The 102,653-nt window shown below is 46.1% G+C and overlaps 1 protein-coding gene across 1 annotated transcript; it reads right to left on the bottom strand.

The window, feature by feature from the left end:
- Nucleotides 1-12,956: 12,956 nt before the first annotated feature.
- Nucleotides 12,957-98,181, bottom strand: ONECUT3 (one cut homeobox 3). The gene is made up of 3 exons (XM_063147323.1): nucleotides 98,105-98,181; nucleotides 97,079-98,058; nucleotides 12,957-13,249 (listed from the first exon to the last, which is right to left on the bottom strand). Exons 1-3 carry the CDS (start codon nucleotides 98,179-98,181, stop codon nucleotides 12,957-12,959), a joined length of 1,350 nt encoding a protein of 449 aa, XP_063003393.1.
- Between the last annotated feature and the right edge of the window lie 4,472 nt (nucleotides 98,182-102,653).

Here is a 102,653-nt window from a genome sequence, read left to right as displayed (position 1 = left end):
ATTGGAATTGGACCTTGTAGGCCCCTTCCAACTCTACTATTGTATGATTCTATGATTCTATGACGTTGTCAGTCAAGCATCACAGCTAGAAAAATTGTACGGCTCACATGCACTGATCCTTCAGTGGAGTCAATTCACACATTCAAGCTGTGAGGAGACCATCAGCCTGTGTGTGTGAACCACATTGAACTTGTTCAGATGGCATGCGAAGCCAGAGTGGTTTTGCTAAACGTTACGGCTTAGCGTGTCACTTTGGCTTCGGGCCGCCTCGGCCTTCGCCCGAACCGCCTCGGATCCGGCTCGGAAGGGTCCGAATCACCCCGCTCCACTTCAGATTCGGGGTTCGGATCCGAGGCGGTGCCCAGCCCTAGTTCGCGGCCTAACCACGGCTTAGCATGTTGTCAGAACAGGTCCAGATGAACTATGGATGGAACAGACAGATACCACAAGATGACGACTAGATGTCATTAAATGGGGAAAACAAGGCATTTCCATTTGTGCTTATTTTTTGGGGACGGGGGATGGAGATGTTCCCACTGAAAGGAAACGATCTACTGCGTGAAATGGCTTTCTTTTCTTTTCGCGTCAATGAGGATGATCAGCTGCTGAATCCACACGGTTGATTCTTCCCTCTCCTAAGACACGCTTTTCTAAAAGGCAGGAGGGTTGTTCTGACGATCACGTCCGCTAAGAGGCTGTTGCACACTGAGGCTGCTCCCACACTAGAGGCCTTCAAGAGGCAGCTGGACAACCCTCTGTCAGGGATGCTTTAGGGTGGATTCCTGCATTGAGCAGGGGGTTGGACTAGATGGCCTTTGAGGCCCCTTCCAACTCTACTATTCTATGATTCTATGATCAGGAAAAACTTCCTGCCTGTTAGAGCAGTACGACAATGGAACCAGTGACCTAGGGAGGTTGTGGGCTCTCCCACACTAGAGGCCTTCAAGAGGCAGCTGGACAACCATCTGTCAGGGATGCTTTAAGGTGGATTCCTGCATTGAGCAGGGGGTTGGACTAGATGGCCTTGTAGGCCCCTTCCAACTCTGCTATTCTACGATTCTATGAAAGGAGGCACAGCTTTTTGTCCTTCTTTGCATACTCCCCGAAATGACTGCCAAAACAAAAGGGCCCATTTCATGGTTGAGAAGGTGGGAGGCTGAACATTTGGGTTTTTTAAGGGCCCATTTTGGCTCAGCATTACCTCCAATTTCATGTACCATCAGCCCCCACAGTTCCCTTGATATTTACTGATCCCCCACTTCCCACTGGAACAGTGGTGGCCAAAATTGGGGACACTTTTTGCAATTTTCATGTGTTGCAGCTTCGCCTGCTTCTAGAAAATGTTCTGTTTCTCGAAATTCCAATGTTTCTCTATCAATTGAAAGAGAATTTCATGCTGCATTCAATACAAAAAAAACCACAACGCAAATATCTGCAGTACACAAAAAGTTGTGCTTGCTTGAGTCTAAAAACAAACGCGGGGGTGATTGAGTGAAGACGTGGATTGGAACTGCAAACCCTATCCTACGGGCCAATCGCAGTCCTTGTTCTGGGGACCAATCCCGTGGCAGTAGCTGCGATACATCGTGTCTCAAGTTGGGGAAAGACGGTTTTGCTGTTTGTTGCGTAACTGAAGTGCAATTGGAGATTGTGTGAATATTTGAAATATTTCTCAAATTAAAAGTGTGTGTATGTCCATCATAAATAGAGTAGGGTGACCATATGAAAAGGAGGACAGAGCTCCTGTATCTTTAACAGTTACATTTTGTAGTTTATTCGTTCAGTCGCTTCCGACTCTCCGTGACTTCATGGACCAGCCCACGCCAGAGCTTTCTGCATAGAAAAGGGAATTTCAGCAGCTGCCATTTGTATATATGGAGAACCTGGTGAAATTCCCTCTTCATCACCACAGTTATAGCCCACAGGGGCTATACTAGAGTAACCAGATTTAAAAGAGGGCAGCTTTAACTGCTGTGATGAAGAGGGAATTTCACCAGGTTCCCCATATATACAAATGGCACCTGCTGAAATTCCCTTTTCAATACAACTGTTAAAGATACAGGAACCCGGTCCTCTTTTCCATATGGTCACCCTAAAATAGAGCACCAAAGAAAAGAGTTGATTGGACACCCAAGAAAAGAAAGATTGTTGAATTATGTGAATCAGGTCTTTCAATTGATATATAAACATTTGAATTTCATGAAACCGAACATTTTCTACAAGCAGGCAAAGTTGCAAAACATGAACATTTCAAAAAGTGTCCGCCATTTTGGCCACCACGGTACATTTAGAACTGCAGCGTTTCTTTTTGCCACACACTGGGCTTTCCTACATGAGGCTTTTAACTAGCACCTTTACTGAGGCTTCTGCTTCCATATTCTTTTTGAGATTAAGATCGGCTGATTTGCATGAGTGTTTTCCCCCCCCCCCTGGGATTTTTCTTTCTCTGCCTTTCTATACACTGCATTACGCAACCACTCGGTAGTGCTGTTGTGTAGTGGAATTGTGGAAATACACAACAGCCTCATGTCGCCGTATAGAGATATACCAGATTATCCTAGTGAGGAAAAAACCCTGCTAAAATGGTTGAAAAGCAAAGAAGAAGCCCTGGTGGATGACGACGGCATGTAAAGCACCCACAAACTACCATGAGTGAAGAATCATGAGATCACAAAAGCTTTGTGTCAAAAGGCTCAAAGAGCATAAGGAAATGGCCATATGTGGGCGCGGGGCAGGACAGGAGAATGAACTTCTGGATCTACACCAACAAGATACATCTGGCGGATTCAAACTGGAGCAGATAAAGACTGAATTGCGTCCACACCGCCTCAGGGCACGTGTGCAAAATGTCCCACATGCCACCATTAAATTTGTGGGGGTTTGTAAATTTGTGGGGGTTTGCAATTTAGTGGGTGTGGGGGGGACGTAATGCTGATTTAGCCCAATGTATCTTTGTTTTTCTTACCAAAAAGAGAGAAAGAAATTAAAAAAGAAAGAAAGATGTTATTGGACTGGAATTCTACCTTCTGGATCATTGATATTCTGCCTTCTCCTGTTTTCCATGGTGGCTGTTGACAAACCCTCAGTAAAAAAAAGTTTTCCCTCTTCCTCCTCAAAGTTCCAAAAATTTATACCTGAGGAATCACCACCTCCACCTCTTCTGATTGAAGGAATTGTCTTTAGGACAAAAATTTGGATTGTCAATACCTCTGTTTGGAAGGAAGGAAGGAAGGAAGGAAGGAAGGAAGGAAGGAAGGAAGGAAAAAAAATCTTTGGTATACTGAAAAGTTTGGAAGGAAGGAAGGAATCTTTAGTATACTGAAAAGCTTGTTCCTGAAACTAATTGAGAATTGTGTGAATTATTGGCAAAATTCGGTAACAGCCATGGAGGTGAATGAAGAACGCAAAGCGTACTTGTGTGATGTCTGTTTCACAAGTCCTAAACTTGGTAAGTTGCTAAACAATCTCTTCCATTTCCATGTAATCAAAATCTCACTCATAAAAGGCCAACTCCAGAACTTCCAGGAGTTGACCAGTGCCAAGGTCTTTGGAAAAACATCTCTAATCCCAAACTTTCTCTCTGTCTTCCCTTTTATTGTAGTCAATTCTTTTTGCAATGGTGCCATCAAAACCTGGCTGGACTCTTAAACCAAAAGCTTTCCCATATGGAGCAACCTATATCTCACAAATCATGAGATAATATCATAGAATCATAGAATAGTAGAGTTGGAAGGGACCTCTAGGCCCCTTCCAACTCTACTATTCTATGATTCTATGATATTATCTCATGATTTGTTGGTTTCAAAGGGCCAGTGATCTGTCTCAACAGAGCCTTTCTTTGTTACGTGAAAGTCAGTTTGGAATGGTTGTCCATCTATGGTCATGACCCTTTCCCAACAAACTTCCACACAGTTCATGGAACTTGTTGAAGGACCGATCTAGGTCTGGTTTTGGCTAGAGACCAACATGGAATTGCCTCTCTTGTTTTCGTCCTTGCCATCGTCTTCCAACCCTATCATGGCTAACCTGGGATCAATGGTGTCAGTCAAACAATGCCATCAAAGATGGACCAATGGTCTGAGCAATCTAAAGAGGCCACGGCAGGGAGAATCCATGGTGGAGGAATGTCCAAATCCAGAGCTCTGCTAAGTCCATGCGTGAAGCTGAAAAGTTGTATGGGTGAAGCGGAGAGGCTGGAGAGAAAAGAAGTATACCAGCACCAGGGCTGACATGTTTCCCCCTCCTCCATTTTTAGAAGTATGTTAGGGGAACGGGTTTTGGAGCTGGTGGAGGGCTTTTAACGCCAGCACAATCCCTTTTCCCTGTTTCTGCCATTGGAAGAGCAAAGCATCTGGGGGCATCAGGAGGCGTGTGAGGGTGGATCTTCCTCTCTGTCCACAGCTTCTTTCTCCACAAGCAGAGAGGGAGATCCTCTTTGTTCTAGCACCCTCTAGGATGACCTCCCAGGACCCAAGGATTGCAGCCTTATTTATTTCAATTCGGAACAGTTATCTATCATACTGAGGTAGAAGGAGCCTCTCAAATATGACGGAATTGTCTTGGTTTGCTAAGAATGCAAGAAGAGCCCTGCTGGATCAGACCGAGTGTCCATCTAGTCCAGCACGTCCCACCAGCTGTTGACCAGGGATCCACAAGCAGGATGTGAATGCGACGGCAGCTTCATGGCCAGGTTCCCCAACAACTGATGTACATAGGCAGACCACTGGTGGTAGCATGAACTCAAAACCAAATTGTACAGGGTCTTTGAGACTCTCTGTTATGCTTATATAAAATATAGAAACGTAGAATTGTAGGAAGCTCACTTATATGTTGTTGGTCAATCAGTCAATGTAGCTCAGGGTTGTCTACATTGACTGGCAAAAGCTCTGTAAGATTTCAGGCTGAGGGACGTCTTTCGCATCTCTCCCTGGAGCTGCTGCTGGGATTGAACCTGGGACCTTCCGCGTGCAAAGTAGGGCTGTGCACGGACCCCCTGATCCGCTCCAGATCCTGATCCGCTCCTTTCGGATCGGGTCTGCTCCGCTTTGTCTCGATCCGCTGCCCTCCCGACCCAATTCGGATCCGCCTTTGGCAGAGGCGGATCGGGTCGCTTCGCTCCAGATTCGCTGATCCAAATCGGAGCGGAGCACAGCCCTAGTGCGAAGCACGTTCTCTACCACCGAGCTATGCCCCTTCCAGGTTTATTTATTAGGCCTCACAGACCTGCAAGAAAGTTGGACGTTGTCATCCCTTGGAGACAGAAAAGGTGCCACAACCCATCAATAAACGCTCTCTAAATCTAAGGCTCTCTCCAAGGCTAGAACATCCCAAGGCTTCTAAAAACATCCCTGCTTGGAAATGCTCTGGGTTTGATTTTTGGTGCATAAGTCCACTGGACAGCCCCCAAGGAACGTACAATGATCAACGTCTATTTGTACCAGTGCTCTGCGGCGTGCAGTGCCCTAGGCTCAAAGGTCACAGAGGGAGAGGGCTCCCAACGGAGTAACTTGGGGTAGTTGTATTTTTTGCAAATGATTGTCTCTCTTTTCTCTGTATAAAGACACTTGTGATCGGATGCTAAAAGTGAACAAAACGGTCTAGATAAAGAGGCAGATGGTTCACTTGCTAAGTTGGCTGGAAAGGCCGGGTGGAAGTATGGACTGGGGTTGGCTTTGGCTGAGACACAATTCTCACAATTCCCCCTGCATTGAGCCGGGGGTTGGACTCGATGGCCTTCTAGGCCCCTTCCAACTCTACTATTCTATGATTCTGTAGGTGCCACCAAAAGATGTCCAACCCAACCCCCCCATCATTCCTGCCGTCTCCTCTCAACCCTTCGATAAGCACTTCCCAACACCCGTTGTCGTGATTGTTGTTTTTAACAACACACTGAGATACAAAGGAAAGAAGATGGTAGAAGAGGATAAATGAAGGAACGGACAAAGAAACACCCACATTCACGTGAAATCAATTGGCCCATGCACAGACCTTGAAGTCGAAATGAAATCTTTTCAGACAAACAACACGTCAAACCCCACCCTCCCCACCCCACCCCTCCCAATAATTATTATTACATTACTTCAAGAAAGAGTATATTTTTTCATGCATAAATCAAATTTTCATTTCATCTTTTTTTGTCTTTTCTTCTTCTTCTTCTTCTTCTTCTTCTTCTTAAATTACATTTGAACACGTAAACACATATAATAAATACTCTCGTAAGACATGACTCAGCAGGAAAAAAAAACACATCCCCAAAGCAAAGGGTATTAGTATTATTTGTGATTTTTTTTTTAAAGGACTTGTTTAAATATGAAATCTGTAAACTCCAAGGAACCTCCATTTCTCGCTCTTTCTCTCTCTTTTTTAAAAAATCATGAAACTAGCCAGTTTTTCCTTTCCTTCCCAAACATTCAATATGTCTCCCATTGAGCATGTCAGCATAATAATAACATGCCATCTTCTGCAAAATTATAATTTAACAGTATAAAGCTTCAAGTTGCAAATTCCAAAAACTAGCTAAGTAATTATTATTATTATTATTATTAATATTATTATTATTTGTCACATAAACTATACATTAAATATTTTTGAGGTATTTCAGAGAACATTGTCAAAGACTTGCCGGGTTTGTGCTGGACAGAGAGGTGGGAATGGTGGAGGTGGTTGATTTTTTTTGGTTTTTTCCTCCTGAGTGGAGAATATCTTTGGTATCAACAAGCCATTTGAGTATTGGGTCAAAAGAGAGGGACAATTTCGCTTGGAAAAGAAGGGATTTGGGGGAAAGATGGGTGGTTTGGAGAAAAGACCTGGCTTAGCTCAACCTAAGAGGCATTACAGGTGGCTGCCCAGGGTATCATAGAATCACAGAATCATAGAATAGCAGAGTTGGAAGGGGCCTACAAGGCCATCAAGTCCAACCCCCTGCTCAATGCAGGAATCCACCCTAAAGCATCCCTGACAGATGCTTGTCCAGCTGCCTCTTGAAGGCCTCTAGTGTGGGAGAGCCCACCACCTCCCTAGGTCACTGGTTCCATTGTCGTAATACTCTAAGCCACGGTTAGGCCGCAAACCCTTTTGCAGCAAATGGTTACTCTGAACCCTCGGGGGGGTGGGGGTGGAAATAACCCAACACCTGGAGATAACAGCGTACTGCAGAGACTAGACTTATAGTGGTGGCCCAAAATTGTGGACCCTTTTTGAAATGTTCACGTTTTGCAACTTTGCATGCTTATAGAAAATGTTCTCTCTCACGAAATTCAAATATTTATATGCCAATTGAAAGAGCATTTAATGCTGAATTCAATACCAAAAACAACAACAGAATGCAAATATCTGCAGCACGAAAACAGTTATGCTTACTTTAGTCTACAAACAAACACAGGTGTGATTGAGCGAAGAAGCGGATTGGAATTGCAAACCCTACCGGCCAATCACAGTCCTTGTTCTGGGGACTATTCACATGGCAGTAGCTGTGGTACATCCTGTTTCAAGTTGGGGAAAGTCAGTTTAGCTGTAACTGAAATGCAATTGGGGATGGTGTGACTATTTGAAGTATTTCTCATATTAAAAGTGTACGTTCGTACCTCATAAAGAAAAGAGTTGATTGGACACCCAGGAAAAGAAGCAGGATTGTCGTATTACGTGAACCAGGGCTTTCAATTGATAGATAAACATTGGAATTTCGTGAAACCGAACATTTTCTATAAGCAGGCAAAGTGGCAAAACGCGAAAATTTCAAAAAGTGTCCGCCATTTTGGCCACCGCTGTAGGAGAGAATCTGAAAGCAAGGGAGAAGGATCTCAGTGAGCCCAAGAAGGCCTTCAAAAGGCAGCTGGACAACCATCTGTCAGGGATGCTTTAGGGTGGATTCCTGCATTGAGCAGGGGGTTGGACTCGATGGCCTTGTAGGCCCCTTCCAACTCTGCTATTCTATGATTCTATGAGCATAGGGTAGCAATAGGGCTTGAGCAGGTGTGAGGAAAAGAAGTTCTGCCTATTTCTTTCTTGTTGGCATGGAAGAAGCCCATTCACATCTTCAGAAAGACCGCATGGTGCAGCCTCAGCTGGGCCTCTAATGCTTCACAAAGCTGGAGGAGTCATACGTGTGAATGTACCCTTGTTTTTCCTGCAGTGGGCAAGGGGTTGGACTCGATGGCCTTGTAGGCCCCTTCCAGCTCTACTATTCTATGATTTTGTTTTTCAAACAAAACCTTCTGCATACAGAAAGTTAGCAAGAACACTTCTCCCAGCACATGTCAGCTCTTCCATAGGCAGGAAGGTTTTTTGGTGTCAAGGCTAGGGTGACCCTATGAAAAGGAGAACAAAAGGGAATTTCAGCAGGTGTCATTTGGAGAACCTGGTGAAATTCCTTCATCACCACAGTTAAAGCTGCAGGAGCTATACTAGAGTGACCAGATTTAAAAGAGGCAGGGTTCCAGCAGCTTTAACTGTGGTGATGAAGAGGGAATTTCACCAGGTTCTCTATATATACAAATGACACTTGCTGAAATTCCCTTTTCAGTACAACTGTTAAAGATACAGGAGCCCTGTCCTCCTTTTCATAGGGTCACCCTACTATTAAAGATACAGGAGCCCTGTCCTCCTTTTCATAGGGTCACCCTACTATTAAAGATACAGGAGCCCTGTCCTCCTTTTCATAAGGTCACCCTACTATTAAAGATACAGGAGCCCTGTCCTCCTTTTCATATGGTCACCCTACTATTAAAGATACAGGAGCCCTCTCCTCCTTTTCATATAGTCACCTTACTATTAAAGATACAGGAGCCCTGTCCTCCTTTTCATATAGTCACCCTACTATTAAAGATACAGGAGCCCTGTCCTCCTTTTCATAGGGTCACCCTACTATTAAAGATACAGGAGCCCTGTCCTCCTTTTCATATGGTCACCCTACTATTAAAGATACAGGAGCCCTGTCCTCCTTTTCATAAGGTCCCCCTACTATTAAAGATACAGGAGCCCTGTCCTCCTTTTCATATAGTCACCCTACTATTAAAGATACAGGAGCCCTGTCCTCCTTTTCATAGGGTCACCCTACTATTAAAGATACAGGAGCCCTCTCCTCCTTTTCATATAGTCACCCCACTATTAAAGATATAGGAGCCGTGTCCTCCTTTTCATAGGGTCACCCTACTATTAAAGATACAGGAGCCCTGTCCTCCTTTTCATATAGTCACCCCACTATTAAAGATACAGGAGCCCTGTCCTCCTTTTCATATAGTCACCCTACTATTAAAGATACAGGAGCCCTGTCCTCCTTTTCATATAGTCACCCTACTATTAAAGATACAGGAGCCCTGTCCTCCTTTTCATATGGTCACCCTATCTAGTCCAGCTTTGCCCACTCAGACTGACACATGGAGTAGCTCTAGGCATATGGCAGCACGCATATGCACAAGCTTTCTGTGCATGAGGGTGCACATTGAACGCCAGAGTGGGGGGGGGGACAGGATTAGTCTGGGGGAGGGGAGGGGAGGGGGACACTTCTTTCTGTCCCATCACCCAAAGGCTATGAGAGTTGCCAGAATCCATCTGATTAAGAGAACTGAGGTAATATCATGTGAATTCATTGGACGAAAAAGTGGAAAGAAATGATTTACACCTTTGGTACAAGAAAAAGGCACTCATCAGTCACTCTTACAATCACGTTCTCTCTCTCTCTCTCCCTCTCTCTCTCTCTCTGTCAGTCTCTCTCTCTCTCTGAAGGGTTGGGAAGAGCAGGAAACCTTGGGAAGAAAGAAGGTGGCTTTCTATGATTCAGAGGGAACAAGGACGGGTATAAATTCCAGCACAAACCAGGCAAGGGGAACAAAATCTTTGGTATCAGGTGTGATTTTCAAATCACAAAAATCGAAAACTCAAGTGAGGTAGCCTATATTTTCTGGTTCTCACTAAAAATGTCTTTGCATGTTCGGGGCCAGGAGTCATCAGAACGACCCCCTTTCTTTTCCTCGCGGTGTTCTTTTAACCAAGGTCAGCCCCCTCCTCCTTTTTTTTTTTTTTTTTTTTTTTGGGTGGCTTCTCAGCCCTTAAATACTTCACAAAATCAGGTATGAGAATCCACCATCGTCCTTCTTCACTGTTGGTTAGCATCGATACATCACGACAAACAAGAAGACACAGCAGGGCGGGGGACACTCGTGGGGGGATGGACACTGGGTGGCAGGAGAGAAGATCTGGGCATTTTAAGTTCTCCTCCCTTCTTATTCTCTCTCCCCCTTTTTTGGCAAAACATACCTTGGTATTTGCTACATTCCCTCTTCCAGCTCTGTCTCTTCTGTTGTCTTTGGTTGGTCCAGCTATCTCCCCCAGTTGCACCCCGCACCCTGATGGCCGCACCCAATAACTTAGATTGGACATCATCTCTTTTTGAAGTTAGGAAATCGGAATAGTCGTTTCATTTCCCCCCCATTCCTCCTTTCCGCTTAAATAATCATCATCCGATGGTATTTCCTTTTCTTTCCTTTCCTTTCATCCTCGAAGGTGCCTTAACAGTCGCGTAACACATTGTCTTCAATGTAAAGTGAACGCAAAATAAAACATTGCGCAAAGATGGTGCTGTTTTACCCGCATCAATTTGGTATTGTCCCATTAAAACAAAAACAACGAGAACAACACACACACACACACGCACGCACACACGGAAAGAATCCCATGTTTACCAGGGAGGTGGTGAGGCTGAGATCCTCTTGCCGGGAACCTTCTCAACAACCTTTCCTCCGGCCCTCCCGGGCAAAGGAGGCGCTAAAACTTGCCAGCCAGACACGGGAGGCTTGATTCAGGGTCGCATTTCTCGTCTGATTGACCGTGTCGTGTTTTTTATTTTATTTTTTTGCCTTGCCATCGCTTGTGATTCATGGCGCCAGTCACTATCCAAGTAAACGCTCCTTCCAGAGCCAGAGAGGAGTACCATCGTGTATCCATCTTTTATTTTTAAGGCAGGCTGCAAATTGGCACACACACAAAAAATAGTCGGTTATCTTTCGTACGCTGCCAGAGATCCTTTTGAGCTTTTTGTAGAGTTTATCATTCCAGGGTTCAGGAGCTGGGGGTGGGTGCGTGGGTCGCGTTTTCTTTCGCTCTGCCCCCCTGCCACACTCAAGGTTGATCTGTACTTAAATCTATCTGTATATTTATTTTGCGATCAGATTCATAATTCTGCCCCCCTACCCCCCCCAAGCCAACGATCCCAATCTGATTTCTATCGCATTTATATTTTCTATCCCGCATCCCAGCCCACCTTGTTGGTAACGCAGACGAGGAAAGGCGGCAGAAAGCGGAGTTAGTGGGGTTATTCTGGGAGGAGATGGACAGAATCAATCCAGTGTGGGGCTGGCCTTTGGAATGAAACCAAGGTCGAACGGAAGGTCAGTGTTTGGGAAAGAGAAAGCTCAGCTCCAACTTTTCTTTCCTCTGATTTCTTTAAACCTTTTTTTTTTTAATACCCGATTTATTTTTTTCTAAAATGTGCTTTGTGACCCGCATTATCTCTAGGTGACACAGTGCAACTTAGCTTTGGGTTCCCCACTACTGATTCAAGGGGGAGAAGATGGGGTTATCTTTCGTACGAGTTTCTGCTCCCCCATCCACGTTTTGGCTAGGAATTCCTTTGAGAGGAACCATCGAAGAACAAGCGGTCTTCTCTCGGTTTGAATTCTGTTTGGGTAAATTCGGACCGTGTCGGTACGCACTTGGCGAAACGTCTGGTAGGTTTTGACGGGGATTGCCTGGAGGGTGAAGTCTTCTGTTTGGTGGGGCTGCCATGGACAGGAGATGAGAAAGGGTTTTGAGTTGTTGGAGGTGTGAATGAGGACAGCAGGGTGATGTTTTGAGAATGCTTTCTGGAATGGATTCTCATGCTTTCCCTCTGTTGGTCGTATAGATGTGGTAGACAAGCCCTCTCAGACCCCAGGACTTGCAAACTGAGAAACAGCCCGAAACCACATCCAAACAGACTCTCGTCACCACTTGTAGAAATACATCTAACTGTCACAAAAGGAACTGCAAATGATTCCCATGCGATGCTGTCACATGCCTTTTCCCACATCGGAAGTGGTTATTACTGGCGTCGTGATGCTGGATGGGTGGATATTTGGGGCCTGGGATGTGTCCCAGGTTGCAAGACGCCACGTGCGATGAAATTGTGTCTCACAGGTGTCAACGTAAGCACCGTGGGGGGAATGAATGGAGCCGGGATTGAAAACCCAGGGACTGGATGTGCTAAGTGAACTCTATCTTGGGGCATGTCTACACCAGCTCTATATCCTGCGATCCTAATGCCACACAGAGGATCCCGGGAGCATGCAGATACAATCCTTCCATTCTCCTAGGATAACCCTTCGGTGTAAAAAGGGCCTTGGTGAATTGTACCACTTTAACATGGTCACACGTCACCCAGTTTATTGCCCTCCCTGCAATGTTTCAACGCGGGACTGTTTTTTAAGGTGTGCACCATTCTCTTGCTCCTTCGATGGCAAAGATATCCCTCCCCCCCGGGTCATCTGTCATAAGACGTTCATTCCCGTAACAAGGACTTCAAAACATGCTTCAACGTCTACAATGAAGAGTGTTGCGTGTGGGCCCCCTTCCCCTCAGCCAACAGAACAATATAACACTCTTCGGCCTGGAATTTTATGGCTGAACCGAAAGGTTTTCAGGGGTGTTAATGAGATGGGATGAGGAAACGCAGCCACCCACCCCGGGTAAATCAGTTGTGAGCTTTAAATGGAGGTTGAAGTTGGATGATTGCTATGGGAGATATACTCGGAGGGTCTGCGATGTCCCAGAGGTTTTCGCTGGGGAGGGTTGTGAGGTGTGCATGGCTTGATGTGTGTGTGTGTATGTGTGTGTGTGAGGAGTGGGGGGAGTGAATGCATGGAGAAAGGAATGGGCTCTTTGCTGGGTGGGGTCGAGGGGGGATGTGGACGTTAGCTGAAAGATCATGCTTTGGAAAAAGTGCTTGTAGATGAGGAAGAGACTCCGGGGTTGGTTCCTGGCTCTTCTTGCCAGCGGTTCATACACCTCCGGCGGGCATTCATGAAGAAGTTGCTGACGGTGTTGAGCTCCAGGCCCAGCTGCTGCGAAATGGTCATTTGCATCTCCTTCGAAGGGCGCTTGTTCTCTTTGAAGATGGCGATCAGGGTGCGGCGTTGGAGGTCCGTGAAGACCAGGCGCTGCTTCTTGGGTTGCAGGTTGCGGTCTTTCTGCTGCTCCTGTTCTTTACGTTTGCACGCTACACGGGTGTTTTTTTTTTAAAGAAGGGGAAAAGAAGAAGGAGGGGGAAAAGAAGAACACGGCGATCAAACTCATGGACACCAAGGCCGCTTCCAGCTTTTCTCCCCCTTGTGACGGACGGGGGAAACTGCTGTGCCCCCCATCTGCCCCAGACAAGAGGTCCTCCCTATCCCTCACCCCCACCCAGTGGGAATATTAGGGTGACCATATTTGGGAAACCAAAAAAGAGGACACCTAGTGTGCGTGTGGGGAAGCAGCTTTCTGATTCCTGCAGAAAGTACGTTATTCCCCCGCCACCTTAAAGAACCCGATTGGAGTGGAGGAGGGGAAAGGATTTCATTCTGCACCACCACCATCCACTCCAATGGGGGCCTTTTCTATAATGTCCACGAATGACCTACTTTCCCCTTTAAGACCTCAATTGGAGCTCGGGGTGGGGGAATGATGTGCCTCAAGAAAGCATGTCACTCCCTCCTGCCATGCTAATGGCAGCATCAAAGAGGAAGGTGTGTCATTCCAGGACATTATTGAAAATGATAGAAAATCCCCCCTGACACCATGGAAAGAACAAAAACCAGGACAAATCCGGGGAAATCCTGACAGTTGGTCACCCTATTTATTAGGGCTGTCCTGCCTTCCTGATCTTCACCAGGGTAACTTGATTTCTACATCATGGGCATATATTTATTTAAAGTATTCTGCTTCTGTTACTTTGCAGGGGATTCATGCCCCACCCTACCCACTGGGCATCTTATAATTCCTCCTCACCCCCAGCTTCAGTAGGAATTTCAACCCATGTGTTTTCACATTCATGAGGACTAGAACCCGGTTTTGTTTTTGTTTTTCTAAAATGGAAGCCGAGCTGCTCAGAATAGCTAGCCTTAATCCTACATTCCTTTATCCGCTCACGGGTTTTTGTCTGAGTTTCAATGCATCCAGAAATCCCTTCCTCCCTAATGGGCTACACTGTCAAATAACAATTAATATTTTAAAGAGATTAAATTATAAATCGTATATTCAGCTGACACAGCCATAATGGAAAGCGAAGACAGCTGTATTCGCCAAAATAAAATAAAAAATGCTAAAATCCATATGAGTGTAATACCCATGTATCTGGTTACAGCAGTTGGGGACTTGTGGTCCTCCAGACATTTTGGCCTACAAGTCCCATCACTGCCCTCCGTTGGCCATGCTGGCTACGGCTGATGGGAGTTATAGGCCAAAGTATATGGACTGCCACATATTTAGGTGATATGGTGACCAAATGAAAAGGAGGACAGGGCTCCTGTATCTTTAACAGGAATATAGAAAAGGGAATTTCATCAGGTGTCAATTAAAGAGGGTGAAATTCTCTCTTCATCACAACAGTTAAAGCTGCAGAAGCCCTGCCCTCTTTTATATCTGGCCACTCTACTATAGCTAGTGTAGCTTTAACTGTTGTGCTGAAGAGGGAATTTCACTCACTTCAATTGACACCTGATGAAATTCCCTTTTCTACATTACTGTTAAAGATACAGGAGCCCTGACAGGGCTCCTGTATCTTTAACAGTTGCGTTGAAAAGGAAATTTCAGCAGGTGTCATTTGTATAGATGGAGAACCTGGTGAAATTCCCTCTTCATCACAACAGTTAAAGCTGCCCTCTTTTAAATCTGGTCACTCTAGTATAGCTCCTGCAGCTTTAACTGCTGTGATGAAGAGGGAATTTCCACCAGGTTCTCCATATATATATATATAAATGACACCTGTTGACACCTGGAGAAGAGAAGATTGAGGGGAGACATGATAGCACTCTTCAAATACTTAAAAGGTTGTCACACAGAGGAGGGCCAGGATCTCTTCTCGATCCTCCCAGAGTGCAGGACACGGAATAACGGGCTCAAGTTAAAGGAAGCCAGATTCCGGCTGGACATCAGGAAAAACTTCCTGACTGTTAGAGCAGTGCGACAGTGGAATCAGCTACCTAGGGAGGTTGTGGGCTCTCCCACACTTGAGGCCTTCAAGAGGCAGCTGGACAACCATCTGTCAGGGATGCTTTAGGGTGGATTCCTGCATTGAGCAGGGGGTTGGACTCGATGGCCTTGTAGGCCCCTTCCAACTCTGCTATTCTATGATTCTATGATTCTATGAAATTCCCTTTTCTATGCAACCGTTAAAGATACAGGAGCCTTGTCCTCTGTTTCATAGGGTCACCCTACCCACCACCCAACTTTTAATTTTATTTTATTTCATTGCTTTTTACTCTCTGTTGCTCTTCCTTGCCCGTGGACGAATTCTGGAGGCCTTTGGCTCTTGCATGGTGGCTTGTGACTTTTGGGTTGGCTTAGTAAAGGTATTCCTACACTGGATTTTAGCAATAATAATAATAATAATAATAATAATAATAATAATAATAATAATAATAATATCCCCTTTTGGAACAGTTGTAATTCTTTCTGAAGAAAAAAAATGGGGGGGGGGGCAGACTTGCCATTTTGTTACTTCTCAGATCTGTAAAATTTAGGATGGAGGCAAAACTTTATGGATGAGCTGAAATGCCCAAAATGACAGTGTCCTATTCGCAGGCAGTAAAAGCCCCCGGGGGGGGGGGGGGAGCGAAAGAGAGTGAATCCTGGACCACGGCCACTGGTTAGCTGTCGTTATTCCTATTTAATCCATAAATCCCAAGCAGCCTTCCCAGCTTGGTACTTTCCAAAATATTTTGGACTGCAGTTCCCATTATCCCCAGCCTGTTGGTCAGGAAGGATGTGAGCTGTTGTTCATTCTGTTTAGCCTTAGTGTCCCCACCACCACTGCCCAGAAAGTTAAAAGTGTGTTGAAGGAGGGATGGCTGCTTCTTGCAGGGTATACACTCACCCCTTGTTTAGCTCCGCTCAACAGGTTCAGTTGGTTTTTGCATTGCTTCAAAAACCTGTGAACCCCTTTGACTAGAGGCAACAGGTGGGGTAAAAGAAATTGGTGTGTGAACCATATAAAGCTTCTTCAAATGACTTTAAATTATCTTTAAACGATTCCCTGTCTCCAAGTTCCATTCTTCTTTAATAGAAAATTGAATTTTAAAATGCAGAAGGAAGCCCCATAAATTTAATGCGGCTTACTTCCAGGGAAGGATGGCAACCATAGAGACTGGATGCAGTTTGTGTATCTCAATTGAAACCCCAGCAGAGGAATGAAAAACCTACCCTATGACCATCAGATGCTTGCAAGGAAAACAAACAAAAATAAACCTTTTTGGCACATAACAATATTTTCTTTTTTTTTAAAAAAAAAATACCAACATTTTAAAGGAAATTTAGAAAAGAAAAAAACAACAATCCAAAACAAAGACACAGATTTGCACATTAGAACTTGGATCAAAGCATTTGCCACAGTAAAAAAAAATTCATTTCCTTCTTCCCCCCCTTCCCCCCCCTTCCAGTTTCCCAACACACAAAACCTTTGTGAGTACATAGGTTCCATCAGTAAACAAAAAGCCACAAACAACAGCAAGGAACATGTTGAGCTGGCTTGATGCACGCAACGTAGTCATGACGGCCACGTGGATCGCTGAGATGACTATGAGACAACAGTGCGAAATTTGAATAGGAGCCAACAGTGCGATAGGGCTGCAAGAAAGGCAAACGCTATTTGGGGCTGCATTCATAGAAGTGTAGCTTCCAAATCGCGTGAGGTCCTGGTTCCTCTCTATTCGGCCCTGGTTAGGCCTCATCTAGAGTATTGCATCCAATTCTGGGCTCCACAATTCAAGAAGGACGCAGACAAGCTGGAGCGTGTTCAGAGGAGGGCAACCAGGATGATCAGGGGGTCTGGAAACAAAGCCCTATGAAGAGAGGCTGAAAGAACTGGGCAGGTTTAGCCTGGAGGAAAGAAGATTGATGGGAGACATGAAAGCACTCTTCAAATACCTAAAAGGTTGTCCCACAGAGGAGGGCCAGGATCTCTTTTCGATCCTCCCGGAGTGCAGGACACGGAATAACAGGTTCAAGTTATAGGAAGCCAGATTCTGGCTGGACATCAGGAAAAAACTTCCTGACTGTTAGAGCAGTACGACAACCTCCCTAGTTACCTAGGGAGGTTGTGGGCTTTTCCGCATGAGAGACATTCAAGAGGCAGCTGGACAACCATCTGTCAGGGATGCTTTAGGGTGGATTCCTGCATTGAGCAGGGGGGTTGGACTCGATGGCCTTCCAACTCTACTATTCTATGATTCTATGAGATGGTTCCAATTGCCCGCCATTGTATATTGGAGGGTCTGTTCCCCGCCCAACTCTGGTAGCATTCAGTGGCGGAATGTGCTCTCCTGTGTTAGGCTGCAGGCATAGACAAGGCCATTGAGAAAGTGCACCAGAATCACACTTCCTAGCTGGGCGGAGCTGCTCTATGCCTGTGAACCGCCCAGAGAGCTTCGGCTATTGGGCCGTATAAAAATGAAATGAATTAATTAAATAAATAAATAAATAAAAGAACCTACCAACTCCCTAGAGCCTTAGTCGGACAGGAAGTCCATCAAGCCCATATTATACTGACTGCTTATAGTGTCCCTACACTACAATCAACATGAGGTCCTTCTCTGACTCTGAGGAAATTTCAGACAATAATAAAAAGGGACAGGACCTTTTCAGTGGTGGCTCCCCGACTCCGGAACGCTCTCCATCTGATGCCCAGAGGGTCATCTTTCCGGCGCCTGCTTAAGACTTGACTTTACTCCTGGGCATTTGACGGCCTGGGATGAGGCTTCTTAATTTGGTTGTTTTATTGGGCCGGGCTATTCTATTGTTACTTGTTTTTAGCTGTTTTAAATGGTATTAAGTTTTTGAATGCTTTCATGTTTGCTGTAAGCCAGCCTGAGTCTTTTTTCCTGAGAAAGGTGTCTAAGAAATATAAATAATAAATAACAAGGCCTTCTTTTCGGCATCAAGTTAAGGCTTACTTCTATTCTCGGGCATTGGACGGCATATGGTTAGGTTTTAATGGGTCCTGGGATTTATTGTCGAAAAGCGTTCTATTCTTGTACGCAACTGGCTTTATATTAGATCGTATCGTCAGGGTTTTGATCGTTGTAAGCCGTTCGGAGAGCTTTGGCTATTTGGAGGTATAGAAATGTAATGAATGAAATAAACAACTATACTAGCAGCTCCTCCAGGCCTTCCTTGGGCCCCCACCTCCTTGCCCTCCTTGTCCGGATTTGCCATGGGTCTCTGGCGATGATCCACACAGCTGCCCAGAGGCAGAGCGCAAGGCAGGCATCTGCTGACATGTTTTAAAAGGCCAAGGAACCAGGCAGTGACACCAGGGAAGAGCAGCCACAGGGTTCAAGTACACCAGTTGCTGGGGAACATGGGCGGGAGGGTGCTGTTGCACCATGTCCTGCTTGTTCATCCCTGGCTGATGGCTGGTTGGCCACCGTGTGAACAGAGTGCTGGACTAGATGGACCCTCGGTCTGATCCAGCAGGGCTCTTCTGATGTCCTTATGTTCTTAAATTTGATGGTACGGGCCAAGGAGCTGCAAAACCAGCCTGGCTCGTGGCCCACTTCCTGCCCCGTTCTTCCACGAAATTTCCCAAGCCTTTTGCTCCATGACAAAGGGTGGAATTCCTTACACCAGGGCTGGAATTTTGCTCAATTCCCCCTCCCCCTCCAACCCCCTCCATGACCATTCAGTCCAGGTTGTAAAATTACGGAGCTGCACCACGGGTACGGACTACAACAACTCCCATTGGCCATGCTGGCTGGGGCTGATGAGAGTTGTAGTCCAAAGCATCTGGAGGGTGACAGGTTGCCTACCCCTGACTTACAGAGTGTGAGTGTCTTTCTCTCACTAAATGCAAAACTATCATCGCTCTTCAAACATCTGGAATATCAAACCAAGGCTTTCCAGACAGAAGGGTGGCCCTTTCTACACCTAAGGATTATCCCAGGGAAATGGAGGGATCGTCCCCGCCTGCTCCTGGGATCCCCCGTGTGTCATTTGCGTGCATGGGGATCAGGGTGTGCTCCGCTCCGTTATGGATCCCCGCATCCAAAGTGGAGTGGGCCGATCCGGACCTCCGAAGCCCGGTTCCGGAGAGGATTGGGGGAGGTCCGGATCAGCCCGAAGCGGTTCGAAATGGTCCGAAGCAATTCGGACCATTCCGAAGCCTTGGAGCCAGGTAAGGGAGGGGGGGGCTTACCTGGCTCCGCTAACACAGTCCGTGTGGCGACGGTGGCGGAACCAGGTAAGGGGGAAGGGGAGGGGCTTACCTGGCTCTGCTGCCCACCGCCACATGCGGCGGTGGGCAGCAGAGCCAGGTAAGGGGGCGGGGGCTTATTCGGCCCCCATTTTGTCCCCCCTTCCCCATTTACCTGCCTCCGCTGTCCACCACGGAGGGAAGTAAGTGGAGAAAGGGGGGGGGAAATGGGAGCTGAATATCGATCCGGACCTCCAGATCTCGCTCCGGATCCGGTTCCGGAGCAGATCAGGGGGATGTCCACATCGACCCGAACCGGTTTGGGCCTGATTCGGAAGGTCCGGATCGGGATCCGAAGCGGTTCGGGGCGGGGGATGCACAGCCCTAATGGGGATGATCCCAGGACGATCCCTGGGGAAAAAAAGGCAGGTATAGAAACGGCCAGTGTCTCTCATTCTGCAAATTAAGTACCGTTAACAGTACATCTTAAAGAAATTCACTACCTTTTTTTAAAAAAGGCTTTCTACAAGCAGCAGCTTAACATGTCCGCTCGCCGTTCAATATAATTACAGCTCTGCAGAGCAGGAATCGATAGCTGCTGTAGTTAGATCTACATACAGGGGTTCTCTAAAGCACAACTGTTGGGGCTCTTTCATATTTCTCATTCCCCCATGGGTGATGCCAAGGCAGCCTGGACCGAGCTATCGGGAGACTTTCGGAGGGGGGGGGATTGTAGCGTTGGAGACAGCTGTGTTTCTTCGTCCTATGGATGAACTGGGGGCCGCTGTCAGGGAATGGTTTCAGCACTGCAGTGGGCCTTGTAGTTTGTAACTAAGTAGGGTGACCATATTTGGGAAACCAAAAAAGAGGACACCTAGTGTGTGTGTGGGGAAGCAGCTTTCTGAGTCCTGCAGAAAGTACGTTATTCCCCCGCCACCTTAAAGAACCCGATTGGAGTGGAGGAGGGGAAAGGATTTCATTCTGCACCACCACCATCCACTCCAATTGGGGCCTTTTCTATAACGTCCACGAATGACCCACTTTCCCCTTTAAGACCTCAATTGGAGCTCGGGGTGGGGGAATGATGTGCCTCAAGAAAGCATGTCATTCCCTCCTGCCATGCTAATGGCCGCCTTAAAGGGGAAGGTGTGTCATTCCAGGACATTATTGAAAATGATAGAAAATCCCCCCTGACACCATGGAAAGAACAAAAACCAGGACAAATCCGGGGAAATCCTGACAGTTGGTCACCCTATAACTAAGGCCTCATCTACACCAAGCAGGATATTGCACTATGAAAGTGGTATGAAAGCAGTTTATGAAAGGCAGGAGCCACACCAAGCAGGATATAGCAGTACGGAAGCAGTATATCGTATGCGTCAACAGGCCCCAACAGTTGTCAGTGCACTTCAATGCTGCTATAAAGCCGTCGTGTGGCTTCTGCCTTTTATATACCGCATTCATACCGCTTTCATAGTGCTATATCCTGTTTGGTGTAGATGAGGCCTAAGATTTAGTTAGACGTCTGGAAGGGTTTCAGCCTATTCGGCAAGGCTCCTGTCCAAATAGGGCATCACTGCTCAGCCCTCCAGGATGACACTTCTAGGGTGACCATATTTGGGGAACCCAAAAAGAGGACACCCAGTGGCAGGGGGGAAAGAATGCGCTTTCTGGAGGCCCCAGAAAGCACTCTTTCCCCGCCTCTGCTCCAGTCTGGGCCTAGGAGGGAAAAGCGTGTCATTGCGCCCGTTCAGAAGACACGTTACGCCATGGCTTTAACCACGGTGGCTAAGCCAGAAAGCTAGGCCGTGTTCAGAAGACACCTTAAACACGACTTTAACCATGGTGAATAAGGCATTTTGCTTTATTCACCATGGTTAAAGCCATTGTTTAAGGTGTCTTCTGAACACAGCCTAGCTTTCTGGCTTAACCACCATGGTTAAAGCCATGGTTTAAGGTGTCTTCTGAACACGGCCTGGCTTTCTGGCTTAGCCATTATGGTTAAAGCCATGGCTGAAGGTGTCTTCTAAATACAGCCTGGCTTTCTGGCTTAACCACTGTGGTTAAAGCCATGGTGTCTTCTGAACACGGCCTGGCTTTCTGGCTTAACCATTATGGTTAAAGCCATGGCTTAAGGTGTCTTCTAAATACAGCCTGGCTTTCTGGCTTAACCACTGTGGTTAAAGCCATGGTGTCTTCTGAACACGGCCTGGCTTTCTGGCTTAACCATTATGGTTAAAGCCATGGCTTAAGGTGTCTTCTAAATACAGCCTGGCTTTCTGGCTTAACCACCGTGGTTAAAGCCATGGTTTAAGGTGTCTTCTGAACACGGTCTGACTTTCTGGCTTAACCATTATGGTTAAAGCCATGGCTTAAGGTGTCTTCTAAATACAGCCTGGCTTTCTGGCTTAACCATTATGGTTAAAGCCATGGTTTAAGGTGTCTTCTGAACGTGACCATTAAGAACCATCATGTTTAGCCAGGAGAAGAAAAGATTGAGGGGAGACATGATAGCACTCTTCAAATACTTAAAAGGTTGTCACGCAGAGGAGGGCCAGGATCTCTTCTCGATCCTCCCAGAGTGCAGGACACGGAATAACGGGCTCAAGTTAAAGGAAGCCAGATTCCAGCTGGACATCAGGAAAAACTTCCTGACTGTTAGAGCAGTGCGACGGTGGAATCAGTGACCTAGGGAGGTTGTGGCCTCTCCCACACTAGAGGCCTTCAAGAGGCAGCTGGACAACCCTCTGTCAGGGATGCTTTAGGGTGGATTCCTGCACTGAGCAGGGGGTTGGGCTGGATAGCCTTATATGCCCCTTCCAACTCTAACATTCTATGATTCTCTGATCTCACCTGGGCAAAAGCGCTAAGGGGGCACAGCCTGCTCCAGGGTGCTTTCAAGAAACTGCCAGGGATAGATAATGATTCCCCCACCCCACCCCCCACTCCCACACTTCTTCTCCTCCAAGTCTCAAGGCAAAGAAGAAGAAAAATCCCCGCTGAATTGTTTCTAAAAGAGGGGACCTGTAATAAGGGGCAATCAAAGGCCTTGCTGTTGATAGGCGACGATTTTCTCTCTCTGCGTGAGCTCTTCCAAGCAGTTCACTAAATATACCTGATGGCTCTACAGGCTGGACCATTGGAAGGCAAGTGATTCCTCCATTGTGCCTGCAAATGCATTTGTTTCCAACCCCCCTCTTGCAGCAACACAACCTGTAATTTTCTGGTGTGTGTCCCCCCCCCCCAACCCCTTATCTAAAGTGCCTGTGATTTGAAGCAGCCACAAAAGATTGCTGTGGGAGGGAGGGAGTGGTGTCAATGCGCTCGTGCTGGTTGAAACTGGGACGAGAGGGCAAACTGGCAAAAGGTTCTCTCTCTTTTTTCCCATTCTATACGTTGACCAAAAAAAGAAAAGAAAGAAAGACATCTGAATAGGAGCAAAGCCGGAGGTGAGAAGGAGGTGGTCGATTGGTGGCCACGAACGGGCTCAAGTTCCAGGAAGCCAGATTCCGGCTGGACATCAGGAAAAACGTCCTGACTGTTAGAGCAGTACGACAATGGAACCAGTGACCTAGGGAGGTTGTGGCCTCTCCCACACTAGAGGCAGCTGGACAACCACCTGTCAGGGATGCTTTAGGGTGGATTCCTGCATTGAGCAGGGGGTTGGACTCAATGGCCTTGTAGGCCCCTTCCAACTCTGCTATTCTATGATTCTATGATTCTATGAACCCAAGTTGGGTGGCTTGGTGGTCTTCCTTTATGGAGGACAGTCCTCTGTTTTAGAGAGGTGATTTTTGATGATGTCTGTCGCGTTTCTCAGAACACTCCTGCTTTCGATGGGAGGCAAATGACGAGTCTTGCTAAGTAATCCACAAAGCTTTCATTAAGCAACAAACGACTCTTCTACCTGAAGAGACTCTAACCTCTTGGAAACTAGGCAGAACTATGCAAACTAAGGCCATAGCTAGACCTAAGGTTTATCCCTGGATCGTCCAGGGGTCAAACCTGTTCATCTAGGTGACACACAGGGGATCCAGTGCTCAGGCAGGGGTGAACCCTGGATGATCCCAGGATAAACCTTAGGTCTAGCTGTGGCCTGAGCAAGACAATTGTCCGTTCAAGAAGAATAAGAAGCTACTTCTCAAATGCCCGTAACTTCAGAGAGCCTGGGGCGGAGGCAGGTTCAGGTGCAACCCTAGTCGGACCGACTTTCTCACACCTTCCTTCCGCTCCGTGCGTTTCAGCTTCTGGCAGACCCTAGCATCAGCTAGCTTGTCGGGATGCTCTCCTCTGGAAGAAACCTCACTTCCCAGTGAGTGTGTAGGATTTGGCCTAGAGGAGATAAGCTCTGGAGAGGGCTGGTGAATCGCCCGTGAGAGCTTCCTCCCCCACTGGTCCAGGCTGGCTGGTGTCTGGCCATTCTCTCTGAGCCCGCTCTACTTCACAGGGTTGTTGTGAAGATAAAGCTGAGGTTGGCTTTCCATTATTGGACTTTACATGGCTGATAAAAAGGCACTTTGTTGTAGAAAGGCAGGATATAAATGAAATAAAATCTATACTATTCAGCTGAGCTTTTACTGATTAAAGCTGTTCTTTGATTTCAGAAGGTTTTCTTGTTTTATTACGACATCTGTATTTTCTCAATTTTGTTTTCAGCTGTTTGTTTGGAATGGTTGCATATTATTGTTTTAAAGTTTCATTGTAAATTGCCTTGACTGGGGGGGGGGGGGGGGAAGTCAGGAATACATTAAATAATAAGCCATGCCTGCTTTTCTGAAATCGTTGGAGAAAAGGTAGGGGAAGAATGGAACGAAGAGGAATGAAATAAATGAATCAAGGGTTCCAGCTTTAGATGTCATAAAATTCAAGCAGGCATAAGCCCAGCAAAGAATCAAGAGTGAAAACTACATGTAGGCTGCAGTCCTATACACACTTTCCTGGGAGTAAGTTCCATTGGACTCAATGGGGCTTACTTCTGAGAAGACATAGAATCATAGAATCACAGAATAGCAGAGTTGGAAAGGGCCTGAAAGGCCATCGAGTCCAACCCCCTTGCTCAATGCAGGAATGCACCTTAAAGCATCCCTGGCAGGTGGTTGTTCAGCTGCCTCTTGAAGGCCTCTAGCGTGGGAGAGCCCACAACTGCCCTATGTCACTGGTTCCATTGTCATACTGCTCTAACAGTCAGGAAGTTTTTCCTGATGTCCAGCCAGAATCGGGCTTCCTGTCACTTGAGCCCGTTATTCCGTGTCCTGCACTCTGGGAGGATCGAGAAGAGATCCTGGCCCTCCTCTCTGTGACAACCTTTCAAGTATTTGAAGAGTGCTCTCATGTCTCCCCTCAATCTTCTCTTCTCCAGGCTAAACATGCCCAGTTCTTTCAGTCTCTCTTCCTTGGGCTTTCTTTCCAGACCCCTGATCATCCTAGTTGCCCTCCTCTGAACACGCTCCAGCTTGTCTGCGTCCTTCTTGAATTGTGGAGCCCAGAACTGGACACAATACTCTAGATGAGGCCTAACCAGGGCCGAATAGAGAGGAACCAGCACCTCACGCGATTTGGAAGCTCTACTTCTATTAACGCAGCCCCAAATAGCATTGGCCTTTCTTGCAGCCATATCGCACTGTTGGCTCATATTCAGCTTGTGATCTACAACAATTCCAAGATCCTTCTCATTTGTAGTATTGCTGTAGTATTGGTGTAAGATTGCACCATTGGACTATTTTAATGTGAACTTACAGAATTCATACTTCCTGAAACTTCACGTGAACTGGAACACTGTGACAGAGCAATATTCACACTTTTCAAAATGTTGCAATATACTTCGCAAATTTTTAAAAAATGCATTCAGGGATGTCACGGGAAAGGAAAGGCTTTCTTTCAGGGGACAATCACTTGCAGAAGTCCATATTTTTGGACATGTGTGTGAAAATACATACATTTGCACAGACTTTTTTTTTAAAAAAAATCTCAAATTGTTGCAAAAATGGGACAAATTGAACCCTGAAAAAAAACGAAAGCAAAATCAAGCTTGACAGGTTCGTCAACTTAACAGTCTTCCAGAATTTAAGAAAGCCATAAAGACTGATCTCTTCCGGCAAGCCTACCCAGCTGAATTTTAAGATGCCGTTTTAATAATGTGCTGCTTTTAATAATGTATTAGTTTTGTATGTTTTAACCAATTATATGTAATTTATGGTGTTTGCATTTGTGCTGTACCATGCCTCGATCTCGATCCAGAGGGAGAGGCGGGTAACAAATAAATTATTATTATTATTATTATTATTATTATTATTATTATTATTATTAGAGCTTTTTATGCCGCCCTTCAGCCAAAAAGGCTCTCAAGGCAGCTTACAAAAATATTTCTTGACAGTCCCTGCCCACGGGTTTACAATCTAAAAAAAAACATGACACAAAAGGAAAGGGAATTGGGAGGGAGGAGGAAAAGCAAAGCAAATTCAGGCACTACATTCTTAGTTGCAAAAGTTCAGCAGTGACAGTTGGTAGCAGGAGGGAGGTGGCTCTCAGCTGGAGCTGGAGCCAGGCATGATGGTAGTAGTAGTAGTAGTAGTATCCCTAGGAAACTTCAATTTCTTGTGTTGAAGTTGGAATAGATATATTTGGAATATATCTATTCCAAATAGATACATTGCTGATTGGTTATTGATTTCCCCTCTGCCCTTCAATCCAAGAAGTTCCCAAAGCAGCTTACATATTTGTTTTATGAAGCGCTTCGATCCGTCACAGCTGGGTTTTTTTGTGATCCTGGTTTCCCTCTAGTTTCTCCCAAGGTTGGCAGCAGGGTTTCCAAACCACAGCCTGGTGCTCAAAAACATCTCAGGAAAGTGCTCAGGCAATGAATAAAGGCTAACTGTTGGGCATGCAGTCATATGCTGGTCCCTGCTGACAGGGGCATTTCCACCACTCCGTCCCCACTGAACACTAGCCGGAAGAACGTTTTAGACCCCAAGGACTTGAAACTGGAATCTATCTGGGACCAGACTCGTTGGGGCGCTGACAAGTATGTCCAACTGAGACTGAATCCTGGCAAGACGGAAGCCCTGTGGGTAAGCGTTTCCCGAGTCCGAGAGACAGGCTCATGGCCTGTTCTGGATGGGGTTGCTCTGCCTCTGAAAGAACAGGTTCGTAGTTTGGGGGTACTCTTAGACCCATCTCTGTCACTGGAGGTTCAAGTGGCCGCGGTGGCTTGGAGTGCCTTTTACCAGCTTCAGCTGGTTCGCCAACTACGGCTTCTCCTGGACAGGGATAGCTTGGCCACCGTGGTACAGGCATTGGTAACTTCAAGGCTGGATTACTGCAACACGCTCTGTGTGGGGCTGCCCTTGACGCTGCTCCGGAAGCTGGAGCTAGTGCAGAACGCTGCAGCTCGGCTGCTGTCTGGAGCTGCCCCTTTCCAGCATGTAACTCCTCTGCTGAGGGAACTGTACTGGCTGCCTATTTGCTACCAGGCCAGGTTTAAGGTTCTTGTACTTGTGTACAAAGCCCTAAACAACTTGGGAGCAGGATACCTGAGAGAGCGCCTTCTCCCTTACCAACCTGCCCGGTCACTGAGGTCATCCGAGGGCCTGCTCCTGCTGGTTCCACCTAGATCCATCCTCCGATTGGAGTCCACCAGGGGAAGAGCCTTCAGCGTGGTGGCCCCCCTCCTGTGGAACTCCCTGCCTCTGGAGGTCAGGCAGGTGCCAACCTTGTATTCCTTTCGGCGCCTCCTGAAAACATCTTTATTCCAGGAAGCCTTTCCTTAATATCCAACCAGGAGTCACTGTATTTGCTTCTTTTAAAATTTGTTTTGAGTGTTTTATTCTGTTTTTATTTTCATTTTATCTTGTACACCACTCCAACACTTTCAATGGGGATCTGTATATAAATATTCTAAATAAATAAATAAATAAATAATAAAGTGAAGAGACATTTCTGTTGGGGTTGAAATGAGACTGTTATTTTGAGTGGATCACAGTGAATGTGATATTAAGTATGTTCGGAACGTACTTAATATTACATTCACTGTGACCCACTCAAATACCATCAGATGGTTGTGTGCTATCTCCAATATTTGAAGCAGTAAGCCTGGGCACACCAGTTGCTGGGGAACATGGGTGGGAGGGTGCTGTTGCACCTTGTCCTGCTTGTTCATCCCTGACCGATGGATGTGAACAGAGTGCTGGACTAGATGGACCCTTGGTCTGATCCAGAAAGCCCTATGAAGAGAGACTGAAAGAACTGGGCATGTTTAGCCTGGAGAAGAGAAGATTGAGGGGAGACATGATAGCACTCTTAAAATAATTAAAAGGTTGTCACACAGAGGAGGGCCAGGATCTCTTCTCGATCCTCCCAGAGTGCAGGACACGGAATAACGGGCTCAAGTTACAGGAAGCCAGATTCCAGCTGGACATCAGGAAAAACTTCCTGACTGTTAGAGCAGTACGACAATGGAATCAGTTACCTAGGGAGGTGGTGGGCTCTCACACACTAGAGGCCTTCAAGAGGCAGCTGGACAACCGTCCATCAGGGATGCTTTAGGGTGGATTCCTGCATTGAGCAGGGAGTAGGACTCGATGGCCTTGTAGGCCTCTTCCAACTCTGCTATTCTATGGTTCTGTGATTCTTCTTATGTAGGGTGACCATATGAAAAGGAGGACAGGGCTCCTGTATCTTTAACAGTTGTATTGAAAAAGGAATTTCAGCAGGTGTCATTTGTATATATGGAGAACCTGGTGAAATTTCCTCTTCATCAGAACAGTTAAAGCTGCAGGTGCCCTGCCCTCTTTTAAATCTGGTCACTCTAGTATAGCTCCTGCACCTTTAGCTGTGGTGATGAAGAGGGGATTTCACCAGGTTCTCCATATATACAAAGGACACCTGCTGAAATTCCCTTTTCAATACAACTGTTAAAGATACAGGAGCCCTGTCCTCCTTTTTATAGGGTCACCCTATCTTATGACTCTGGAATCTCTGCACCCATCCAGGAAATCACTTCTGGATGTGATTAAAAGGGGGTTGGATAAATTCCTGGAGGCAAAGACTATCAAGGGCTACTAGCCCTGATGGTTGTGTGGTACCTCCAGTGTTTGAGGCAGTAAGCCTGTGTGCCCCAGTTGCTGGGGAACATGGGTGGGAGGGTGCTGTTGCACCATGTCCTGCTTGTTCATCCCTGGCCGAGGGCTGGTTGGCCACTGTGTGAACAGAGTGCTGGACTAGATGGACCCTTGGTCTGATCTAGCATCAGGGCACTTCTGATGTTCTTGAAACAATTATTGTCTACAGGCTTTACAGTAAAAAAAGTCATAGCAAAAGAGAGAGAAAAGGAGAGACTTTTTGCCCCCACTGAGGAATGTCCCACTGGGGGAATGTCCCATCTCCCCCCTCCCCACTCCCACTGCTGCCATGTTCACATTATGGACTCCTCTAAAACGCATTCCAATTTGAAACTTTGTGCATGGGGGAAAAAAATCTGAGTTCTAGGTGTCATGAAATCTACTGGCCACTGGGTGGCACTGTTGTTTCACACACAAAACCTACACTTCTGTTCTGTGCGCTCACACAAAGAAAACGGTCTTCATAGAATCACAGAATAGCAGAGTTGGAAGGGGTCTACAAGGCCATCGAGTCCAACCCCCTGCTCAATGCATCCGAATGCATTGAGCATGGCATCCGAATATTGATCCAGACAACCGGATCTTCCTCCGGATCCAGTTCCGGAGCAGGTCAGGGGGTCCGGATCTTCCCGAGCTGGATCGGGCCCAATCCGGAAGGTCCTGATCGGTATCCGAAGCGGTTCGGGGGGCATGCACAGCCCTAATTTTAATGTGAACCTGCCCTAATTTGTACTCCCCAAACGGAAACGCGAACTGAAAACCTGTCGTCTTTCAGTATTCAACCTTCTCCAAATTTTGCTACACTCTCTTCCGATCAAAAGGAAAGGTGTACAGACACGTGTTTCTTAGGAGAAAGTTTACTAAAAATGTGTACGAATGGAAATAATACGGAAAAGCACATTTTACTAGGGAAAATGACGTCTATTTCAAAAATTTCACGTAAAATTTTGTACAGGGGGGGAATGCACACACAAAAAAAGTACGAATTTTCATGTGGATTTTTTTTTAAAAAATAATGAACAGGATGAACAGGTTTAGAATTTGTAAAAATGAGAAACTGAAGGAAACCGACATTGACAGATTTGAACATCCCGAGTGTCGCTACCATACCACACAAAAGGAATTTTAATACAATCATCTTTTACTATCACATCAAGATCAATTCTTCTTTTTTTTCTATCAATGCACAGGAGATGTTTGTAGGGCTTTGTGAAGTGATAGGTGTGCACAATGAGTGGAACGGGGCAGGGAGGAGGAGGCAAATGAATAAGAACCGAAAGCTGCTGCAAACTGTCCATGCTGTTTTTCCAGAAGTAATAGATGAAATTCTACTAGGAATTTGGGATACATGGAATGGAGGGGATCGAGAGCCAAAGGTATGGCAGAGGAACTTGGGCTGTGCTCCACTTCGGACCGAGGCCCCGAATCTGAGCCGAGGTGGGTGGAGAACTGCGGTGGGTTCTGCACCCCAGTTTTAGGCCCTAAATGTAATGGTCGTGTGTATTATTCCCGATGTGAAGCACAAAACTATTTTTTTTCTTTCTATGCTTTACAACTGCTTCAGTATTCTTGATGTGTTTGACCCAAAATAAACAGTTTGCCAGCCCTTGTTTTAAAGAAACAAATACTATGATTCTATAGAATCATAGAATCATAGAATAGTAGAGTTGGAAAGGTCCTACAAGGCCATCGCGTCCAACCCCCTGATCATTGCAGGAATCCACCCTAAAGCATCCCTGACAGGTGGTTGTCCAGCTGCCTCTTGAAGGCCTCTAGTGTGGGAGAGCCCACCACCTCCCTAGGTAACTGGTTCCATTGTCGTACTGTTCTAACAGTCAGGAAGTTTTTCCTGATGTCCAGCCAGAATCTCGCTTCTTTTAACGTGAGCCTGTTATTCCGTGTCTTGCACTCTGGGAGGATCAAGAAGAGATCCTGGCCCTCCTCTGTGTGACAACCTGTCAAGTATTTGAAGAGTGCTATCAAATCTCCCCTCAATCTTGTCTCCTCCAGACTAAACATGCCCAGTTCTTTCAGTCTCTCTTCAAAGGGCTTTGTTTCCAGACCCCTGATCATCTGGTTGCCCTCCCCTGACCACGCTCCAGCTTGTCTGCGTCCTTCTTCAATTGTGGAGCCCAGAACTGGATGCCATACTCTAGATGAGGCCAAACCAGGGCCGAATAGATAGGAACCAGTACCTCACGTGATTTCGAAGCTATAACTTGACTTCCTGTAACTTGAGCCTGTTATTCCATGTCCTGCACTCTGGAATGATCAAGAAGAGATTCTGGCCCTCCTCTGTGTGACAACCTTTCAAGGACTTGAAGAGTGCTATCATGTCTCCCCTCAATCTTCTCTTCTCCAGGCTAAACATACCCAGTTCTTTCAGTCTCTCTTCATAGGGCTTTGTTTCCAGACCCCTGATCATCCTGGTTGCCCTCCTCTGAACCCGCTCCAGCTTGTCTGCGTCCTTCTTGAATTGTGGAGCCCAGAACTGGACGCAATACTCTAGATGAGGCCTAACCAGGGCCGAATAGAGAGGAACCGGTACCTCACGTGATTTGGAAGCTATACTTCTATTAATGCAGCCGAAAATAGCATTTGTATGGGAACCCTGAGCAGGAGAAACAGTTGACGTTTTACCAAAGCTCTCAATAGCAAAAAGAAAGAAAGCCCCACCCCCATCTTTGGCTTGGAACCCAACAAGATGGAGGGCTCTGAGCATTACCAACGAGGAGGCCTTGTGCCTTTTCTCCTTAATGGATTTATGGTGAAAGGAAAAACAACGGAAGATGTGTTGAGAAAACACAGGAGGATCACAGGCACAAGATGATGGAAGTGGTAGTCCAAGGAAGTCCAAGGATGATAGGATGACCCTATGAAAATGAGGACAGGGTTCCTGTATGTTTATCAGTTGTATTGAAAAGGAAATTTCAGCAGGTGCCATTTGTATAGGGTGACCATATGAAAAGGAGGACCGGGCTCCTGTATCTTTAACAGTTGCATAGAAAAGGTAATTTCAGCAGGTGTCCTTTGTATGCATGCAGCACCTGGTGAAATCCCCTCTTCATTACAACAGTTAAAGCTGCAGGAGTGAAACTGCAGCTATACTGTGACTATATTTAAAAGAGGGCAGGGTACCTGCAGCTTTCACTGTTGTGATGAAGAGGGAATTTCACCAGGTTCTCCATATATACAAATGACACCTGCAGAAATTCCCTTTTCAGTACAACTGTTAAAGATACAAGAGCCCTGTTCTTTTCATAGGGTCACCCTATTTGTAAGCATGAAGCACCTGGTGAAATTCCCTCTTCATCACAACCGTTAAAGCTGCAGGAGCTATACAGAGTGACCAGGCACAAAAGTGGGCAGGGCTCCCGCAGTTTTACCTGTTGTGACGCAGAGGGAATTTCACCAGGTGTTGCATGCTTGCAAATGGCACCTGGTCACCCTATTTGTAAGCATGAAGCACCTGGTGAAATTCCCTCTTCATCACACTCTGCAGGAGCTATACAGAGTGACCAGGTACAAAAAGGGGCAGGGCTCCAACAGCTTTTACTGTTGTGATGGAGAAGGAATTTCAGCAGGTGTTGCATGCATGCAAATGGCACCTGCTGGAATTCCTTTTTCTATACCACTCTTAAAGACACAGGAGCCCTGTCCTCCTGTTCATAGGGTCACCCTAAAGGACGATGCACAGTGATTCAAAATGTCTGAAAACATGGCAAAGCTATCAAGGAATAGATTTGGCAAAAGACCTGCTCTTCTCGACAGTTATGAAGATTTCGTTCTGCTTAGCACTATGTGGATAATTTCACTGTTTTTTAAAGAAGAGAACGCTCCAACAGGGACAGGTTGGGATCCCAATCCTCAGCAGAAAAACAGGTATTTCCCACAAGTCAACCAGTACCCAACCTCGCTACAGGTTGTGGCAGGAACAATTAAAAAATGCCACAAGCCGGCTGAGGAGGGCCAGCTGGGACACATTGTTGTGACATACGATTTGGCTTTTGCAAAAAATTGTACTTGTAGTAAAAGCAGATGAACATCTGATAAGTTGTCCCCAATGCTTGGTGGATTTCACATCTGCCTGGCATATATCAAAACTGGAAAGGATGGTTGCTCCATCAATGGAAGTCCCTGAGTGAGAACAGAAGAGCCAAAATTAGCTGCCGTGACCAGCAGTGTGCAATTTCTGGAGTAGATGTTAGACAACCTTCTGATTTCATTGGAGCACCAAGGAATTATTACTTCAAAGAGGCTCTGGTGAAGTTTCTAGTGAGGTCTGGGGATTACAGAATTCTTGGTCTCACAGTATTGCATGGAGCCCTAAAGGGAACGAGTTAAGTGTATTGGAAACTGTTGTGACTCTGATCATGCTAAATGGACTGATTTGGAACAGGGCCCATGTGTAGGATGACCCTATGAAAAGGAGGACAGGGCTCCTGTATCCTTAATTGTAGGATGACCCTATGAAAAGGAGGACAGGGCTCCTGTATCCTTAATTGTAGGATGACCCTTTGAAAAGGAGGACAGGGCTCCTGTATCTTTAATTGTAGGATGACCCTATGAAAAGGAGGACAGGGCTCCTGTATCCTTAATTGTAGGATGACCCTATGAAAAGGAGGACAGGGCTCCTGTATCCTTAATTGTAGGATGACCCTATGAAAAGGAGGACAGAGCTCCTGTATCTTTAATTGTAGGATGACCCTATGAAAAGGAGGACAGGGCTCCTGTATCTTTTATAGTAGGGTGACCCTATGAAAAGGAGGACAGGGCTCCTGTATCTTTAATAGTAGGGTGACCCTATGAAAAAGAGGACAGGGCTCCTGTATCTTTAGCAGTTGTATTGAAAAGGAAATTTCAGCAGGTGTCATTTGTATATATGGAGAACCTGGTGAAATTTCCTCTTCATCACAACAGTTCAAGCTGCAGGAGCCCTGCCCTCTTTTAAATCTGGTCACTCTAGTATAGCGCCTGCACCTTTAACTGTTGTGATGAAGAGGGAATTTCATCAGATTCCCCATGTATACAAATGACACCTGCTGAAATTCCCTTTTCTATGCAACTGTTAAAGATACAGGAGCCTTGTCCTTCTTTTCATATGGTCATCCTACCCATGTGATGCAGTCAGATTGGATATTTTAAGACACAGGGAGGTGAGCTCTTTAATTATTTAATTTAATTTAGGGCAACCTGGAAATTAATCTATCTATCTATTTATTTATTTACAATATTTATATACCACCGCCCATTCAAAATTTCGGAGCGGTGTATAGGATAAAATAAAATAAAAACAGAATAAAACATTTTAAAATAGATTTTAAAAGCAGCAAAATGCAAAGTGAACTGCGACTGGTCATTCAGGAAAGGCTCCCTGGAATAATGACATTTTCAGGAGGCGCCGAAAGGAATACAAAGTCTCTTTACCCATCCACCTATACTTTTCATCACTCTATATACGCCAATGGTGGTGTCCTTCCATCTCCTTCTTAAATTAAATTAATTAATGTTAAACAAGCTCAAACCCAGGTGGATATGTGTGTGTGTGTGTGTATTACTTGACCTATGTAACCAAAACAATAATAATAATAATAATAATGTTTTATATTCATTGTTGTTCCCAGCCTCGATCCAAGTGGAGAGGTGGGTAAGAAATAAATTATTATTATTATTAATAATAATAATAATAATAATAATAATAATAATAATTTTAAAAAGCAAAGTGAGTTCTACCAAATAGTACCTATTATTATTATTATTATTATTATTATTATTATTATAATATTTATTTATTACATTTTTATACTGCCCAATAACCGAAGCTCTCTGGGCCGTTCACAAATAGATAGATAGATAGATAGATAGATAGATAAACATAAACATTTAAAATACACTACAATTTTACAAGTCCTTAACATAGATGGAGGACCAGATTATTCGCCCAAGGCCTGCCAGAACAAAGAAGTTTTAGCCTGCTTCTGAAAGCCCATCAAGGAGGGAGCCAGGCTAGCTTCCCCGGGAAGAGAGTTCCAGAACACCGGAGCAGCCACCGAGAAGGCCCTCTCCCGTGTTCCCACCAAGCGCGCCTGTGAAGATGGTGGGACTGAAAGAAGGGCTTCCCCAGAGGATCTCAGAGCACGGGCAGTTCCAGCCACATACTTTATGATAAATTTAAAGTTTATCATAAACTTTAAGTTTATCATAAACTTTAAATATCACCCCTTTTGCCAGGGGTGGGGAGAGGGGTTTGGCCTGACGCTCAGATTGGACCATCTGAGATTATATACACCATTCCCAAACACGTGCTGCTTGTTTCATCCACGTAACTTCTTCTTCTTCTTCTTCTTCTTCTTCTTCTTCTTATTATTATTATTATTATTATTATTATTATTTATTTATTTATATAGCACCATCAGTGTACATGGTGCTGTACAGAGTAAAACAATAAAATAGCAAAACCCTGCCGCATAGGCTTACATTCTAATAAAATCATAATAAAGCACTAAGGAGGGGAAGAGAATGCACCAAACAGGCACAGGGTAGGGTAAAACTAACAGTATAAAAGTCAGAACAAAATCAAGTTTTAAAAGCTTTAGAAAAAAGAAAAGTTTTTAGCTGAGCTTTAAAAGCTGCGATTGAACTTGTAGTTCTCAAATGTTCTGGAAGAGCGTTCCAGGCGTAAGGGGCAGCGGAAGAAAATGGATGAAGCCGAGCAAGGGAAGTAGAGACCCTTGGGCAGGTGAGAAACATGGCATCAGAGGAGCGAAGAGCACGAGCGGGGCAATAGTGTGAGATGAGAGAGGAGAGATAGGAAGGAGCTAGACAGTGAAAAGCTTTGTAGGTCAACAGGAGAAGTTTATATTGGATTCTGGAGTGAATTGGAAGCCAACGAAGAGATTTCAGAAGTGGAGTGACATGGTCAGAGCGGCGAGCCAAGAAGATGATCTTAGCGGCAGAGTGGTGAACAGAAACCAACGGACTGATGTGAGAAGAAGGAAGGCCAGTGAGAAGAAGGTTGCAGTAGTCCAACCGAGAAATAACCAATGCATGAACAAGAGTCTTGGCGGAAGAGACAGACTTATGACATAACTACTAACTTTTGTTGTAAACCGCCCAGAGAGCTTCGGCTGTGGGGCGGTATATAAATGTAATAAAATAAATAAATAAAATAAATAACACACACACACCCAAAAGGGTTTAGGGGAGCTTTCCTTAAACACCCCAGCGATTGTGCATAAGACTGACTGTTTTGGAGGTGCCACAACTTTCGTAAGACGCCCAGAGGGTCAAATCTTTCGTGCCTCGTGATGTAAGCATTGTGACATGGGTTTCCCGTTTGTCCTGCACTAATATCTGTGGGATGGGACAAAATCAAATAGAGGAAGGTGTTTCCTGGCTTGGAGTTGTAGCAACAGGAGGGCCTCTGATGTCATGGGTGGGAGGTTTTATTCTTCCTTCCGCGGCATGCTTTATTTCTGCTCAAGACAGCCGTGGTTCTCTCCGGAGAACAGCCTGTGGGTTCTTTCTAGCACGATTCCATTTGGCTTGCGGTTAAAACTAAAAACTCTTTATTGGCCTGTGCACAGCGGTGGCTTTGAAACCGCCATGTGGCTGACCCCATGGATGTCCTCACCAAGTGCTTTGGTGGGATGGGGGTGGGGGGGGCGGTCATCTGCAGAGCTGTCGTGAATGGCTCTTACAAAACCAGCCATCTAACCTTTGACTGGGGCAGAGGGAGAAACTGGGGGGGGGGCATTCGTCTCACCACTGGCCACCTCTTCAGAGAGAGAGAGAGAGAGAGAGAGAGAGACTCTATTAACAATTCACAGAACATAAGAACATCAGAAGTGTCCTGATGCTGGATCAGACCAAGGGTCCATCTAGTCCAGCACTCTGTTCGTGCAGTGGCCAACCAGCCATCGGCCAGGGATGCACAAGCAGGACATGGTGCAACAGCACACACATACACACACACACACACCGCCCATGTTCCCCAGCAACTGGTGCACACAGACTTACTGCCTGGAATACTGGAGATAGCACACAACCATCAGGGCTAGTAGCCATGGAGAGCCTTTGCCTCCAGGAATTTATCCAACTCCCTTTTCATAGAATCATAGCACAGCAGAGTTGGAAGGGGCCTACAAGGCCATCGAGTCCACCCCCTGCTCAATGCAGGAATCCACCGTAAAGCATCCCTGACGGACGGTTGTCCAGCTGCCTCTTGAAGGCCTCCAGTGTGGGAGAGCCCACAACCTCCCTAGGTCACTGATTCCATTGTCGTACTGCTCTAACGGTCAGGAAGCTTTTCCTGATGTGCAGCTGGAATCTGGCTTCCTTTAACTTGAGCCCGTTATTCCGTGTCCTGCACTCTGGGAGGATCGAGAAGAGATCCTGGCCCTCCTCTGAGTGACAACCTTTTAAGTATTTGAAGAGTGCTATGATGTCTCCCCTCCATCTTCTCTTCTCCAGGCTAAACAGGCCCAGTTCTTTCAGTCTCTCTTCATAGGGCTTTGTTTCCAGACCCCTGATCATCCACGTTGCCCTCCTCTGAACACGCTCCATGTTCAGAGAATTTTGGCTCTGGCTCTGGCTCCACCCAGTTTGGGCTCTTGCCACGCCTACATTTGGGAAAAGGTGTTTTTTCTTTGACCAAGTCAATGTGGCCCTCAGTGGGGAAAAAGGTATACCTGATATATATATATATATATATATATATATATATATATATATATATCGGCTGGGGTGATATCAGTGCCTGTGGGACTGTTTCACTGCTGTACATTTTTCATGGGCCAATGTGATTGTGCCAAGGTGCAACTGGAGGGTCCCACTGTCCAGATGCCCAATTGAGGGGATGAGGAAGAAGCTGAACTTGCCTCCTCTGCCTACTGTTAAACCTGACGGAACGCCTCTCCCGACGTGAACCTCCCCGTACACTCTGCTAAACATCTAAGGTCCTCCTCTGGGTGCCTACTCCAAGGGAAGCTCGGAGGATGGCAACAAGGGAGAGGGTCTTTTCGGTGGTGGCCCCCCAATGATGGAATGATCTCCCCAATGAGGCTTGCCTGGCGCCAGCATGAGGATTATCCCAAGCAACTGGAGGGGTGGTCCCTGGCTGCCTGCTCCCGGCATTCCTTGTGTGTCATTTGGATGCACAGGGATGATCCCAGGACAATCCTGGGATATAGGCCTGGTCTACCCATGGCCATTGTTATCTTTTCGGCACCAGGTCAAGACTTTTCTCTTCTCCCAGGCATTTAACAGCATTTAACAACATATGCTAAGTTGGTTTGTTTTTTAATGGACCCCAGAACTGTTGTTGTTTAAACTGGATACTGTTGTTTTATACTTTTGGTTTTATGTCTTTGACGGTTTTAAATTTTGTATTCTTTTTAATGTCCACTGTTTTTAACTTTTGTAAAGCGCCCAGAGAGCTTCGGCTATGGGGCGGGATATAAATTTAATAAATAAATAAATAAAGAGGGAGGGATGGGATGGGATCTCCAGGTTCTGATCTGGCAACCCTCTTCCTCTTTAGTAGCCTCTACTGGAGTCAGGAAACTGGATTAGGAAGATCCCATTTGTCTGGCTATTGGGATTGGTTCCCCTGGAGCCCTTGGAGGCGGCAGCATCAGTCCCGCGGTTATTGGTATGCAGCCGGCGTGCCCTGAGCGAGCGCATTCTCCCAAGCAGACTGTCTGCAGCAGAGCAAATTAAATCTTCCTCTGAACTCTGCAAATTAGGATGTAAGACAATACAAAAAAGCTCCTGCATCTATTTTCGCCTCTTTTGAAAGGAACTTAGTCATCCGAGAAAAAAGGAAAGGAAGGAAAAAGAGAATGGTGATGGAGGGAGGGAGGGAGGGAGGGAGGGAAGGAAGGAAGGAAGAAAGAAGGAAGGAAGGAAGAAAAAGGGACTGAGGAAGGAAGGAAAGAAAGATGGAAAGAAGGAAGGAAAGAAAAACAGAAGGAAGGAAGGAAGAAGAGATTGGTGATGGAGGGAGGGAAGGAAGGAAGGAAGGAAGGAAGGAAGGAAGGAAGGAAGGAAGGAAAGAAAGAAAGAAAGAAAGAAAGAAAGAAAGAAAGAAAGAAAAAAAGAAAGAAAGGGAAGGAAGGAAGGAAGGAAGAAAAAGGGACTGAGGAAGAAAGGAAAGAAAGACGGAAGGAAGGAAGGAAGGGAAGGAAGGAAGGAAAGATGGAAGGAAGGAAGATGGAAGGAAGGAAAGAAAGAAAGATGGAAGGAAGTAAAAGGGGACTGAGGAGGGAAGGAAAGAAAGACCAACGGATGGACCGAAGGAAGGAAGGAAGGAAGGAAGGAAGGAAAGATGGAAGGAAGTAAAAGGGGACTGAGGAGGGAAGGAAAGAAAGACCAACGGATGGACGGAAGGAAGGAAGGAAGGAAGGAAGGAAGGAAGGAAGGAAAAAGAGATTGCTGATGGAGGAAGGAAGGAAGGAAGGAAGGAAGGAAGGAAGGAAGGAAGTAAAAGGGGACTGAGGAGGGAAGGAAAGAAAGAAAGATGGAAGGAAAGAAGGAAGGAAAGAAAGAAAGATGGAAGGAAAGAAAGAAAGATGGAAGGAAGGAAGGAAGGAAGGAAGGAAGGAAGGAAGGAAAGAAAGATGGAAGGAAGTAAAAGGGGACTGAGGAGGGAAGGAAAGAAAGACCAACGGATGGACGGAAGGAAGGAAGGAAGGAAGGAAGGAAGGAAGGAAGGAAGGAAAAAGAGATTGCTGATGGAGGGAGGAAGGAAGGAAGGAAGGAAGGAAGGAAGGAAGGAAGGAAAGAAAGATGGAAGTAAGTAAGTAAAAGGGGACTGAGGAGGGAAGGAAAGAAAGAAAGATGGAAGGAAGGAAGGAAGGAAGGAAGGAAGGAAGGAAGGAAGGAAGGAAGGAAGGAAGGAAAGAAAGATGGAAGGAAGTAAAAGGGGACTGAGGAGGGAAGGAAAGAAAGACCAACGGATGGAAGGAAGGAAGGAAGGAAGGAAGGAAGGAAGGAAAAAGAGATTGCTGATGGAGGGGGGAAGGAAGGAAGGAAGGAAGGAAGGAAGGAAGGAAGGAAGAAAAAGGGACTGAGGAGGGGAGGAAAAGAGATTGATGGAGGGCAGGAGGAACTAAGGGAAGGGAGGAAGAGAAAAGTACTGAGGAAGGAAGAACGGAAGGAAGGGCGGACTTGTCTCTCTCCTTTCTTCCTTTCCTCCAACCAGTCCCCCTTCTTCCTTCCTTCCTTCTTTCCTTCCTTCCTTCTCAATATCGTCTGCTTGCAAGCCAGCTGCAGCTAATGTGACATGAGCCAATTGCTCCTAATAAACTGCCATACTAACGCAACGTGGCAGAGAAGTCTGCCTCGGGGCCAGAGACTACCTGGAGAAACGTGTGACAGCTCAATTTATAGCTGGTGCGAGGAGGAGGAGGAGGAGGAGGAGGAGGAGGAGGAGAAGCAAAGGGAAGGCTGGTTGGGGGGCGGTGGATGAGGAAGGGGCTTCTCTCAAACTGAACTGGGTGGAGCAAAACTCTGGCCAGGCCCTGGGCCTATTTCCTGGGCTGTGTGACTCTTGATCAGGTGAGAAGTGTTTCAGTAGGGTGACCCTATGAAAAAGAGAACCAGGCTCCTCTATCTTTAACAGTTGTATTGAAACAGGAATTTCAGCAGGTGTCCTTTGTATATATGGGGAACCTGGTGAAATTTCCTCTTCACCACACCAGTTAAAGCTGCAGGAGCCCTGCCCTCTTTTAGATCTGGTCACTCTAGTATAGCTCCTGCAGCTTTAACTACTGTGATGAAGAGGGAATTTCACCGGGTTCTCCACATATACAAATGAGAAATTGCCGAAATGCCCTTTTCTATGCAACTGTTAAAGATACAGGAGCCCGGTCCTCCTTTGCATAGGGACACCCTAAATAAATGATGATGATAAGAACACTGGCGAAGAGAGAATTGTGTGTGGGGGGGGTCAGGGATGGAGCACCCAGAAGGAACCCAAAATGTGATAAAGTAAAATACGGTGCTGCCACCCAGGGCCGGTGCTACCATAGAGGCCACTCAGGTGGCCGCCTAGAGCGCCAAGGTAAGGGGGGCGCTGAACGCCACACCCGGAAACCGCTCTCCCACAGCGGCTCTGAGAGGGCGGCTTCCGGGCACGCCGTTCCGAAGCCGCCCGCCCCAGCGTCCTCGCTTCGATTTGGCTGGGTGAGAGCCGAAGCGAAGCCAGAACGCTGGGGTAGGGGGGCAGGCGGGCGGCTTCGGAACGGCGCACCCAGAAGTCACTCTCCCAGAGCGGCTTCCAGCTGGGCGCACCGTTCCAAAGCCACCCGCCCACCAGCCCCCACCCCAACGTCCTGGCTTCGCTTCGGCTGGGCACCCAGCCGAAGCGAAGCCAGAATGCTACCCCACCCCACCCCAGCATCCTGGCTTCGCTTCGGCTGGGCGTGCAAGATGGCGCCCCGCGCCCAAGTCTGCTGGGGTGTGGGGGTGTGGGTGAAAGCAGCTCACCTACCTAGGGTGCAAAATTAGTCTGGCACCATCCCTGCTGCCACCCTTCGCGAGCAAATTCAGTGGGCTTAGGTGCTTCCGTGAAGTTGGAATGCATTTTTCCAAGAGGAAAAAAGGAAGCCAAGCAAAGAGAGAGAGGAAGCCAAGGATAGGAGGAATGGGTTGGGGTTGGCTCTGTTGCTGTTTGTCCTGCACTGGGAGAGCGCACGAGTGTGGCTGGCACCAGGGGTCTGTGCCGGCATCCAGAGAACAGTAAACATGACAAGGATTGGCAGAGCCAAATGCTGGCTATGGATTCGCGCCTTCTAACAAGCATTTGGAACATATATAACAAGCAGCTGGGTGAGGTTTCCTACCGTCACTGGGCGTCTGGCTCCAAACCCTGCAAGCTAGATTGATGGGAAAGCATTTCCCCCTTGGCAGAGTGGAGTGTGTGAGCCCCAGACACTGGGCCTTCCCAATAAATCTGCAGGTGGCACAGGCCTCCAACTAGAAATACCCTCAGCCAAAGCTATTCATTAGAGAGGCCGATCAATGAAGGTTTTTTTAATATATATATATATATATATATATATATATATATATATATTCATCCACCAAGTGCACTCCAAGGCCGAGCCTTGCAAATATGTCAGCGTAATTAGAGGCACGGAGAAGCGCTCAGAAATGCCGGCTCCGTCCCCTCGCAGGTCTGTGCTTGATCTCGTGTATGAATGCGTAGACAGAATTATCGGTATTTATCTGATCATTAAGAAATGCTAAATGCATCCTTTTCGGCCCAGCTTCACCGTGAACTGATGGCTGAACTCCCCTCGGGTTTCGTTTGGAATTCGCTCAGTGATTATGAGCTTCCTTGGTTGGGTAGGAATAGGGTGACCCTATGAAAAAGAGGACCGGGCTCCTGTATCTTTAACAGTTGCATAGAAAAGGGGATTTCAGCAGGTGTCATTTGTATATATGGAGAACCTGGTGAAATTCCCTCTTCATCACAACAGTTAAAGCTGCAGGAGCTATACTAGAGTGACCAGATTTAAAAGAGGGCAGCTTTAACTGTTGGGATGAAGAGGGAATTTCACCAGCTTCTCTTCTATACAAATGACACCTGCTGAAATTCCCTTTTCTATGCAACTGTTAAAGATACAGGAGCCCTGTCCTCTTTTTCATATGGTCACCCTATTTGACCGAACCCCTCCTTCCGGGAGGGTCTTCAAGTTCTCACCTCTGGCAAGAGGCTAACCTAGAAGAGCGCCTCCCACGTCCTCTCAACTCCACCCACTTGATCCTGCGGCAGACTTTTGGATCTGTCAATTCTGATGTTCCCTCCCCCTTTGACAAAGACTGTGTTTCCAGGGGCAGGGAGGATGATCTCTGAACCTAGACTTCTTGTCTGAGAAGTTCCTGGGAAGATTTCTCCTTGACTCCTGGAGAGCCTTAGAACCTGGGCTTCCTGTCCGATAAGTTCCTGGGAAGATTCCTCCTTGACTCCTGGAGAGCCTTGGAACCTGGGCTTCCTGTCCGATAAGTTCCTGGTAAGATTCCTCCTTGACTCCTGGAGAGCCTTGGAACCTGGGCTTCCTGTCCGATAAGTTCCTGGGAAGATTCCTCCTTGACTCCTGGAGAGCCTTTGAGAATTTCCTCCCCTACTTCCTGTCTTGGCCAGACTACTACTTCTTCAGGCTCAGTCTGATTCGAGGCACACACCCGGGAGACCGGGCCTGATCCTGACAAGACCTCTGTAGTCCAGCATTCTGTCCTACAGTGGTCAACCAGATGTTCCAATGGGAAACTCACAAGCACGATATCCAGAAAGGAGGACAGGGCTCCTGTATCTATAACAGTTGCATTGAAAAGGGAATTTCAGCAGGAGTCGTTTGTATGCATGCCGCGCCTGGTGAAATCCCCTCTTCATCACCACAGTTCAAGTTGCAGGAGCCCTGCCCTCTTGACCAAATACAAAAGAGGGCGGGGCTCCTGCAGCTTTAACTGTGGTGAAGAAGAGTGGATTTCAGCAGGTGCTGCGCACGTACAAATGGCACCTGCTGAAATCCCCTTTTCAATGCAACTGTTAAAGACGCAGGAGCCCTGTCCTCCTTTCCGTAGGGTCACCCTAGACTCCCACCCACCACTGGCAGGCACCGTCCTGCCACAGATTACCCACAATACGGCCGTTGACAGACAAAATGTGTGTCCCCCCTTGCTGGTTTATAGTACTCTGGAGAGGGTGATTAGGGTCAGGCAGATGTGCGCCGTGAGGAGAAACGGGGCCTCCCTTCTCCAAGCTATATTTGGAAGTTTCAGAAGAGAGGACGTGATCAAAGGACATCTTTTCCCATTCCCACTCTCTAGAAACTTCCCCTGTCCCCACAATATTGCAATTAAACAATGCGGTTCTGGGGTGGCAGCAAGCCCTGAACCTGAGCCTTACAGTGATTTAGAGCACAGCGAGGAAAGGTTTGAGAAGGATGGAAAGGAAATTATCTCCGTTCTTTTCTTCCTTGCTTCTGGTTGAAGCCCCAAACAGCACCAGAAGGGTTCTGTTCCCAGGTGGCCGGAGCCCTGAACAGGAGGACTCCTTTTCTGGAGCAGGGATGCTGCAACATTTTGCTGCAGTTTTCCCAAGGTCTATATATAGAACAGGGGTGCAGAGCCTTGGGCCCAGGAACCAAATTGGCCCCCTTAGAATCATAGAATAGCAGAGTTGGAAGGGGCCTACAAGGCCATCGAGTCCAACCCCCTGCTCAATGCAGGAATCCACCCTAAAGCATCCCTGACAGAGGGTTGTCCAGCTGCCTCTTGAAGGCCTCTAGTGTGGGAGAGCCCACAACCTCCCTAGGTAGCTGATTCCACCGTCACACTGCTCTAAAAGTCAGGAAGTTTTTGGGCCCTCTAGGGTTCCTGTAGGGTGACCATATGAAAAGGAGGACAGGGCTCCTGTGTCTTTAACGGGTGTCTAGAAAAGGGAATTTCAGCAGGGGTCATTTGCATGCATGCACAGCACCTGGTGAAATTCCCTCTTCATCACAACAGTTAAAGCTGCAGGAACCGTGCCCTCTTTTGTAGAGTGACCAGATTCAAAAGAAGGCAAGGCTCCTGCAGCTTTAACTGTTTGATGGAGAGATCATTTCACCAGGTGCTGCATGCTTACAAATGACAACTGAAATTCCCTTTTCAATGTAACTGTTAAAGTTACATGAGCCTTGTCCTCCTTTCCATAGGGTCACCCTAGTTCCTCAGATCACACCCCTTTCCTTCAACAAACAGTTCTTCCCCATTCTAAAATGTCGGAATGCCTCTCCCTGGCAGGAAGACCTTTACGCTACAATAGGGAGACCCTATGAAAAAGAGGACAGGGCTCCTGTAACAGTTGTATTGAAAAGGGAATTTCAGGAGGTGTCATTTGTATACATGGAGAACCTGGTGAAATTTCCTCTTCATCACAGCAGTTAAAGCTGCAGGTGCCCTGCCCTCTTTTAAATCTGACCATTCTAGTATAGCTCTTGCAGCTTTAACTGCTGTGATGAAGAGGGAATTTCACCTGGTTCTCCATATACACAAATGACACCTCCTGAAATTCTATGCAACTGTTAAAGATACAGGAGCCCTGTCCTCCTTTTCATTTGGTCACCCTAAGCTACAATATGCTGGCATTTGGGGTATTTTGCCCCTGCATCTTTTGCCTTCATACCCTCCGCCACTGGAATGCGTAGGGTGACCATAAGAAAAGGAGGACAGGGCTCCTGTATCTTTAACAGTTGCATAGAAAAGGGAATTTATTTATTTATTTATTTATTACATTTTTATACCGCCCAATAGCCGAAGCTCTCTGGGCGGTTCACAAAAATGAAAACCATAATAAAACAACCAACAAGTTAAAAGCACAAATACAAAATACAGTATCAAAAGCACAAGCAGGATAAAACCACGCAGCAAAATGGATATTTCAAAATTGATTTCAGCAGGTGTCATTGTTATGCGTGCAGCACCTGGTGACGTTCTCCCTTCATCACCACAGTTAAAGTTGCAGGAGCCCTGCCCTTTTGACCAGATACAAAAGAGGTCAGGGCTCCTGCAGCTTTAAATGTTGTCATGAGGAGGAAATTTCACCAGGTTCTCCACATATACAAAGGACACCTGCTGAAATTCCCTTCTCTATGCAACTGTTAAAGATACAGGAGCACTGTCCTCCTTTTCATAGGGTCACCTTAAGAATGCGCTACCCCCAGAGTTTCTCTGAAATGGAATTTGGACCTTGGCCTGAGAGTCCTTCAACACTCCGACATAGAAGCTTGGTCTTCTAGATGGCCCAGCTTTCCCAGAAGCCTCAGGGGCTGCTGCCCTCCCCCACCCCATCCCCGTGGTTGAACCTGAGCCCCAGGGGATGGATATATCAGAGATTCCCATTGCCCCAGCGCACAATGAGGCAGCAGGCTTATTCTAGCTTGAAATGAACATCTTTGGATGTTATTAGCTCTTTCCCTTGTGGCATTTCCAAGACTAATTGTGGAGATCTGGGAAGTGTGTGTGTGTGTGTGTTGGGGTGGGGCGTGGGGATAATGCAGTGCTTTAGAACGGATGATGTTTTAATTTGTTCTAGATATGTTAAAGAGCCAGAGGAAAGATGGAGAGTGGTTTAAGGTGAGCGAAAGACAGAGGCTTGCTGTCAAGCTGTGTTTGGGTGACGGGCCTAAAACTGAGGCAAGGGACCATCCCTGATCAAGTGAAAGCTTGATGCCAGGGGCTTTTCCCTGGTGGGATGACGAAGAAGGAGACAGATAGGGCTAGGGGAGGGGGCATTAAAGGGTAGCAAATGCTCAGATGCTTAATGACAATAGGAAGGTAGGAAACTGCCTGATACCGACAGTACGGTGACCCTATGAAAAGAAGGACAGGGCTTCTGTATCTTTAACAGTTGCATAGAAAAGGGCATTTCAGCAGGTGTCTTTTGTATGCACGCAGCACCTGATGAAACCCCCTGTTCAGTACAACAGTATAAGGCCATCGAGTCCAACCCCGGGCTCAATGCAGGAATCCACCTTAAAGCATCCCTGATAGATGGCTGTCCAGCTGCCTCTTGAAGGCCTCTAGTGTGGGAGAGCCCACAACCTCCTTAGGTAACTGATTCCATTGTCGTACTGCTCTAACAGTTAGGAAGTTTTTCCTGATGTCCAGCTGGAATCTCGCTTCCTGTAACTTGAGCCCGTTATTCCTGCACTCTGGGAGGATCGAGAAGAGATCCTGGCCCTCCTCTGTGTGACAACCTTTTAAGTATTTGAAGAGTGCTCTCATGTCTCCCCTCCATCTTCTCTTCTCCAGGCTAAACATGCCCAGTTCTTTCAATCTCTCTTCATAGGGCTTTGTTTCCAGACCTGGTTGCCCTCCTCTGAACACGCTCCAGCTTGTCTGCGTCCTTCTTGAATTGTGGAGCCCAGAACTGGACGCAATACTCTAGATGAGGCCTAACCAGGGCCGAATAGAGAGGAACCAGTACCTCACGGGATTTGGAAGCGGTTCTAAATAAAGAACTGATTTGTATAGGAACATAGGAAGATGATTTCTATCAAATCAGACCTTTGCTCCATTTAGCCTAGTATTGTCGACACTGACTGGCAGCGCCTCTCCAGGGAGGAATCTTTCCCAGCAAATGCCTGGTTTTGAACCTGGGACTTTTGGCATACAATGCAGGTGCTTCTGCCACTGAGATATACCACTGGCCTTTCCCCAACAGGGATGCCAGCCAATTGGTTAATCATTTGCTTCTTATCTGGTTTAATTGATGGGTAGCAAATTATAGAAATAAAGTGTGCCCTGCCTGGGGTGGAGTGGTTCTGTCTGTGCATTTTCAGAGGGGGGGCATGTTTGTGTTTTGAGGCAGGGTGGGCATAATTTTGCCTTGAGAGTGTGTGTGTGTGTGTGTGTATTGGCAGAGAAGGGTTTTCTCTCAGCATCTCCAGTTTATCTTCTGAGAAATGAGGATTTTCTTATGCAAATCTGTGGTTTGGCATTTGGGGCTCAGACACTCAGTTTCTTGGGCAAATAACTTGCTTCTGTATGTGCTACATGGGTGTCAGTGATATGGCTTGCTATTCAGGGCTAGACGTGTGAAGGCCCGGAAAAAACCCAGAAAGATTCAGAAAAAAACCAAGGGGTTTTCCGGTTTTTTCTGAAGCCTCTTTGTCCGTCCTGTCCCCCCCCCCCCCCGAAAAATTAGAAAAATTGGGGAGGGAAAGTGAAGAAAAAATGGATTATGGTATGTTTTATTTTAGCATGTTGAATAAAATGTTTAAGACAAGGTGTTCAGATATTTACTTCTCCAAATGATTTCTAAAAACTGTACTGTATCAGATTATTACAATATCTGCGCACCGAGGACAAGCAAGTCCTAGGTTGCAAACTGAAACTACAACTCTCAAATGCAAGAGCAAGATGCATTTCTGCCTCTAGGGGGCAGCACTGCCATAGAAGCAGAGACTGAAACTGTTAGTGATGGCTATAGCTAAGAAAATGCGTCTGACTAAATTTCATGCATATTCATTGAATCTTGGTGTGTCCCTCCCATTTTTCTCAGTTCTTTTTATGGGAATGGGGGCTTTATGCCTTGATGCTGGAGGACTAGTGGAGACATAAATGATTTTCTTTTTTACTAATGTTGGTGGTTTCTTCAGAGTTTTTTAAAATTGTTTTTTTGCCTGCTCCTCATAAACGGGGAGAACCAAAGAGGTTCCTCACAGTTCAGGTGTTCCTAACAGTTCAGGAGCTTGTAGCTCCATTTGTTACCAAAAAGAAAGAAAAAAAGTAAAAAAAAGTAAATTAAATTTGTAATAATTGTTTGAATACACTGTACTTCTAATATACCAAATGTAATAATTTTATGCCAAACCAACTTGGACATAATTACATTTTATATTCCTAAAGTCATAGAATCATAGAATCATAGAATAGCAGAGTTGGAAAGGGCCTACAAGGCCATCGAGTCCAACCCATGCTCAACGCAGGAATCCACCCTAAAGCATCCCTGACAGATGGTTGTCCAGCTGCCTCTTGAAGGCCTCTAGTGTGGGACAGCCCACCACCTCCCTAGGTAACTGATTCCACCATTGCACTGCTCTAACAGTCAGGAAGTTTTTCCTGATGTCCAGCCAGAATCTGGCTTCCTTTAACTTGAGCCCGTTATTCCGTGTTCTGCACTCTGGAAGGATCGAGAAGAGATCCTGGCCCTCCTCTGTGTGATAACTCTGATGCCTTTTATTGTCTGAGCTGCCCTGAGGAGTTTTTCTTCTTCTTCTTTTTAATAGGGAGGCATATAAACGTCAAAAATAAACCATGGGGCAATTCCACCCACCTTTTAACTGTGGAGTAGGAGGCCAATGGTGTTTTCTCTAACACATTATTCCCCTTTAGAGCTGCCTTCCAGATGTTTTGGACTGCAACTCCCATCATTCTTGACCATGCTGGGTGGGGCTGATGGGACTTGAAGTCCAAAACATCTGGAGGGCACCAGGTTAAAGAGGTGCTCTAAATAGGTACCTGGCTCCTTGTAGGACCCTTTCTTTGGGGCACGGGGTAAGGGGGAAATTATTAAACCGGTCTGAGGCGTCAGTAGAGACGCCGTTTGGCATGGCAATTCAAAAGAGATTCTAATCTCAATTTTCAGGTGCTTTGGCAACAGTCCGGCTTTGCCGACATCTTCTCAGCCCCATCAAAATCCTGTCTGGAGTAACAAGCGATCAATTCCCCCTGTTAAGCTGTCGAAATATTTAACAGATATTACAGCTAATAGGCGAGGGGAAACCTCAGCTGCCAGGCAGAAAGAAAAATGACAAGGGGCGTGCGTTGCAACAGCAATGCAAATGAGAAGCAGCTTCTTCTAAGCAGCAGTTGGGAGCTCAGCGCCCAGGCCGGGCCAGAGCAGAGCAGCTGAATGGGTTGGCGGGCAGAATTGGACCTGGGGAGGGGCCAAGCAGCCTCTCTGGATGACCCCAACCACCCTATGGAAGGTGGAGGATGGGGCCGTGGGTGCTAGCTTAGGGCTGAGCCGAAATTCCTCCGAAGACAATTTCCTGAGAACATTTCCGAGATTTCTTTTTCTCACCTCTCCATCTGCCTGCCCCCTCTGGAGAAAAAGAAGCCTGGAGAAGAGAAGATTGAAGGGAGACATGAGAGCACTCTTCAACTACTTAAAAGGTTGTCCCACAGAGGAGGGCCAGGATCTCTTCTCGATCCTCCCAGAGTACAGGACACGGAATAACGGGCTCAAGTTACAGGAAGCCAGAATCCATCTGGACATCAGGAAAAACTTCCTGATTGTTAGAGCAGTATGACAATTGTACCGATGACCTAGGGAGGTCATGGCCACTCCCACACTAGAGGCCTTCAAGAGACAGCTGGACAGCCATCTGTCAGGGATGCTTTAGGGTAGATTCCTGCATTGCGCAGGGGGTTGGACTTGACGGCCTTTTAGGCCCCTTCCAACTCTGCTATTCTATGATCATTTGGGGAACCCCTGAGGGCTGAATTTTTTAGCCCATGGTTTTGCACCCCAGTTCTAAAGCCATCTAAACAAGTGGCTATCACCACATCTGGTGGCAGTGAATTCCACCAAGTTCACTGTGTGCTTTGTAAAAAAAAAAAAGCATTTTTCTTCTCTCCTGCATCTATCAACATCCTTGGGCTCATAATTTTACAAGCCCTTTGTTATATAAGCCCTTTCTAGGACTGGGCACACCCAACCAAACCCACACCAGTACTATAAAGAAGAGTATATAAAATTATGCGCGGTATGGAAAAATTGGATCTCCCGCTCAGCACAGGACGGCCATAAAATTCACAGCCGCAAAATGTGGTGACAGCCGCTGGCTTCGATATACTGGTAGCAGTGTGCTCTGTTGTGGAAAACCCGCAGTAGATAAACAGCTATCTTGGGGGGAATTAGAGTTTCCTCCCATCTCTCCTTTCAGGGTGCTGATGGGCGATTTTTATCAGGCGCTGAGAAGAATTATTGGCACATTTGGAAATGGCAAGGAAAGGCAAGTTCAAAAAGCCCTACAGATCCTAAGATTAGTTTCCAAATATAGTCTGAGATGATTTAAGGCAGGGATGCCAAATTGGCAACTCCTGAAGCCCCTGTGTCTGGCCTCCGGGTTTTCACCCAGGCATGGCACAATAGCTTTGCTCACATTTTCACGTCAAAGGAAACAAAGGATGGAGGTTGTGCGTTTGCGGTATTGTTTCTTTGAGGTTTTGAATGTTCATACATGCCTGGAATTGCCACCATTCGTGTGTGAAAGTCCAGGTCCACCGGATCTCAGGATGTGCTGTAGCACAATAGCCACGCATGCACACACACAAAAGATTACTGAAAGAGAAATCTTCTATTTGCAATGTACAAGTTGTGAGTGTCGTTGTTGATGTAGCCAAAATGGCATCACCCATGTACAAAAAGGAGGTATCTGCAGGCTTGAAGAAACCTCAAGAACTGATGTTCTTTAAAAAAAACCATAAACACACACGTAAGTGTGTAACTTCCCCACCCCCTTCCCACACACAGCCCAAAGAGGACTTGTCAAGGGTGACCATATGAAAAGGAGGACAGGGCTCCTGTATCTTTAATAGTAGGGTGACCCTATGAAAAGGAGGACAGGGCTCCTGTATCTTTAATTGTATCTTTAATTCCCCATTTGTATATATGGGGAACCTGGTGAAATTCCCTCTTCATCACAAAAGTTCAAGCTGCAGGAGCTATACTAGAGTGACCAGATTTAAAAGAGGGCAGGGCACCTGCAGCTTTAACTGGCGGGATGAAGAGGTAATTTCACCAGGTGCTGCAGGCATACAAATGACACCTGCTGAAATTCCCTTTTCTATGCAACTGTTAAAGATACTGGAGCCCTGTCCTCCTTTTCATATGGTCACCCTAGACTTGTCCTTCAGGTGAAACAATATATTGCACACTTAAAGCTCCAATCCTAATTGCTTTTCTTAAATAACTCCTATATTGTTTTCAATTGAAATAATTTTCAAGTAAGCATACCTAAGGTTGCAACCTTATTTCAATGTCCGGTTGAAGATTAAGTTATACTTTGTAAGTGAAAAATGGCTTTTTCTCCAAGTAACCAGAGGGATCGGTATTAGGGAGGGGGCTGTATTAATTAGGGTGACCATATGAAAAGGAGGACATGGCTCCTGTATCTTTAACAGTTGCATAGGAAAGGGAATTTCAGCAGGTGTCATTTGTATGCATGCAGCATCTGGTGAAATTTCCCCTTCATCACAACATTTAAAGCTGCAGGAGGCCTGCCCTCTTTTGTATCTGGTCACTCTAGTATAGCTCCTGCAGCTTTAACTGTTGTGATTTCAGCCTGACCCGGTACAATGCAGCTTCCTGTATAGTAGGGTGACCATATGAAAAGGAGGACAGGGCTCCTGCATCTTTAACAGTTGCATAGAAAAGGGAATTTCAGCAGGTGTCATTTGTATATATGGAGAACCCGGTGAAATTCCCACTTCATCACAACAGTTAAAGCTGCAGGAGCTATACTAGAGTGACCAGATTTAAAAGAGGGCAGCTTTAACTGTTGTGACGAAGAGGGAATTTCATTAGGTGCTGCATGCATACAAATGACACCTGCTGAAATGCCCTTTTCCTTTCAACCGCTAAAGATACAGGAGCCCAGTCCTCCTTTCTGTAGGGTCACCGTAGTATTAATTGTCTGGCAGGAGGGGACTGACCACGTCCCGCCCCTCCCCTTTGGCACCAACAGTGCTTCTCTCCCAAGAGTAGGCTATTTTGCTTATTAGGGGAGTGGTTATTCCCCCCCCCCCCCAGGTATGAAGTATTTTTTCCTGTACGAAAAATATTGTGCTTGTGGATCACACACTAGCACTTGTGAGTACGAAACTTCCTAGCCGCCTTTAAAAATGACCCCATGTGGAGCTGTTTCTTCTAGTAAAAGAGCCATAAATCATGGGAAGTAGCTGATAGATTTCCAATCAAATTTCTCTTCCCACAACCCCCCCGCTTCCTCACTCCAGGTGCAGGGTTTTGTCCTCTCACCCACCCACCCCAACTTCTGTGGATACTAGTGGGCGGAAGGGGGGGGGGAAACACCCCACGGACAGAGCATTGATCCCTGAACCTGTCGATTTTATTGAGCCCCCCAGGAGCAGCTTTAGGAACAAAGGTGCTGGGTGTTGCTTCTGGGCTGCTTCGATTGCAACGTGATTGTGTGGGAAACGGAGGGGGGGGAACCCTGGCATGGTGGAGAATGAAGAAGAGAGGCACCATCAGTTCGAGGCTGGATTAAGGCCAGCTGATGTCCTAAGCACAGCCCCTCACCAACTGCCCCCTTGGCCCTTCCATTGCTTAGCTAGCAAGACATTAAAGGCTTCATCCCATGTACCCGTTTTCCTCGAATTATCCCCTGTAGCATAAAGCTGTCACTGTTGTTTTTAGCTAAATCACACCCTGGACGGCAGCGCTCCTAAGATCCTTTGCACACCAGGAAACGGGTTTAAGGGGGAGAAATGTAAAAAAAATCATCAACGGAGGACACAATCCGATTCAAATTTGGTACGCTGAAAGCCCTCCTTAATATCTATCACTGTGCCAATTTTGATGTCTTTATCTTCAAAACTTACCCAAATGTCAGCATTTGTTTAGTTTGTGCTTTAAACATATCAAATCCTCCTTCTACGCCCCCAGTGGCCGCTCGGAGAACATCAAACGATTCGCTCTTAAAGGGGTACTAAAATACGACGCTTCTTTTGGCTAAGAAGCACAATTAAAGCAGGATGCCTGCGAGTGCTTCACAGTCAAAGCAGGTTATAAACTGGAAAACTTCGGAGTCCTTTGCACACAACTGTTAAAGATACAGGAGCCCTGTCCTCCTTTTCATAGGGTCACCCTAGATCAGACCCAAAGCTCATCTTGGCCTAGTATAGGGTGACCCTATGAAAAGGAGGACAAGACTCCTGTATCTTTAACAGTTGTATTGAAAGGGGAATTTCAGCAGCACCTGGTGAAACTCCCTCTTCATCACAACAGTTAAAGCTGCAGGGGCTATACTAGAGTGACCAGGTACAAAAGAGGGCAGGACTCCTGCAGCTTTAATGCTTGTGATGAAGAGGTAATTTCACCAGGTGCTGCAGGCATACAAATGACACCTGCTGAAATTCCCCTTGCAATACAACCGTTAAGGATACAGGAGCCATGTCCTCCTTTTCATAGGGTCACCCTAGCCTAGTAGAGCCCTTTAAGGAGCCAGACCTTGGGGGGGGGGGAATGAAATCAAGGTGAGGGAAAGGTGGGAAGCAGTGGGGCAGGGCAAAGGGTGCCCCCCAGGCTGCACCCCAACATCAAAAGGGATGGTGAACTGGGGGCGATTCAGTCGCTATCAGACCTGTCCCACAGGACCGCCGGCCTCCAGCCTGTCTGGATCCAGAATTAAGTGAGACCCAAGAGGGCTGGAGAGACTTCCATGAATAGGGCCAAGCACTCCTTTGCCCGGCGGGATCATCCTCTCTGACGCTGACGCCATTGCCAGCTTCTCCCGTTAGCAAGGCGAGTTCCATTTCGCCTTTATGATAGATATAATTTAAAGATCCAAGAGGTGTTAAAACCCATCAGTCACTCCCTGGCTGAGCTTAAATCTTCTTCCAGATGATCTATATCGCTTGAGGTATTAACGAGTTTTCCAATTTCCATTCAATCAGCAAATCCGGCCCGTCTCTTGGCACACAGGCCCTGCGTTAGGTCATTAATAATTGCGCTGGAAATCAGCGGCTGTGGAGACACACTTAGGCACACATGCAGCCAACACACGTTCCAATGTGATTCATGATGGAACTTTCCCCTTACATGCACCCACTACAATCAGATGGACTGATCAACCCCATGTTCCACTCCTTGGTGCTTTCAGAATATCACTCAGAGCTGAGTTTCCCTTCTCCTTAATTCCAGTTTAACAAGGACAATTATTTCTGGATTTGGTACACAAGTGGTTCGCAACACCTAGCGTGACCCTATGAGAAGGAGGACAGGGCTCCTGTATCTTTAACAGTTGTATTGGAAAGGGAATTTCAGCAGGAGTTATTTGTATATATGGAGAACCTGGTGAAATTCCTTCTTCATCACACCAGTTAAAGCTGCAGGAGCCCTGCTCTCTTTTAAATCTGGTCACTCTAGCATAGCTCCTGCAGCTTTAACTGCTGTGATGAAGAGGGAATTTCACCAGATTCTCCATATATACAAATGACACCTGCTGAAATACCCTTTTCTATACAACTGTTAAAGACACAGGAGTCCTGTCCTCCTTTTCATAGGGTCAGCCTAGCAACACCTCTCCATTTATTCTTGTCTCTTTGGGATGCTTTTGCATGTGACATGGAAAGGCCCTTAGTATGAATTTCATAGAATAAGGGTGACCCTATGAAAAGAAGGACAGGGCTCCTGTATCTTTAACAGTTGTATAGAAAAGGTAATCTCAGGAGTCATTTGTATATATGGAGAACCAGGTGAAATTCCCTCTTCACCACAGCAGTTAAAGCTGCAAGAGCTATACTAGAAAAGTCAGATTTAAAAGAGGGCAGGGCACCTGCAGCTTTACCTGTTGTGATGAAGAGGAAATTTCACCAGGTCCTCCATGTACACAAATGACACCTGCTGAAATTTCCTTTTCAATACAACTGTTACAGATACAGGATCCCTGTCCTCCTTTTCATATGGTCACCCTAATAGAATCATAGAATAGTAGAGTTGGAAGGGGCCTATAAGGCCATCAAGTCCAACCCCCTGCTCAATGCAGGAATCCACCCTAAAGCATCCCTGACAGATGGCTGTCCAGCTGCCTCTTGAAGGCCTCTAGTGTGGGAGTGCCCACCACCTCCCTAGGGAACTGGTTCCATTGTCGTATTGCTCTAACAGTCAGGAAGTTTTTCCTGATGTCCAGCCGGAATCTGGCTTCCTGTAACTTCAGCCCATTATTCTGTGTCCTGCACTCTGGGAGGATCGAGAAGAGATCCTGGCCCTCCTCTGTGTGACAACCTTTCAAGTATTTGAAGAGTGCTATCATGTCTCCCGTCAATCTTCTCTTCTCCAGGCTAAACCTGCCCAGTTCTTTCAGTCTCTCTTCATAGGGCTTTGTTTCCAGACCCCTGATCATCCTGGTTGCCCTCCTCTGAACATGCTCCAGCTTGTCTGCATCCTTCTTGAATTGTGGAGCCCAGAACTGGACGCAATACTCTAGATGAGGCCTAACCAGGGCTGAATAGAGGGGAACCTGATGGACTGATCTACCCCTGTTCCTTTCCTTGGTGGTTTCAGAATTTCACTCAGTGCTGAGTTTCCCTTCTCCTTAATTCCAGTTTAACAAGGGCAATTATTTCTGGATTTGGTACACAAGTGGTTGGCAACACCTTTCCGTTTATTCTTGCCTCTTTGGGATGCTTTTGTGTATGACATGTGAAGGCCCTTGATATGAATTTCACCCTTGCAACAAACTCACTCGGTTTGTGGCCTTAGCCAGGCTATTATTAATTCAGGCTCATTCGGGATTTAACTTTGTCTATGATTGGGAATGTAAGAGAAACGTGCTTCAGTTCATTTTGGACCAGAATTTACTCAGTTTGCATCTCCCCGAACCAAACAACATCTGTGATGCGATTCACGGAACGAAAAAGATCAGAACGAAAGGAAAATGCGTACTTTAGAAAAATGTGCACACACGCTTCCATCAGTAGGAGAAAAATACACACATTTCAAAAATGTGCACGATTGATGTGTACACCAAGAAAAAAAAACTCTTAATCTGATATGGACACAGCATGGAACAAGCTTCGATGTGGAATTCAGAGAACCTTTTGTCGATTCGTTTGTCATTTATATGGGTCAACCATTTGGCACGGGGGTATTTTAAGCAGAGGGGCAGACTTCAAGCCCTTTGGGATCTACTTTGGGGTTTTGTTTTTGTTTTTGACTCTATCCCTGAGATCCATCAACTGCAACCAGGTGCAAAACAGTGCCCGGAGAGGGTTGCCATGAGCCATACACTGGAACAGTGCCTGGAGTGCCATGAGCCATACACTGGAACAGTGCCCGGAGAGGGTTGCCATGAGCCATACACTGGAACGACCACCATATAAAAGTACATGTCTACACATGAATTATTCTACAGATCTGAGATTCTAACAGCCTAATTAAGAAAGCGGTGTGTGTCAGAGAATAGCTCCCAGTGGGTGCTTCTCGCCTTAACAATCATAAGATTGTTGGAACGCTCTTCCAGAATCATAGAATCATAGAATAGCAGAGTTGGAAGGGACCTACAAGGCCATCTAGTCCAACCCCCTGCTCAATGCAGGAATCCACCCTAAAGCATCCCTGACAGATGGTTGACAATCCAGCTGTCAACATTAGAGAACTACAAGTTCAATCGCAGCTTTTAAAGCTCAGCTAAAAACTTCTCTTTTTCCTAAAGCTTTTAAAACTTGATTTTGTTCTGACTTTTATACTGTTAGTTTTACTCTACCCTGTGCCTGTTTGGTGCATTCTCTTCCCCTCCTTATTGCTTTATTATGATTTTGTTAGAATGTAAGCCTATGCGGCAGGGTCTTGCTATTTTATTGTTTTACTCTGTACAGCACCATGTACATTGATGGCGCTATATAAATAAATAATAATCATAATCATAAGACATTGTGCAGCTATTCTGTTTTTTCTTCCTTGGAGAAATTTTTGTGGAAAGGAAAAAGAAGAAGTAATCAGTAAACATGGGAGGGTTTCAACTGGAAAGCAGCATTATATGGAATCTGGATCCCACATGAAATTCTATGAGTGAGGCAGGGTAATTGCAGACATATTTTTTTTAACCTGGAAGCAGCCAGAAACCCTTGCTGATTTACTTCAAATCATCTATGCTTGTGATCTACCTTCTGCTCACCCCTGATTTAAGGGAGCATCTGCTGCTGTATTTTCCTGGGGGACTTTGCTTTGCCAGTATGGCTGGCGAATACATGGGACAGGGCCTTCTTTGTGGTGGCACCCAGGTTCTGGAATTCTTGTTGAGACACCTTCTTAAACTTCAAGGAGATGCAGAAAACCAGGGGGTTGGACTCAATGGCCTTGTAGGTCCCTTCCAACTCTGCTATTCTATGATTCTATGAATTCTATGTCTGTTTGTTTACTGCTCTTCAATCGTGTTTTCAAGGTAGTTTACATAACAATAAAATGTGATCAAATGCAAAACTGCACCAGTCATTTGAAAAGTAGAACAATGAAAGCAGCAGTTTGAAACAATCAAATTGAAGAAGCCTGGCACAGTAAAGAAGTTTTCGCCTGGCATCAAAAGAATAGCAACATGGGTGTCAAGCGACTTTCCTGGGAGGGAAATTTTCAAATGGGTGGCACCTATTTGCAATAAATGATATGTCTCCTTGATTCATTGCTTTTGACCCTGTGGCTGAATGGGTCTTTTTCTTCCTGGTTTTTAGTTTGTTTTATGCTGTTGATATGTTTATTGACAAGTTATTATTTTAAAATACTGTTTGTTTATTTTTTAAATGACTATATTCCACTTTGGTGACCTTTTGGGCTGGAAAGTGGCATCATCTTCATTTTATTTATTTATTTATTTATTTATTACATTTTTATACCGCCCAATAGCCGAAGCTCATCAGAGTGGTCTACTCTACAAGGCTGTTTGTGACGATTCCTGAGACGACGTAGATGAGTAAAGTGTTCTGGACACTCAAAACACTTTGTATGTTTTCAAAGTGTATATCCCAATTTTCCAAACTTAAAAGTGATCACATAAAATAAAAACCGGAGAATTCAAGCAAGAACAGAGAGTAAAGCCACCTATCATAAGAGGGCCAGGAAACAGGTATTGCACACTGGTTAGGCCAGGGGTGTTGAACCTCAGGCCACGGGGAATTCCAGCCCTCCAAAGTTGCCCATCTGGCCATGCCCTCTTGACCCTGACTGCTGGTTCTTTGGGTGGTTCCTGGGCTTTTGCACATTTTCCCGTTTCTAAAAAGTGGAAATGCCTCTGGCAGTCAGAGCTTGAAGTGCAAAGATGGCTGTAATTTTGGCCCCTCCTCTTTTCCCTTGGCTACACCCACCACTGGAATGCAGCCCCCCCAACCTTTCCCCAAGAGCTTCTGCGGAATCAAGTTCAACATCCCTGGGTTTCAGCCCAAAGCCTGTTGGAAGAAAAAAGTGTTCAGGTGATGTAAGAACCTAATAGGGGAGAGGGGTCAGAAAAAGCCCCCCAAGATAGGCAGGCTCACAGCTTGGACTCTAAAACAGACAGAGAATCATAGAATAACAGAGTTGGAAGGGGCCTGTAAGGCCATCAAGTCCAACCCACTGCTCAATGCAGGAATCCAACTTAAAGCATCCCTGAGAGATGGCTGTCCAGCTGCCTCTTGAATGCATCTAGCATGGGAGAGCCCACAACCTCCCTAGCTAACTGGTTCCATTGTCGTACTGCTCTAAAACAGTCAGGAAGTTTTTCCTGGTGTCCAGATGGAATCTGGCTTCCTTTAACTTGAGCCCATTATTCCGTGTCCTGAACTCTGGGAGGATTGAGAAGAGATCCCGGCCCTCCTCTGTGTGACAACCTTTTAAGTATTTGAAGAGTGCTCTCATGGCTCCCCTCAATCTTCTCTTCTCCAGCCTAAACCTGCCGAGGTGTTTCAGTCTCTCTTCATAGGGCTTTGTTTCCAGACCCCTGATCATCCTGGTTGCCCTCCTTTGTGCATGCTCAGAAGCCCCTGGCCTGCATTTCCTCCATGGCACACAAGAGGGTGTGCTTTGCTGACTTGCACCATCACATCCTGGTTCTCTCATCTGCATTACATATGGTGACCATATGAAAAGGAGGACAGGGCTCCTGTATCTTCAACAGTTGCATAGAAAAGGGAATTTCAGCAGGTGTCATTTGTATATATGGAGAACCTGGTGAAATTCCCTCTTCATCACCACAGTTAAAGCTGCAGGAGCTATACTAGAGTGACCAGATTTAAAAGAGGGCAGCTTTAACTGTGAAGAGAGAATTCCCCCAGGTTCCCCATATACACAAATGACACCTGCTGAAATTCCCTTTTCAATACAACTGTTAAAGATACAGGAGCCCTGTCCTCCTTTTCACATGGTCACATGTGTAAACCCTTTTGTAAGGTTAAAAGGGTAAAACTACACACCTGTTGCCTGATTTTTTTAAAAAAGAAATTCCTGAAAGAGCCTTAGACCTCTGCTTTTCATTCAACAGAAGCCAACCTGACTGTTAAAACTTATCTAAATAATAACATATTGGATTTACTTAAAACTCAATATTCCGTCTCTTTGGTTCCTGGGGGAAATGAATGGTTCATGGCCCAACCTACTCCATTAAGATGGAGCCGGGGAAAGGCCTCTATAGCCTTCAACCCTCATAATTCTTCCCACCCACTCCCTTAGCAAAAGTATAATTTCTTTGTTGACTGTTTCTGCCAGTGGGCTGGTCAAGAGCAGACATAGTGGCGAGTCCGAAACCAGCAACGGCCCTCCCAGTCTCGCTCAGGCACCAGCAATGGGATTTTAATAGATGTATTTTCAAATTAGTTCTGCAGCTTTCAGGACTTATCAGTTAAATGAGCTTTTTCAAATTGATTCAAAGGTCAGCCAGAGAACTTTTCACGGGTCTGTTATCTCTCCCTTAAGGTTCCAGTGGCAACGGGCAAGTCGAGAGAGGAGGAATGGAGGAGGAGGGGTGAGAGAAAGAAAGAAAGAATTAGATAGAGGGGTAGGAAGAAGGTGGAAGGAAAATGGGAGAAAATAAAGTGAGGCAAAACAGGGGAGAAGGAAGAAAGAAAAGATTGTACAGAAAGGAAAAGAGATGGAGGGAAGGAAAGAATGAGTTAGGAATCGTATGGACCGAAAGACACGAACAAACAGAAAGAACAAAAATATTGAAAGAAGAGACAGGAAGAAGAAAGAACTGAATTTAGAGGAAGGAAGGAAGAATTTTAGTTTATAAGCCGATGGACAGGGCTATGTTTTGTTTTTTAATTTCATACTTCATCTTGTGTTCTGGGGGGTTTAATAATAATAATAAATTGTTATTAGTAATAATAAATTATTATTATTATTATTAATGGGATATTTAAATAGATGTAAATAGATGTGGCTGAGAAAGAAGAGGAAATAATTGATAGGAAAAGAGTGGAGGGTTTGAAACCAACAGGATCAAACAAGCGGGGTGGGGGTGGGGGAACCCGGTCTCTTACTTTGCTGCGAGGGAATTAAATGGAAATCCTGATATGAATTTGACAAGCCCTCTGGAACAGCAAGGCAAAGATTTATCCGTTAATTATTTATCATAATTAAGTCCCGCTAATAGATTGGGCTGCTGTGGTTCTGAGGATATTTCTATTTATAATTAATGCGCGGGGGAGTAAATTAGTAGAGGCTTAAGTGGATTTTTTTTTCTTTTCTTCCTGGGAGCCTGGGAGATAATATTTAAAGGAAAACAAAACAATATTATTTCCTTAGTTGGAAACTCTCTGGGTCCTAGAGTAAAACCGGATAGTGGGAACGTTTTGCTTGTTAATTTCTTAGCCATTTGGGGCCCGTAAACTAAAAACGAATCCGGAGTCATTCCTAGATTTAATCCGGATCAAGGGTGGAAGCTTTCCAGATTCGTGAGGTTCTGTTTTAATCAAACTCGTTTAAAACAGCAAGGACAAGAACAGCTAGTTTCATCCCGCAAACCTTTCAAGGCTGTCACCTTATGCAGAATAAATATTTAAAGGTCTCCGCAGAGAAGCCTTAACTTTTTACGCAAAGTTGGCCAAGGTGAGCCCTTATCCCAGGAAAATGGAGGGATCGCCCCTGCCTGCTCCCGGGATCCCATGTGACATTTGGATGCACAGGAACGATCCCGAGAGGATCCTGAGAAAAAAGGCAGGTGTAGAAACGGGGGTAGAATTCAGAAAGGAAATCTAACGCTTTCATAGAATCATAGAATAGCAGAGTTGGAAGGGGCCTATAAGGCCATCGAGTCCAACCCGCTGCTCAATGCAGGAATCCACCCTTTCAAACTGTACAACCCTAGACTTAAGTCCCATTGAGTCCAGTGGGGCTACAATCTGGGGCACCTTTTCCCGGGAGTAAAGTCCACCAAAATGGGACTTACTTCTGAGTAAACGTGGAGAGGATTGCGCGGGTTTTTTCTTCATATTTTCTCTTCCCCCCCCCCTCCTCCTCCTCCCAAAACCGAACCAACGGACCACTCTCTGGACGCCAGAAAACCCCATTTTTGCAAGACTTCAGGGAGCCAAAGAAATCCTTCTTAAAAGATGCCACGTGGCGCTGAATTGCGCCCACCCTTACCTGAGAAGACGTCCCTTTGAAATTAGTTTGACTTACTCCAGAGTAATCTTGCATGATCTCTAGGTTGGAGGCAGTGATACTCTCCGCTCAGGAGAAAATAAATGCCAGTGGGATTTACTTCCGAGTAAAGTGGCATTGGCCCCAGTTCCCAATCCGGTGCTAGGCGCTGCATTATAGCCAGCAGTGAACACGGGCTTCTGTTATCTACTATACACATTCTATATGGTATTCTTCTTTTTACCTAGGATTTCAAAGATTGGGGTAGAAGAAAGCCCAAATATTTAACTGAATGAAAGGAAGTCGGATGGAATCGATGGCATAACCCCTTTTACAGCGCAATCCTCTGCGTGTCTACTCAGAAGTAAATCGCATGGTGTTCTATGGGACACTCCTTGGTACTCCTGTATTTAGGGTGACCCTATGGAAAGGAGGACAGGGCTCCTGTAAACAGTTGCACAGAAAAGGGAATTTCAGCAGGTGTCATTTGTATGCGTGCAGCACCTGGTGAAATTCCCTCTTCATTGCCACATTTAAAGCTGCAGGAGCCCTGCCCTCTTTTAAATCTGGTCACTCTAGTACAGCTCCTGCAACTTTAACTGTTGTGATGAAGAGGGAATTTCATCAGGTTGTTCACATATACAAATGACACCTGCTGAAATTCCCTTTTCTATGCAACTGTTAAAGATAGAGGAGCCCTGTCCTCCTTTTCATAGGGTCACCCTACCTGTATTGGATTGCAACCTTAATGGCGTATAACCATTTTGACTATTAAAACAGTTTTCGGCTGCAATCCTGGACTCACTTTTCTCGGAGTAAGCCCCGTTGAACTCAGCGGGACTTACTTCTGAGTAGACACGTTAGAAGAGGTTGTAATCTGCCTCCCATTGTTGGCAAGGCGATTCGAAAACGATTTAAGTAATAACCAAACACCTTTTAAAAAATAATGAAAAATTAAAATGGTTACAGGTAAATAGACGTGATGTTCAAAAAGGAACAACAGCGTCAACGAAGCGAAGGAATGATCCGATTGTGCAGCACACTGGGCTGCAGGTTGAATCTTTAAGCACGCTTTTTAGGGAATAAATCCCGTTGAACTCTTCTGGAACTTATTCCCTAAAAAGTGTGGTTTTACGTTCGAGTAAACGAGTTTCGGATCGCAAAATGAAGGGGAAAAAACACCCGCCCTTAAGTATCACCTAACTACCCAGTATTGTAGGGTGACCCTATGGAAAGGAGGACTGGGCTCCTGTATCTTTAACAATTGCATAGAAAAGGAAATTTCAGCAGGTGTCATTTGTATATATGGGGAACATGGAGGAATTTCCTCTTCATCACAACAGTTTAAGCAGCCCTCTTTTAAATCTGGTTACTCTAATATAGCTCCTGCAGCTTTAACTGTTGTGATGAAGAAAGAATTTCACCAGGTTCTCCATATATACAAATGCCACCTGCTGAAATTCACTTTTCTATGCAACTGTTAAAGATACAGGAGCCCTGTCCTCCTTTCCATATGGTCACTCTAGGTTAACCCTCCCCTGCTCCCCAGAGTAAACCAGATCCATTCACGCCCACCACAGAGAAGAAATGCGACAGGGGAGAAAAAGGAATGGAGAGTGGCGCGACTATTATTGAGATTACGGCAGTCTTCTTCCCTCGCTTTTACGGTGCGCGGATGGGTCTGTATAATTGTGGACGGGAATACAAATTACTTGGGGGTTCCAGAGGCTTTAGGACTTGAAGGAGAGGGCTAAATTCAGGGGTGAGGGTACCCCAATAGGGCAGGACATGAGAGAGAGACAGAGAGAAAATGATTTCCATGGGGGAAAGTTCAGTTATTGCCAATTTGGGGTTATTAATTAGGGGGAACTAGTTTTTTTGGGGGGTAGCTGTCATGTTGTGGGTCTACCACACACGTCTGTGCGTGCCTGCAACCCCTCTACACATATATTGGTTGAACAAGGGAAAGTCTAATTTAAAGGATTGGAAGGCTGGAGGAAAATAGTCTATTTCTTGTGGAAATGCAATAAAACACTAGATCATTACGTGTAAGATACAAAATTAGAGAGTCCTCAAATGCTCCCTTTTCCCCATCCACATCTATCTATTTTCCTATTTATCCTCTCTCCCTCTATATACAGTCACATATCTCGGCCCCAACGTCTTGATTCTGACTAACCGCCTGGAAAATTGGTTTTTAAAAACGCAAGCCCCCCTAATAGGTAACTGCGGGTTACCGGGCCTTTAAACGGCACTTTCAAGTTGTTTACAAAAACGTGACATTTCTGATCCATCATACCTTGCAAGTCAGGTGTTAAATACAATTTCCTGTTTTTGTTTACGTGAATAGAAATAAATAATTAAATGTAATTGATGTGTCAACCATAAGAAAAGCAGAGCCAAAATGCAATCAGGCTACCTAGAAGTTATAACCCTTTTAATTCCAAGAAATATCATATATTATTTTTTTCATTGGGTTATTATGATATATCATATATGGGACATGTTTCTCACCAAGGATATAACAAACTAATAGATAATATCCATTTTCCCTTCTCTTCCGTCCTAGCCCCTCTTTCTTCCTTTCCAAAAGTTTTTGGGGTATTTTCTTTAACTAGGGTGACCCTATGAAAAGGAGGACAGGGCTCCTGCATCTTTAACAGTTGTATTGAAAAGGGAATTTCAGCAGGTGTCCTTTGTATATATGGAGAACCTGGTGAAATTTCCTCTTCATCACAACAGTTAAAGCTGCCCTCTTTTAAATCTGGTCACTCTAGTATAGCTCCTGCACCTTTAACTGTTGTGATGAAGAGGGAATTTCACCAGGTTCTCCATATATACAAATGACACCTGCTGAAATTCCCTTTTCAATACAACTGTTAACGATTCAGGAGCCCTGTCCTCCTTTTCATAGGGTCACCCTACTATAACAGTTGCATAGAAAAGGGAATTTCAGCAGGTGTCATTTGTATATATGGAGAAACTGGTGAAATTCCCTCTTTATCACCGCAGTTAAAGCTGCAGGAGCTATACTAGAGTGACCAGATTTAAAAGAGGGCAGCTTTAACTGTTGTGATGAAGAGGACATTTCACCAGGTTCTCCATATATACAAAGGACACCTGCTGAAATTCCCTTTTCAATACAACTGTTAAAGATGCAGGAGCCCTGTCCTCCTTTTCATAGGGTCACCCTACCTTCTCTTCCTTCTCCCCCAGCCCATCTTTCATCCTTTCCAAATGTTTTGGGAATATTTTCTTTAACTAAACTAAAAACTGGCACCTTGGAATAGATGGGGCAGAAATCCCCCTTTCAGATGCCTCCAGTATGTCTGCTAGGGCATCTGGAGAACCCCATGTTCTGAGAGGTTGGTCTATGACCAGCAAAAGGGTCCTCTGCACACTTGGCAACATCACCGAATTCAGTGGCACTTACTTCTGAGTAAGGGTACATGGAGTTCCACCAAATTCTCTGCGGGTTTACTCAAAAGTAAGTCCCACTGTACTCAATGGGACTTACTTCCAAGTAAGGCTGCAACCCTAGGCACATGGTTTCAGCTCTAGTCCTTGTGTGTTTACTCAGAAGTAAGCTCCAAGGTACCCCTTACTTCTGAGTAAGTGTGCAGATGAGGCAACACACTAGGCCTTGCCGCCCACATCCATAATATAGGAAGTGGAGAGAAATGATCGTAGTGGTTGACCTTACAAGGTTGTTGTGAGGAGCGGTGAAATCATGTTGTGCGTAGCCTGGCTTGAAGGCCTGAAATTTGGTAACGTTTTGCAACATTTTCATTGCTGCTGTTTGCTTGTATTGGATCACGTTGCAGATTGGAAGGACGCTTCTAATTGTTGAATTATTGACTTCATTGAAAGCCGCCTAGAACTGCCTGGGAATGATGGGAGTTGTAGTCCAATGCACCTGGAGGGCACCAAGTTGGAGAAGACTTTTTTAAAAAAATGCTAATTATTATTATTATTATTATTATTGTGAACCGCCAAGAGAGCTTCGGCTATTGGGAGGTATAGAAATGTAATAAATAAATAAAAATAAATAACTAATAACAACCTATTTCAAACATTGTTGCGGTGGCAGATCTACAAGGGTTTGTAGTTGTTGGGTAACTTGTATCTCTGTTATCACAACAACGTACATTATCATTAAAAGAATCTATACAGCAGTAAAGGCTGATGGCTCCATGTCAGTGGGGCAGTGAATCTGCTCCGCGTTCCAGTCAGAACCAGTCAGAATCTAAAGGAGGTATCCGAGAGGCGCCTTGGATAGGTCACCACCCCACTGACATTGGAGCCACTACTTCCGCTGCTAATAAAGTTTCAGCCTCCCCAACTTGGATCTCTCCAGATGTTTGGACTAAAACTCTGGTCATTCCTGGTTATTGGCCATGTTGGGCTGTGGCTGATGGGAGTTGTAGTTCAAAACGTCCTCCGGCTATGGCTTAGCCTTTCCCAGTCTCATGCCCTCCAAATGTTTTGGACCTCCACACCCATCAGCCCCATCTAGGGAATGGGTCGGGAGTGACGGGAGTTGTAGTCCAAAACATTTGGAGAGATCAGGCTGGGGAAGGCTGCTCTAGCTCCTAGGGAGGTGGTGGGCTCTCCCACACTAGAGGCCTTCAAGAGGCAGCTGGACAACCACCTGTCAGGGATGCTTTAGGGTGGATTCCTGCATTGAGCAGGGAGTTGGACTTGATGGCCTTATAGGCCCCTTCCAACTCTGCTATTCTATGATTCCTCAAGACAGATTTTGTTTTCTTTTTGCACCCCAGTTTAATAATAATGAGAATAATATGCAACATTTCTTACACGTTTGGCCTTATATCATATCTATCCCAGGAGAATTGCCTGCTCAAAGTCGTGCAATAGGATTAAGGCAGCTGCAAGCCTTTGCACCAGGGGTAAGGAATCCTCCTGCCAGATGTAAACTTCCATGCCTCTCTATCCGGACTTCCAAATTTTCCCTCAGGCCACGCCCCCTCTCCCGAGACCACGCCCATTTACCACAGACCACGCCCCCTTCGGGTTATTGTTATTGCTTACATACTTCCCTGGAAGTAAATCCCATTTAACTCAGTGACTTATTGCTGGTAGGCACACCCTGACCCTAAAGCTGCTGGCCCGAACCCACTTTCTTGCGAGTAAGCTGCGCTGAACACAATGGGACTTACTCCTGAGTAGACATGGATAGAATTGCGCTCTAGGAAGCGCATCTAGAATGAGAAGCCTTCTTTGAGCAATCAATCTAACCTGCATAAATTTACATATGAGAAACACACTAGGCCAATCCAAAGGACACCGATTGCATCGTTTTAGAACAGCCCGTCCTCCAACCTGGTGCCGTTCAGATGTGTTGGACTACAAATACCAGCATCCCCAGCTGTCTGTCACACACACACATACAGGCAGGAAGGGCCTCTTCCAAAAACGATCATCCATTGTTTTAAAGTAGTTCTATTAATAATAATAATAATAATAATAATAATAATAATAATAATAATAATAATAGTAACAACAACCCTTATGGGACACCTTTTTTAAAAAAAAAATAATCAAAATCAATCAAAATATTCCCTATTGTTCATTTGCCCAGTTAATTAATTATCCGACGCAATGCTGTTCTCTCTCTCTCTGCACCCAGGGAATCCAAATTTCCCCAGCACAGTAAAATCCTTATTTATTTATTTATTTATTTATTACATTTTTATACCGCCCAACCGCCGAAGCTCTCTGGGCGGTTCAAAAAAAGTAAAACCATAATAAAACAACCAAATGGTTAAAAGCACAATTACAAAATACAGTATAAAAAGCACAATCAGGATAAAACCACGCAGCAGAAATTGATATGAGATTAAAATACGGAGTTAGAACAGTAAAATTTAAATTTAAGTTAAAAATTAAGTGTTAAAACACTGAGAGAATCCTGAACGTGTTTATTCCGAAGTAAGGTCCTCCGACTGAAATGGGATTGACTCCCGTGTAAACGTGTGCGGCTTGATTAGCTGACCACTGCAATGTTATCCAGATTTATCAGGGAGTCATTCCCATTGAACGCAGAGGGATTTACTCCTAAGAAGACGCACTAAGCTTCGCTTTGAATATTTCCATTTCTTTCTTTTGCTTAAGGGGGGGATGTTTTGTGTAAATAGACACACACACACACACACCACTAAATGTGTCCCACTTTCTGACACGTTAAAAAAAAATCTAAATAAATACCAAGCTGGTAAATTGAACCCGATACAAATCCACGCAGCGACTCTCCAACGCTCACAGCGTAGCCAAAAAGGGTCGGCAAACCACATCGACCAGCTCATAAATTCTCGGGTAGACATCAGATGCGGCCCTAAAGCCCTCTTTAATTCCTTACTTCGCTTCTGCTTCTCACAGCCCCCCAGCCCCCCCGAAAACGGCAGCAAAATCGAAACTCTGGATGTCAATTCGATTTAAGGGCAAGACGAATGTGGAGCCGAGCGATTTTCACACGGGGATGCTTGAAAATGCCTCCCTGCGCCTTCTGCACCGGATTGTCACTGGTGTGGGCCAGGCTACACCAGCAGAAAAGGAGGTGGTACAGTCCTGAAAGGGCTGGCTTGACTGTACCAATTCAGATCGCAGGGGGTTCCATCACATTTTTTAATCCTCCCTTTCATTGAAACAAAAGCAAAACCACTCCTTCGTACCTGTAGAGGACCCACACGGCAGGGATTGGGTCCCCCATTAATATACCTCTAAAACAAGCAAACTTGCAGGTATTTCCATTGTATCAAAAAGGGTATTTCATCACCTCCTGCAACCTGAAGTGGTAAAGTCCACGGGAACCCCTTCCGTCTGGACTCTACCACCTCATTCTGCGGCAGGTCTAGAAAGTGAATTCCCAAAAAAAATTCAACGGAGTTCACTTCTGCATAAATGCATTTACAGGATTTAGGTCTAATTGTACAGCACTGTGGGTCTATTTCAACAGGTTGAAATCCCAGGATTGAATCCATTTCTTGTTCTGTTGGTTTCTCGGGGAGGAGGAGGTTGAGCTTTTATATTGTATTTTATACTGTTGTTTTATATTTTGAATGTTTTTAATTTTTGTGAACCGCCCACGGCTAGTGGCCGGTATAGAAATATAATAAATAAATAAATAAATAAATAAATAAATAAATAAGATAGTGCCCTGATGCTGGATCAGACCAATGGTCCATCTAGTCCAGCACTCTGTTCACACAGTGGCGAACCAGCCATCGGCCAGGGATGAACACGCATCCCTCAATCCCAGATTGAGGGGAGACATGATGGCACTCTTCAAATTCTTAAAAGGTTGTCACACAGAGGAGGGCCAGGATCTCTTCTCGATCCTCCCAGAGTGCAGGACATGGAATAACGGGCTGAAGTTAAAGGAAGCCAGATTCCAGATGGACATCAGGAAAAACTTCCTGACTGTTAGAGCAGTACGACAATGGAACCCGTTACCTAGGGAGGTGGTGGGCTCTCCCACACTAGAGGCATTCAAGAGGAAGCTGGACAACCATCTGTCAGGAATGAACAAGCAGGACATGGTGCAACAGCACCCTACCACCCATGTTCCCCAGCAACTGGTGCACCCAGGCTTACTGCCTCCGATACTGGAGATAGCACACAACCATCAGGGCTAGTAGCCATGGATAGCCTTCGCCTCCAGGAATTGATCCAACCCCCTTTTGAAGACATCCAGATTGGTGGCCATCACTACATCTTGTGGTAGTGAGTTCCATAGTTTAACTATGCGCTGTGGGAAGAAGTCCTTCCTTTTATTTGTCCTGGATCTCCCACCCATCAGCTTCATGGGATGACCCCGCTGGGTTCTAGTATTTTGAGAGAGGGAGTAAAATGTCTCCCTGTCCACATTCTCCATACCATGCATAATTTTGTCCACCTCTATCATGTCTCCCCTTTAGCCTCCTTTTTTCCAAGTTAAACAGTCCCAGCTGATGTAACCTTCACTCCTAGATGAGATGCTCCAGCCCCTTCATCATTTGAGTTGCCCTTTTTATGCACTTTTTCCAGGTCTATAATATCCTTTTTTAGGCGTGTATTTAGTATTTTGAGAGAGGGGAAGAAATGTCTCCCTATCCGCATCCCAGTTGGGCTCTTCTATAAGGATGTTTACGACAGACACCCAACAGGCAGGGGTATCGCCTGGAAAAGCTAGTTAGGGTCCTCAGGGTCTATAGAATCATAGAATAGTAGAGTTGGAAGGGGCCTACAAGGCCATCGAGTCCATCCCCCTGCTCAATGCAGGAATCCACCCTAAAGCATCCCTGACAGAGGGTTGTCCAGTGAAGTATTACAGCACAGGCCTGTGGAGTTACGTTGACAGAAGACTGCCGGGCAAAGCAGGGCTTTGCTGTTATCTTCCTCCCTGTTAATTGACCATTGTTCAAATGGTAGACATGTCCTGTTGCCTTCCAGTAACTAACATGAAATCAACAACCAAGGCAGACTAGCTCAGCAAACAGAAGGGATTAAAGATGTGGATTCAGGATACAAGCAATGTGATCCAAGGAGTTTCGGCGGAAGGGGAGGGGGGAAGAAGGAAGAGATTTTTTCCCTACTTAAACTCTGTGTATGCTCAATAAAGGCACTTGAGTGGCCTCGGTCGCTTCAAGTCACTTCAACCCTCAACTCTCAGATGTGTGCGTGAGTATTTACTACAGTCCAGCTGCCTCTTGAATGCCTCTAGTGTGGGAGACCTCACAACCTCCCTAGGTAACTGATTCCCTTGTCGTACTGCTCTAACAGTCAGGAAGTTTTTCCTGATGTCTAGCTGGAATCTGGCTTCCTTTAACTTGAGCCCGTTATTCCATGTCCTGCACTCTGGGATGATGGAGAAGAAATCCTGGCCCTCCTCTGTGTGACAACCTTTTAAGTCTTTAAAGAGTGCTATCATCTCTCCCCTCAATCTTCTCTTCTCCAGGCTAAACATGCCCAGTTCTTTCAGTCTCTCTTCATAGGGCTTTCTCTGCCTTGTACTGTGGGGGAGAAAGGAGGAAAAAAAATTCTAACTCTGTCCACCCTTCTTTTGCCCCCCATTACGAGACACAAAATGTGAAGAAGAAAAAAATCCAAGCTATGTTGCATGCAAGTAGTGTATGAATACCCTTGTGTTCATTTTACCTAAGAAATCGAGACCTTGAGCCTTCTCTCATTTAATCGAGTCTTTCATACGGGCAATTTTTTCTGCATCAGGGCGTTTCTGTACCCCTGCACCCCGAGAACCCCATCACGTACAGATTTGTTACAGATTCTCGCGCAATATAATATTCCCATTCTCTTTCTCTCTGAAATATGCACAGGCACACAAGGAAGCCAGCATGAAATACTTTGTTTCCACTAAAACCCCTCCACTTCAGCCTTTTTTTCCTCTCTGTTTCTTTTTCCTTTGTCCTTTCCCAACAGTTTCCCCCCCCCCCCCGCCCCACGCATTTTATTCCCCTCCCAGATTGGGGTCTGAGGAGATGTGTTTGTCAATACCCTTGCTTGCTGTTTTGTGCTCAGAATCGATCGCTGGGCTGATTTTTTTTTTTTTTTAGATTTCTGGCCTATACATTTCATCTAGAAGCAGTATATAGGTTTGATTCCTTTTTCTCTTATTCTCCCTCACCCCCTTGACTCATCTCCTTAAAGTAGGGGGGAAATGCAGAAACAAACAAACTCTGCCCCCCCCCAACCTCAAGAATACAGCTTTTTAAAAATCTCTGTTGGTGGGAAAATAACCTAACACAGGCAGAGAGGAGAAAGCGGAGCCCTGCAGTTAAAATTGCGACACTGGAGGGAGGGGGGAGAGGAGGAGGAGGAGGGGAGAGAGAATAAAACAGCAAGAGGTTCCAGTTCCAGAAAATTCACAGCACACTTTGCAAAATATTCTTAGCTTCTTTCTGCACCGTTTGTAGAAAGCACCGTGCCTCCTGCTTTCTGGAAAGCTGACCACTGGGAAGTTTTAGGCCCTGTTAGGAGACTTGGAACTCCATCATGGATTAAGCAGATGGTGCAAGGAAGTTGGAGCAAAGTGTGCCTTTGAACGTGTACCGACAGCAAATAATAATAATAAAGGTAACATAAATAAATACTCAGCCATGTTGCCATGAAGTCTTAGGCGAGGAACGTTCTCATCAGGAGAGGGGTTTGAACGAAGGGGAACCTTCCATTTTTGATAGCCATGTTGAACATTGGACATTATCTAGGGTGACCCTATGAAAAGGAGGACAGGGCTCCTGTATCTTTAACAGTTGTAGAGAAAAGGGCATTTCAGCAGGTGCAATTTGTCTGCATGCAGCCCCTAGTGAAATCCCCTCTTCATCACAGCAGTTCAAGCTGCAGGAGCTACACTAGAGTGATCAGATACAAAAGAGGGCAGGGCTGCTGTAACTGTTGGGTTGAAGAGGGAACTTCACCAAGTGCTGCTTGCATAAATATGACAGCTGCTGAAATACCCCTTTCTCTACAACTGTTAAAGATACCTGTCCTCCTTTTCATATGGTCACCCTACATTATCCCTAGAAATTGCAGATGGTGATGATGATGATGATGGGGAATGGGATGGGGGTCTGCACTCTGGAAGGTGCTGATGGATAATGCCAAGACAACCAATATGTACACAAAAGCCACAGAAGGGATTCTCTCACTAACTCGCTTTTCCCACCCTATGGCCATTTCTACACCTGCCTTTTTTTTGCCCCCAGGGATCCTCCCGGGATCATTCCTGTACATGCAAATAACACACAAGGGATCCCTGGAGCAGGCTCTCCCACCCTAGAGGCCTTCAAGAGGCAGCTGGACAACCATCTGTCAGGGATGCTTTAGGGTGGATTCCTGCATTGAGCAGGGGGTTGGACTGGATGGCCTTGTAGGCCCCTTCCAACTCTGCTATTCTACGATTCTATGATCCCTCCATTTTCCTGGGATAATCCTTAGGTGTAGAAAGGCCCAAGGCCCCCTCCTTCAACACTCACACACATATTCAAAACACCTCCTTGGGTAGAATCTAAATTGGCCTAGTACCACTGCATCCATGGAGGCTGTAGTTTGCTACCATCAACTTTTAAAAACTTGCGGGTGGGGGCAGCTGCCAAAAGTGTTGTGGTGCTCTTTCCCCCAACAGCTAGAAAGCTGAATTGAGGCTCTGGGTGCTGCCATGTAAGGTATACCCTCCTCTTTAAGTGCTACATAAATATACACACATGTACATGACATTTCCTTGACGTTGTATTAGTTCTCAAGGTGAAGAAGGAGTTTTAGCTTCCTCCCCTGCGGTAGCCCGAGAATCAAAGCTGTGTTTTCCTTTCCCCTTCTTTCAAATTAGTTTCTAACCATGCATTCATGTTTCCTTTGGGGAGATGGGATACTGCTTTTGCCTTCAGATGTCCTAGACTTGCTGCCAATGCAAAATCTAAGAAAGTGCATCCCTACCCTTCAAGATTGGCCCATTCCAGTACCCTTAGGACAGCCGTCCTCAACTTGATGGCCTCCAGATGTATTGGATTATTAGTCCCAAATGTAGCCATTGTTGGCAAGTTTGGATGGATTACATGCCCACCAAGCAAGAGGTTGGCATCTGGGACCCTGCTTGGCCCTAGGTTTGACCTGACTGGAGAAAATCCACATTACACCAGTCCTTTTCCAGCTTCATTGGCTGCCAGTCCAGGTCCGGGCCCAATTCAAAGTGCTGGTATTGACATTTAAAGCCCTAAACGGTTTGGGGCCAGGTTATTTGAAGGAACTCCTCCTCCCGTATGTACCTGCCTGGACCCTAAGATCATCCACAGGGGCCCTTCTCCATGAGCCCCTGCCAAAGGAAGTGAGGCAGGTGGCTACTAGAAGGAGGGCCTTCTCCGCTGTGGCACCCCGGTTGTGGAATAAGCTCCCCAGAGAGGTCCGCCTGGCGCCTACACTGTACTGCTTTCGTCGCCAGCTGAAGACCTTTTTATTCTCTCAGTATTTTAACACTGAATTTTAACGTAAATTTAAATTTTACTGTTCTAACTCTGTATTTTAATCTTATATCAATTTTGTTGTGTGGTTTTATCCTGGTTGTGCTTTTTATACTGTATTTTGTAATTGTGCTTTTAACCTGTTGGTTGTTTTATTATGGTTTTCATTTTTGTGAACCGCCCAGAGAGCTTCGGTGATTGGGCGGTATAAAAATGTAATAAATAAATAAATAAATAATAAAATGCATTGCTCTCCCTCTGATTTGGGCAGGCCTCTGTGCCAACAGCCGAAAGGATTCTGGGGTCCCTTTCATGTCAAGGTGACTTCTGTAAGGTTGTACGAGGTCCCACCCAAAGTGACTGTTCATCCAGAATCCCTTGGGAGTGGCAATTTGCATGCTTCACTCCATCCACCCTAAACCACCACTGAAGAAAGACACACAGGCCTGGTTCAGACAACACGCTAAACCACGTTGCTTAACCACAAAATGGTTAAGGGAATGCATGCATTCCCTTAACCATTTTGTGGTTAAGCAGCATGGTTTAGCGTGTTGTCTGAACCAGGCCACACACACATACACATATCCAACTATCACAGAACAGCCTTTTCCAATCAGGTGTACTCCAGATGTGTTGGACTACAACTCCCAGAATCCCCCAGCCTTTCTGAGAGTGGTAGGCTAACACATCTGGAGGGCACATCTGCAAGTTGCAGAAGGCTACCGCAGGGGAAAAACACACACACTAATTTTATGGAAGCCAACTTCCTATTAAACGCAAATGCTTACACCAGCCTCATAAAACACTTCGGTCAACATTTGGGGCAAATTTCAGGGTTCTGGCACATAGAGAAGCACACACCTTAACACGTTTTCATACCATTTCCTGCATGTTTTCATAACTAGAGAGGTAGGGCGACCCTATGAAAAGGAGGACAGGGCTCCTGTATCTTTAACAGTTGTATAGACAAGGGAATTTCAGCAGGTGTCCTTTGTATATATGGAGAACCTGGTGAAATTCCCTCTTCAACACAGCAGTTCAAGCTGCAGGAGCTATACTAGAGTGACCAGGTACAAAAGAGGGCAGGGCTCCTGCAGCTTTAACTGTTGTGACGAAGAGTAAATTTCACCAGGTGCTCCATATACACAGATGACACTTGCTGAAATTCCTTTTTCAATACAACTGTTAAAGATACAGGAGCCCTGTCCTCCTTTTCAGATGGTCACCCTAAGAGAGGGCTCCATTTCCAAAACTTTTCAAGAGGGATTTGAGCTGTCGGATTTTTCCCTTTTGACACTTTCCCACTTAATAGAAAGCTGAAATTAGGTATACATACACACATAAGAGCATGTATACCTATTTAGGAATACATACACGCATAATTAGGTATGCATACACGCAAAAACAAGAAGTGTTTTTGGCAGCGGTGTGCGTGTGTAAATGGAAATGAAGGTTGCTTCCATCTCAAACTGGAAGGTTACACAAGCCTGCATTTGTAAACATATTTACTCAACACAGTGGGCGTATGCATTTGACAGTGTTAGGGTACTTCCCCACCAAGGCGGAAATTGGGTACACAATATGCACACATAGGCCAAAATGATAGACTAGTTTTTAGCCCAAGTTCTAGCGATTCAAAGTGTGTGTGTGTGTGTGTGTGTGTGTGTGTGTGTGTGTGTGTGTGAACTTACGATGTTCTGTGATCATTACAAGTCAAAGAGATTAAAAATCCTTGGCCTGCATGGGAGAAGTGTGTAATTCAGAATTTTCCTGTTTTGCAGAAAGAATTCTTATTGTAGAAGGGAGACATTATATCCGTATCTGTCTACATGTATATTTTATTATTATTATTTTACAGAACGTATCTCACTGACTCACAAACTGGTGGCGATAGCAACATTCTGGAACTGCTTGTTCGTAGCTGAATTTCGTATATCGCCTTGAGCAGAGGGTGGAGGGTGATTTCATAAATATGTGAAAGAAATAAAAACTTCTACAACAGATAAAAATGTGGAACACCCATTATAGGCCAGCCTATGAAAGGTGTTGCAGTGGTGTGGGGGGGGGGGGTGAGAGAGAGAGGAATGTAGATTTAAATTTTATTTTAATCTGGTTGGGTTTTGTATATTTTTATTATTTATTTATTTAAATAAATAAAAATTCCCCTCCCTGTTTGTTACTGTGATTTTAGAATGTAAGCCATACGGCAGGGTGTCTTGTATTCTGTTTTATTTTGTTCTGTACTAGGGTGACCATATGAAAAGGAGGACACGGCTCCTGTATCTTTAACAGTTGCATAGAAAAGGGAATTTCAGCAGGGGTCATTTGTATGCATGTCGCATCTGGTAGGATTTCCTCTTCATCTCAACAGTTAAAGCTGCAGGAGCTGAACTTCAGCTATACTGTGACCAGATTTAAAAGAGGGCAGGGCACCTGCAGCTTGAACTGTTGTGGTGAAGAGGAAATTTCACCAGGTTCTCCATATATACAAATGACACCTGCTGAAATTCCCTTTTCTATGCAATTGTTAAAGATACAGGAGCCCTGTCCTCCTTTTCATAGGGTCACCCTATCTGTACAGCACTATGAAAATTGATGGCACTATATAAATAAATAATAATTTAATTAAAACACTCATATCCCGCCCTGTATCATTAAGGTCTCATCATCATCATCATTATTATTATTATTATTATGATGATGATGACTTTTTCCCAGTACTGGGACTCAAGGCAGCAAATACTTTAATATTTTTATTGATGGTCAAAGTCACACTGGGCAGCATATAAGTGTGGCAAATAAATAAATACCCAGTCGGCATACCAGATCTGAGAACTCTACACCTAAGATTATCCCAGGAAAATGGAGGGGATCCCCTGTGTGTCATTTGCATGCACAGAGATGATCCCGGGATGTAGGGTTGGTGTAGACATGCCCAGTGTCTCCTGGGCATATGCAGAGCGCAGCGCCATTCTCTAATACCAACCAGTGTTCACCCTTAGTAAGACAGACCTGCTTACGGTTGTGAATTACTTCCCAGCACCCCCCCTCCAAAAGCCCCGATACCTCTTTCCTTTCTCAGATGTTCCTTTTCCCCCTTTGCTCCTTTCCGGGTTCGTCTGACTCCGGATTGGCAAGCGAAGCCATGGTTGGTGGTGCTGTGGGAAGGGAGCGTTGGGGGGATGAAAGCTATATCTAAGGAAGGCTGGGAGGGAAGGAGGGATCGATCGGAGAGACGGTGATGAATTAGGGCGAGCAATTGAAGAGGACTGGGACAGCCAAGCAGGCCTCCCGTCACCCGCCCACAGCCCGAGAGCCCTCGCTGGGGCGTAATGACGCGTTTAAATGGAATCACACCAAGGCGAGTGGAGTGGGAGAGGCCGGAGACAGAACCGGGGGAAGGAAGGAAGGAAGGAAGGAAGGAAGAAAGAAAGAAAGAGAGGATTCCAGCACGCACACCACACATTCATTTTCCTTCCCTAATTTATAAATTTCCTCTTCTTTTCAATCAGTCTCATTTTTCTACCTTCCTTTCTCTTAACTTTTTTTTGTTCTTTTTTCCTCCTCCAATTTTCTACGTCATTTTATTTTATCTTTCTTTCTTTCTTTCCTTTTTCATCAGCGGTTCCCCCCTCCCCCCCCCCATTAATCTTTTTAAAAATAAATAAATAAATAAATCTTTCTGTGGTTTTCTCTGGCCCCTTAATGACACCTTAAACCGTGGCTTAAGCCAGAAAGCCTGGCCATGTTCGGAAGACTTTAACCACGGTGCTTAAGCCAGAAAGCCGGGCCGTGTTCAGAAGACACCTTAAACCATGGCTTTAACCAAGGTGCTTAAGCCAGAAAGCCGGGCCGTGTTCAGAAGACACCTAGCTTTAACCACGGTGACTAGGCAAAAAGCCTTATTCCAGGTAGTTAAAGCTGTGGTTTAAGGTGTCTTCTGAACACGGGCTGGCTTTCTGGCTTAAGCACTGTGGTTAAAGCCATGGTTTAAGGTGTCTTCTGAACAGGGCCCCTCTCTCTCTCTCTCTCTCTCTCTCTCTCTCTCTCTCTCACACACACACACACACACACACCTTTTCTCTTCCTTTGCTCCCTCCTCCTTTCAACTGGGCTTTGCCCGCATGCCTCCCTTTACTTCCAAGAGTTACCACTGTGCTTTAACCATACAGGTCTACTTCAAAGGAAGCGCCACTGAATCTGGCCTCAGCCCGGGGATTCTCCCTCCAGGCTTGCTGGCCTGGCCCCCGGGGGTCTCTTCTTCTCCTGCCCGCTCCAGGAAGGGGTCCAGGCTGCTCCGCATCTGTGGGTTATGCCCCACCCTTATTGGTAGCTCTAGCCAAGTGTGCCGGGCAGGGGGCAGTTACTCTAGAGGTGTCTAATTTAAAATAATAGGGGACAGTTACTCTAGAGGTGTCTAATTTAAAATAATAGGGGACAGTTACTCTAGAGGTGTCTAATTTAAAATAATAGGGGCAGGATAGACTTCAATTGGTGTAACAGTAATTTGCTTCTTAATTTTCATTATGTCTATACAGACTTATACCTCTGAATTGGCATGCATCTCAGCTACCTATACAGCTAGGGTGGGCCGAAGGTAGTTGATTTGAGTGAGCTGCAGCAGATCTCTGGGTGATGGTGCTATTGATGGAATAATAATAATAATAATAATAATAATAATAATAATAATAATAATCTGCAGCAGATTGGTAAGAAGCTTTCATAAATTAGGTTGCTGAAAAAGAACCAGGAGTGGATTTTTGTGTGGAAGGACTGGTGAGTTTGGTTCTGGTTCCAGTCACTCATTCCTGTGCTCTGCACATGCTCAGAGGCACTCTGTGTCTTCATTCTTAGCGTAGGTCTGCCTGATTGAGCCACTACTTTGCACCTGGCTCCCACGGATGGTGAGTTCAAGCTTCTAGTAAATAAATAAATAAATCTCGAATTAGAGTCTGCCAACCCGCAATCGGTCCACCTTCCTTACAGGAAGGCTGTAACGAAGGTTAATGGTATATTATTCCCATATTGAATCATGTGGAAGGAAGAAAGGAAGAAAGAAAGCTTTACTATAATATGTGTACAATATAATGACTGTATGTGTGTAAGTAAAGCCTACCTGGATTACTTTAAGACTAGCACTGCGACCCTACACAGGACTACTCTGAAGTCAGTCGCATTGAGTTCAATGGGGCTTACTTCCAGGAAAGTGTGTACAGGATTACCGGGTGGCAAAAGTCTGTTTCTTATCCCGCCCCCCTACACTGCCTTCTTAATCGTACTTATCCGAAAGTGGGATTTTCTTATTGTTTGTATTCTCACACAAATTGAATAATTTTAACTCGCAGAGAAACTCAGGTCTTTTTCATGCACGCTGTCGCCCCCCCCCCCCGCCCCAAATGCATATACTTAGAAGCAGGATTTGCAGTGTGTGTGTGTATGCTCTGGTTTTTGTACAGGTTGAGCTAACCCAGATTGTAAACCGTATTTTGGCATTTGCTCTGACAGGAGATGAACAGGCAGACGGAAGGAGGGAAGGAGGCAGACAGACAGACAAGTGGAGGGGGGGAGAGAGAGATAAATAGATCCCCCCCCCAAAAAAACCCTCCCAAACAAATTGGAAGAAAATTGCATTTGATCTACCTAACGTCCTAAAAAGAAAGATTGGAAGATGAAGAAGCGAGTAAGGAGATCGCCTCTTGATCTTACCGAAGGGAATCGCTCCCACTTTGGGTGGCGATGGAGAAGGAGAAACGCGTTCAGGTGGGTCCCCCAAATTTCCGATTTGGATTTCTGCTATTCCCCATCCCACCCACCCCACGCCTAGAATGCGTGTCGGGTTACACATTTTCCTGAAGTAGAAAAATACCTGGATTAAGAGAATCCGCTCGCGTTTAAAACGTCGACCACAACACGCGCTAAACTCTCTCGCTTGGGAAGAAGTGGGCTGGGCATGGACTGTACCACTCTGCTGGGACGCCACCACCTCCCTGTTACCTCCACCCAGAGGCGAATTGATACGACGTACATCCTCGCCTCGAAGTTTCAAGTTTAGATCTTCTATTTCCAAACAAACCGGCGGTGTTTGGCTTTGGTGCTCTTTGGTCTGGGAGATCAGTGACTCAATAATAATAATAATAATAATAATAATAATAATAATAATAATAATAATAATAATAATAATAATAATAATAATAATAATTTATCTTACCCGCCTCTCCAGTCTGATCTAGGCTGGGAACAACAGTAAATATAAAATACATAAACCCTCTGGAACAAGACGATCTAAGAACTGTGGTCTAATCTGCGATTGAGATTTAGCGTCAGTTTCACTTCGGGTAGACAAGCCTGAAGGAATTCCGTTTTCAAACCATTGCTTTCCTCATTCCAAATATCGAAATGCATTTGAGGCCACGATCAAATGTTCTTTGGGGCCGCGATCCCGGCAAGTTCAAGCTCTTTTCTGTCTGCATTTGGAGGGATTTAAACCCCTGCTTCACTCTTTAGTGGAACGTTTCGGGACTTTTAAACGCATATGGTTTGGATTCTGTCTTTCCGCACCCAGATTTCAGTCCTATACTGATTTACCTGGGAGTGAGCCCCACTGAACTCAATGGGACTTATTTCTGAGTAGACACACGTATAGCCTTGCGCTTGATGGCATTAAAAGCCCTGCTTATGGATGCGATGTTTTTAGTTTCGTTTTATGCTTCATGTTTTTAATAATGTATCTCTGACTTATTTTTATTATTTCGCCTCGATCAAAATGGAGAGGCGGGTCAGAAATTATTATTATTATTATTATTATTATTATTATTATTATTATTATTATTATGTGTACCGCTCTGGGCTCCTTTGAGAGGAAGGGTGGCACATATAATAGAAAATAAATAAAATCATTATTACTCAAACATAAGCTAGGGTGACCATATGAAAAGGAGGACAGGGCTCCTGTATCTTTAACAGTTGCATAGAAAAGGGAATTTCAGCAGGTGTCATTTATTTATTTATTTATTACATTTTTATACCACCCAATAGCCGAAGCTCTCTGGGCGGTTCACAAAAATTAAAGCCATAATAAAACAACCAACAGGTTAAAAGCATTTATATGCATGTCGCACCGGGTGAAATTTCCTCTTCATCTCAACAGTTAAAGCTGCAGGAGCTATACTGTGACCAGATTTAAAAGAGGGCAGGGCACCTGCAGCTTTAACTGGTGTGGTGAAGAGGAAATTCCACCAGGTTCTCCATATATACAAATGACACCTGCTGAAATGTCCTTTAGAATACAACTGTTAAAGATACAGGAGCCCTGTCCTTCTTTTCATAGGGTCACCCTACATAAACGTCAGTTGGCCTGTTTAGAGGACACTTCAGGCTCTGTGGTTAGTGAAACTCTGGTTCTTCGGAGGTAGCCCTAACCACACGCCATGCTGTCGGACACAAGGCTGCAAGCCACGGTTAGAGGTGCTAAATATACAGGTTGCTTACCTGTAACCATAGTTCTTTGAGTGGTCATCTTTCGACCCAAAAGAGGGTCACTGATGGTCCAGCTGTGGTTAGTGAGTGAGCAGGGTTTAGCAAAACCCTCTGTGTGATAAGGCAGCTTTAAAGACTAGCTTTTTCATAGAATCATAGAATAGCAGAGTTGGTAGGGGCCTACAAGGCCATCAAGTCCAACCCCCTGCTCAATGCAGGAATCTACCCTAAAGCATCCCTGACAGATGGTTGTCCAGCTGCCTCTTGAAGGCCTCTAGTGTGGGAGAGCCCACCACCTCCCTAGGTCACTGATTCCATTGTCGCACTGCTCTAACAGTCAGGAAGTTTTTCCTGATTTCCAGCCGGAATCTGGCTTCCTTTAACTTGAGCCCATTATTCCGTGCCCTGCACTCTGGGAGGATCGAGAAGAGATCCTGGCCCTCCTTTGTGTGACAACCTTTTAAGTATTTATTATTATTATTATTATTATTATTATTATTATTATTATTATTATTATTATTATTATTTATATAGCACCATCAATGTACATGGTGCTGTACAGAGTAAAACAGTAAATAGCAAGACCCTGCCGCATAGGCTTACATTCTAATAAAATCATAATAAAACAATAAGGAGGGGAAGAGAATGCAAACAGGCACAGGGTAGGGTAAACAGGCACTGGGTAGGGTAAAACTAACATTTGAAGAGTGCTGTCAAGTCTCCCCTCAATCTTTTCCGGCAGGCCTATCCAGATCAGTGTAAAATCAAGAATTTTTAAGATGTATTGATTCCTGTTCTAATGTTGTTCCCCACCTTGATCCAAAGGGAGAGGTGGGTAAGAAATAAATAAATTATTATTATTATTATTATTATTATTATTATTATTATTATTATTAAAACGCACGGCACAAGTAACTGTACACCCTGCTGCTTAACCAAACGCCTTAACCAGCAGGGTTTAAGGTGTCTTCTGAACAAGCCCATTGAGCTCAAGGGGGGTTTACTTCCAAGTAATTGTGTTTAGGATTGCAACCTGCCCTCTTGTAAAGCACTATGGACGTTGATGGCACTACATCATCCCCAACCAGGACAACAACAACATCAGTTAGCGTCAAAAGTAACACTACTACTCGTAGTAAATAGGTATTTCATTACGATTTCTTATGACAATAATAGCCCTCGTTTTTCCCACGCCCCACTGCCCAGTCCTTGAACAAAGGAAGCCTGCGAAGTAAGAGCGGAGAAAAGTGCCCCTAAGCAGGTGCAGAGTGCATTTTTTTCCCGCCCCGCCGAATCATTTCCCGCGTTGTCCCAACTCATCAGGGACAAAACAGGACAGGCAGACTTTTCTTAGAAATTCAGCTTACAAAATCTTCTCCGCCAAACCCCATTTCCGTGTATGAATTTGGAGAATTCGATTCATTTCTGTCTCTGGACATTTCTACATCTACTTTTTTTTTCCCCCAGGGATCGTCCCAGGATCACCCCTGTGCATCCAAATGACACCCAGGGGATCCCAGGAGCAAGCCGGGAGGATCTCTCCATTTTCCTGGGATAATCCTTAGGTGTGGAAAAGTCTCTCTCTCTCCCCTTCTGTTCTGTCTGGGTCCTTCTCTCTGTGTGTGTATGGGGTGGGATTTTTTGTTCTTTTGGTGGGTCTTTTTTTGGGGGGGGGGTGTTCCTGCCCCCCTCTCTCCACCTTTTAAATTATTATTTATTTGCTAGAATCGGAAATAAAGCACAAGACGGCTCAATTAGAGTGAACAACGGGGGTACTTAAAGAGCCAATTGTGGCGAGTGTTTAAATCTTTATTTACCAGAACCTTGTAAAGGCTAAGGGACAATTTGCATGCTATTAACTGCTTTTCAATAGGGCATTGACTGGAACTAAAGGATGCCACTCGCCCTCCCTAATTAAACACCAACGGAATTACTCTCAATACATATGAATACCGCTTCGCCCCCATAAATAATTCCCCTGGACACGCTAGCGAGAGCGAGGAGGCTCGGAGAATGGGGACCCAACTTTTTCATCCTTTATCCACCCGGATCTCCCTCCCTCCCTCCTTTCTCTGTCTCTCTTTTTTAAAAATGATTGTTTTCTCTGAGAATAGATCCCCACGTTCACATTTTAGGCCTAGTAAAGAAAACCCCTCTCAAATCAACGTGGATTGCTCCTAAATAAATGACATACCGCCCAGAGAGCTTCGGCTATTGGGCGGTATAAAAATGTAATTAATTAATTAATTAATTAAGGATACAGGGTGGAAAGGCCGAGAGATTGCCTCTTTCTTTTCTTTATTCCGCAATCCCCTTTTTTTCCCTTCTGTCCATCAGCAATGTCTTCTCCTTTTTCCCTTCCTCTTTCTCTCTCTCTCTCTCTCTCTCTCTCCTTCCTTCTTTCCTTCCCATCTGTCTCTGCTTCCTATTGATCTGTATATAATGTTCTCTCTCTTTTTACGGCGTCTGTTCAGCCACTGTTTGCCAAACCCTGTGTACGGTTACACCCGAAAGGAAGACCTTCTCGTTTCGGTGGGATTTAAAATAAGGTTGCTTACTGAATTGGCTTTTAAATCAGCTTTTAAAGCAGTTTAAAGAAGATTTTCTTACACATATTTTAAAATCTGTGATTGTGTGTGTGTGTTTGTGATTTATATATGTTTTACGCACCATTTGCAAATAAACTAAGCGATATTATCATAATGCTATTATAATATTACTATATTAGTATAATAGTGCTATTATATATGCCTATATATTATAGGCATATATAATAGTATTGTTAGATATGCCTACATATAGTAATAGTAATATATATATATATATATATATATATATATATATATATATATATATTGTTTTTTACACAAATTATAATAAACATAATGCTCATATGTACAAAAGTAAGGAGGTAATATTGTGATCACATTATCATAACATGTAATAACTTGTATGCTACTAAAATCTGTGATTGTGTGTGTGTGTTTGTGATTTATATATGTTTTACACACATTTGCAAATAAACTAAGCAATATTATCATAGTGCTATTATAATATTACTATACTAGTATAATAATGCTATTATATATGCCTATTATAGGCATATATAATAGTATTGTTATATATGCCTACATATAGTAATAATTATATATATATATATATATATATATATATATATTGTTTATTACACAAATTATAATAAACATAATGCCCATATGTACAAAAGAAAGGAGGTAATATTGTGATCACATTATCATAACATGTAATAACTTTTGTGAACCGCCCAGAGAGCTTCGGCTATTGGGCGGTATAAAAATGTAACAAATAATAATAATAATAAATAATAATAACTTGTATGCTATTAAAATCTGTGATTGTGTGTGTGTGTTTGTGATTTATATATGATTTACCCACATTTGCAAATAAACTAAGCAATATTATCATAATGCTATTATAATATTACTATACTAGTATAATAATATACTAGTTATTATACTAGTATATTATATACTATATATATGCCTACATATAGTAATAGTAATATATATATATATATATATATATATATATAATTTGTTTATTACACAAATAATAAACATAATACCCATATGTACAAAAGAAAGCAGGTAGTATTGTGATCACATTATAACATGTAATAACTTGTATGCTATTAAAATCTGTGATTGTCTGTGTGTGATTTATATATGTTTTGCACACCATTTGCAAATAAACTAAGCAATATTATCATAATGCTATTATAATATTACTATACTAGTATAATAATGCTATTATATATGCCTATATATTATAGGCATATATAATAGTATTGTTATATATGCCTACATATAGTAATAGTATGTATGTATATATATATATATATATATATATATATATATATATATATTTTGTTTATTACACAAATTATAATAAACATAATGCCCATACGTACAAAAGAAAGCAGGTAGTATTGTGATCACGTTATCATAAGTTGTATGCTATTAGACCTAATAAAAAACCCACTCTGCTTGATAATAACTTCCACAGATTTCATCAAGAATTCAGCAGAGTATTTCAATCCCACCACCCCGTTCCACAAAATAGATGGGGGGGGCGGGCTTTAAAAGTACTGAGATTCTGGATGGGCAGTTCTCTGGTACTGGGATCCGAGCTGGCCCAGATCTCTTGGGGAAAGGAGGGTTTTGAAACGGACTGGCTGTTTTAACACCCAATGCCCTCTCCCCGCTGTCCACACACGCCCCCATTTTCCTCCTTAGACAATTCTCTAGAAAACAGTTAACGGGGGGGGGGGGAGAATGGGGACAGATTATGTAGTCATATAGGGAAATGACTGTCATATGAGGGAAGGGGCAATGTGTACAGTGTCACGTGTGAAACACCAGGCACCCGTGTTAAATCTTAGAAGGGATTCCGGGATGCCTTTGCGTCCAGGGCAGCCTCGATGAAATTGCCTGGGTTTCTGCCAATTGGCTTCGACACGATGTATGTGGACTGCACCCAATTGTCATTAGGACTGCGGAGTAAACGGCTTTTGGCAGGTCTCTTTAGGCATCAGAGACCAGCGACTTGGCTCCTGGCCCAGCACTGGTGGCAGAAACCGGTTTGAAATCGGTTTGGGCAGAAAGATCTGTTTCACTCCAGTGGAAACTGGTTTGGTTGCTCCTATTCTTGCGTTGTTAGTCAGTGGTGCTGGCCGCCAGAGAAACGCCTGCTAAATATCCTTGTTTCTTAATGCAGTCATTTCCAATCCAGCAGCCACTGAAGAGGCTGCCCGTTGAATCTCTGCATGAATTCTTCTTCTGAAGAACTGCCTGAACTGGGACCAGGTAAATTTTGTTTTGCCTGTTGCAGAAGTGTGATTAGATCCTTCAATTACTCCCCCCCCAACACACACACACACACACACACATGAGATCTACCCTCAGAGGAAGTTGCCTTTTGCTGTTCTGCATGAGTCCCTGTTCTACCCTGACATCCTTGCCATCACAAATCAGGCCCGGATGGGTGACTCCTGCAGAACCAATGAGTAGCCAATGAATAAAATTTCCCAGTGGTGTCAAGAACGGAGCAGGTCTCTCGTTTTAATTCGGATAAGGAAAAACTGATATACCATTACACACATACACTCACAAATCTAGACAGATTGGCTGGAGAAGACACGGTTGTGGGCTCCAGGAAGTCTAGGGGTCTCCACACTAGGTGTAAGAAGATACTATTGGTGGAAGAGTCAGACATGCATCCTTCTGTTGCTGGAAAGCAACGTCCAAAAACGTTTGGAACACAAGAAGTTGGTATTAAAGGCCCTTCTAGTTTCTTCTAGGAATTCAAACCTAACATGTGCCAAGAATATTTTCTTAATATGGAGAGAGGGAGAGAGAGAGAGAGAGAGAGATCAAGTCTTGGGTCTTACGCATGTGATGGCACTGAGAGATTTCAGCTCTCAAAATGCTTAAGCATCTCACAGAAGTTGCATTATTTTCTCTGGGGTCTGTTTGAGAGGGAGATGGATGGCATAAAGGTTGGGAGAAGCTTTGCTCTGTGTCTTATGTGTATCTATCCGATCTATGGAGAGAGAAACATGCTGCATCTCAGCACTACAGCGTTGGTTCACACACACCCTATGCGTGCTCATCGCTTGAGGACTAGAAGCATGAGTTGCCTCTATGTGCAATGCTCTTCATTCAATGGCCTGCTCACAAATTCCACTGCTGGTCATCCTGTGCAGAGGTCAAGCACGACGTGCCTCCCACCCCCATCCCAGGTCAAGTTATGGAGTGGGCAGGAGGGGCAACGTGGCACTAATAATCCCCCCCCCCCGCATTTATTATCTATATTTAGAAAGGGGAGCAAAGGAAGCAGATGCATCTTTGGTGTGAGTGGTGTGCCACTGTTTCCAGTTTCCGTGAGCAAGGCTTTTCAATAGGGTGACCCTATGGAAAGGAGGACAGGGCTCCTGTATCTTTTAACAGTTGCTTTGAAAAGGGAATTTCAGCAGGTGTTATTTGGATGCAGGCAGCACCTGGTGAAATTTCCTCTTCATCACAACAGTTAAAGCTGCCCTCTTTTAAATCTGGTCACTCTAGTATAGCTCCTGCAGCTTTAACTGCTGTGATGAAGAGGTAATTTAATTTCACCAGGTGCTGCACGTATACAAAGGACACCTGCTGACATTCCCTTTTCTACGCAGCTGTTAAAGATACAGGAGCCCGGTCCTCCTTTCCATAGGGTCACCCTATTGAAAAGCCTTGCTCACGGAACTAGTCATCGACGAGGCAAATGGTGTCCGTGAACGAGTCAGTTAGTAATGGGATACAGCATATTTCCTTCCCTAACCCCCCCCCCCCCAATCTCTCTCTATTTCAGAAATATAATGAGCTTAACATGGCCTCAAACCATCCTCCATTTTTCCCTATTGCATTTTCAAGGCATTTTAATTAGGCCTTTCATCCAACGTCATTGCAAACTTCTGGGGACAGGGGGTTTGTCAATTCCAGCCTTTTGCTTGCGTTGTGTAATAAAGTGTGTAGATGTAAATAAATTATATTTTCCTTTTCGTTGGCGTATGTGGATTAGAATCCATGTAAGGAGGGGGGAATGAGGAATCTCTCTCTCTCTCTCTCTCTCTCTCTCTCTCTCTCTCTCTCTGTGTGTGTGTGTGTGTGTGTGTGTGTGTATGTGTTTCTACACCTGCCTTTTTTCCAGGGATCATCCCTTTGCATGCAAATGACACACAGGGGATCCCCGGAGCAGGCTGGGACAATCTCTACATTTTCCTGGGATAATCCTTAGGTGTAGAAAGGGACTCCCTCCCTCTCTCTCTCTCTCTCTCTCTCTCTCTCTCTCTCTCTCTCACACACACACACACACACACACACCCCATCACAGGCAACTTCACCACACCTTGGAGCATATAATAAATACGTGCCCTGTGAGATATTAACGCTGTGCCTCGGTCGTCTTAATTGTACAGCAATATACTCAATGTTAAGTCTGGATCATGGCATTTTGACTCCTGCTCGTTCTATCAACACTAAGGTTATTGTGTGACACCCACATGCTTCTTTCACCGTGTTGATTTATCCACACACACCCCATACACGCACGCACACAAACACACATTTTCCGTCAGTTAGTGCAGAATTCAAACCCTCTTCTCGATTTTTTTAAACCGATCAACATGTATTTAAAAGACCCAGGAATCATGTATTATTTACCTCTCTTTAACTACCCTAACTATGACCATGACAAGGTGGCTAAAGAAAGGGTATTGAAATGTAATTGATCTGTTTCAAATGATTTGTTTATTTATTTCTGAGGATGGAGAGAGAGAGAGAGAGAGAGAGAGAGAGAGAGAGAGAGAGAGAGAGAGAGAGAGAGAGAGACTTGAAAGCACATCCCATTGAATGCAATGGAGCATCCCTTTTATGTACTGTTTTAAATGTCCTCTGCTCCGTTCCCTTTGGGATCCCATTGATTCGGTGGGAAAGATTTACCCAGGATGTGATGAACTCCACAATTTGGGATTACTGGGGTTTGAAAGTGTTTAGATCTCTTACTCATGAAATGATTTATATATAATTTGCCTTGATTTTTGTTGTCGCTGTCTTTAGAAAAGTGATAGATACATCATTGTTATTGCCACAGGACATTTGCAATAGTCGAAATGCATTTTAGCCAGGCAGCATATTAGCGCCACCGTTTTAAATGCTATAATATACGCTTTTAGCTGGTGCTTTTATGTCATGTTTTTGCCCAGGGTTTAGATGGTTTTGATAATGATGAGTTATCAAATCATCTACATACTTACCTAAGAGTAGGTCCCATTAAATTCAACGTGGCTTACATCTGAGCAGGAATTGATCGTACTTATTTTATTGATTTATTTTATTGATTTATTACATTTTTATACCGCCCAATAGCCGAACCTCTCTGGGCGGTTCACAAAAACTGCTTTTCTGTTTTACATTTTAAGGCTGATTATTGCACTTTTAATTGGATTGTTGTCACTGGTAAGCAGATTTGCGAGCCTTTCAAGTTTGAGCAACTATATGCACTAATAATAATAATAATAATAATAATAATAATAATAATAATAATGGATTATTATTACTGTTAGGCTGGATCCAGGCATTCTTAGAGAAGGCCTGTTGACATCCATAGGAGAAGTTAGTCTTGAGTAATTTAAGTCTCATTCAGTTTAGTTTGTTCTGAGGATCCAACCCATTGACTTTGAACAGCTGCTAATATACTAATTTTTCAGAGGGTAACACTATTAGTCTATTGGAGCACAACTGAAAAGGACGGTTTCTACAGATGCCTTTCCCCCCCCCCCCCCGGGATCTTTCTGGGATCATCCCTGTGCATCCAAATGACACACAGGGTATCGTGGGAGAAGGCAGGGATAATCCCTCCATTTCCCTGGGATAACCCTTAGGTGGAGAAAGGGCCAGGGGCTTTTGTAGCACCTTAAAGACTCTGAGGATCTATGGTGCACCAAGGTTGATTATTGTTTTGGTTATTGTGCTACTCGTAAGGACAGGAGCAGGTGACCCATCGTTCTGCCCCAAGGGCTTACAGAGGGGGTGAGGAGGGGTGGAGACAAGGAGTTCTAAGGATGAAAAGTGTGTGTGTGTGTGTGTGTGTGTGTGTGTGTATGGGGGGGGGGGAATCTGATCTATAATGAAGCCATGTGCTTGCCTTGCCTGCACGCCTCTGTCTATATTGGTTCTAATGGGGCTGAGAAAAATCGATGCGTACACCTTGATATAGCCACAGGGGACGGAAAAGAGGGCAGCAGGGCTGGTGGGGCAGAACTGCAAAGGCACAGGGGGGGAGAGGGGGGGTGGACGAGAGGCAAAGAAAGGAAGGAAGGAAGGAAGGAAGGGTGGGTGGGGTACAAGAGGAAGAAATGGAACTTCTCCCCAGAAGTCCTTTCAGGGCCAGAACAGATAAAATGTTTTGCCCTTGAAGTGTGCAAATTGCTGCTATTCAATCTGTCTCTCTCTCTCCACACACACACACACACACACACCCCAGTACCCATGGCAGGAGGAATGCCATCTCTGTTGCTTTGTTATAGGCACACAAGCCAGCCCCATCCAACCTGCACACGAATGGCATGGCCTGGAATACATCTCAGGCAACCTTGCGCACGTGTTCTGGAGAACATACATGCAGAGTATTCACGGATGCTGCCTTTCAGACGTTATTGGTACCATACTGTACTAGGAAACTGTTAACTGTGAGTGAAAGTATTTTGAGCCTTATTATTATCATTATTATTATTATTATTATTATTATTATTATTATTATTATTAGTCCAATCTGGATGTCTTTAAAAGGGGGTTGGATAAATTCCTGGAGGCAAAGGCTATCAGTGGCTACTAGCCCTGATGGTTGTGTGCTACCTCCAGTATTCAAGGCAATAAGCCTGTGTGCCCCAGTTGCTGGGGAACATGGGTGGGAGGGTGCTGTTGCACCATGTCCTGCTTGATAATCCCCAGCCGATGGCTGGTTGGCCACTGTGTGAACAGAGTGCTGGACTAGATGGACCCTTGGTCTGATCCAGCATCAGGGCACTTCTGATGTTCTTATTATGTATTACCTTTATCATGGCTATTATTTTGTCCACATTACCTTTATAAGGGCTATTATTTTGGTCAGGCAGAAGCGTTTGGTGTCTTTGAGCCTTGATAAGAAGTTCAGAAAATGTGGAGAAAACACGTTTCTCCTTCTGTCATCGTAAGAGACTTCAAAATCGATGGATGATATTGATTCAGCAGCTAGAACAATGCAATCTTATACATGTCTACTCAGAAGTAAGTCCCGTTGATTTCAAGTGGGGGTTGCTCCCAGGGAAGTGCTTATGATATTGCAGCCTAAATGACGTTTTTTGCACAATGAATCGTTGAACTGTGGAACTTCCTGCTACAAGGAATGGCACTGGCTTAGAAAGCTGGAGAAAAGGATGGAAGCAAATCTACGGAGGGGAGAGAGGTCCATTGAAGACTAAAGGTGGAGCCTCCTTGTTCAAAGGCAGCCTATCTTTGAGTAATAAGTTTGGGGGACAATGAGATGGGAGGGGTATGCTTTCCGTCTCTACCTGTGGGCTTCCCAGGGGCATCTGCTGAGAACACTGGGTTGTGTGCAGGAACAAACTCAGATGTGTTCATAGAATCATAGAGTTGGAAGGGGCCTATAAGGCCATCAAGTCCAACCCCCTGCCGAATGCGGGAAGCTATCTTAAAGCATACCTGACAGATGGTTGTCCAGCTGACTCTTGAAGGCCTCTAGCGTGGGAAAGCCCACAACCTCCCTAGGTTCCATTGTCGTACTGTTCTAACAGTCAGGAAGTTTTTCCTGATGTCCAGCTGGAATCTGGCTTCCTTTAACTTGAGACCATTATTCTGTGTCCTGCACTCTGGGAGGATCGAGAAGAGATCCTGGCCCTCCTCTGTGTGACAACCTTTCAAGTATTGAAGAGTGCTCTCATGTCTCCCCTCAGTCTTCTCTTCTCAAGGCTAAACACGCCCAGTTCTTTCAGACTCTCTTCATAGGGCTTTGTTTCCAGACCCCTGATCATCCTCATTGTCTTCCTCTGAACCCCCTCCAGCTTGTCTGCATCCTTCTTGAAGTGTGGAGCCCAGAACTGGACACAATACTCAAGATGAGGCCTAACCAGGGCCGAATAGAGAGGAACCAGTACCTCACGTGATTTGGAAGCTATACTTCTATTAATGCATGCCAAAATAGCCTTTGCTTTTTTTGCAACCACATCACACTGTTGGCTTGTATTCAGTTTGTGATCTACAACCACTCCAAGATCCTTCTCGATTGTAGCATTGCTGAGCCAAGTATCCCCCGTCTTGTAACTGTGCATTTGGTTTCTTTTTCCTAGGTGTAGAACTGGGCATTTATCCCTATTAAATCTCATTCTGTTGTTTTCAGCCCAGCGCTCCAGCCCATCAAGATCCCTTTGAAGTTCATTTCTGTCTTCTAGGGTATTAGCTATCCCACCCAATTTGGTGTCATCTGCAGATTTGATCAGAATTTCCTCTGGCAAACAAAGCGGTATATAAAAGGCAGGAGCCACACCATGGCTTTGTAGCAGTATTGAAGTGCACTGACAACTGTCGGGGCCCATTGACACCTCTATGTCCAGCTTGGTGTGGCTCCTGCCTTTTATATACCGCTTTCATAGAATTATAGAATAGCAGAGTTGGAAGGGGCCTACAAGGCCATGGAGTCCAACCCCCTGCTCAATGCAGGAATCCACCCTAAAGCATCCCTGACAGATGGATGTCCAGCTGCCTCTTGAAGGCCTCTAGTGTGGGAGAGCCCACCACCTCTCTAGGTCACTGGTTCCATTGTCGTACTGCTCTAACAGCCAGGAAGTTTTTCCTGATGTCCAGCTGGAACCTGGCTTCCTATAACTTGAGCCCGTTATTCCGTGTCCTGCACTCTGGGAGGATTGAGAAGAGATCCTGGCCCTCCTCTGTGTGACAACCTTTCAAGTATTTGAAGAGTGCTATTATGCCTCCCCTCAATCTTCTCTTTCATAGTGCAATATCCTGCTTGGTGTAGATGAGGCCGAGGTGTGTGACGATCCCATGTTCGCTTTGACAGGTCACAAGCCGTAGCTAGACCTAAGGTTTATCCCAGGATTGTCCTGGGGTCAAACCTATTCATCTAAGTGCCACACAGGGCATCCAGCGCTCAGGCAGGGACGAACCCGGGATGATCCTGGGATAAACCTTAGGTCTAGCTAAGGCCACAGTCATTCCACACATCCATGTTCAAAACATGTGTGTGTGTGTCAGTCAGAGAGAGGGCTTTTGGGGAGCGCCCCCCTCTCCCAGCAGTCCCTTCACAGGGCACTGAATTGAGTCGGGTTCCCTCGCCCTGTTTACTCCGCTAGCCTCTGCTTCCCTATGCAAAGCGTTGCCTTGGTTATAGATCATTGATCGGTGCCGCCATTTGTAAAATGAAGGAGCTATACTATCGATCGGCCGGAGGGGGCCAGAAGGGGAGAGGTCAGGAAGATCAACTGCTTTTGACCTATTCAGCAGCATCCACGCCTTGGGGGGGGGGCATCACAGTGCTTCGAGGTTGCCTCTTCTTTGCAGTTGGGGAGCCGCCCCCCCCCATAAGGAAACATGGATTGATGCTGGGGTGGGTGGGCAGGAAAACAATAAAGAAACACAGATTGAGGAAGGAAGCAATTGAGGGTGGAGAAGAAGAAAGGAAGAAGGATGGATAAAATGAATGCGAGGATGGTGTGTGTGTGTGTGTGGGGAGATCCTCACAGCCCCCAGCCTTTGAAGCTGCCACTTCAGGCTAACAGCAGGGGAAATCGATGGCCCAAGAAGACGTGGGGTGGGAGTGGGGGTGCAGCACCAGCTAAGCAGGCAAGAGAGGCCCATGCGCTGAGAATCACCACGATGGAGCCCCCCTGTCCAGTGGCAGTCTATCTTTGAGCGTGGAAACTAACAACAGAAGAACCTGGAAAGCTTCTTGCCAGGCCTGTGGGCTACCTAAGAGTCAGAAACAGGCCGCTGGACTGGGTGGGTTTCTGGCACGATGCTAGAAGCCCCCACTTATTTTTCCCCCTCTCCGCCGGTGGTGCTTGAAGCCCAAACAACGAGGGTGCAGAGCCTGACCAGGAGTGGCCCCCAAAAGGTGCTGCAGAGCTGGCTGAGGGAGGGAGAGAATTGGCGATCCAAAGAGGGACTCCCCCCCCCCAAAGACCATGAAGTCCAGAAAGTGACATTACCTGACCGTGCTACTCTTCCTTCGAAGCCCAAAGGCTCCAGGAAAGCAAGACTAGACAGAGGATCCCTGAAGCGGTTTTGGGTGTCAGCATGCAGGGGGGGGGCAGGAGGGGGGTGTCCTTCACCTTGCATGCATGTGTGAAGGCTGTCCAGGTAAAACACATCTCAGAACAGCAGATAGGTTTTAGAGATCTTTAAATTCCCCACTTCCACTCCCCAATAGGGAGTGTGTCCTGGGCCTAAACCGTTGTCACTACTAGGCCCAGGACACACTCCCTATTCAGTCTTCAAACCATTTTCAAAATGTTACATCCTGCTTGGTTACATCTGGCCTCCCGAACCACATCTGGCCTCCCGAACCACATCTCGCCTCCCGAACCACAAATATTAAAACGTGGATTTTAAAATTCAAGGTATTCCCCTTCTTTTATTTTGGCCCTTTCTACACCTAAGGCTTATCCCAGGAAAATGGAGGGGATCATCTCTGCCCGATCCTGGGATCCCCTGTGTGGCATCTGGATGCACTGGGACGATCCCGGAGGGAAAAGGCAGGTGTGAGGCAAAAACCTTCTTCGGCACTGTAAAGAATTCCTCGGTTTTATTTACGTATGTATTTGTTTTAGAAGACATCTTTTGTTGTCAATCAATCTGTGATCAAGTGCAGAATAAAAAAACGCCTCTTGTCCGACGTGGTCATTCAAAGACACGGCGGACACTTTCCCTTCTGGGAGCAGGATGAATCAACCCACCGGTTGTGAACAAAACGCGTTAGGTCCCGAACAGGCAACGAATCGGGGCACCCAAGTTTTAAAAGGAGGCAGATAAGATACCAAGATGCTGCAGGTTGACGAGGCTGAGCCTTTGCTCGTGGGCTATTTTATTCACAGGGCGAATTAACATTTGACTCTGTTTAAAAGCTGCAAACTTTCGGGTGGCACTGGCGGGTTGTCAGCCAAGATAGAAGAATAAATCGTATACACAGCTGGAAGGAGAGGGGTGGGTGGGATAGAAAAGAAGGAGCAGAAGAGGAAGTAGAGACAAACCGCCTCCTAAATATTCTCTCTCTCTCTCTCTCTCTCTCTCTCTCTCTCTCTCTCTCTCTCTCTCTCTCTCTCTCTCTCTCTCTCTCTCTCTCTCTCTGCAATGGATCCAGATTTAGTCATACTAAGAGTAGACCTGTTGAAATCAATGGGATTTCTGGCAAACAAAACACCCATTGATTACAATGTGTCTTCACACACACACACTCCATACATACATACATACATACATTAAGCAAGTACATGGAACTATTCAATCCTTTCTACCTTTGTCTCTTGCACTGGGGATTTTACACTGTCAACACCTTACTCGCAGGGGCCTCTGTGGGTGGGGTGAGGTGGGGTGGGTGTGGGTGTGGGTCTTGATTATGAAATTTTGTCAAATGCCCTATAAATTGATGGCATTGTATTAATTGCATAGTGTGTGTGTGTGTTTTAGCGTCAGAGAGAGATAGGAGCTCTAAATCTAAATCTCGCTCTTTCTCTCTGAGTGTGTGTGTGTGTGTGTGTGTGTGTGTGTGTGTGTGTGTGTAAGGAATTTGCTGAAGAAAATAGATCGCACATAAGCAGTGCCTGATGCTGGATCAGACCAAGGGTCCATCTAGTCCAGCACTCTGTTCACACAGGGGCCAACCAGGGATGAACAAGCAGGACATGGTGCAACAGCACCCTCCCACCCATGTTCCCCAGCAACTGGTGCACACAGGCTTACTGCCTCGAATACTGGAGATAGCACACAACCATCAGGGCTAGTAGCCCTGGATAGCCTTCGCCTCCAGGAATTGATCCAACCCCCTTTTGAAGCCATCCAGATTGGTGGCCATCACTACATCTTGTGGTCATGAGTTCCATAATTTAACTCCGCACTGTGTGAAGAAGTCCTTCCTTTTATTTGTCCTGGATCTCCCACCCATCAGTTTCATGGGGTGACCCCGGGTTCTAGCATTCTGAGAGAGGGACAAAAATGTCTCCCTCTCCACTTTCTCCACACCAGGCATCATTTTGTACACTGACAGCCAAATCGCCGTTCTCTTACGTGAAGCGATGCGGATACAGATAGAGAGAGAGGTGCGTTATGAGCTCGTGTGTTTTATGAGCCTGCAGGCCGGGACGTTATTCATTTCTTTCTCTCTACAGCGCCTATTTATTTCACGGATTCGTTTATTTATTTCAGTTGTATACCGCCCCATAGCCGAAGCTCTCTGGGCGGTTTGCACAAACGCCTCGCATTTTAGGTGCTGTATTAATAATCGCGATGGCAACAGCTATTGTACTAAAATGCTCATTGCACAGTAATAAAAGCGCTATGATGGATGGGGGGGGGCGAAGGAGAGAGAGATCTCATAACCATCGATCGCCTGTGCGTGTGCGTGTGCGCGTGGGCGCCCGTGTATTCTGTCCCCTTACACATCTAGGTCGAGAATCCCACGGGCTCGCGTCTCTAGGGCAGTCCAACGCGGGAGCCGGTTCCCTCGAAAACGCACAGTGCTGGTTTTGGCTAAGGTCCCGTCGAGCGTCTCCAAACGCGCGAGGCAAGGGCGGACGCGGGCACGTGTTTATTTATTTATTTATTTATTTGTGTATTTATTTATTTGATTTGATTTGATTTCTATACCGCCCAATAGCCGGAGCTCTCTGGGCGGTTCACAAAAATTATTTTTTTTTTTAATTTTAATTAAAATTAAAATTAATGTGTGAATCCGCCCCGGGGCACCGTGTGCTCTCTGACACGGGCCCTCAGGCGGGCAAACCAAGGTCCGTTTTCCTCATTTCTTTTCTTTATCAGGGGTCCTGTTGCCCCCCCCCCGCTTTCAGCCCCCTTTCCTACTTTTCTCCGGACACCTCTTGCGTTTCCTTTGGAGCCCTTCTACTCGCGCGCAAGGCTGCCGAAGGAGAGGACGAGTGCAAAGGCTCCCCCTCTCTCATAGAATCGCAGAGTTGGAAGGGGCCTACAAGGTCATCTAGTCCAACCCCCTGCTCAATGCAGGAATCCACCCTAAAGCATCCCTGACAGAGGGTTGTCCAGCATCTCCTCTCCTCCCCACCTCCGGACCTTTCCACACTCTCTCCCCCCCCCGGCTCCCCCCCCAGCACCTTCTACTCGCGCGCAAGGCTGCCGAAGGAGAGGACGGGTGCAAAGGCTCCCCTTCTCTCATAGAATCATAGAATCGCAGAGTTGGAAGGGGCCTGCAAGGCCGTCTAGTCCAACCCCCTGCTCAATGCAGGAATCCACCCTGAAGCATCCCTGACAGATGGATCATAGAATCATAGAAGTTGGAAGGGACCCCTAAGGCCATCCAGTACAACCCCCTGCTCAATGCAGGAATCGGCCCTGAAGCATCCCTGACAGAGGGTTGTCCAGCATCTCCTCTCCCCCCGGACCTTTCCACGTTCTCCCCCCCCTGCTCCCCCCCCAGCACCTACCGGCCAGCCTCAGGGCGGACATGCGCTGGAATTCGGGCTCCTGCAGCCACTTCCACATCCTGCGAAAGGTCTCGCGGCCGGACTTGAGCTTACTCCAGGGCTTGGGGTTCCGCAGCAGGTCGGAGAGGGTGCCCTGCGAGCGGCACAAGATCCGCTGGGCGAAGATGGCCTGGGGGATGCTGTAGCGCTTCAGCTCGGCGGTGATGCGCTGCGCCACCTCCTTGGTGTTGATCTCCTCCACCTGGCCCGAGGCACCCCCGCCGCCGCCGCCCTGCGAGCCGCCCGCGGCCACCGCGGCCTGCCGCTCGCCCAGCAGCGCGCCGTTGGCCTGGCCGTGCGGGGGGCCGTGCGGGTGCATGCCGTTGAGCGCGGACATCATGCCCCCTCCGGCGCCCAAGCCCCGGGCCAGGGGGTCCTCGCCCCCGCCGCCGCCGCCGCGGGCCAGCAGGTGCGTCTCGAAGCCGTTGGGCGAGAGGAGCTTGTCGCCGGCCAAGTGGCCGCCCGTCCCGTAGGGCGCCAGCGGCTGCTGGCCGTTGTGCAGCGCGCCCAGCCCGTTGGCCAGCGGCGAGAGGGGCTGCCCCATGGCCGGCATGTCCTTGGGGTAGTGGCCGTAGAGGTTGCCCATGGAGGCGGCCAGGCTGCGCTCCTCGCGCATCAGGCCGAAGCCGCCGCCGCCGTTGCCCGCCAGGCGCTGGTGCGGGTGGTGGTGGTGGTGATGGTGGTGGTGGTGGTGCGGGGGCGCGTGCGGGTGCGCGGGGTGCGGGTGGAACTTCTCCGACACCGTGGCGATGGGCGGCAGGTGCTGCAGCGGCGTCAGCGTGGTGTAGGTGCTCAGGCCCGACGGCGACTCGCAGGCCATGCTCATGGCCGGGTGCAGCGGCGCGCCCAGGCTGTGCTCGGGCCGGTAGTCGCCCGCGCCGTCCAGGATGGAAGCCATGCTCGACACCATGGCCGGCCGGCCGTGCGCCGCCGAGACCAGGCTGCGGGGGGGCGGCGGGGGGGGGCGGCGGCGGCGGGGGAGGCTGCCGGCCGTGCGCCCCGCCGGGGCTCAGCAGCTCCCCGGTCTGGTGGAGGTTGGCCAGCCCGTCGAGGCTCAGCTCCATGGCCGGCCGGCCGACCCCCCCCCGCCTCCCTCCCTCTCTCCCTCCCTCCCTCTCTCTCTCCTCCGCCTGGATCGCCTCCTCCTCCTCTTCCTCTTCCTCCTCCTCCTCCTCCTCGTTCCCCGCCGCCTTAAGCCAGCTCGACAGCCATCTCAGGAGGTCGCCATCCGCCTCTCTGGTCCCGCTGCTGCTGCCGGCCGAGGCTGCGGGGATGGGCGCTCGCTTGGCTCGGCGCTGCCTCCTGCCTCTCGCCGGCGCTCTCCTCCTCCTCCTCCTCCTCCTCCTCCCGCGGCCGACGAATCGCCGCCCGCCTTGACGTCACGCCTCCCAGGCCGGGGCTGCCCTCCCTCCCCCCCCCCCCAGCCACACGGCAGCCGGAGAGGAGCGAGCCAGCCAGCCAGCCAGCCAGCGCCGGGGCGATTGCCGGGACAGCCCGGGTACCCCGGAGAGCCCTCCTCCTCCGCCCGCCGAGGGGGAGGCCGGAGGGAGCGCTGAGTGGGGGTGGAGGCAGTGGGGGGGGGAGAGAGAGAGAGAGACGGCAGCAGCAGCAGTGGCGGCGGGGGGGGGGCGGAGAGAGAGGAAATAGCGATCTAAAATCAATTGGAGGTTGAGCGAGGCAGAGTCTACACTGGGGGGGAGGGGAGGGGGGAGGAAGGGGCATGCCAGGGCTGGGATCCGGAGGAGGGAGGGAGGGAGGGAGGGAGGGAGGGGAGAGCTGCTAGAGGGAAAGGTAAGGGAGGCAGAGAGCCAAGGCGAGTAGAGGAAACGACCGCGAGCCAAGAAGAGGAAAACAAAGGAAAGGGGGGAATGGAAGGGAGAGGGTGGGGGGAGGAGGAGGAGGAGGAGGAGGGGGGGAGGGAAAGCACGGGAGGGCCCCCCCGGGGCAGGCAAGGCGAGGCGGTGCCCGGGCTGCGCATCTGGGGACAGGTAGGCTGAGCGGGGAGGATGGCCCCCCTCCCTCCCTCCCCTCCCCTCCCCTCCCCTCCCCTCCCCTCTCCGGGACTGTATCGCCAGGCCATGCATCACGGCACTCCATCGCGCCTAATCTCCCCGTCCATCTATCACGGGCGTTTCTGCTTTATTGGTCTATCCGTCCAGGCAGGGGAGAGGCCGGGAGTGCGAGGATGTGGCCACACGGGAGGGGGGGAGGCGGAGGAGGAGGAGGAGGAGGAGGAGGAACAGCCTGCCTCCCCGCCCCCCCTTTATGCACCTGCCTTTCTGGGGGTCGTATCCCCCCTCCTCCGTCCCAAGCTGACCTGGCTTCTCCACCTTTGGGGCTAGCCAGGGGGCGCAGGCAGGGGGGGGGTCCTTCTCCGCCACAGCAACCCCCCCTGCTGCCTTGATCGATCCAGATCAGAGGGAAGGGACTGCAGATGGTCTGTGGGAAGCGGGGAGGGGGAGGGGAGGGGGAGGGATTCCCTAGTAGGGCTCCTTCACAAGAGCCTTCCCCCAACCAGTGGGGGAAGTGCCCTTCAAGTCCTTTGTACTATAAGTCCCACGAGCCCCAGCCCCCAGCCATTATGGGCAGTGGTCAGGAATTCACATTGGGGAAGGCTGGGGGCAGTCAAGAAGCAGATGGGGGCTAAGGCTTAATACCTCTAGCCCTGTACCAGGACAACCTGCTTACCTTCACCTTGGGGCAGAGGTCCATGGCCATGCTTTTGAATCCACAGTAAAGGAGATATTCCTCCCACAAGCCAAATTTAGGGCTTTATAGCCCATGTGCCACCCCGTCTTTCCTCCCCTGGTTTTAGTTCTTTACACGAACACAGCAGTGACCCTTCTACCATTCTCTAGAAGACTGGGTTTAGGTTTTTGTTTCTCCCGCAGGTACAGTTTGGAAAATCTTGCAATCCGGAAAGAAAGAAGGATTTTTCTCTGCCTCCCCCCCCCCCCCAGCACATATATTCCAGCCTCCTCTCTGAATGTTCAGCTTTGGTTTATAACAAGGGTCTAGTCCCTTTTACTTGTGAAGATATACGGGAAGTGATGCAGGCAGGGCACTACCAAACGTGACTGTAAGAAATTATACAAATAATAAACCACATATGAGGGTTCTCTGTACTTATGTTCTAGTTGTTCTGCATTGATTCCCTGCCCACCATCATACCTGGGTCTTCCTCACCACAAAATGTCTGGCTATCTGCCAGTATTTATTATTTAATTTGTATCCCACTAATATAAATTAATTTATTCTCTCCAAGTTTCTCTACCACCACCACCACCACCCCACACACCTATTTTATCCACACAACAGCCATGTAAAATAGATCATCCTAGAGTGCGGGACACGGAATCATGGGCTCAAGTTACAGGAAGGACATCAGGAAAAACTTCCTGACTGTTAGAGCAGTACGACAATGGAACCAGTGACCTAGGGAGGTTGTGGGCTCTATCCCACACTAGAAGCATTCAAGAGGCAGCTGGACAAGCATCTGTCAGGGATGCTTTAGGGTGGATTCCTGCATTGAGCAGGGGGTTGGACTGGATGGTCTTCGAGGCCCCTTCCAACTCTACTATTCTATGATTCTATGAGTCAGCAGGCTGTGGTTACTCAGCAACCTTCATGGAGGAACAGAGATTTGAACCTGGGTCTCCCCAGTCCTAGCCTGACCCCCTAGCCCAACCTTCCCCAACCTGGTGCCCTCCAAATGCATTGGAACGCAACTCCCATCTTCCAACCCACCATAAGGTTAATGAATTCCGTTAACCATTTTGTGGTTAAGCAGCAGGGTTTAGCGTGTTGTCTGAACGGGGTCATAGTCTGTCCATGGTTGAGGAAGACTGCCCTAACAACTGCATGGCCCTGGCTCACTTCAACCAATCCTGGCTCATTTCCATATTAGGGATCAGCCTGTTAGCAGAACTCAGGCTGGTTCAGATGACGATAGAGCCATGGAGGGCGATGAGGAACAGGAAGAGGAGGAGAAGAAGCAGAAGCGGAAGAAGAAGAAGAAGAAGAAGAAGAAGAAGAAGAAGAAGAAGAAGAAGAAGAAGAAGAAGAAGAAGAAGGAGACGACTCTGATCATGAGCAGAGTGCTCTCCACTGAGTGACCAGAATCATCCCTCTTGAGGCAGACTCCCCTAAAATTGGGGTGATGGGGGAGAGTTTATCTTCTAGAGGAGGACCTGTCAGCCTACCCTTGAAATGGGTTGCTACTGAAACACTACTAGGCCCTGTGATTTGTCTTCAATGCAATGTACAGATGGGTCCACGTTTATGTGTATCAAAAGCCATCCATTTATTTATTACATTTCTCTACTGCCCAACAGCCAAAGCTTTCTGGGTGGTTCACATGAATTTAAATTACAACGTGATAAAAACGAACAATCTAAAACCTTTAAAAGGTTTAAAAACAGAATAAAAGCCAAGGGAAAACCCAGAATTAAAGCCACCAGCAGTATAAATATCTAAAAAACCCAATGATACATTTAAAAACAAAATGGCACCCAAAAGAGCACAATGTAGGAGAAGGAATTCCACAACTAGGGTGCCACCACTGAAAAGCCCCTTTCCTTAGTAGCCACCTGTTTCACCTCATGTGGCGAGGTCATCCAAGGGAGGATACCAAAGGATTCTATAACAAGGAAAACAGAATTCCGCAACATGTATATCGTCATTGCATTTTAGAGTCGGAAGAGATTTTGGAGCGTTTCTAGCTCACGGCTAAGCTGTGGGCCAAATCAGACGGCCACACACATCCCAGCTCCTGCTGCCAAAGGCAATTGCCTCACTCTGCCTAATGGTAGGGCCGGTGCTGTTACTGGCAGTAAGAGCTTGAAGCTAAAATAAGCTGGTAGTTTAGGTATTTTAGACCCTGCCTCCTGTGGCTTAGAATCAAAGAATCATAGAATAGTAGAGTTGGAAGGAGCCCATAAGGCCATCGAGTCCAACCCCCTGCTCAATGCAGGAATCTACCTTAAAGCATCCCTGACAGATGGTTGTCCAGCTGCCTCTTGAAGGCCTCTAGTGTGGGAGAGCCCACAACCTCTCTAGGTCATTGGTTCCATTGCCATACTGCTCTAACAGACAGGAAGTATTTCCTGATGTCCAGCCGGAATCTGGCTTCCTGTACCTTGAGCCCATGATTCCATGTCTTGCATTCTGGGATGTGCAAAACTCCCCCCCAAATGGAAGTTTTGGGGTGAAAGAGGTCCAGCCCCACTGGTCTAGTCCAGTGCAAGAGTCTTGTGGTTGCAGCGTCTCTGACAGGTGGCCACCCAGGCTGTGCTTAAAACCTCCAGTGAAGGAGCCTCTTCTTCCAAGCATCTTTCACTGCTGAGCCAAAATCTGCTTCCCTGCAATGCTAGTCCTGCCCTTGAGAACAATGGAGAACAAGTCTTCTCCATCTCTTGATGTTGGAAGGCTGCTCTATCATGCCTCTCCTTTACCTTCTCTTCTTCAAGCTGAATGTACCCAGCTCTTTCAACCATTCCTCCTAAGACTTAGTCACCAACTCCCACACCATGTCCTT

This window comes from Elgaria multicarinata, chromosome 23 (assembly GCF_023053635.1).
Source record: "Elgaria multicarinata webbii isolate HBS135686 ecotype San Diego chromosome 23, rElgMul1.1.pri, whole genome shotgun sequence".
Taxonomy (NCBI): domain Eukaryota; kingdom Metazoa; phylum Chordata; class Lepidosauria; order Squamata; family Anguidae; genus Elgaria; species Elgaria multicarinata.
Note: the sequence above shows the minus strand (reverse complement) of the source record. Positions and strands in the feature narration are given on the sequence as shown.

Bases quoted from the DNA above. Each gene is read 5' to 3' on its own strand.
- ONECUT3 (XM_063147323.1), bottom strand. From the start codon at position 98,181: ATGGAGCTGAGCCTCGACGGGCTGGCCAACCTCCACCAGACCGGGGAG. The intron at 98,059-98,104 runs GCAGCCTCCCCC...GCCCCCCCGCAG, and splicing joins CCCGGCGGGGCGCACGGCCG to CCTGGTCTCGGCGGCGCACG. The intron at 13,250-97,078 runs GTAGGTGCTGGG...ACACCCGTGTAG, and splicing joins GTCCGCCCTGAGGCTGGCCG to CGTGCAAACGTAAAGAACAG.